The sequence below is a fragment of the Tauraco erythrolophus genome, chromosome 9, assembly GCF_009769465.1.
Source record: "Tauraco erythrolophus isolate bTauEry1 chromosome 9, bTauEry1.pri, whole genome shotgun sequence".
NCBI lineage: Eukaryota > Metazoa > Chordata > Aves > Musophagiformes > Musophagidae > Tauraco > Tauraco erythrolophus.
Genome location: NC_141473.1, coordinates 32,926,884 through 33,071,062, shown reverse-complemented (window position 1 = coordinate 33,071,062; position 144,179 = coordinate 32,926,884). Strand labels below are relative to the sequence as shown.

General features: G+C 38.2%; 1 protein-coding gene across 2 annotated transcripts; it reads left to right on the top strand.

The window, feature by feature from the left end:
* The first annotated feature begins 23,820 nt into the window (after positions 1-23,820).
* Positions 23,821-80,604, top strand: CCSER2 (coiled-coil serine rich protein 2). 2 transcript variants are annotated; one of them, XM_009978779.2, is made up of 10 exons: positions 23,821-25,255; positions 26,195-26,397; positions 46,310-46,400; positions 49,591-49,753; positions 50,380-50,575; positions 59,414-59,497; positions 61,314-61,400; positions 62,969-63,067; positions 71,178-71,262; positions 79,717-79,811. In XM_009978779.2, exons 1-10 carry the CDS (start codon positions 23,821-23,823, stop codon positions 79,809-79,811), a joined length of 2,538 nt encoding a protein of 845 aa, XP_009977081.2. The 2 variants fall into 2 exon arrangements, with proteins under 2 accessions (XP_009977081.2, XP_086472831.1); XM_086616705.1 differs by lacking the exon at positions 71,178-71,262 and having other exon boundaries at positions 79,717-80,604.
* Positions 80,605-144,179: the final 63,575 nt, after the last annotated feature.

The window sequence follows — 144,179 nt, the reverse complement described above, 5'->3', positions numbered from 1 at the left end:
TGGCATTAGCAGACATGACTTACTCTCTCTCAATATTTCCATAAGCTGATGGCCTGTAAAGCAGCTAAAAGCAATGACTGAAATGGGTCAATGATGGTGTATATTTGCCAAGGCTCTGAGTAGCCAGTGGGACTGAGTGCTTGAATGCATTCCTCTAAGAACAAGCTGGCAAGGTATATGAATAGATGTAAAAATCAAGGCAGGAGAATGAATGATAAAAATAAGCATAAAACCAAAATACGAATCTAGTTTATATTCTTAAAGTTAAATGAAAACAGGAAAGCATCAGACCTGTAATAATGGTAATTTTTTCCCCTCAGTAAGAAAAGAAACATATTGTAGACAGATCTCCAGATATTCCTTCTCATTCTTACCCCCAGTTTATTTGTAAGCTGACCAATACAGAATTTACTATGCCAATCAAAATATAACCTCCTGCTGTTGACTGCATTTTGATATGGAAATTTATTCTGACATATATACTCTTCTACAGAACTCAGCGTTGCAGAGCAAATGTAAAAGCCTCTCTCACTAATCTGTTTTTATTGTTTACTATACACATTGATGAACTTTTAGTGTTAACTTCATTCCCTCTTGGCAGTGACTGAAGACCATCTAATACAGAGCTTTAAGCATGTTATTAGCTTTTGAATGAGTAAATTTCATAAGAAATTACATGCTCTACAAAGACAGAGGTAAAGGATAATAGGATCTTTATCTCAAAGGAGTAGTAAAGGGAATACAGTGAGATTCAATTCGCAGTCACCAACTGGGTCACATCTCAGTGAAGATAATGTATTCATTATATTGAAATTACTCAGAAATTCTGACAGACAATATGGTCTGATGGCTATTAAAAGAGCAACAGGTTAAGTTTGATAGTCCTAGTCTAGTACTCAGTGGTCAAACTTCCAGCGAAAACTGGTGTTCTCAGTGATTATCAATATTTCTGTTCTGTGACTGTGCACTCTTTATTTTATAAAGTTGAATGTTGTGCTAGTAGTTTTGGCAAAAAGGCCATATAGACTAATTAGACATGGATCTTGAACTGTCTTTTCCTCTGAAGAGGATTCTTAGCTTAGAGGAGAGATATGCTGGCAGTGCAATATAGTCCTTACAACTGTTTCTAAGTCATGTATAAATATAGGATTTTGGTTTTCAGGTTTCTTAATATGGTACCTTTATCATCATAGCTTTCTAAATTTGTAAGAGGCTCAAATCATCCTCCACTGAATTATTAATCATGGAAAGATCTGAAAAGAACCATCAATACGTTTGTGCATTTTTTTTCTACCAAATTAGCTTTTATTGTTAGAGTCGATGTTTGCCATCAGCTCTGGACCCCTGTGTAAGCTGGTGCCAACACACTTTTGTGCGACAGCTTGATGAAGAAAACAGGCAGTTGACTGATTTCTATGATCTTTAACAGCAGTAAGAGATTAGATGCTTTTTTTTAAATAAAGACCTGTTAGGGCTGCAGGGAAAATTATGTCTTCCGATATGCCATTAACAAAAATCCTAATGTTTAAAATTTATTTATGGGACCACATTAACTTAAGCAACAATTCTGTTGATTCTTTGTGCTTAAGCCAAAAGCTTATGAGGATGGTAAACATTTGCATATCCCTCGTGAATCTACACAAAATAAGTGTGTAGAATGCATTCCTTGAATTTACATTTGAAATATTAGGCAAGCTGATATTGATTCTATGATATGCACCTGGAGGAGTAGGACAGAACTAGAAGTGTCACGGGACTGCAGAGGCTTGCTTAAGGTTTTTTAAAAAGCCAATAACCTTGGGTACTAATGTACTAAAAATACCAGGTAAGCATTTCTGCATTTAAAATGACAACAGACTCCCATGACTGATGAAATGGCACCAATTCATTCAGCAGCTAACAAACTGAGAGAGATTCATGTGTACCTATAAACACTGATTTAGACAACAGGTCTAAGGACGGTTATGTTTCTATCCAATACATACATTTTAATTAATTCACTGAATATGCAAACTATGTATTTAGCTAAGTACTTAAAATTTGCCTCAGGTGTAAAATTCTAGAGACGGTAATTGTGTCTCCCCAGTGATGCTCTTGCCTATCTATTTAGCTAGGGGATGCCCCTGTAGTAGCATCAGGAATTAAAAGCAGCATGAAGCGAGTGCAAAGTAGGGGCTTCCACCACTCCAGGGGGAAATGGCAGGCCTATTTTTTTTTACTTCTCTCTTCAATATTTCATGAGACCTGATCTTCTGTTACTGGCAGGGTTGTCTTCTCCTTCTGATTTTGAAAACCTTTTTCTGTCTCATATTTTATTTTTCTGTTCCCCTTTCTTTCTAATTTCTTATTCCCCTCTGTTTTTGCCCATCTTTGGACCAATCTAGGTCATAAGCATCTAGAGAAATAATGCTTAATATTCTTATCTGCAGCTGCTTCTATGCCTTCCTCAAGCAAAAGACTTTCATGACACTGGGACTATAAGAGAAGCACATCTCCAGGGAAAACTAAGGCTCATTTCTCTTAGCTAGAGTCTGCAATACTGCTCATGATTCAGATGCATCAGCAGCACATGCTACTATTTTCTTAGTATTGAAATACATCGCTTTACCACAGTATCTCTGTCAGGATGAAGGGTACAGTTATTTATCTAGGTGATTATATCTGTAAAGAATTCCATCCTAGAAAAAATTAACTTAAAAACTTTTTTCCCCATCTAATTTCTCTTTTGTGAAGCATTTTGGAATCAGTAAGAGAATTTCAGTTGCTGAACTTTCACATTAATGAGGGTTGTCATCTTTGAAGATTTTCACAGGACTAATACGGTATCTCTTTTATAATGAAAATACCTTCAAACCTCTTTTCTCTCTGGATACCACAGTGTGTATTGAACTAATTATGATTAGAAATTCTGACTCCAAAAGGAGAACTTTTTTTCCTTAAGTGCTTTCTGATGAAAAGGAAGAAAATTATATTCTATACAAAGGTGTGTAACAGTGTATGTCATTTACACAGCAGTGGAATCTGCAGTCTTAGTAGGAATTAAATACTATAAACATAGAACAATGCATGTCACTGCATGCATTGGAAAAGCCATAGTTCAGGTAGTACCATTCTCACCTTGGTAACTGATTTATTCAGAGAACATTCCCCTTTCAACAAGATTCTCCTTTACCCATAGATACCATATTTGAACCCAGCACCTGTCATTATATTACTGATAGAATTCTCTAAAATATTCATCTTCACTTTTTCTTGTGACTTAGAGAGTCATGTTGATGAGTATCACATTGTTGTTGAAAAAGGATTGCAATGGATTATAAAAATGTAGCATAAAAAAAACCCCAACAGACATCTAAAAAATGTTTACAATCAAATACACAGTTTAAAATTATATTAAAGGATGGAAGAAAGCCAGACATTCCCTAAAAGCTTATCAACCTATCTGTGCATTCTTTGTAGGTTTATAACTTTCTAAGTGCTTGTCTAATAAGGCTTTCATTATGTCCATCGTTGCAGTTTGAGGTAGTTCTGCACTTTAGCTGCACTGTCAGTAAAGAGAAAGCAGCTTGCTCATGTTGTCCTCATTTTCTGCATCTCTGAGACTCTCTGAACTTCTGTCCTGAGGACTGTTGTGGTTTAACCCAGCCGACAGCTAAACACCACCTGGCCGTTCGGTCACTCCTCCTGTGCAATGAGATGGGGGAGAGAATCAGAAAAAAGGTAAAACTTGTGAGCTGAGATAAAGCCAGTTTAATACGGCAGAAAGGAGGGAAAATAATAATAATATTAGTAATAATAATAATAATAGAATATAAAAACCAAGTGATGCACAATGCAACTGCTCACCACCTACTGACCGATGCCTAGCCCATTCCCAAACAGCGGCCCCTTGACTAACTTTCTGCCTAGTTTATATACTAAGCATGTCATCATATGGTATGGAATATCCTCTTGGCCAGTTGGTGTCAGCTGTCCTGGCTGTATCCTCTCCCAGCTTCTGTGCACCCCAGCCTCCTCACTGTCAGGGCAGTATGAGAAGCTGAAAAGTCCTTGACTTGGTGTAAGCACTGCTCCCCAACGACTAAAACATCAGTGTGTTATCAATGTTATTCTCACCCTACATCCAAAACACAGCACTATACCAGCTACTAGGCAGAAAATTAACTCTATCCCAGCCAAAACCAGGATAATGTTCTTTCTCTACACCAGTTTGGTATGGGATAAGAGTTTCATACAGTGTATTGCATAGTTCAGTCCTAAACATACTGTTTTGACAGTGAGGAACAGTGGATTTCAGCTCTGTCTCTGCCACTAGCTTGCCAGTTTGCTCCTAGAACCTTTCTGTACCTCAGTTTATTTAAAATTAATTAGAAGTAGCCTTAACTCTATCAAAAGATATTCTGAGGTTACATTTCTGTTTGCAGAGCACCAGGAGTTCCTTGATTTCAAAGAATCTAGAGCACAAAATATTTTTCGTAGCTATCTTTATAGTGAGACTGAAAGAGCAGCAGTTTTACTTATAATTTTGCATGTAATTTTTTGTCTGCCAGCATTTTCTATTCCACAATGTACATTGAAGACATATTTTTAGCCATTAAAATGCCAGTCATGTTGTTTAGAATTTGTCCTTGAGCCTTGTGACAACCATCTAAAGCATACCCATTATTATTTATTGCATGCATTTCTAAAATTCTTCAGTCTCTGTCAAACTTGCTGCTAGCTACCGTTAGTAATTATTAACTCAGAGAAAAACACCTTCAACATCTCCTGGTTTAAAAGTACAGCAGAACCTTGCTGAGTGCCTTACTAGACAGAGCAGTGACTTAATCTCTGGTGCCAGTATTTCAGGAAACTTTCAGAATCTCTTGGGGTAACACCTTCAGAAGTCCATGAATCAGAGGCAGGCACCAGCTTGTAAGAATTAGATTTCTACTTTGTCTTTGTGAGAATTCAGCTTTCTCACTTGACAGGAAAGCAAGAACTTAACACTCTTTGCAACTGAACTACGTCTGACTTTGAAAACAGTTTCCAGAAAGATTCAGTGTTGAGGACGGACCTTGGAGACAGGCTGATAGCGTGTCCTCCAGCCTATGCTGAGATAGGCTAGCCAGCCCCACTTGGAGGAGCAATCACTACTGACCTTTATATCTCCAACAGCCCAGGGTTGCTATTTAGGAATCATCCGATTATCCACTTACGTTCTCCAGATGATTCCCAATGCCTAGAACAATTTTGTTTACACACACACACACACACACACACGTATATATACACACATACACATTTATATATACACATACATGTGTATCACGGTATATGTAACAGTTATATTTTATATAAATAAATTTTTATTTATACACACATGCATATATAAGTGCTTTCCTGAGTAAATACAGCTAATAAAAAAGGAGAGAGGGAGTAAGTATAAAAGAGAAAAAAAGCCTTATAAAACATTTTCTGGGATAATATTTCATGATTTTTCCAAGCAAGTATGATTTTGAGCATGTAGTGTTACTGTCCTTGATGTTCGTGTGGAGCTCTGAAACATTCAGTTAATTATTGAGCTACTGGCTATATTGTTCACATACATAATTTTGCATAAGGTCAACTTTTTTCTGAGAGCACATGTAACTGCCATGTGCACAAAAAAGAGGAAAAGCAATTGCATCTTTTAATCTGCATCTTTGAGCTTTTTGTTTTTCATTGCCATTTAATACTGAAAATGTAATCTAATCACTGAAAAATGGAATTTCAGCTTTCATTTTTCATCTTTTGATGCTTTCACATGTTCAGACAAGAAAGATTAGGGTCAAATATATAGATTAAATAAAACTATTTTTAAAGTCCTGAAATGTATTTTGAAAATGCTGTTTACAACTGGAGCAGTCTGCTTCTATTTTTCTTTAAGTCTCTAAGTTAATTGAAACTAATTATTTGCATATAAAAAAATATATATGATTGAAGTAGTATTCATGGAAACAGTATCACTTTGAGTTAACTCCTTTCTGCAGTCTGCTTCAGCTATGAATCAAGACTCAGAAAATGTACAATTTCTCTTAAAAGGATCCTCTCTGGGATGGGATAAATGAGAACGAATTAACGTTTCATCTAAGCAATTGGGAATTATCCCCTGTGCCTGATTCCAGTAAACTGGAATCCTGCACACGGTACAGCTGCCCCATCAACTGCTCAGCCAAGGACTGTCCTGTGGTACACAGCCAGCAAGGATGAGAGATGGGCTGGGAGATGAACCAAGCTCAAGGATGTGGAATATGGTCTGCATCTGTCAAGTGAAAGTCTGAGCTGCTTCTTCACCTCTCCATGAGCGTTTGTAGCCTCACCATTTCAGGTTGCTGTGGCCAAAATCCCTGTGAAGTTCAGCCTTGGCGCAGGATCTCTTTATTTTATTTTCTGTGATCTCTATTATCTGTTTGCACTGCTAAGTAGGTAATTAAATTGATCAGAGGACATATTTGTCTCATTAATGCCTCCTTATAGTATGCCTAAGCATCTCGTTTAATACTTTCAGTTACTATATAGTTTTCCATATAATTCCCTAGCCAATAGGAATTTTCCTTAAGAAAGGAAGGTGGGACTAATCTATAATTCTGTCTGTCTTAGGTTTCTTGTATAGTCTTTCACCGTATTACGGAGTATCTGCCAATGGTAAAAACAGTATCTAGAGAAACAAAATTATCAGCTCATAAAGGTAATTTTGTACACTCCTTAAACCTTCTAAAGCAAAATAACAAGTGTTATTACAATGAAACAGATGAGGAGATAACACAGGAATTTTATTTTTAAAGAGTTTTGATAGAACATCATATAATCAAACTATCGTTACGACTGGTAAAACTATTGGCAATCCTCGCAGAGAGGATAACGCTGTTTGCCTAGACTCAAACTGGTGTGTCTCAGCTGTCTTGTCAGTTCAAGGTACAGACTCATCATGAGGGTAGAAGTGAACAACTGGCCTCTGTATATTGCGTTTACCTGTGTGCTAACAGCATGTAGAGATCTTTGGTCACCACACCATCCAGATGTCTTTCATCATTTCTAAATATTTTTTGAACAAGACTCAAAGGGATCATGTTCAGTTCTTCGCTCCCAGCTGCTGAGTGATGCTGACAGTCTTCCCTGTGGATGTTAATATGGATGCTGAACTTTGAGCAGTCAAATGAAGACAAACATATAAATGTGATGCTCGTACTGTATGTATTCTTTTCCTGTACGCTTTCTTTCCTTTCACACTTTATTTCCCAATATGTATAGCTTTATTGCTACATTATCCACTGCATTGTTTGCTGTTTATACGTAGATTATTACTGCTGCAAATCTCAGGATTTAAAACTATAAAGATATTGTAAAATGGAGGACACCAATTATTCAAACAAAAAAGGTTGCATTTCATTCCACTAACTTAATGGAAAGGTTAGGCTTTTGTATTCCTTTGGGCATTCAGCCTATGTGAATACAAATTAAGTTGCAATGAAAAATAAAGACGACACTGTATTATGAAATTATAAAAATGAACTGTATTATATACTAATTCATTTTAACAGTTAGATACTGAGAAGCACATGTTTAAAAAGAAATGAAAGTGCATCTGGATTTTAGAAATGTACAATAGGATTTTAATCACTGTCTAGCAATGCTTTTCTGTGTTTGTAGAGGTGATATGCATTGCAGGAATATGGCCATTGAAGATGTGCTGTGGCAGTATTTTATGAAGTAGCTTTAACTAGATGGCTTAAATAGTTTAACTAGTCTGTTTAAATAATTTAGACCCAAGTAGGTCTAAATTATTTAGACTAATGTAGTATTTTGAAGCATCATGCATGGTCAGCCCTTAGAAGAAAGGGCAACAGCAGCAGCAAGGTGCATATATTGCCTGAGGCAGGTTTCAATGGCAGATTTTACTGAACTGGTCCAGGCTACTTCCACCACAGCACTGCCAGAGTAAGAAAAGATAACATCAAGCACGTGATCTTCACCTGCGTGAGTTTAGCTTACATTTAGGACACTTGCCTTGAGAGAGAGGGACAGAGAGGAAATCTTTCTGCCCACTTGTTCACTGACATGAGAAATACTAAAAACAAGACAGTAGTTTAGGCCTGTGCAACTTCACTGGTGTTGACAGCATAAATAGATAGCATAATGCACACTGGGCATCTCTGAATGTCGGCAGTGCTAGCCACAGAGTAACATGGAGTTATGGAGTTTTAAAAACAGACATCCTGGACTGATATTTTGGTATTATTTAAGCAGAAGAGTTTTATTTAAACAAGACCAAAAAAAAACGTTTCTGAAAAGACAAAAGTAAGAAGGGTCAGTTCATTTGCTCACCAAAACCATGAATATAGCAACATTGCCTTTGCACATCCAAGGTACGATCTCTGAGCCAATTACCTAAATAATGAAGCAGTTGCCAACTGGTCATGAACAGTTCTTCATTTGAATAGTATCCTCTTTAAACATTACCTAAATATTGATTATTCAGAAAGTGGTAGATATCACTAATGCCTGAAAAAGATATCAAATGCTCAAGTACTTAATTTGGATTCTTTTTCAAGTAATCGAAAAAAATATTCTTATTTTATATATGTAGTTTTCTTTTAGAGGTTTTTCATAATCCAGAATAATTTTTAGATATTAAAATTATGAGCTGGAGTTAAAAAGGTGGTTATACCACCACTTCCAGGTCAGTACACATAGCTCATGTGTTGTTTGTGTTGGTTATAATTGTTCCTAGTCCTCTGAGCTAGCTGAAAAGTATGATGACAGGGAACCATGTGTTCCTTGATCTCATTCACTGTCCATTTGGGTACCTGCCTAAGCGATGGACCATGGAAGCACTACAATTGCTTTGTGAGCTGATGCTTGAAGTACTGGGGTTGAAGTAATACCTGCCAGTGCCTGCAAAGAGGCAGTGGGACATTTAAGACTCCCCCAGTGAGTCTGTATTATCGTTTCATCCTCCCAGTGAGTTTGTAATATGATTTCTTTTACTTTTGCGAAGGAAATGGAGAAGAAAGTTAGTTGGAGGAAATTTCAGTGGGAACAGCGAAGTCGTTTTGATGGACAAAGTAGGGAAAAATCAAATCTACGCTAATGCAGCTGATATTTACATTAATGCTCAGAAGCTGAGAAGGACTGTAAGAAAGGATAACTGTATGGTTAAAGCAATGACGCCTGACTCGGGAAATCTGAGTTCATTTCCTGGCTTTGCTATCTCTTCAGCTTTGCGCAAGAGATTTAATCTCTCTCTACTGCATTTTTTTTTTCTTCCTGTACCACAGGGGAGTAATTATGCTTCAGATTGTTCTAAGAATAATTGCATTAATGTGGCTGGTACATTTAAGTTCAGGCAAAAAGACATACAAAAGCTTCAGTTCTTGTTACTTATTTTTAATAAAAGGCCTTTCTGGTACCTGTAGGGCAAATGTACTGGAGTCCTTGCGCTGTGTGTCTACAAAGGTGAGGAGGCACTTGTAGTGCCTGGGCTGACATCCGTATGCAGGTCTTACACCCTGGCAGCGTGCCCAGCTTCTAGTCAAGAGGCTGCGGTAAATGATGTTTATCAGTTACAGGGTGGTTTTTTTTCCCTACATGAACCTAGCTTGAAGCTGCTGCACGGCTTTCTTCCTCAGGGAGGGCTGGTGAAGCAGGCGGGCAAAGTGTTAGAAATACTGGCAGTCAGAACTTTCGAGAAAAATGAAACTTGGAAAAATCTGAAGTTGAAGCGCAGCCATACAGATGCTGAGGTGCTAAGACAACACACACGTGAAGATCCCAAACCACGGGAGATGCAGGAACACAAGCCCCAAATAAGCGTGCAGGCAGACAGGAAAAGCATTGGGCTATAAATACTGAGTCAGCGACGTGACCCTCAACCATCTCATGCGACCACAGGCTGATAACTTCCTGCACCTTGCAGAAGCTCTGGATATTCTGCCAGTGCCTTCTGACTCCTGGCACTGGCAGAAAACACGGGGAAATTAAACTCGCAAGCCCTTTTGTGAGCGCCAGCATGGAGCAAGCCCGGTCTCCTGCGGATCTGCATCTTGCGGTTGGCTGCCTGCGTCCTTCCAGGCTTTTCCCGTAGCTGGGACATTGGAGTTCCCTCTCTGTCCAGGGCCAGGACCCTCGCAGGCCGATTTCCCTAACAACCGCATTTTCATTCCCACCTGTCCGCGGGCTCACTAATCGTTAGGACTGACTGGAGGCCTCACGGCTTTGACAGCCCGGCGTGACACAGCGACACGGCAGCCCTGCAGCCGGGCACGGGCGAGGTGCCGTGCCGGGAGCGGAGCACGGCGCCGGCCTGTGCCGTGCCGTGGGCGAGGAGCGGGCGGAGTGGGCTGCGGCGGCCGCCCCGGGCAGCGGGGCACTGCGGAGGGGGCGGAGGGGCCGAGCAGCCGCCCCGAGCTCCGCACCTAACGGGACACGGGCGGGGCGCGGCGCAGAACGGGCGCGCGCCGGCCGCGCTGACGTCACGCTGAGCCGATGGGGCGCGCAGGGGCGTGGGGAGGCGGCCGTGCGCGGCTCGTGGCGCATGCGCAGCGCGGCTTGCGCGCGCCGGCCCTCCTACCGCGGGCGGGGCGGGGCCGGGCGGGGCGCGGCGCGGCGGGCGGTACCTGAGGGCGCAGCGCGCGCGGCCCTGCGCGAGGAGGGGACGGCGCTGGCCCGCGCGCGGCCGCCCGGCGGTGAGTGCGGCGGCAGCGCGGGGCGCCGCCTTCCCCTCGCTCCCCCCCGGCCCCTCACGGCGGGCCGCGCTGCCGGGGGTCGCCGTGCCGGCGGCGAGCGGGCAGCGGCCGTTGCTCCTTCCCGGCGCCGCCGCCTTCCCGCCGGGGCTGGGGTCGCCGCCTTGGTCGGGGGACGCGGCGGCATCGCGGGCCGCGGGAGGCCGGGGAAGGGCGGTGGAGGGCCGGGCGGGCGGGGCGGGCTCCCGCGGGTCCCTGTCGGGCGCGTCCCGCGCCTTGGGGCGGCCCGGCTGTCAGCTGAGGCCCCCGCGGTGCTGAGGCTGCCGGCCGTGCCGCCGGGGCGGCCTCCCCCGGCTGGCGGGGCCGGCGGTGGCCGGGGCTGCGCTCGGCTCGCCCTCGGCTTTTGCCCAGCTGTGCTGCGCCGGGAGGGCAAAGGCGATCTGGCGGGCAGGCCGGTCGCTGTGCTCCGCCGTCCGTTCCTGCTTTTCAGGGGTTTACGCGTCCTTTAATTCTCTGTTTGCTGAGACGTTCCTGCAGGTGAACGTGGTTTAGGAAACAGCTGCTGAAGGCCGTGGTCGCAAACGTCTCTTTGTAGCTGCTAAAAGGGGAAGAAGCAAAAGCACACAGTGTGTTTTTGTTGAGAGACAGCTGTTTAAAAAATTAAAATGGTGGAATAGGTACTTTAGCTATAATCTGTTCAGATTTCACTTGTAACAAGGGAATGTTATGTATGTTGTGATGATTTTGCTTTAATGACACCAAGACTTTGCTTTCATCATCCAGAGCCTGCTGTAACATCGTGTTCTGTCAAATGTACTTTGACACACAATGAAATGTAGGCAACTTCAGCCTTTAACTTTGAGTTGGAGGGAGTCGAGCTGTTTATCTTCAGTTAAAGAAAGCAAAGCTGAATGGGAACTTTATGCTGTAGCAGAGCATTAGTGTCCAGGCCAGACAACAAATTAAGGTAAGGATTGTAGATCTGGTACTCCATCTGTTATGTCGTATAAAGATGTCTACCACTTTTCAGGGGCGTTGGTTCAAATCGTAGGGTTGATGGTTCATATTTGTAACAGGTTTGTTCCTGGTGTCTGTGGGCTTTGGGCCTTGATTTGATGTAGAATAGAATTTTTCATTACGAAGGTATTAAAAGTGAAGTGAAGTTAGATCTAAGTGATTGTTTTGTCATGTTCTTATAATTGAGAACCACTTTAAATATTCTCTGAAACTTAAAAAATTTCTCTTCTGGAGTAGTTGAACATACAAAACTCTTCATCATATTAGTGTGAGGCAGTAAATATTTACTTTTTTTTTTGGTGGTACTGAATGAAATTTGACAGATATTATAATAGTCACGTAACTCTAAATTCTGTGGGCCCGTTTTGAATTTAATACCTCTAAGCTGAAGACGTGAATGCCTAATAAGTGGAACATTAGTAATAATCAGCTACTTGAATCTTAACGAAGGATCTGCATGAATATACGACTTGCAGTAGAAGAAAATGTTTTTAAAGTTGAAGTTTGATCTTTGCTCACAGTTAGTACTTTTCATTATAGAAATCTCAATGTTTAGGCTCCAAAAACTGTTGAGTATTGTCTTCTGATTGTAAATCCATTCAAACAGTTGAAATGTTTCAGGTTTAGAATATTTCTACATTTGATATTTTTGACCACTATAACACTTTGTGGTTTTGAACTGAAGTAATAATATATATGAATATAGAAAAAATGAATAGTAATGATCTCAATTAACATAGTGATCTCATTTAATGTATTGTTATACTAATGAGTAATCCTGTTTAATGGAACTGTTCATGTAAAAAGCTTGCTGGAGTAAAACCTATTACTTTTTGTGTGATCATCCTTTAAGAGGGATTGGTTATTTGGAATAAACCAGTTACAAAAAAGTGCTGGCACTGGCTCTCTAGATAAAAAGCTATCATGCCATTAGTCTTCAGATGAACATTGCGTGCCTAAAATTGTTCGAAAATGCAGATCTCTGAAAATGAAAGAGAGAGGAAAGAAGAAAAAGTAGCCAGTTGCAGCATTGGTTGTGGTGATCCCTTTTAGCCGCTATTTGGAGGTGTAAACAGCAGCACCATCTTCTTAATTACAAGCTTTCAGACAGTTAAATTCCTTGCCAACAGGGATACTAAGAAGATCAAAATACTAATGGTGCTTTTGATAATTAGGTTTAAAATCCTGTATTGTGTTTCAATTGGAGCAATAAAAAAAGCTTATGTAAATCTCTGGATACCTGAACACATGTATGTTACAATAAAATACCAACAACACTAAAAGAATTATTCTAAAGACAAAGTTTAGCTAGTCAGTGTAGGTCTCTGCATTTCTTCGTACTTCTGGGACAATACTCTAGCTCAGTCTTAAACTTCTATCACATAGGTGCATTTTGGAAGACATTCTGAGAATATTATTTCCTCCTTAATTGAAAGTAGCTTGATTTGCAGACATCTGGACTTTGCTCACTAGCTATTCTCTATTCTAAAGGGAGGATTCAGCTGGAGCAGTTCTGCTGGTAATATCCTATAGTAAGTGAAGCGAGAAAGTCTTCTCAGGGTGGAGGGTGCTTATCCCTGGTCACATGGTGAACTGGCGTCACAAGTTCTCAGTAAAATGCCTTTTTCGGCACAGATTGTTGGGATTTTCATGAGCACTTAGCCCATGATGAGTTGAGGTAGTCTTCTCCAGAGTGCATTTTAATGGCTTTGATTGAAGCAGAAGTATGGTTAATCTTGGCAAGATTCTCACTGCAAGAAGTCTTGGCTGCTTAGCCAGAGGAAAATAGCTGATAAGGCTTTACTTTTGTGTGGCAGTTGAACAAGTTATAAATCTGGAATAACCCTTAAATTACAAGCAATTTCTGAATTTATTCCCTGAAGCAAAAGAACTCCTGTGCTTTTAGCCTAATTAGCCCAGATGGCTTATGACACACAGAGCACAAGTTAAGCAGCGCGTCATGGGAAAACCGAATATCCTGGGTTCTCTTGACTCCATAATATCATGTGTGCTTTGAGCTGAAGATTCAAGAGTCTATTCTAGATAGATACAGAGATTCTCACTGCAATATGACTTTGTGTGCTTCAACTCGTGTTCTTTTTATGAATCATATTAAGGATAGGTTTTACTTAAATGCATAAGCTACTGCTGTTAGTAGCAGGAGACTTGAGGAGCGGAATCTTTCATTCTTCGTAGCCTTGTCCATCAGTAAAGAGAGTTAAAAAATAAATAAAAAAATCCTGGTCCCTGTCTATGTAAATCTTTAAGTCGTGAAAGTTCTCTGAAATAGTAGTTTATAAAAATAACACTTTACCACGACTAAATTTGAGATCTTGATTAAACAAAACAAATTATGTACCAGCTTCCTTTAAATTCAAGTGAAATGTTAGCATAGGTGACTGTCTCTGTGTAATTCTGTAACAGATGTGGGAGAAACTGATCCTGTGGACAAACTGTCATTAGTAACTGAAGTTAAACATATCAGTTTCTTTGCAAATCCTTTTTTTTTTAGTGGCAAATGTGTGAGGATATAACAAGTATCTGTGTCTTCTACATTGTAGAAAACTGACCCTGATAGATACGTTCAGGTATAACTGTTTATGTTCATGTATCAGAAAATTGGTAAGAAAATCTAAACCACATTTTAAAATACTTAGAGAAGGCTACCAGTCTGTGATTAAAACCAGGTTGATATTTGTTATGCTGTGGCAAACTTGCAAGGTTGTTTGGTACTGGGATATTTTTAGAAAGTTTAGATGTGACACTGGGAACTGATTTATAGCCATCAAATCATAGACAAAAGCTGTGAGTGCCCAGCACTAGCGAAATGGAATTCGGTAGCAAGAAAGTGGCGCTTTGAAGATGTGGTTCAAAAATAAGCAAGTTTCAACTGAAAGCTATAATATGCTGGTATACAGCTGCAGTATTTTTGGTTTTGGGTGGATATTGAAGAGAAGTCAAACTTGATTTCAAAGAATATGAGCAATCCAATGTCTTCTTGAAAGCATGTAGATATGAAACACTGATTGAAACAACTGATATGTTTGGTAGCAAGGAGGGCAGAGATCAGTGGCCAATTTTTGCAATGTAGGGAGTTTGCAAGTAGTTTTCCTCAGGAATCTGTTCAAGGCAATGGAACAATCTTTAAAAGAGTTATTAGGAGGGCTCTGAAACTCATTGCTTCAGACAGTTGTGGATGGAAATAGCTTGAAACTCAAGAACAGATTGCACAAGATAGTGGAGGAGAGATCTGTGGGGGGTTCCTAAACAAACTACATCAAATTCAAGAAATCCTATGAATTCCAGGTAGTTGAAGGTTGAAGAAGTCACATTCTATGCTTGTCCTGTTCATCCTCTTGCTGGTGTGGTTTTTAGGGCACACACAGGAGACAATATTACTTTTCACTCATTGCCTTTAAAATAACATTGACTGCTGGAACTGTATGGCTGGAGAGTTGAATCTGGACAGTTGAATCACCATGATCCAAACCCAGAAAAATATGATGATTTATATAATATGTCAAGTTTATCTAGTGTTCACTTGCTGTCTTTCCTGAAAGAAGCTTTAGAGACTTTCTTTGTCAGTCCTTTTTCTAGTCTTTTTTTTGTTTTTTTTTTCCCCATATCCAGCAGTGGCTGACTTAACAACATAATTTATTTTTTTTTTTAAATCTGTAACAATGATTTGACATGTTCTTGTCTTAAGGTCATGATGTTCTGACAAAACCTAAATTATGCTAAAATAGCACTGGCAATATGTAGAAAAGAAATTCCCAGAACTACTTTATTTTATCTTCCTACTGCTTCATCTTGTCTAGTCTTGCTCAGTTATCACGTGAGCTTTTTCAGACTTACTGGGGATCTCAGTACCAGTGAATCTATGAATTACATGCAGTCTCCTTCAATTATCTCTGCTTGTCATTCAGCTTAACCTATAACTAGAATTCTTATTCAGGCAGCATTAGAAAGAACAGTCACGTGTGACTGGAGGAGAAAAAAATAATCTTATGTATTGGTGGTAACCACAGCCTCGTTGCAGATGTAAACTTATGAGAATTGTTAATCTTGAGATACCTACATAGATGAACTGTTTAGCGGTGGGTCACATAGGTCATGTTGTTTCTGTCATTAGTCATTATATAATCAATACAAAAATATATTGAACGTCATCTGTTTGATATATATTTTTGATGTGTTGAACCACCATAAGAGGGTTTTAGCTCAAGACATCTCCATGTTCTTATATGGAGAAAGTGCGTCAGATAAATAAACAAACTAGAGGAGTAGGATGGACAAGGTGGCAGTCTTAAAAGGGATATTTCCATTTATATCAGGTGTATTAAAAGTTTCACTTGGTTTCCAGCCTGCCTGTTCTCAGCAGCAAGAAAATCCTGTGCTGGGTAGCATGCATTACTAAAGTAGCAGAAAATGGTAGCTGGAAGCTGACTCTCTAGTTTGTTACTGAATCAATGGTGAAGTAAGTCTTTCCTAATAGTTAGAGATGTGAGTGGTGTGTTTGAATCATTTGGTGACAGTGGATAGTTCTGCGGGAAAAGGGAGGCTCCTCTATTTCAAAGTGAAATATTTGCCAGATGATAGCAGGTAGTTCCTACTTGTTTGCAGAATGACATTGCTGTTATGTCTGAACTCGGAAACAGATTAATCTGTCTTGTAAGAATAAATTCAGAAAAATTGAAATTAGTGCCGTGAAATGCTGTTGCTGAAGGAATAATACCATGGCCTGTTTCTGCTGTCAGTTGCTTTGATGCTGACATAATCAAAAACATTTTTGAAAGGAAGATTTGTGTTTGGGATTATTTAGTCAATCTTAATTACAGCATAAAACTTAATTTGCTATTATGATATCAACAGTGATGTCGGCTTTAAAACTTTTCTGAAAGGCAGCTATCTGCATCAAATTGGAAAGATCAGAGTTCTTCAAATGCATGTATACATGCACCCATACACAATTATGGATTATCTTCCAGGATAGAAGTCTTGCCAAATACAAGCAAGCGTTAAGACAACAGGAGAGAGTAACGTAGATATAGATGTGTTGTATAGTCACAGTGCTTTTGTGTGTGTTGGGGGGGGAAATAATGCTTGAGTAATAGGACAGTTTAGTTCTTTTCTTCTCTGTAGCCATATGGCTTTGTCTTTAGATTGCAGAGCATTGGATCTGTAAGGCAGGCAGATAGTTTTGTCTCTTCCTAGTTTGGTTTTCCCCTTTCTGTTTATTATCTTAGCAAATTTGGTAACAGTTTAAACTGAATAATGTCATCGAAGAGCTGAAGCAAATAAAGACTCTTTGTATCTCTTCACCAACAAAGATTGTGGGAACGGTACATCTTTTGCAGTTTAAGAGCTGTTAAACTGCCCCGCTGAAGAAGCTTGGTGTACATGACTTGCTCTCTAAGGTTGAGTCTGTTGAATTTGTTCTGTTCACAGAAGGCCGTTCCTCGTGTAACATAACAGATGAAGTAATCTGCATAATTTCATTCCTCCTAGCAGGACTGTTTCTGCATTGGAGCTAGGTATATCTGTCAGGATTATGTCAACTGTTTCTGCTTCTGATTTATTACAATGTATCCCATCTGTCTCTTGCAATGCCTTGAAAGTTGTTCTTGGGGTCAGAATGCTTAATGTAGTGTTTTTGTCAACTGCGCCTTGTGTTCTCTGGATTTCCAGTGACAGCCTTACCATGTTCTGGATCTTGTGTTTGGAAGAGTTGGTTACACAGGAAGCGCGTGGTGTTTATATCTGCAGGTACAGAGTTGACATGGCTAGTTCAAATTTAACAAGATATGGCTCTACTACTTTTGGATGAGTGAGTAGGAAAGTACACAAAAGCAAACTTAAGGAAAACTCGATGTCCACCAGTGTCTGAGTCACCTTTGGTTCTTACTAAAGACGTTTTCCAGAATTTTTACAAAGTCAGAATAGACCTGTGTTTTGTCTGCTGTGGCAAGAAGACTAGATCTTTTAAAGAAGGGAATTGAGGACTTCCTTCAAGAGCACGCATCAGATGATTGGCACCTTCGGAGAGGAGTTGTGCCTCTGCAGTGCTTTATTGCAATTGCTAGCTAATCTCTGTCCTTGAGAACAGTTAGGCTGTCAGCACTAATGCAGAAGAGTAAGTGTCATTGCATTTCATGGCTCATTTATGAACTATGATATCCTGTGTTAACATTTAAGAAGAATGTGAAAATGGGCTATTTCAAGTATGTGTCTTCCTTTTTCCACACCCTGATATTCTCTTTTATTTCAAGTAATATGTCCCTACCCACAAGTATATTCTTTCTGCTTTTCTTCTTTGTCCTGAAGCTGCTTCTTTGCTGCAGCTGACTAAGCATCTGGACCTTGACTGCCCTCTGCCTTGTTAGTCATGTAAGAATGCCAAAAATCAGGGCAAATCTTAGCCAGGGTCTTACTTTTACTTAAAATTTGCAAGACTTTTTTTTTTTTTCAATAGAATCTTAAGAGTTTTATGAAAACTCAAATCCTGTTTTGTTTCAACCTTTTGGTAAGGTTTGATGTAAAAATTTGGAGCTTAAAATGTGTAGTCTCTATTTTACTAGTATGCAAAGCGCAAGTGGGCAGACTATTACAAAGCATACATTTCTGGGCAGATAGCACTTAGCCCTTTTTTTTTTCTTCTTTGAGGTGCCTGATATTCACTGTAAATAGCATTAATGGCAGAGTGAATTTGAGTGTGTGGCCCTAAGGGATGTGAATGGAGTTTTTGTTTCTGGAAGTATTCTGGTAGCTTTCTTCTACAAAACAGAGCTGCATTTCCCTATTTCTTTTTCTCCAGTAAGTGCTTGTGTCCTCTAGCCTTGTAAAGCATTAAGAAACCATATTCTGATGAATAACAACAATGGTTTTAAAGATTGCGAGGAATGTCATAGCTTTTTGCTGTATTGACTAAAGATGCTGTTCAATGTTAGAAATAGAGAAGCCTCAATCTCTTCATGATGCGTGTCTTGTTCTCTCCTCCCTTTATCTCTATTCATTATCGTGCTCTGCTTATGTTACTTGACCTAGTGCGTCCTGACCGGCAGCGAATAAAATTCAGCACAACAGCAGCTTGGATAACTGGTTTGCTTGGTGTTTGATAGATCAAACTTTACAAGTGGATAGAACATCAGCGTACCTAAGCGTGAGGGAGGATGAGTAGAAAAGGACTTACCTCTAAGCTCTTTGAGATCTGGGAAAACAATCTCACAACTTTGAACACAGAAGAAGAAAAATATTTAAGAGAAACAGAACAATAAGTATCTTGGAATTTCTTACCATGTTTTATGACTATTATGACTTCAAATGGCAGACTGTCAAGGATGCTAGTATTAATTTCTATGCAGTTTGGACATAGGAAAGGGAGAGACACTGAAATTCATGGATACCTTCATAAAACATTGGAAACTAATTCAAGAACAGAGGTGTTTTGGAGACACTGAAGACAGGAGAAGGAAGGAAGGCTTGGAGGATTTTACCGCAGAGCTGATAAATCTTACTGGATCTTGGAGGGGAGAGAAGGTGGCTTTTTTGACAGAACTGCAGCCAGTCTGTGCAGGCTAAATAACACAATAGAATATGCGAGAGTTGTAAGTACTCAGAAGTTCAATCTTGGAGCCATCAGAATTTCTAGTTGTATTCTGATTCAATTTAATTCATACAACATGCACAATTTACTCAGAATTCATCATCTTTAATTCTTCAGGGCTTGTGCTGCTCAGAGCAGGTGTTTGCTAGCTAGATCTGCTGCCAGTTCCTTTCATTCTGTTAAGCTCCCATGGTCCTCTTAAAAATGAAAATGGACTTGCAGCCGTGCTACCCATCTTGTGGTGGTCCTAAGTGCTTGCTAAAGAAGCCTTTTGCTGCATCTGTTGCAGAGACCTCCCTGATTTTTCCTTTGTCATGCAATACCTCCCTATGCTGGTGAAAATATTTTCATGTAACTGCCCTAAAGCATTTTTTAATTACATTTTAAGAAAAATAATTCTTGTTATACTTAAGTTTCACTGTAGATTATTCAGTGATGATAAGATCTAAAAATCTTTTTTCGAATTTGGGAAGTTTGTGTCTTTTGTGTGGAGGACATCTTAGTTATCATGAAAACCAGTGGGAAATTAGGAGCAGCTGTCTTGAAGCACGTCTGTAGCACCTCGAAGAACTGGTCTTTTGTTTCAGATTTCAGCAGGGCTCTCCTGTTGGGAGTGTGGTGCAGAAAAAACGGACATAATTGTTACTGAAGGTAGTAGGCTGTGCCTGCCTGAAGCCATCCACTCGTTGCTGCCGTTTGCTCTGCAGTTCCCAAGGGTAGGCTTCACTCATTTTCTGCACTGCTAGGGCAGTAGATAACAGTTCTTTTCTCTGCCCTAATGTAATGCTGTGACAAAGTCAGCTTTTCATTAGAGGAGATCATTTAGGTTACCATAGGAGGAATGTTCTCACCTTCCTGTCCATGTTGTTTCTATACTAGAAATGTACTTTTGTTTGCTGGGGAAAGAGAACAGTGGTCCCTGGAAATTCTAGCACTGTAGAGTTGGCGAGATAAATACACATGATTATTGATAAACGGCTGTTTCATATCACCTGCTACTGAGGCAAACAAGTAGAATTAGATAGTATCTTAATTCTTAGGCCTTCTGTGGAAGGCAAATAGGAATATAAGATCTGGCGTGGCAAATGTGATTATTAAGCTTCATTGGCTTCAGTAGCATCCAGCACATGATGGCAGAAACAGGAATAACTCATTTATTCAGAGCTTCACAGCAGTTGTTCTTTCAGTCTACCCACACCAAATACCGAAAAAATTGACTGGTCAATAATTGGTGTTTGCTGATATATGGACACTGATGGACATAATATTTCTGGTAGGTAGGGAAGGTTGTGTACCCCTGTAGCTGCCAGCTTGTTACAGACCTACAGGAAAGTACCATTTTTGTTATCCAGAAGCAGCAAGGAAGTGTTAACTATCTTGGTTTTTCGAAACAATCCTATTGCACAAACTTGTATTTGTCTCTGCCTCAAGAAGAAAGTTATTCACACTGGGAAGGAAGTTGCTCTAAGAAAAGCATCTCAAGTTAGCTACTCCGTATTTCTGTTTAGGTAGTCTTAAAATTGAAGAGAAGAATGAAATATACACCAGAAGCTTTTGGCACAGCAATAGTTGTGTAGAATTGCCCTTGTCTGTCACCAGCCTGGTCAGGTGTATTTCATCTGGCAGCTGTTTATTTCACGCTGCTGTAACAATAGCAGGGGAATTTGATCCCACTTGTAGTACTCTGTTTGGAACTTGAAAATGCTGTTAACTCTCTGATGGTGTGGATCATAGGGATCACAGTATTCTAAGGTGCCCAAACCTTGAAGTGTATGAACTTTAAGCTGTCTTCTGCTGTACCAGTCATTCCATGACATGTAGGATGGAGCCTCAGATGCAAAACTAAACTTTGCTGAGAAGCTAATATGTGGGAAACTGCCTTCCTGGTGTTGAAACAGGCTGTGAATGAAGTAAAAGTGAATGTTGTGTTTGTCAGTTGAAACTGACATTGGAGTATCTTGTTGAGGTGCTAATAATCCTACACAGAAAGCAAAAGGAGAGTGAGAATGAATATCCTTTTACTTATCACCAGGATCTTGAATATCCTTGAAGGCAAGGATGTAGCAGCTTTTCAGTTAATTCAGATTATACTTCAGAGAGGGTCTGTGGGTTTTAATTCCTTTTCCCTGGATCATTATGTAAGACTGGGCTCTTTATAATTAGCTTAATTCCTGATTAGACTTGTGTGCACTAGATAATGTATTTCCCAAGGCAACGCGTGTAAGACTTGTTTGCCCAAAGTCTGTTTTAAAAAATCCATAGATTGCTGAAGTCTAAAAATACTTTGAATTTCTTTATAATACAGCAGAATATGACTTAAGTTGTATTGAACCTGAGTTTTGTGGGATGCAGAAATCATACTATAACTTACAGGTACTGTGCTCCTTGATAAGGAGGCATCATTGTTAGTGTAATTTCTAGTAGTGAATATATTCACTAGGATGAATATATTGAGGATGTTTAGGAGAACTTAATAAGAAAATTCCCCATTTTTTGGGAAAAGTGTCGTCTGCCAGTCACGATACTGTTAAGTTTTGGGGGTTTTTGATGGCACTGTATTTCAGTGAAATAAATGCAAGCTAAAATTGAAAAGGTGGCACAGTAGTTACAGTTATATAGCTAATAAAACACAGACCAGTATTGCTTGTCTTTTAATTTAATTATCTGAAGTGTCTTAAGCAATCAGTACAGTTTTCTTGAAGATACTGTTTTGTCTTTCCCTAATTAAGAATAAATGAGCAAGCACCCTTCCTAGAGAACTGAAAGGTCTTCTTTTCAAGTTTAATTTGCAGCACTTGCTGGAGGATTAAAGTAATCTAATTAAATGGCCTCGTTTAAATTTTGCAGTCACCTAAGAGATGGTAGACAGGTGTGAAAAGGGAATTATCCGTAAAGCATGGAAGTTAAATTAGTAGCTTTCTCATTTAACTTTTTTAATTTGGAAGATTTTATGAGACTTGAGCCTTTTTGTTAGAGTTAAGATACCTTTTGATGGATCTGTAGCACAATGCTTTCTGTGAATTAATTCATCATGATGTTAAAGGCTTTTTTTTTATGCGTGGAGTTATTTAAAAAAAGGTATACTTTATTGCCTTTACTGTATATATGTGACATAAAGTAAGTATCTTTGATGTTGACATTTGAAATTAAAGCATAATGATTTTTTCATTTGCAAAGTATACAGGTACACGGTAGCCAAGTTTCTTTTATTGAGTACAGACACATGAGATGTGTGCTGTGAATGCTGCTCTTGGTAGATGATGTTGCTCATGGTGTTTTTGAGATAGGTCTAACATGAGACATCTTAAATCCATGTATAAGCAAGTCTTATAGATTATTGTGTGCTTCTTTGTATGCCTAGGTGAGAGTTATGTCTCTGGTGCGCAGGAATTCATTGGGTATTTGTAAACTCTGAATTTGTGTGTTTCTAAATGGAAACGCGCTCTACCGGTTGTAGGATGTGAATTCTGATATTTTCGCTACCTTAGGAGCCCATAAAAAGCCATATCTCCGAGTATGTTTCTCTCTATATCTTTTTTATGTAGATCTACTTCCAGAAGTACAGCTCTGGGGCATCCTATTCATTTACAAAATCATAAGAGTATTTCAGTTTACATGAATTTAATGCCACTTTGATTTTATCTTAAGTGTTTCTTAGTGAGGTCTTGATGCTTGGGGAGTGACTCACTTGAAGGTAATGCTTGCTGTGGTTGCACGAGATATTTTCTGTACCTTGACAAAGTATAATGTTACTTGCTTTATTTTGATTCTCATGATGATTGCCACGGTTTAAAAATTTTTGTGGGTTTTTTCAGTCCTGCCAGCTGTGTGTAGGTCTGTGCAGAGAAACATGGATAATCGTTTAAGGAAATAACATGTAAATGGCTGAAATTCGGTGTCTTTACACCTTTGCAAGACCAGCAGGCGGAACTGATGAAAACATAAAGCCCAGGATAGCAAAAGCAAGATAGCCTTTTACAACTGTTTTGAAAAAACAAAAACCTGATCTTGCAAATATAGAATTTAACGCAAGAGTAAAACTTGTCTTAAGATGCAACATTGAAACTTGGAGACTTCTCAAGGCCTTGTTGTTTGAATTGCAAGTCTTTAATCATAGCATTTAGACAAGTTGTTCCTATTGTATAGCCAGGTAAAACAGCAGACTGTGCTGTACAAAAGCTTATTTTATAGAGTTCACAAGGAAGGAAAAAAAAGCCAATTTATATAGAGAACGAAAGTTGAGGGAGGGAGGTGTGACCTGAATAACTTGTTACTGCGGTATAACTGCTGGTGACAGATATTTCTCTGGAGTTCGTGAAATTTGTATGGGTTACTTAGTATCACCATGGTATAGCTGGGCACAGGAACATCGTAAACATGTAAATGCAAATGTATTTAAAATCGTTTCATGTGTGGTTGATTCAAGTCTAATATGTTTTTTTCTCTTCTTTTCCTTAGATTCAAGCACCCTTTAAGGACCAATGTACCCAATAGCTCATGGAAGAAAAAAATCAAATCAGGACATCTTTGGTTTCCAGGCTACCGAAATATGGAACGAAAACTTTAGGAAGTGTCTTGCAACCTGTGCCGAATGGGACGGCTGTTAGTTTAGCAGGGAATAATGGTGGCAAAAATTTTGACAAGCACAATGGCACTGTTCGCATGTCTTCCTTTTCTTTCAACTGGAAAAAATCAAATAAATATCAACTTCCTGATCAAAATGAGAGAGAGACCAACTCTAAACATAACTGTAATGAAAAATTAATTGATTCTGAGAAGTATTCTCAATCTCAAGGAGCATTGGGTGATGATGTGCTCAGGGTGGGTTTGAACAGTACTGCTTCAGTTGCATCAAAAGCAGCAAAGCAAACCAATATGTTTGTGTCTTCTACTGAGGAATTAAACCCAAAGTCTTTGCCTGGACTCTCTAGTTCAGCGAAATTCGCCAAAGGTACCCTGTCAGGAAGGACCTCGTATTCTGGACTCAATGCTTCAAAAACACATTTAAATGGATTTTATGGAAACAGGCCGGTGGTAGGTTTGCAGAGACCTAGAGCTAACTCTAGTGCCACAAGGACAAGTTCAGGAGAAAGCCTGGCACAATCTACAGACAATAACAAGGCTTTTTCCTGTGAAAAAATGGTAAGATCGCAAAGTTTTTCACATTCCATTCAGAATTCTTTCCTTCCCACTGCATCTTTAACCAGGTCACATTCCTTTAATAAAGCTGTGGATCTTACAAGGCCTTATCATAGTCAAAATCTAGCTGCCAGGACGTCTCAGAGGTCAACTTTGTTGTCAAGAAATGCACGTCAGTTGGATGTACCCAATGGAAATGAACCTATGAAGTATGGATTTACCAGGCCCTACTCTGGTATGTCAGGTCCTTGTTCAAAGAAGCCCCCACTGTCAAATGGATCTGGGTCAGCACCTTCTTTTGGATACAGATTAAGTCGGCCTTCTCTGCTGAAGCCTACCAGACAGCGATTTGCTGGAAATATCATTGTGGATGGCAGCAAAAGTACAACTCCTGACACATGCATCGTGGAGAACTCTGAAATTTCAACAAATATTAATAGCGCAAATGACAAAAACAGTATTATAGAGAGCAGTGCTCAAAGAACAGAATCTGATGGCCTACATGAAAGTATGGGAAAACATGGGTCAAAAGTCATGTGTATGAGTGATGATGGAGATGAAATATCTATATCTTCTTTGTCGTCCTCTGAAAAAAATGATTTGAGTGAAGACTTCAGCGATGATTTCATAGATATAGAAGACCCAAACAGAACTATACAAATAGTGCAAAAGGAGAGCTGCCTTCAAGAATTAGAGCACGGGAGTGTAACGTCGATCGAACCATTCACCCCTCTCAAGGAAAGTGGAGGATCTTGCTGTAATGCTGATGACTGGCTTGATATAAACGTGTCTGGTAAATACTTTGTTCTTTTTGAAATTTTAGGTGGTAAATCAAGATTCTTTAACTCTAATTAAGTTGTTCTAAATTATTAATCATTGCTTGTGAATTGTTTCAGAATGGAACTTGCCTCTATGTTGGCCCATTTATGTTTTTACAGTGCTTTTTCTGTATGATAGTTGTCTTTCCCAAGAATGACTTTAAGAGCTCTTTTCTTTGCATTAAGAATGAACGATGCCACCTTTAACCACGCTTGCAGTAAGGTTGTGAGATTCTTCGTGTCCTTGCTTTGCCACGCATTTCTCTGTACTGACCATTTTTAAAGCAAACTTATTTCCCCCTTCCACTCCCCGCCTCTGTAGGCAGAGAACAGCTGTAACCGCTTCTAAGTAGTGGGAATAATTGTAAGGTGTCTAAACCAGTTAAATTATAAATAGGAATGTCACTGTGTTTTGGGGGTTTTCGTGGGTTTTTTTTGTTTTGTTTTTGCAGAGACATGCTATAGCAATACTTTAGGAATTAGTGGAAGAGACGGATGATGCTTTTAAAAGCCATATTTTCAAGTCTCTGATGGGCTTCACATAGTACACACTTATGTTAAGAGCAGTTACAGTTAAAAGATTGCATCTAAAGGATATACTTTTGGACCCACCTTCTACTATGTTAAAAAGATAGAGAATTCTAGGAAGTAACTTTCATCATGGGTGAATTAGTGCAGTGTAAAAAGCTGGCAAAAATGTAGGTTGGTAGAATACTTAGTTGTAGCTAGCAAACCAGCTTGATTTTTATTTTTTTTCCCTCTAGGATGAGTGAACAATACTGTAGAATGCTTTGAGATATTTTTGTTACAGTACAGTTTCAGGAAAGTTAAGGCACCAATATTACACGTATCAGTTTTCATCTTTGGATCATTAGATTGTTTTTGGAATCTTGACTATTCCTGTTTTCTTTAAGCAGTGGATGACAACAGTGAAAGCACAAAGCATACTGCAGAGGATGTGATTTCTCCAGAGATGAATTACAGAGCTGGATCCTCTTTTGAGCTTTCTCCATCTGACAGCTCTGATGGCACGTATATGTGGGATGAAGAAGGGTTGGAACCTATTGGAAGTGTCCATCCATGTGGAAGTTATGAATCTTCAGAAATGAACAGCATAGTATGTATTTATATGCGTAGCTTGCATTAATTACAGTGATGGAGTTTATTACTTATTAAGTATATTTTAAAACCAGAATTAATGTATTTTATTACTTGATAACTATTTCCTCTTTCCTCTGTGGCTGATGGCTTTTTGAAACTTGTTTAGAAACTCCTGTTTCTGGACAGGTGATCTTGATTAGACAGTTTACATATATTTTTTTCCTTATTCTTGATCTAGGACAGAACAGGTCCTCCTTTATGCAGTCTCATGGTAGTGCTCACAAAGAATAAAGGAAATAAGTTTTGCAAATGATGGGTTAGATATCTCCTACCAATCTCTAAACCTAGCAATGAAAAACCAAGAAAATAGCTCTTACCCATCTGACTTCTTCCATCGCCTTGTTTCTATTCTGTATACGTACAGGACCCCTGTGAACTGAAGTTTATTTTCTCAGTTTGTTCAAGTGTAGAATCCTTAAGGTAAATACCTGACTGTAGCTCACTGTAGCAGAACTCTTTGTATGTCTCAAATGTGATACACAAGATGAACAACAACTTTTTTCTTGATCCTAAACTTATAATTGATGTGCAAGAAAAATCGTTCAGTCTGAAGAATGGTTGGAGAGTTGTTGCAGTGCTGTGACTCTGCAGCTGAGATCACGGAACCAACCTAGGGATTTTGGTGGGCTTGAGGAAAACATTGCCTGTGTGTCCTTCAGTGCTTTTCACTGTTCATATTCCTTTATCTGAATAGACTTTTGCATTAAGCAACTCAGATTTTTATTAACATGGTACTAATAATCAGAAATTCTAAGAAAATGAATTTTGTACAATCAACATGTCATACTTCATGTGTTTCAGGTGTGTTAGATACTGTGTCACCACTGCCAATTTAGTAATGTTTCGGACTTGGACAGGGGTTGCGGCACCTACTCAGACTTTCATTTGTAATTTTAGTAGGGTTGTCTGCTGTAGCCCAGGAGCAGAACAATAGAGGTGTCTCCTGAAAATTGGGCATAGCTATGTAATTGTGTGTAACTACATCCAAATTCCTGATGTATTTTCAGCTGCTTCTGGTATTGTTTGCTTTCTGTCTTAAATTATGGTGTTGGGATGTAGTGCTTAAAAGAGTTTAGAAATGGTTATTAACCTGTGTGGCAATTGTGGCCAGCTTGGCAAAGCAGTTTTCCAGTATGAGCTTTGTAGTTTTTTTTGTCACCTATAAACATCAGTGAAGTTTCATGTAGGCCACTGCACAAACGTTCTCATGCCAGGAAAAAAGGGAAGTTTTTAAGCTTTGTCTTTGAACTTTAAATACAGATATTCTTGCTACATAGTGTCATTTATCAAACAAATGAAAACTACTACTTTCCCATGCTTTTGGGCTATGTATCTAGGTTTTTGAAACGTGGCTTCCATGTATTAGTTTGTGCATATGTATGAATTGATAGTCAATGTTCTGATTGACAGAAGCTGTTTTAAGCCTTGTGCAGCAGAGGAGTATTAGAAGCTTTTGATATTTTTGTTCACTGTTTTGGTTTATTTCTTCCTTTATTGAAAGTAAATAGCTTTTAGAGAGAGCTTAAAAATGGAAGAATGAACTTAATAGGTTATGAGTAAGTGGAGAGAGGAGGAGGTTGTAAGAAAGCCTTACTGTTGAATCTAGAAAGTCAAGTGTTTTTTTTCACACGTTTTGATTTTTATCCTGTTAGTGCTGTTCCAGAATTACAGTACTTACTATACTGTGAATTTTTATCTTAAATGAGAGAAACATCAGTAATACATCTTTTATTTTTACAAAGCAGAAATATATTTTCAGTCAGCTTGTTTTTTTGAGGGGAAATTGTAGCTCAATGTTTATTGAATTGTGTTGTGGTGGTTTTTGTTTGGTGTTTGTTTTCTCCTGTGCTTGTTGTTTTGTTTGATATGTTTGATGTCTTTAGCCTAAACATTAAACACTGTTTGTTTTTAATCTGAAGATGCAGAATTTCTGATACAGTTTTTCATTATTTCTGAAGAATTATGTTCTTGGATAGGTTAATGTAAGCTTTTGTTCCATATTTTTCCTTTTCTCTGCAGACAATGGGAATAAAGATAGGTTAAAAAAAAAAGTAGAACCGAAGGTGTTGAGAATAATTGTTGTGATTAGTCAGCACATCAGGTGTTTTTGATGGCTGCAGCATATGTGATCAAATTATGTGGTTTCTATTCTCTAGTGTGATGAAGGTAAAAGCAGTTAATATCTGTGTGTAAAAAACCCATTGATAAGAGTCAGATTTAACAATTTTGAGTGCTTGAGCTAATGCCAGCCTGACTGCCCCTTGGAATTAATATTTCCAGGAAAATGTCCAGAGCAGATAGTTGGTTCTGGAGTTTCCGTGGCGTTAGGCCGGGATGCATAGAAACAATGTAGCTGAATAAAAATTCAGGTAATTAGATGGTGCGTCATGGGTAGTGTTTAGTGCAAAATTCACCCTTTTTTATTTTCATCCTGTTGTTGTATTGTTAGTCCTTTAAGTGGTATCATCCTTAGTACCAACAAATATTAAATGCTTTTCCTGAACTTTTCTATAGATGGCAGTGCAGCTCTTATTGGGTAGTCTTAGATTAGAAGTGTTTTGACTGTTTTTGAAAAGGCAACTTTTGCAGGATTTTAATTAGGCTTCTGGAATGGCAACCAGAATGGGAAGACAATGGAAGGAGCTTGCTGGCTACTTCGTCTTTTTGTTTCTTTTTTTGGGGGAGAAGAAAAATAAATATCTTTGCTACTCTCAGTAGAGCTTGGTTTTAAGGACATAGGGGGGAAAAATAAAATAAATTTGGCCTTTTTTAGGACAATCCTTTTGTTCTTCACTAACTCAGCCACCAGCTATGGAGAAAATATGCAATCCCGTGTTGGAGGTTTAAAAGTTCTACAAATCTAAATAACTTCTCAGAAGATCATGCATGGGGACTTACAACTAAGTAAGAAGAGGTTTTTTTTGAGACCTTGTCAGGAAGAAAATGTTTTTATGCTCTAATTGTGTTACAGAATGTAACTTATCTCGCTATCCCTACTTTTGTTTTACTTCCAGTTTTGAAGGCAACAAATCAATTGGTTAGCATTCTAAGAATTGAATTGCCTTCAAGTTTTTAAGCATTGGTTTCACTGATATTCTTTTTGCTCCTTTCAACAACTGGTCTTTGCTGCTGAGCATCGAATCTGCAATGCTATTTCTGCTCAAGTCTGTGAGAGAAGACTGGTGCTTAGCAGAGCGGTTGTGATGGTTCTGTAAATCAGCAACATAGATAATATTTTTCTGTATGTATTCTCACTTAATGTTTAGCCATACTGTTTGCTCATGTCCTGTGTTTCATCTGCCTACTTTAATACCCAACTGCTTTACTGTTTCATGTCAGAAAGCTGCTTAGCAGCGTGAGGTACAAATTCTGCTGTGTTTTGTGGGGTTTTTTTGATTGATTTGGGTGTTGTTTTGTTGTTTTTTTTTTTTTTTTTTTTATACAGGCTTTCATCAATTGTGTTGCTGGGTAACTTTAGATCAGGGACCAAGTTAAGGGTTACGATTAAAATGTCTCTTCATTTCACTGCCACTGAGTTAGTAGTTATAAATGAAGCTTAGATTACAATTATTTAAAAACCAAAAAGCCTTGCAAACAAAATTAAGAGTTAGATAACAAAGAAAGGAGAAAAGAATCCCCAAACCAACCCAAACAACAAACCTTAACGTGGATCTACACGCTTGCTGTGTCTCTAGGTTTGAATTGTGCTCATGATTGTAATGTAACTGTCTTCATTAAACACAGAGAATTTACGGTTTACAGAGCCAGGCTGAAACTAAGATTTTAAGAGTTCTTCGTTCCTGTAGATGCAGGAGGGAGAGACTGCATTAATATTTTGCTGATGCTTATTCAGTTTCTCAGCAGCTGAGAGGGTTAGCATTCCCTTGCTAGGAGTCTGGGAGTTACACACCTGAAGGACTGAATGTCTGATTTCTATAATGATCTTTGAAATAGCTGCTTAGGACTGAAGTAATTTCACTTCAGTGTACAGGAAACATAAATGTGTTTTTTTTTCTGATTTCTTGAAATGAGAGCTTGGACTATAGTCTAGCATATCAACCCTGCTACACTTTTGCTTCCATTAATTCTTGTCTGGAAATATTGTTCAATATATATGTAAGCATCATAGCCTAAAACATACATCTTAACTGGAGTCTTGTCACTCCTTTGCTTAACCAATAATGAATCGCTCTTTTGCTGTAGCAAGGTTGAGCTGTTTTGTTTTCTCCTATCCATTTTACTAACTAGACACATGAGAACCACGAGCTCGAATATGTTTTTTTTCAGAGTGAAGTTTTGAATGTTTTTGAGAAGTCAAAGTTCTTAATTTAAATTAAGAATAGGATAGATAACACAGTTGTTATTTTGCGTATTCTTCTGAGATATGTGCTTTTTCAAAGACATTATGATATTCTGGTGCATAATAGACTGCAAGAAGTAAAAATTTAACCTGAAAATATTGCACTAGTTTTGGCACCTTTCTTTAATACTCTCTAGACAAGAAGTTGTGGCGTATGGGTTTTTTTTTGTGGTGTTTTTTTATTTTAAAGCAATTTTGTGTAGGCAATTAGGTTTAGACAGGAAACTCTTATGAGTGTTCTCTGTATTATCAGGTCATGTCAGGACCCTATTGTACAAGAAGACAAAAGACATCAAGTCCTCTGACCCCTTTTAACTGTAGGCTCTAGGAACAACATGAATGTTTGTGCTATGTTAAGTTTTACTGAAAGAAATAAAGCCGGTATTTTGTGTATATACAGAGTGAGCATCAATGTAATTTTAAGGATATAGGATTATGGAATAATAACTGAAATCTGACTTGAAGAGACAGATGGGTTTTAGCTGCTTTGCTGAGAATTGAATTGCCCTTGAGATGAAATCTGGATCTCATTGGAATGAATCTGTTTTGTCATTTATTGATATGTGGCCAGAATTTTAGCTGGGGTGTGAAGTAGTTGTGTTTTTCTCTTCTTCATCAGTAGTTTTTGAAATGTCGTAAGATTTACTTTTTGGTTTGTTATATTTTCTTTTCCCTCTTTGATTGAAACTTGAGGAAGAGCAATTCTGAATTAGTTTTTGAGTCTGGGCAGAAAGCTTTCTGGTTTGAGACACATAGGTACTCACAGTGAAAAATGCTCTACTTAGAGAAAGAGAAAATAAGCTTGCTAAAATAGCATTGTTTAGTTCATTCACTAATGTCTTACAGTAATTTAGTTATTTATGAGTAATTTAGTGTTAGTTAATCTTTTCAATAATTCACTTCTCAAAATGAAGTAAAAATGGCTTTATAGTAAGCTTTAAACTGCCAGTTTGATTTCTCAAATAAGTAATTGATTATGTGAATTCAGACTTGGAATGTGTATATTTGTAATACATTTACTTCTGTAGAGTGAAGTGTTCTAGGTACTGTCTTCTACCCATCTTCCTTTTTTTCTCAGTTGTACATTCTCTTCAGGAAGTTAATGCTATAGCCATAGTTCTTGCTCTGTGAGAAGCTGGGCTTTTTAAATTTTGGACTGTTTTGTTACAGCTATGAAGTGCAAGTAAACTTGAGATAATTTAAAAGTATGGAATAAAATAGCTATTCAGATATATAAGGATTGTTTTAAAGTAATATTGGGTAGACTTTTATGAAGTGTGAATCTCTTAGAGGTTACCATTTGAGATTAGATCTCTCTTGCCCAGTGTGTTTTTTTGACAGAACTATGTAATACTCTGATAGAAGTGCTGAAATTCTTTTAGAAACAATACAGTGCTAAATCCAAACAGGTGAATACCGAGTCTTCATACTGTACTAGCAGCACTACGTAACAGCCATTGTAAGCATTTTCAGCACAAAATCTTTCTGAATTGAAAGCAATGTTTACAGACCTGAACATAATTTAAATAGTATGCTGAAAATGTGTTGCATTCTTATGAAGTTTTTCATGAGAAGCATTGGTTGATTTATTGAGATATTCAATACAGAGTGTTCAGGTCTCATGCTTCATTTTCATCCATTTAGCAGGGTGTAGTGAAACTAAATATGTATCTTTTCTTGGCGTAGATATTTCTTTTTTTTTGCTATAACTTTCTAAAAAGAGCAACCTTGAAATGAGCCCTTCAGGTGTAAGCTAGTTGGAAGAAGCACACATAAAAAGCAGTTTCCATGTAATGAGCTAGTTGAAATGTGATTTTTTTTCTGCTTTTATGTTGCAAGTCTTAAGATTTTAAGACACTGAAGGTAAATATAAAAGAAAAGTTAAGAAGTAACTGCTTTGGTGTGAAATCTGCATTTTCATATGAAAGAATATACATACGTATGATTTAATTATTGAAACAAAGAATCTGAAATATTTTTCTGACAGTGTACTCAGATGAACAGCGTTGACTAATTGCATTTCCTCCTTTGCTGGAATACATGTCTTTTGGCTAACAAAAGGTTAAACTAATAAAGAGAATTAATTGTATTGTGTGCTCCTATGGTGCTTCCTGAAAGTAGTTTGTGTACTTCAATTGGGCACTTCCTTAAAAAGGGTGTGAATTTGTTCTGTGTCTGAAACCAAAGGATGGTTTCATCTCACTGCCATTCTGACTTGAATTCATTATTACGTTAATAAATGCACACTCATAATTTTGTCTGTGATTAGATTTTTTTTATTTATTTCTTTGCTAGAGAATTTTGTACAGTGATGGCTAATTATATGACTAGATAAGTCACTAGTACTTAAGTGAGGGAATGAGGTTGAAAGGAAGGAAAAAGCATTATTCTTGTGGTATAAAAATATTTAATGAAGTATAATGGCTTCAGTCTTAGGGAATCTTGTCGTACCTGTACTAGAATAATTTGAATTTTGAAGTAGCTGGTCCTTTTTTGGTGCTTAAAGATGCTGCCAAAGAAGCCTGTGAGACCCCAGACATTTTAGTCTTTCATGCTGCTGCCACGTTTATCCGGCTGTTGTTGTGACATAACTGGACCACAGAGGAGGAAACTAGGCAATCTCTCCCTATAGGTATGTGATTCACTCTTAAAATTCATTAGTATGTCAGAGTAACGAGACTGTCTGTGAAAATGTAGTAGCAGTGTATGGGGAGGTAATTTTATCTACTTATTACCTAGAAAGTATTCAAACAAACCAATGATGGAAGCACTTCGGAAATCAACTGCTGTAGATGTGTAGGTCCGTATGGGCAGTAATTGAAATTCAGTGGCGTATCTCTGATCGGGTGTGGACACACTGTAGGAAACAAAAGTATCTGTGAACTTCCTGGGAAGTGACTGAGAGCAAACCCAGCAGGTGTCAGATACTTTGCAATTTGTACTGTACACCCTTCTACATTTCCCTCTGTGCCCAGCATACTGGAGACCGTTTTTATGGAGAGCTGTGTATCACGTAGCATCACTAATGTGGAACAGCAGCGTGGAGTTCTGTATTTTCTGCTTAGAGAATTTTCATTTGCTGCATTCGTCACCAAAGAAATCCTGTCCTGCAAGGCAGATTGAATAATTCATTGGTCCTTCACGCTCCTTTACCTGAAAACCTGACTTTTGCGTTTGTAGGCCAATATTTTTCTTGGCAAGAGATATCAGAGTAGTCCAGGAGGTCCTCTGAGATTTTTAGCTTTTACTGATGTGTTCTAGAAAATGGCAAACATGGTGTTTGAATTTCACTTGTGATATAAAAAGATTTCCTGGAAATACGTTATCTTGGTAAGCTGCTGTTTCTGCTTAGGATGTCTGTGTGAAAGATCTTTGTCTTACTCTGTTTTCTAAAATTTATAAAATTGTTCAAACTTCCTGCTCAGAAATATAGTGATTCTGGGATTGGAATCTGTTACAGATGTCAACCTTGAAAGGAGCTTTTCATTGGTATGGATCTGTGTGCCACTGAGTCGTGTTATAACCAGTTAAACCATGACACAGTTATCTGAGGCTGGTGTTGCTGGAAACCTCTGTTTAAACTCATAAGGTCATGTCCAAGTTCCACACTCTTTTGTCCTGACATCTTCATACTGTGTTCCGGAATCTGACAAAAATGATACTGGCTTACTTGAATTGTACTGTTCTAACTTCACAACTTTCATTAGGTTGATTTAATTGCTTTTGTTTTTCCAATATTACACATATTGAAATCCCTGGCATTTGTTTTTCATATCCCTAATTTTAAAAAAAACTTTGTTATGCCTAAAAACATAGGCATAAACATGAGACTGCTTGTTTCTCATTTCAAAGCCTCAAAAGTCAGTGTAACCTTTTTGCATTTAGTCTTCATTATGAACAGATAATATTTGTGAATGTTTTAAATTAGTGGGAGAGCATCCTTGATTAACACGTCCACAGCTAAACTTTCAGTAGAAAACTGCAACTGCTATGTAAAACTCAGTCTGTATTTTCACTTGTGTCAATACAGAACTAAGAACAAACTGGTTTCAGTGTGTTCTGTTACCAGTTCCTCAACCATTCTTTCGGCAGTTTGCTGGCAGACAGTTTTCTGCTCGTGGCAGAGAAAGGAAATGTCATGAAAGTAGAGACTGAGATTTCAGAGGTTCTGCCTTCAGAGTGAAAATAGCCACCATCTGCCCTCCCACCACTGCTCTAGTCTTCAACTTCACAGTTTAACTATTACAGCAGTGGGAGGTAGTGGGAAACTGAATTACTTAATGAGATGGCGTTTCTGTCAGTGTCTTGTGTGATGTGTGAGTCCCTGCTGTCAAATATTATTAAGAGGTTATACAACTGCATTACAGTGCACAAACCTCTTGTGATGTTGGTTTGAGAGGCCTGACATTTTGTGAGCAGGCTTTTATGGCAAATTACCTTTTTTCCTTTGGGATGGGAAAGCTTATATGCCTTTGAGAGCTGCGTGGTTCAGAACTGACACAGTAAATCTTCTCGTGCAGTTGTGGCTGGTAAAACCGAGTAAGGCAACTTCGCTTTTATTTCATAAGATTGCAAGTGGTGTCTCCTTCATGAATTGGTAACTGCGTATCCAGTGTTACATTTTAATGTGAGCTTATAGCTATTTCTTTTCAATTATTTTTTCTTTATTCTACCAAGTAGCATCACTTTTCAATAACAGAAGGACTTCAGAGTTACTCTAGTGTTCTACTTCTAACTGTATTGTTGAATTTTTAAGTCTTGCACATCGTTTTCCTTACTCCTAGGCAATCTTCAAACCACAATGAGCAGGTAAACATATGCCCAAAGAGAACACTAGTCTTAAATTTGGAATATTTTTCAAAGTTATCAATATAAACAAGAAAAGCAACTTTAAAAGATATGTAAAACAAATTGAGACATACATCTAACTCATCTAACTAGATTTCTGAACATTTTACAGATAACTTGATTAAGAACACCTAGATAGGCACACAGTTTCCTTTTACTTTTCCTTTTTACCTAAAATTGTATCCTAATAACTTATAGGAACATCGGTGTTGAATCTTTTCCAAATTGCTAAGCATCACAAATTTAGGGGAGGGGCAGTGTCTTACACATGTTGGGTCAATGGTTTTTGTAGTACACAGAGCTTTGATCCCTCTAGATGAAATATGTACATTTCAGTCTTACTGTTCCCACAGTTCTAAATATAGGATAGAATCATAGAATCATAGAATGGCATAGGCTGGAAGGGACCTTAGAGATCATCTAATCCAACCTTTCTGTCATGGGCAGGGACACCTCTCAACTAGATCAGGATGCACTTTAACTCTTTTCTTTTCAAGAAAACAACATTGCATTCAAGACATTGATACCATCTGCAATCTGGTATCACCTTATAACTCTAATTGTGATCCTCCTTGAGGCTAGGAATTGAACTAAGCACCATTTTTCCACATATGAGGTGGGTCTGAGTAAACAGCATTTCAGTGATTTTTTTTGTGTTCTTGGTTTGCACTGTTTGCAACAGTGCAAGGGAGTGACAGGGAATAGAATTACTCAAAAATAGCTAGGAGGTATTTGAGGATTGTGTTGGTTTTAATTAGGAAGAAGTATGTTAAACTGCCTGTGTAAGAATAGAGCTTGTTAATGCTGTGTAACAAGTCATGTTTAGATTACACCAGAAATATAGCTAGAGTTTAATTCAAACTTACTACACAGAGGAAACTTGATCTCCAGGTAGCAGCCTTGCCCATGGTGTTCCTCTGAATTTTGATGATATGGTTTGGTTCCTTTTTTGGTTGGGAGTTATCTGAAGCATCCCTATTTTTCTTTAAGCTGCACCTCACACTATTAATGCAAGTGTAAGTCAGTGAAGTGAGAATCATTGACAATTTTTTTGCCAGTTTAGAGTATCTGTAGCAAGTACGTACTGCTTCATAGTGTAAAATGCTCCATTATTTGTAGGCAAACTTTAAAAGTAGTGCTTAACTTCTGATACTGGTAGACTTTTCTGAAAACAGGCTGGAAGCTATGAGTAGAAGGGACTGCTTTTCCTCAGCCTCTGCTTCTTCTATGTTACTGTTTATGCTTATTGTTGATTGACTTTATATTATTGTCCTCTATAGTAAATCAGAAACTTCCTTCTTAAAAGCATCTGCCTATTAAAAAAAAAAAAAACAAACCAAACGGTAATTGAGTTTCATGGGATTTCTGCAGGAAGATGGGCAGAATGCTTCCCCCTCGTTCAGTTTCTTTTTTTGTAGGTTCATTACTGGAGGCTAGATGGCAGTCAAGGAGCGCTTTTTATGGCTGTGAGATTTAATTTGTGCTGCATGTTTACAAAGTGTGATTGCTTATGAATTGGTGAAGTCTAACAGAACAGTTAATACTTCTGTTTTTCTTCTTCCTTTCCCTTCATCATGCTATTGAATTTCAGATTTCTTACACAGAAGCATAGCTGCTTCTTGAGATACAGTGTGTACTAACTTAATCTAATAATTATTTCCTATCTACTTTCAGTAAAACTACTTAGAGCATACAATGCCTCTCTAAAAATGTTTTCAAGAATAATAAATCTTTATTTAACACTATTATAGCTGATAATTAAACATAGAATGTCTTGAATTTTCAGAACAAAGTTCTTCTTGCATGTGTTGTCACAGCAACCCTCTTTTACAAGGGCATGAACAAAATGATGAAATACTTGTTGGAATGTTGAGCTTAATTATCTTTAATGTGACTTGCAATGTACAGTGTTTAAAATAGCTCCCTTCATATCCTGCTTTTGGTATCCTGGAGAGTTCTGTCCTTTCTCTTCTCTGTGTGCTTTCTTCTGTTCTTACGACTTTTACATTGGGGTTTTTCTCTTCAGCCCTATAGTATGGTATGTGCCTTCCTGGATGCCCACTGTCTTCTCAAAGTGAAAGAAGTCTTTATCTTCTGTCTCCATTTTTCTGCTTTCACTTAAAAGTCCTGTTCAATGCATAATTAAAATTGCCTTTTTGGAGGCCTGTCTTGAATTCCTATTTATTTATCTCGTCTCTATCTGGGGTGTTGTCAAATGCTGAAAATAGCATTGAAAAAGACCCTGGAAATCTTTTATCTTTGTCATTCTTGAATCGTATTTGACTGACTTTTGTGGTTATCTTCTAGCTGCCCTCTAAATGACTCATTTACCCAGTCTGTTCAGTGTTTGTTTTTAAAAGCTTTTTCCTTTTTTTAATTCTCCAAGTACCTGAACTGATACTTTGTTAACTTCTGTATTAGCCTCAAACTCTTCACTTTGCTTGAGTTTTTGAGACAGATTCTTCCTTAGTTCTCTCTCTTTACTCATGCTTATCTTCTGCATGTTCAACTTTTTCCTGTGGTCGGTTTTCATCCTTTTTTGTTTTCCACTCAATACCTTTTTTTATGGAAATCCAAAATCTTTAGTTTTCAGTGTCTCGCCAGAAGAGATGCAGCATATGCAACTGCATAGAAAACAAGTGTGAATGTGTCTGTGGAATTTCATGCATCTAAAGCTTCTAGTTTTTCCGAGCATAAAGCACATCTAGATTTTATTTGCAGAAGAATGTTTTAAATAAGAAACAGTGCTGCTCTTAGTATAGCATAAGACTTGTAACACACTTTAACACTACAGAGATATTAATCACTTTCAGATGCAAAATATTCTTGTCATTTCTAATATTAAAGCATAGAGAATCTTGTAAACACAGTGTATTTTTGTGTTCTTCCAAAATTATGCCAATTCACAGCAATAAATCCCTGCTTTAACTCAGGTGAATGAGCTTGTGTAGACAATAAAAGGCATTCTGTTTTGAAAGTACAGCCACATGTTGATTGTAGTGTTCAAATGCATGCCAGAAGCATCCAGCTGGGAGATCTTAACAACTGCAGAGACATGACTACTAATGAGGTAGTAGTAGTAGTAGTACTTTCGTCTGGTATACTCTGATGCCCTAATGCTTTTTTTTTATATTAGCTACAGATCGTACAAAGAGAATCAATATTAGTAACGACTATAAAGGTTTAAAATGGTGTTCTTTATGTTTATGTAAGATTTCTTTGAGGGTTTTTCTGCCATACTGGCAGGATTATTGATGTGTTTTTTAAAAATAAAAATATTTTGATACACTGTTGTATGTATTGAAAATGTAATCTAAGAAAAGCTGTTGTATTATAACTAAAAGAAAAGAAGTCCAGTGTATGTTTTTATGTATGAGGAAAAGAGAACTTTTCACATTTTCCAGTGATGCTTTTTGTCAACAAGAATTCAATTTGTGGAGGAATGATTGCAAAGGCTTTTAATTCTCCTCCATTAGGTTTTTGGAATATTTGACCTTCTGATGCATCACAGCTACACCTTCCAGTTTAGACAAAACAAAAGCTTATAGGCCAGGTTCAGTTTGAGAGTACATGTTTTTTTTTGATCTTCTAAGGAAACATGCAATGTTTTTTCTTCAGAAAACTAGTTTGAAAACTGTCTGTTATTTTGGGATGTTTTTCTGTTGTCCAGAACTAGCATCTTGCGAATTAACTTGTTCAATGTTTTTGTAAAGTACATACTCTTTTTAGTACTTTTTCCTGGTAAATCCTGAAACCTAGATGTCTTGTAGCTGGCTTCCAATTCAGACCCATGTTTGCTGCTTCTTATAGCAATAGGATTTCACTATGCAGTTGAGTTGCTGAGATGTGTAACAAGGCTGTATCGTGATGTTTTTCTTAACTTCAGAAACCATAAAGTAGAAGCAGCTTTGCTTACTCTGTAATTCTTAAGTCTGTTGGACTTGAGGAAACTTTTGAGAAAAGATACAATGTCTGTTCAGCTATCTCGTCAACGTTTTTGTGAATATCATGATCACAAAAGGAGCTTTTGCTAAGTGATAAGATGGGGAAATTCTGAAAATGAGTTTGTTGCAAGATAAAATAGATCTAGTGGTATAATACACTACCATAGCTTGGTTCCAAAAGGTTCTCTTGTGCATTAGAAAGATGAGTTGGATTGGCCCTTGGTACAACAATTGTTTTGTCCTTTTGATGCTGTAAGTGTGAAGACTCCCATAGCTGGGTGAATGTACAGATTAACTGACTTGAAACTATCAAGTCCCTAGGGCCTTAACCATTGGACTAGAAATTGAGCTTTCTATCCCAGTGTCAACCCCTTCCTCCTCTGTTGTTTCAAGAGAGGAACTGACTTGGATTGCTCTTCTCCTGTGTGGCGTTGGTCAAAATCAGTATTGCTAGATTTGTAGTAATATATTCATTGCCATAGCATCAGAATTAAGTTAAACACAGTATTGTGGCTTCATTGTCGTGCTAATATAGACATCAAGCGTTTTATTTAAATAGGGTCTCCTCAGTAGTAGAAAAAGAGTGAAGGTGACATCTAACCAGGATGTTTATCTACTTTTTTTTCTTCTTGTGGAATGTCACAATGACATGTATCTCTCTAAATGATTCAGTGACTTTGACAACTGCTTTTACAAGTTTACAGAGAAGTATGATACAGAGATGCTATTTTTTCTAAGAAAGACTCAGGTATTTTTTTCGTGTAAAATTGCATTTTTAAAATTTTACTCATTGTCCTAATTATCCCAAAGACCTATAAAAGTTAAGTATTTTGGTATTTTGGAGATGCTGATAGAATTCTATTAAGAGGGCTTTTTATTTATGCATATATATTTATTTTTCTTAGGATGATTTAAATGTCAGTCTTTAAGCCACTTCTTAAATTTTTCTGATATGTTGATTAGTTTTTCAGTAGCTTCTGTTATCCATGCCCAATTTTGGCCCTAGGTGGCATATCGGTTTCAGAGAGCTGTCAGAGAAACTGAAATGTCATGCTTTCTTCTTGTATATGTTTGAGATCTTTTTAACATAAAAACTGAAGAAAAAATTTTACATGGGCAAGTGACTTTGCTTCATTTTTTCAGCAGCTTCTGAGAAACTGTTTACTCTCTTGCTGAAAACTTGAAATCAGCTTGAGGTCGACTTAGAAAAACTGAGTCTAAGATTTGGCCATAAAAACTAACAATGTTCAGAATAGGTAAAGCACCTTTAATTAATGGAAGTCAGAAAATAACCTTGGTTTCATAGTGGTCATTACTGATGCTTGCTGTAATGCGTTTTCATCAAAAGGAATACAGCATGGTACTGTAAGAATAGCCAACTACAAGTCTGAAGTCTGATTCTAACCTACTGATGATTTGTTTGTACCAAGAGGTCAAAGTATAACTAAATAAATGGCATGTGCTATAACATGCGCATGACATTTCAGGTCAACAAAGTGACTTGTAATTACTATTGTGGTGTTTAAGTAAACAACTTCAGAAAATGTATACTGGAAATAGCCTAGCATGTGTACTTTTCATAATACCCAGCCAGATTTAACAGTCAAGTTTTTACTAAATTAGATTACTTTAATGTCAGGTAAATCTGCTGTAGGTGTGTTGTCAGTAACCTGGGAAAGTATTATTTGACTACTAACACCAAAACTAGGCATGCTGGAAAGGTGTTTATACACTGATGCTGTAGATGACACATGATCCTTTGCTGCCAAATTTTAAGCTTGTAGATGTGCTTTCTATAGTTTAATAGCTCTGGTAGTTAGAGCTCAGGCTCTTTAAAGTTCTGTGAACACTCTCCAAAATGATTTGTTTGAGGGTTGCTTCTCTGGAATTGCTTTGTATTTCTGTACTAATCCCAATGCCTGACTACTTCTTTTTTTTCTTCTTTTTAATTCAAATGTAATATACATTGTGTTATAATCTTTCACTCGTCCACATCTTTTGCATTTAATAGGGAGGAAATGTAGACATGTATACTTCTAATTTGGGCACACTTTAACTTATTTTGATTTGCATTATATACTTACTTCAAGAAATAGGAAAGCTGAGAATCAGGCCTCTTGCCTAGGTCTAACTGTTGAGCTGAATTGAACTTAAGTTGGTGAACTGAAAAATGCTGCTTTTCAGTGGAAGAGAGAGCTTATGATGATAGTATGATGATACCATGAGGAATTTTGAGACGGATCTTTTTTAAAAATAATATTTTACAACTCCAGTTCGTTATGATGGACATAAATTTGTATTGAACTTTAAACTTGTTCAGCTTCAGCAAAAGTAGCTGCTCTACAGTACCTCAATCTTCAAAGCATTGGTCTTAAGTACTTAATATTTTTATGCGTCCTGAGAAAGATTCTGAACTCTATACATCCAACAAATGAGGCAAAAAACCCAAGCTGTTGTACGTGAACTGTTGGTGTGTGCTTGATTAACATTTGATAAGACATAACACCTGAGTGCAATCACTGCAGAAAGAATTTGCAGGACATGGAAGTGAACTTACCAAATGCAGCGCAGTCATTTGCCAGCCTTACCCTTGCCTCTCTATTTAGTCTTTTCCCATCTCTTATGCAATATGAGTGTTTCCTGTTGTTGGAGTTCTCACCTTTCTCAGTTCTTATACAAGTAGTCATAGATCATCGGTTTCTTACCTAATGCTTTTCCTGTTCTATTGCAGTAAGACAACAAAGCACTACTGCCTGTGTTCAATTGAAAACGTTTCTGGAGGAAGAGCTTGGGGACAGCATTGTTAGTTTGACTTGGGATTTCACAGTCCTAAACTTAATCTCTCTCTAGGTTCATGGAATCATAGAATGGTTTGGGTTGGTGGGAAACTTAAAGATCACCTACTTCCAACTCTGCTGCCATGGGCAGGGACACCTTCCACTAGATCAGGTTGCCCAAAGCCTCATCTAACCTGGCATTCAACACGTCCAGGGATGGGGCAAACACAGCTTGTCTGGGCAACCTGTTCCAGTGCCTCTCTGCTCTCACAGTGGAGAATTTCTTCCTCGTCTCTAATCTAAATCTCCCCTCTTTCAGTTTAAAGCCGTTGCCCCTTGTCCTATCACTACACGCCCTTGTAAAAAGTCCCTCTCCAGCTTTCCTGTAGGCCCCCTTTAGGTACTAGAAGGCTGCTCTAAGGTCTCCCCGGAGCCTTCTCTTCTCCAGGCTGAAAAAAAACAACTCTCTCAGCCTGTCTTTGTAGGAGAGGTCTTCCAGCCCTCTGACCATCTTGAAAATCTAGTGGTAAATCAGCCTTGTGAAGTTACCTGTCTGTTTTAATATGCATTATTCTTTTCAACTATACAAATAAAATAGGATTCTTCTCTTACTGTATCTTATAGTAAATGCTGAAACATAATATTCTGTAGGGTTGTAGTTGATGCACTTTTGAAGAATTTTTGTTTCCTGTTCTTGATTCATTGCTCAGCATCACTTAATGATGATAATTGCTGTTAAGCACATGTTATTAGCAATGTTAATGCCATGTAGTGAGAATAAGGATGGAGGTCTGTAAATACAGGTTCTATAAGCACTAGTGTGTTGGTGAAACCGTCCTGGTTAATCCCAGCTGGCAACTAAACACCACCCAGCCACTCAGTCACACTCCCTTACCCCCAGGAGATGGGGAAGAGAATTAAAGGGGAACAGGGAAGGAGACGTGTGGGTTGAGATAAGAATAATTTATTAATAATAAATGAATATATATGTGTGTGTTTAATAAGAATATATACAAACAAGTGATGCACAGAGTAATTGCTCACCACCAATGCCTCTCCTGTCCTGTCCCAGCTAACAATCCTGAAAACAGATAAGTCCCGACATTGCGTTCCTGGATGAGCAAGAGACTCAAAAAGAGTGAGAAAGCGAGCCCCTGGAAGAGCAAAAGCTCTTCTTTCCAGTCAACCCTCATGTATATACTGGGCATGACGTTGCATGATATGGGATGCTGCCTTGACCAATTCAGCCCTCAATCCTAAATTTGAATCGTAAAAGGAGTTGTGGACCCTCTTTGTCCTGACCATGCTCCCTCCCAGCCCGTTGTGTTCCAGCACACTGGCATAGACAAAGGAAGCTGCATAGTGAATCCCAGACTAAAACCAGAACACAGAGCTTTTCTAATTTCTAACTGCTAAAAAGGACAAACCTTCACTTTATCTTACAGCTATTTCAAGGTGACGTTGCTGACATCTGCTTTTGTATTATGCTTCCCAAGCAGATAGCATTGGGAAGTACTCAAAGTGAATTCCCATGTAGCCCAGCTATTGCAAGGACTTCATGTCACAGTTGTGTTTGCCAGCATGGAGTTGCCTCAGTGTGGTGCAGGAGTGTATAATTAGGGAAACATGATGAAATGTGCTGTTGACAGAAAAATATGTTTGGCATCTCAAATGCTGACCTTCTCTGACATCATTAGACTTCTGAAGTTCTAACACAAAGATAGCAAACAAGCAAAGTGGCTTATCTAGGTTTATTAGTTAAGTCTGACATACTGTATTTTTATGTTGTGCTTTTTTAAATGATTTTGCCCAGTGGTGACAAATGTTTTCAACTTTCTTACGTGTTTGTGGCTGCCATTTGTAGTTTATTTGTCATGCTCATTAAGGTTCCCTCAGTAGAAGAAGAAAATGCTTGTTCATATTATTTTGGAAGATCAAAGCATGGTATAGAAACAATTTATCAACTGACAAACCAAAGCTGCCTCTCAAACACACCTACATTTTGCAGAATTATTTAAAAAATACATTAGTTAAAAATCTTCTAGTTCCTGGAAAAATGTAAATTAATGGAAACAAAAAGTAGTAAATATATGCAGGCAGTTTGTTCTCCCAACTGTTAAATCCATATTTCCTTTAAATGACGTCCATTTCTCTGGAAGTTTTTTTCCCCATAGTTTTTATTAGTATTCACAATTATTCTAATAGATAGGTTTTTCTATTTCTTTCTGTAGATACTTCGAATATTATATGTAAACAAAATTATTCAGGTAGGACTTTGAAATATAACAAAAACAGGTAGTTCTGTCTCAAGTATTCCATCTTTTCTTTATATTACTTATGTTTTACAAAGTGCCTGTTACCTATTTTCATTTTATACCCTCCCTCCTAAGTCAATAAATAACAACTTCTGCAGAAATGTAGAATGTATAATGTTCTGTGTCACGGGGGAAAACAAAAAAATCTTAAAATATATTTAGTTCTTTCCGCCATTTGTAATCAAATACAATAGTCCTTTGTGAACACTATTGGAAGACTGCTGAGGAACAGTTGGAGGAATGGTTTAGGTAGATGCCTATTAATTTTCTTCCTTTTCACCTATACATCTTTGACAAAGTTAATCTTACAAATGGTAGCCAGCAAAAGGATAACTTCCAAGTGAACGTTGTTTTGCAGTATATTGATAGTCTGTATGCAAGTATTCTCTTAAGTATTTAGTGATCACTTTATTATCCAGTGAGAAAATTAGTAAAGAACTTATTTTACTTAATACTTGGTAAATTTTTTAATATTGGTCCCATGAATCATCTTTAGGTATAGCTGTTAAACCTAAGAAAAATCTGCATTTCTGCTCTTAAAAAAGAGGCAGATGTGAAGCGCCTGAGTCTGATCTTGGGCCTTAAAGCTATGGCTTTTATTTGTGGTATATGGGAAAATATAGCTCAAGAGTTAGAGCTATATAACTGTTAACAGTTTCCTTAGACCTACTTTGTGTTACAATCATTTGATATTAATAAGTTTTGGGTTTTTTTGGATAATGAAGTAAGACAGAGTGTGGGTTTTCTGAGTACTGCACTATTGCCTGATGTGGCTTTCCAGTAGCATGGGGCTTGCAGCATCTGACTGCTCAATAAGCTGAATATTCTGCAGCCTTGACCTTTTAAACTTTCCCTACTGTTGGTATTCTTAAATAAAGAGGGGGTAGTTTCTGTGTTTTTAACTCTGACTTGACTTCCCCAGACCATAGTTGTGTGAGGTTTTTTTTTAAATATACCTGACTGACTATATGTAATATTTATAACTCCATTGAAGACTAACACTTTATTTCAATTGTACTGTTAGCATACCCATGCAATGTGACAGTTTATTAGTTGCTTTAGAAACAGTTTTACGTGAACCATGATCTTAAAGACAAAAGGCATCAGAGCTTGGTGCTGATAATAGTGCGTTTTAAGTTTTGTTGGCCCAAAAAGTTAAGATAACATAGATTTCCCCCTCTTCCTTTCAAGGATGTTAGGAACTTTTGATCCGTTTGATATGAGAGCTAGAATAAGGTCGTTTAACATTTTCATGAAGTTGTTTTTGAATTCTAAGTGAGGAAAATAATTTTGTTTTAAAATGTTTCTAGTTGAGGAGCAGGCAGAATGTTAATGAATAGAAAAATCTTTGGACTGTTCCATAGGCATCAGGCAGAAAAATGTTTTACTCTGTTTTTGTTTCATCTAGCACTGTTATTGTATCGTATTAGTAGAGATGTGATGATTACTGTTTGTGTAGATGATTGTGACTAAGGCTGATCTTGACCTCTAAAGAGAGGAGACTGCTGACAACATTGGGTATGTATACAATACAAATGGAGCAAAGCTTTGAAATAAAGTTACGGTGGCAGTAGGGTAAATGAGGTACCACAAAAGCAGCTGTCTCACGTTTTCTTTCTTGCAGGATATCTTGAATAATCTTGATTCGTGTGATCTGGAAGATGATGATCTCATGCTTGACGTGGACCTACCTGAGGACCCACCTCATGACAAAGGTTAGTAAATTAGCCAAGCAATCTTGTTGTGAAACTGCATTATGGGCTTAAGAGGTTTTTGAGTTGCATTATTCTGGCTTCTGCTTTAATAAGCTGATGCACTCTTCAAATTATTTTTTCTTTAAATAACAACTTTTTATTTTCTGAAACATAGGAAACGTGATATTTTTATTCCCCCAAATACAACTCTTGCATTTGAAGAATTCTAAAGTTAGACATTTACTGCCTTTTACAAAAAAGCAACCTTGTTGCACACTGTTTCTTTGAATTATTTTCGTAGAATAAATTTCAAACTTAAGTTAGTCCTTCCGTCTTATGCTTCAGCTATATCAGCTTTGGTGAATGACAATATAATTCTTTTTGATGTAATTATTTACTTTCTTCTACAAAACGACAGTATCTCCTGGGTGCGTTTTATGCAATTCAGGTTACAAAAGCATTAAGATTTAAGATGTACTTTTTCAAGAAGTCTTTTATGCGCTCTTGTCAGTGAGAATTCTGGCAAGCATTTCACAGGGAGGTTAGTGGTACCTAAATGCCACTAAAATAATACAAATCTAGGCTAGATTTAACCAGGTAAGGCAAATTATTGTTGCGCTTTCTCAAATCCTAGCCTGGAAAAGTTTGAGGCATTTACTTTTGGTCATTCTTTACTCACTCATAAGAATTGTCACTGTCATGTGAATACGGGTATTAGCTTTACCTCTGAGTTGAATGGAGGCTAAAATGTCTTCAGATGAACAGAAGCATTGGATGTGAAGCACTGTAGTGCCCTGCCCTGTGCCAACAGGCATTGAAACAAGAAAAAGACTTTGGTGTACTGTTTAGCTGCCTACTGAATATTGGGGAAATTCAGTTTCTTTGAGAGTTCCTTTGAGTTCTTTGAGTGAAGACTCCTGCATGTATGTTAAATACAAAGCCAAATTAACAGTAAATAAGTACATAGTCTTCCACCTACCGCAATAGTGGCACATTGTGTTTTAACAGTGTGCACATATGAAGTCCAGTAGTTAATCTTTTAAATCTAAGAAAAAGTTTTACAAAGTACTTGTGTGAAAGGTGCTTGTTAACAATAGTGCTACTATTCAACTTGTCAGCCTTGATAGGTGTACAACTATTTTTTTTTTAATGCTCCAGAATGGATAACGATCCAAGCATAGGTGGTTTCTGACAGTACTAGTGGTTATGCGCCTAAATATTATTTCAATAATAGTAATTCTAATCCTATTGGGGAAAATTAAGACATGTTTTTAAAGTGTAGATCAATTTCTAAGTTTCCTTGTTTCTAAAACATACACTGCGTTTGCATCAGTAATTGTTTCAAATTATTAATTTAAAAACTTTAAAAAATACATGCATTTTAAAGGTGAATGCTTGCCATTTAATCTAGACGTAAACAAAATATGATTTTTACTTCACTGCTTTCTTAACTGCATTAATACAATAAACTTGAATCTACTCACACTTCTGTAGCTGAGGATCAGAATTGTTTGTGTAGCTGGAATATGTTTTGTGACTGTGACAATCTGCTGTGCGAGCTGCTGGTTCAGGAGGAGAGACTTGCTGTTTGAGATCAATCTTACCTAATAATTACTGTTGTTTTTTTTTTTTAAGTTGGATTCCAAATAAAATTAATGTGACATAAACTAGGTATCTCTGCTATAATCACTTTTTATATTGAAATCACTGAATTTTTAGAAGAGGACCTGAAAAGAAGAATTCAAGTCACCTCTAGGCTTTCCCTTAAGTAAACATGACCACCTGAAAAAATGAAATTCGTTCTTTGTTAATATCCATGTGTCTTTATTCAGTGTCTCAATTTTGTTTTCCAAAGCTGAAAATCATAATAATAAAACTATGTATAAACTTATTGAGGGCTTATTTTGAATAGACCCACTTGAATTTCATGTGTTGAGCTGTAGAAGGATGCTTCTAAAGGAAAATAAATCTGTTACTTTAGGTGAACAAGTTTATTTTCTTACCTAATCTTTTGGTTATTGAACTAGATGATAAAAACTGAGTTGTAGATCTGAGTATTTGTTATAATAATATTTAACACCACTTTTTGCCAGTGCTTTTTTCATAATTATTTGTGACTTCACTGATGTGAACCTCTTAAGACTTTCCAGGTCTACAGAAACTCTCCTTGTTTTCGTTCTGGAGCCTGGGATGCCGCTTGGACGCTATTTATAGAAACAGTTCTAGCTCAACAAGTATGCAGTGAGTGAGGATGGCAGTTTTAAATCACAGGGTAGAACTGGGCTCCCTTCCCAACAACACGCAGGCTGGGAACTAAGCAGGAAGGAAGGCCTGTTTATGAGCGTCTTACGCGCAACTGTGTCTGAGTAGGCAGCCGAATAAAACAATGTTCTCTTGTGTAGAGTTATTCTCCTAGCAAAGAACTGACAATGTGAGGAAAACTCGCTGGGTAAGTGAAGGAGGAAATGCGATGGCAGAATAGCAGTTTATGACTTTTTTTTTTTTGCTGTATCCGACTGCACGGATAGCAGTTGTTTTGGCTTTGTTTCTAGTGGTTTACAAGCTGTTGCCAAATGTAGCTTTTGTTCCCTTAAGAAGTTTGTGGAATCTGCTTTGCTCTGCAGGAGTTAGTGTTTTAAAGAGCTGATTATTTTTGCTTGTTTTAAATCATGCCTGTTGTCCAGGTAAATAAAGATTAAACATCTCAAGTTGAGAAACAAACAAGATGAATAGGAAGAGAAAGATATGTATTTTAAGTAACGAAACTGTTCCCTTTTGGAATGAAGTACTGACCCTTTTCTGAAATGTTGTCTTTTTGTGTTTGTGTGTTTGAAGTTTTTAAAGGCCTGAAGATCCTGTCAGACAGATAGGGAAATGTTACTTCTGGATTTTTTTTTTCTTACCTATAGCCTTAACTCCTCCAAATGATTTTCTGCTTAAAGCTGATATACTGTTAAGACTAAATTCTGTAGTTTCTGCTACAGGTTACTCTTATTCTTGTAATGATTTTTAAATGCTAGTAAAAATGTGACTTCATTACAGAAGTCTGCTTGACAGTCCTAAAATCCATACTTTTTTTGATCAGTTTAAAAAAAAAAAGCACCACAGATTTTACACTGCATTTATTATCAGCACATAGTAAATATTTTATTTACAAGGTCTTAGGAACAAATTTTAAATTTTTTTTTTTTTTGCTTTATGCTCTCTGTAGAGGAATGTGAAAATATGAGCCGTTATGATAGACAAGACAGAAACGCTAGGCAACATCAGGAAGGATTCTGGAAAAGAGCACCACAACAGCGATGGAACACACAGGATCACTATCATCTTGGCCATACTGATCACTATATCCATGGTAAAAATGATTTGAACAGGTAAAGGACTTGTTTCTTTTTTCCCAAACAATTAAAATACTGTGGTGAGAAATCCTTTTTGGTACTAAAGAGTCTCAAGTGATACTGAGTACAAGGCATTTTCAGAATAGTTGTATGTCTATAAATAGCATGTCTAAGTGGGAGCTTCACTGAGATTTATAACGATTTCTTTTCAAAACTTTTGTTTCTGTCACGGCTGGTAATCCAAAAATTTGCTACTTGTGTTTATGTGATGGTATAAATGCTTGATTAAATTACCCTGGAAGAACATTACATTGTCTTATTACCTGCATTTTGTAAGCTTGGACAGCTTTTTACTTTTTTTTTTTTTTTTTTAAATTAAATGTAATCCTGTAGTAATATAGGCTAGCTTGAATGACAGAGTTTATAGAAGTCCTGATGAGCAAACTGGTTTTAGGGTACTGTAGTTAGTATGCGAAAGATTTGTGCAAGTGGGAAGGAAAACTGAGCATTGAAGTGAAATGGGATTGACCTTTTCTGATTTATTTTCTGCTTTGTGCCACAGTTGGTGAATATAGCCCATGTTACATAACACTTTCTTTTTTACTAAATGCTCTCTAGCTCTAGTTTATCATCACTGTGGGTTTTTAATTTTTTTTTTATAGGGGATCAAACTATCTAGAATCTCCTATTGGTCACTTTGAAACCTATGGAGCACCAAATTTTTACCAGGCTCCTAGACAGCTGGTGGGCTTACCGGAGAATACTGTGATGCTTGATGAAATGACGCTTCGGCACATGGTCCAAGACTGCACAGCTGTAAAAACTCAGTTATTGAAACTGAAGAGATTACTGCACCAGGTGAGCTGTTTAAATGGAATGAAGGCAGTAAAGTATATTGGAGAGTGAGCCTAGATGGACTAATGTTCTTTTTGGCCTTATTAGGCTACTGTCATTTCGTTTATACATTGAATTACAGTGTTCAAGAAACTGCACTTTTTATTGCTATTTAAAATAGTGCTTTTTCTGCTTTTTTCTGCACTGTACGGACTGAAAAAAATACTAAATATTGTTATTCTGCTTCTCTGAGGAAATAATGCTAAATTAAAAAAAAAAAAATCAGTGGATATGAAGACAAACTTTTATTTAATAAGATCCTAAAAAGCTGGGTGTTTAACAAAAAAAAAAGAAAATCGATCCCATTGATCAAACTTGCGTTCAGCAAGCCAATGCTAATAGCTTTTCCTTAAGGCTTTGTTTTCCTCATTCTTTTCAACTTTTCTGTGTTTTTTGACAAGAAGCTTAGCAAATCCTACTGGGTCATCTCTATTGTAAGTGCTCAAATTTAACCTTTTCAGTGTATGAAATCACTGAATTGTCATAAGCTTTTAAAGAGCTTTTTAATTTCACCTCAAAACTTGGTGAACTGTGACAATTAGGAAAATGCTTAAGTATGGCATTTCAGCTACAAAACTTCCTTTGCTACCTTAATAAAAGAGAAAAAATCCATGAGGCTTCCTTTGGAGACACAAGCGGATTAGCATTGAAAAGTATCTATATGATGTTCTCTTTAATACTAGATTTACTGCTGTTTTTTCTGATGGGATAATGTAATGAAAAGAAGTTTGTGTCCTAAAAACAAAACACAGCAAAAAAAAAAAAAAGCAAATCAACCTTAAGGCTAATTCAAGGGTATGACTATGCCTTTTAGAAATGTGAGCATTTGCTTCCCGTGGTGACTGAGAATACTGGAGATGTTTTTCCACTGACAAAATCAGAAATATAATTGTAACAATAATATAGTACCAGAGAGGGCAAGTGTCTTCTTAGAATCTGATGTCTGAGTAGTGGACTGCATAAACTGTGCCTCCCAGCAGCCTCAAGCGTGCAATTAGTGTGTGAGATAGCAGGGAACTTTTTATCCAGAGCTTTTAATGCCTTTAACACAAGGACAATTAAAAAACTAGATATATGATCTGTGTATGTGTAGTTCATTGTGTAAAGGCGTGCATGTTATAGCCAAATAGTGTGTGGCCCTGCAGAAGGTTGTATTTTAAATCTTGATCTAGTTTATAGTAACTAGACTTTCTAAAAGATTACTAAACACAAACCTTGCCTCAACTTAAACTCACAGAAGAAACAGTTACTCCTAATATGTACGTTCTTCAAAATTTGCTTCTTCTCTTGCCAAAAAATTGATCTTCTTCCTCTCCCTCCCTATAATAGCAAGTATTATTCTTCTCTTCAAACTTTGTCAAGCATACTTCTCTATATTTTCCTGACCTAACCGCCCCGTTTTGACTTGCTGCTTCCAAAACTCATTACCGGACTTCTGAATGCTTATTCTACTCTCCTGTGTATTACCCAGCCTTTTAATCAAGAAACATGAATAGTAGTGTAAAAGTAAATTAACCTGCTGCAGAGGGATAAACTTTAGACCTTAACTGCCTTTATTTACCAAACAATTAGAGTAAAACTTGTATGAAATATTGCTTCATTATTTTTAACTGTTAAATCTTTCCTGAAAATACTGAGCTTTATACTAACAGAAGTGAGTAAAAATATTGCAATTTTTTTTTTCTTATTGTAAGCAACAGAAATATAATTTTCGAAACATTTACATGAACTGCAGCAATCTGAACACTGAACTGGGACTGGATCTCAGTCTGGGCCATGTGACAGGCTTCTTTCAAAGTGTTAAAAAGCAGGATACAAAGTCAGCTCCTTTCAAACAGTAGCTTTAGTAAAGGAAGCAGAAGTTCTTGTATTTGCTTCACCTTCGTTATATGTTTAAATATATAAGTGTTAGCTTTTACCAGTTATGACTTTTAGCAATATTATTTAATTGGGATAGGTAGAAACAGAGCTGTAGTCAGGTCTTAGGCATGAGGTCGCCCAGGAACAGTTATAGTAAGACAGTAAGATAAAGTAATTAAATTCCATTTTATACAATTATCTAATCAACTGTAGTGTGACTTACTGTAGAGCATGGCATGTAATGAATATATACCTAGCAGATTGCTAGGGACACTTAATGTGCCATACTGGATTCATCGCTGTGACTGTAGCCCATATAACTATATAAATTACCTTGAATATTACTAGCAACATAGCTGTAACAGCATGGGTTTGGTGTTGTGTTCTGAGTTCTGCTTGGAGAAATGAGTATTTATTTTAACAGACTAGCCTTTTCTGAACGCTGCGTGACCAGGATAACAATGCCAGCAGTACACCTGCTGTCTCTTTACTCCTCACATACTGCTGTCTTTCTGTATTTTCCAACAGTGAGACCAGGAATAGGAGTGTCTCATGCAGTTTTCTTAAAGTTTTCACTGTAATAAACATAACCTTCTCTGATTTTGCAATACTATTGTACTAGCTTGTATGAAGTTAAAAATGTATGATGTTCTTGCACTAAATGCAGTTGTAATTATTTACAGGGAGATGTTGAACTACTAGTGAATGTTCTCACTTACTGGTTAACTGGCACACTAACGTTGTATCTGAGAAGAAAATGCTTTGGAAGTCTAACTCTAGTGATAATTGACATCTAAATGTTAATGCCTCTTAAACATTGACTAAGGTACTTTTGCGTGTTTAGTAGTGAATAAATTTTCTTCAGATCTTAAAAATTTCTTTCTTGCTCCTCGTCCTCCTCGGTTTCTTAAACTTACTGCTCTAGGTTGAGGCTACATAGCTAATGTGTTAGAACATCCTTATTTAAATAAGAATTGTACTATTTCAGATGCCCCGGAGCCTTTGATCTAGGCAAGGATTGACCATCCTCTGTCTTAACTTCCTCTCAAGACTGGCAGCAATGATTCACAACCACCCTGTCTTATCTCAGATAATAAGTTTCTGATGTTTTAAGGTGGATTGAAACATGAAGTGGTTCACAGAACTGTGAGATCTGTGAAACCCTTTTTTCTGAGGGAGGCAAGTCTAATAGAAAAATGTTTATTTTCAACTTAACTTTCATGAATGGAAAAGAAGTTCTATTTTTCAAGCACAAATCTTCATTTTAACTTACCAGATATGACTAACCCATTTGTATGAAAAGGTGTGAATGAAAAATTAAGTCTGCAGTGCAGAATTTTAAATGCGCTGATATGTTTTTTCTGAGACTTCAGATTAATAAGTCACTCATATATCTTTGAAGTACATATTCGTTGTGTTCTTTTCTTTTTGCATCTGTTGATCTGTCAGAGAAATTTCTTTGTTACAAGAAGCCTGAAGACAAGGAAGAAAAAGATTTAATTAAATGAAATATTAAAGTTTCTTTGTGGCATGTATTAAATTGTATGGATTTCAGATACAATTGTCACTTTCTTAGCTACAAAATAGTTTCTCAGTGGCTTAACTGTGCTTGAAAGAAACAGAACCAAAGGAATCAACAAATAATAGCAAATAAAATTGGCAAATCTGAAGTTTAAACAGTTGGTTATCTGTTGGACTATCATTGATGGTGGGCAATGGAAACTGTATGACACTCGTTCGTAGCAATATTGGAATGAAACTATACTCAAAGTGCCAGGTAGTCAGAAGGTGAATAGCACTTGCTTTAATAAACCTTGATAAACTTTAGAAACATTTTGTTTTTTTAGCATTTTTCAACTTCTTCATGAACTGTAGATGCTGGAATGTTGAAAGAATTCTCAAGATGAAATTGTTGGTGTACTATTAGTAGTATATTCTTTTAAAATCCTGCATGTTAAAAGGCACTTAGGCTGTTAGAGAACCACAAGATAATTGCTGAAAATGCATTTGCTTCTAATGGGTTGCTTTTTTTAGTAGAAGAATTTCAAATATGTTAGTATTGTCTTTAAGCTTTGACCTTTTAATCTTTCTCTGAGGCAATATGGGAGATGTCTTCTGAGACAATACCCTTTATCATATCTCTTGTATTCTACCAGAAGTTCTACAATTTTTATTTTACATGTACTTTTAACTAAAGCCTGCAAGTAATATCACCCAAAGAAAGCAAGGGGAAAAGGGAAGATGGAAAGGATGGGCAGTGAGAACAGCTGTGCTGTCTGTATGCTGTATAGAAGACGTGTGTTTATAATGTTGAAATATGTTCCACAGACTATTATGATGTATTTAGTCACAGAGCTTGACTTTTCTTTTGATTGTATTTTTTTGTTTTTAAAATAGAGACACATAAAATGAGAGCATGTAATTGCTGAGAGGATAGAATCATAGAATTATTTGAATTGGAAGAGACCTTAAAGATCATCAGGTTCCAGCCTCCCTGCCACAGGCAGGGATAGGAGCAAATAGAAGCAAATGTGGCATTTTTGATCTGTTGAACTGTTTATCAGCAGAAGTACTGCAGTGTTCAAAGCGTAACAATCTATAGTAGGTAAACTGCTGTTGTGTATAGTCAGCACAGTAGATTAGAAAGGTAGTGAGGTGTTTTTATTAGGCTGTTCTTGACTAAATACTTGGATTTGATGTGGATTATTATTTATGAAGAAGTGTCACTAAATAAAAATTCATGTTTAGTATTCTGTTTACCAAAAGCAGTAAGTCATTTTTTTGGGAATTGGTAAGATGTAGCAAGCATAGGGATTTGTGTGTCATTCATACTAAAGATTTCACACTTGTAAAATATTAGCATAAGGAGCGTATTAAGTACAACCACTCAAAAATACAGGTTTCAATTTGTTGCTGTTAGTATTTGGATGAATTGTGGTGTACCTGTGACAGCCATGGTGAAAGGTTATTCCCATAAACTTTTAGCTCATGTTCTTGAGATAGATGAAAAATGACAAGATGCAGACTTGAGAAAATAATAAAGTGTTTCAGTTTAGACTGTAACATTTAGAAGTGGGTATGTAAAAATGTTTGACATGTAGAAGATTAATTGTCCAGAGAAATAAGATGCATGACAGTGTTAACGCTCGGGGAGGAAAGGATTGTTACATATTTTGCCTACGTATATACTTGAAAATTTTATCTGTAACTCTCACTGAGTTTATCCTGAAACAATAAAATCAACTGGTTTGTAGAAAATGATTTAATGATATTAATTTTCTCAGCAAATACCATTTGAAATGGAATATGAAGCTGAAATAATATTCAGCATGAAATCATACTACTTTGATGACAGTCATGCTTGTAAAGCTTTAGAAATTCCTCTGGGTTTGGTGTATAGGCACTATGCTGATAAATACTAAAATACTGTTAGAGAGCCGGTGAATTATATCTCTTCACACTTGTTTTCAAAAAACTAACTTAGTTTCTTTTCAGAGCAACTTTTTAGTCTTTGAGTGTTCTAAAAGTGTTTGAAGGGAATTTGTGTGTGGATTTTTTTTTTTTTCACTACAAGTTCCTGTTCCCTTTATGTAGCTATTAGTAAATTTAGGATGATTTTCTGAGACTTGCTGGAGTATTTTATAACTGTTTGACTCCACGTTTGCTGTATTTTATAAGCCACTTCAAAACATACCTTGAGGCATGTAATTATCTTAGTTTATTGCATAGGGGCCACCCAAAACTGGCTAAAAGATGAAGTGTGTGCTGTTGACTTAAGTCCAGCAAAAACTTTCTGGTAAATGTGGTTGAGTTGAAAATCACTGTAGATTCACATGGGTTCATGATACTCGTAGTAACAAGAAAAGGACTGTGAAATGATTGGTTGCTCCCATGTGACTTGACTGTTTCTTAAATGAGCATATTCTTGATTAAACATTACATACAAATATACATATATGAAATTATATCTCATTAAAATAATCAATCTATAATTAATTAATTAATCTGAAGACTATCCCTACGTAACTAATTAAATGTGAATGTCTGCAACATTAGTCCTCTGTCAGTTTACATACTGAAAGGTACTTTCGTGCCGAAACGGCCAGTAATGTTTAAAAATAACAAATAACTCAAGTCTTATATTTTCTGGCAATCCTGGTTATTTTAAAATATTTTCAGTTATTTGTTGCAATGTTCTAAATTTAGGAAATACTTACAAATATTAAGAATTATTTTTCCTTCTAATGCTGCTGCTCTTCGAAAGCAATCTTATGCTAAGGAAATGAAAATGTTTTGTTCCTGCTTACGCTTATAAGTATCACTTTTCAATGCATTTGATAAGCGTTTGGTTTTGATATGGCTAACAAACTTATCCTGAGTTCTCTTTTCACAAGCATCTTTTACATTTGGCACAAATGGGGCTAGTGCAACTGCTCTGAAGACATGTTTATCGTATAATAAATGTATTCTACCATTGTAAAAATGTTAGTCAGGTAAAAACCGAGAGGTAATAGCTTTTTATATTGCCTAATGCAGCATGGTGATACCTTTATAAAGGTTATTGTTGTTTTACCTAAGAGTTAAAAGTATGTTATCTACAAGTTTCCGAGATCTGATGATACCTTAGCATATAATTTCTAGGGTACCAAAAATAGCATGTGAATATAACCAGTTGCGTTTGTTTCGCTAATTCTTTTGGCTTTTTCCTAATTCTGATCTCCTCTTTTTTTTTTGTGTACATGAATAGCCTTACTCTGCTGATTTCCCCTTCCCCAATTTCATTTTACCATGAGCACGAAAGAAAAAGCACAACAAGCGAAGTTTCATAGAAATTTTCTTTTCATGGTTAAACTAATTAATCCTAGCATACATTCACAGTGGGATGCTTAAGTTCCTACTGGTAGTGTTAGAACTGAGTTTTTGTCAGTTGCCCTGTGTTCATGATGTGTATTAAGATAATTAAGACTGTGGTAAGGGAATTGATGCAAATGAACTTAGTTCTTCCTTTGCCAGTGAATATTAGTAAGGTATGGCATAAGTCTGGAGTACTTGATTTAAATCACCAGAGAATGTGACATACTAACTTACTTTGCAATTAGGTCTTAATCTGCTGTTGTAGAATGTTTTATTGCTCCACTTACATGCATTTTAATGGGAATAGAAGGTATACCAGAGGTATCAGTGATAGAGCTTTTAAAAGCCATGCAAGATACTTTTGCTTGAAATAGTTTTTCTGTGCTTTTTCCATTCCTCTGATTATTCCTTCACAATTATAACTGTGACTGTCCGATGTACCTTTTCTTCTGAGTGCATGTATTTGTTTGAATAGTTGTTTAAAATAACAGATGTTGATGGAATCTGTTAATTGTAGAAGATAAATATAAAATATAATATAAAATTTAATCTGTTAATCTGTAAATGATTCTATTATTCTAATCACCGCTCACTTCCTCTAGCATTTTAGAAATGTTTTGGATAAAATAATGTGTTTCTTTATGATATTTTTCTGTAAATTATTTCAAAACACTGTTAGAACTTGTTCATAATATAGACTGTAAACTGGTGCTTCGTTAGCCTATCACGTGCTGGGAATCTGACCAGAAGGGACAAGCAACTACTTGTTAATTGAGTAAAACTGTGTTGAATTGTGTAAGCTGAAATACTTGCTATGTTAAGGAGTCAGAAGCCTTGAAATTTGACTGCCCTCACAATTAATAGTTTTTTTAAAAAAAAGCCAAGAACTTTTTTGAAGAAAAAACACCCAGCAACAAAACTACACTGAAAACCTGCAAGATATAAAATTGCATCTAAGAGATGGAAGTGAAATTTAACTGTCCATAGTATGGTAAAAGCAATTTGGAATTGTGTATGATAGTTGATAGTATTTTTGTCTTAAGTCTAGTAATGGTTGTGCATATTTTGGCTGCAAGTAACTGGTGATTATAGGCAGAAGTAAAAATTTGATTGTTTAAAGTTCATAAATTTTATTTTTTTACCCTTTTGCATCTGGACAGTCTTCTTGATGTTTCTCTACAGTTTTAGTTAAAAATTTATCTTTTTACACCAAGGAAATAGGGGTTGTGATGTTCCACGACCATGAAATAACTGTGCTGTAATTGTACTGTAGTTTTGTGTCACACTAAGAGTGAACACAATGTCACGGAACAAACCTGAGAACATATCACAAGAATACATCATCAGTTTTTCAGTCTGTGACTTGACTGTTACCTAACTGAACCTTTTCAGGGTTGAGCCACACAGATTTGGAGTACTGCACACAATGACTGCCTGTGGTTTTTGTCATTAGACATATCCAGGCAATGATCTTTTGGCATCTTTGGTTATTTCTGTTTCTACTTACTGTGCTTAATTTCAGAATTGAAGACTTTCGTGGCGGGGCAAAGAATACTTTTGTGTGGTTCCAGTTTTTGTAATTGATACTTCAGATGGCTGTGAATTAATTTTTTATTAGTCTACCCAATAGCAAATGTTTGTTTTTTAGTTAAGAACTCCTAGCTGAAACACTTCGGCTGTATATTTCGATATTGCTCAGACATTATTTGAATGGATACTGAATGAAATGAAGCTTTTAAAATCGCATAACATCACCATTCCTTCCTAATACAACACATTTGAACACAATGGCCAGTTTTTACCAGATTTTAGTGCAAAATCAACACATTTTACCATAACTGCAGCCATTCCGTTCAGCTTTGTGAGGAGAGGGAGGCTGTTCATGGCCCTGATTTGGGCACTATACACATACTGCAGCAAGGGAGGCTTTCCTATCAGGGAAAAAAGGAAAATTCACAGTGAGAAAGGTCAGACATTGTAACAGGTTCCACAGAGAGGTTGTGTGTCTCCATCCTTGAAAGCAAGTTTGCAAGGGAGCTGTTTCAGTAAGTAATTTGAGCTTTTGTTCTTGTTTTTGTTCTCTGATAGAATGATGAAAATGTGTCAGTCCAGGACATCTCACTCTCAGTTCCATCAAGTCCAGAACCACAAGAACCTGAGTCAACTTTTAAGGTAAATGACAATGATTTGCTCTATGAAATAAGAGATACAAGCCTGTTTGTGTCAAAAAACCACAAAGACTTTGGTGCCACTGTGAAATAGTGCTTCTGGCTTCTTTTGTCTATTTAAATGCAAACCTAGCAAATGTTTATATACTGCATCTTTTCAGTTTTGTTAAAATGGATGGTTTTATTTGACCTTTTAAAATACACGCTTACAAATGCTAGCCCAGTTTAAATAATAAAAATAACTTTACCTTTTGGTATTTGTAGCAGTCTTGTGGGAATTAACTTGTAGAGTAGCTTCTTTCAAAAATTTGCTACCAGCTTGATAAGCAGTAGAATTTGAAAAGACAATTCTTGCATGGACTTATAGTCATACCATGCTTATTCAATTATGTGCTCTTTCATTACATTTATTGTTGACTTCATTTTAAAATTCTGTCATCTAAAGTAAGTTTTCCCTGAGATAATGCAAGTATTGCAGACATAACTTAAAACCAGTATGAACCTGACAAAATCGAAGATGTGTGTATTGTTATAGAATGGGTATTAAAGAAGAAGCAATCACAAAGGGTATTCCAAGAAGGATCATCTTTTATGGTCACAGACTTGTAATGTGCTTTCTAGAGTGCTAAGGTTTTATAGCATTGCTTGAGGGCTCTTACTGTAAAATCAATACAGAAAGATCACTAATCCTGCACGTACAGTAGGGGAACAATACTTGCAGAAGATCTAATGAGATTAGAAATACTTCTTGAAAAGGAAGAACACTTACAGACTTCTTCCTGTTTGAAGATCATCAGTCCAAATCCTGGTTTCAGGGTTTAAGACATTTGCCAAAGCCGTAGATCCACATGCATCAGTCTTTAGCAGCCCTGGTTTCTACAGTGTTAAAATTCAGGCTTTCTTTTTTCTTTAATTGCTGTCTGATCTATTTGTTGTGCTTATCCTTCTATGATTACTTCCCTCAAAATTTTAGTCTTAATTCCTAGAGGCAAAAGTGTTTCTCTTTAACTTCATAACAAAAAAAATGCTGGGTTTAACTGATATTTTGAATTGTCACTTCTTTATCCAGTACTGTCACATGGTTTGAAAAATTGCACGACAAATCAGTCTGGGTGTTGTTCTAAAGCAGTAACTAGTAACATCTTCAGTCAAACTGAAATAGTAGATGTATGCTGCTAAATCGAAGTAGGCCCCTTAATTTGGAACCTCACTATGACACAGTAACAAAATACATTAAAATTACCTTATGATGAAAAATTATTTTTAAAAAATGATCCTTGCATATTTACCAATTTTTTTAGTCTCTGAACTTTGCGATATTAAGTCTTCAGTTTTTAGTAGGATGTATTCCAATCAGTTGTGCTGTTTGCATTCAGTAAACGTCCTTATGTTTCTAAACGATTTTTTTTTCTCTAATTTCTATCACTTTATATTCATGATAAGCTCACTTACCCTTTATGCTTCAGTATTTTTTGTTGTTTAAAGAGGAGTATAGGTAGTGGTTGATGGCTCGGGATATTCATCTCCATGATGCTAGTTACTTGTATAACAGATGAAGTACTGCATCAAAAATGCAGCCGATTTACTTACGTAGCCTGAGAATTTAGTGAGTGGGCTCAACAAGGTCTTTTAAAGAGACTTCTAGTCAAGTTTCTTTGCTCTTTACGTTGTATGCCTACAGCCCATCTCACCATGCCAATAAGAGGAGGAAAGCATGTGCTAATGTTACTGCCAGTCCTCCATAAACATCCTGTAGAGTTATTGATCCAGATCGTGTAGCCCTTACAGAAAACCTCGTATTGCCCACTCTTCTGTTGCAGATGGACGACCTGCTGAATGAGATCCGGCAACTTAAAGATGAACTGAAGAAGAAGGATGAAACAATCAACCAATTAGAGCATCAACTTGTAAGTATAACGCTAAATGTTTAACAACATTACAAGTACGTGCTGCAAAGTGTAACATCAAGAGGTAATTCTTACGAAGGCTTTAAGAGAGGGCTAGACATCTAATTTTTTTCCTATACTTTCGTTACCACAAAGGTAAATTTGAATTCTCTTTAGACCCACCTGACTCACAGGTCTGTAGCATTTCAGTTAGCGAATGGATTCTACATGTTCTAGTGTGTTTGCAGCTGCACAACTGGCATCTTTAATTCTGTAGGCGAATCATGATTTGTTTGCGTGACACTAAGCAAGGATGTTTATATGATTGTTAAATATATTTCCTTTCCAAAATAAACACTTTGAATAGCTTCTAGAGTTTTAGGTTCAATGACAATGTGCAAAGATAAGGCACTTGATGCTTGAAGCATTTTAGAATCTAACAAGTATCGGGCCTATCATTCTACTTGTATTTTTTTTTCTCCCTCCTCTTTTCTCTACTGTCCATTAGTTTAATAAAGAATTCCATTATAGAATTTGAAGCTGAGCAAGGTAGTATTCAAAGTTGATTCTTTTTTAAAATAAAACAAAAAATCATATTGAATGGTAATTTTAAATTGGCCAAGTAAACAGAAGTCGTGGGGGCGCTTTTTTCATAAATCCAGCTCAGACAGACATGCAAGTCCTCAGGCAAAAGTAACATATACCTTTTTGCTTCTTGCTCTTGTTCTAAGTTAGCTTTGCATTTGCTGTGTGTGTCTGCATCTGGTTCTGGTAAACTCACCTGCTGTGGCAGTTCTTGTAAAATAGCCTTGTGTTTTCAAGCCATTTCAAGCCACAGTAAGATCTTAAATGTAGGGTAGATGAGATGCCAAGAGTTGCACACCATATTTGTTTATCATGGCTGGTGACAGTCTTGTGTGACTATAATCTCTCATGAAATGTTTAGCATGTGCTTTTATACATATGTGCACTGAAACTGACCTGTGATCTTCATCCTCTCCCTGTCTAGCATGTGTTCATTCCCTGTAAAAGCAAAATGAAATGTTTGGCTTTTCACTCTGCTTAAACAACAGAATTCCAAATCATAGGATACCAAAACAGTTTGTTTTGTCTATAAGTTTATTACATTAAGTGTTGATTTTTTTCAGTATGCTTAGTCTCACTCTTACCATCAGCCTCCAGAGATTTCCTCATGGAAATCTCTCCTTCCTGGTAGGCCATATACCTCATTACTGTAGCAACTGAAAATTTTGTTGCAGCTAAGGAACTCTGCTGTAAAGATGGGTAAAACTTATATTTATAATTATTGAAAAGTGACTTAAATAATGTGGTGCTTCAGAAATTTAAGTAAATCAAAAACCCTTTCCAAAAGTCAATTTTTATTCTAAATTATTTCTAAATATACTTTGGGAAAAGGAGCAGTTGTGCAGCACTGTAAATACTAGTTTCTACAATTTAATTATATTGTGCTATCCTGCCAGGTAAGGAATGATGTTTCAACACAGGGCTTTGACTGTGCTTTTCAAGCATCTTAGTTATTTTCTAACAAATTCTCTTTTTTTTTTCCTCTCTTTTTGGGGATGATTAAGGCCACTAGATGTAACTGCCAGAAAGACAGTCAGAAACCTACAGGGGCAACGTGCGCATATGCTGATAAATTTACGCAAACCTCCTGGAGGAGGAGTTCTGTGAGTAAAACCTGCTGTTCCTTCTCAAGTGTGACTTTCTGCATTTCATTCCCCAATTCTGTGATGTTTACTGCCGTGCAAGCTGGCATTGTTTAAGAGATTCTGTGCTGTATGTGGGAGTGGTGTCCTTCCTGCTATGCATTCCTTGCATTCTTTTGCAACCCTTTTATTTAAACACTTACTATAAACATTTCTTTTAAAATAAGTAATTAAACTTTAGAAGTCTCTTCTTAAGATAATCGCTTTCTTCTCTATTTAAGTTACAGTCAGCCCAAGCTGTATATCTAGTCATACATAAGATAGTTTGCTATATCCTGACTTAGTCATAGGTATCTGTATTTGGGGTTTTTTTCCTGGTTAAAGTTTCATGGTTGCTGTGCTCATGTTTGAGGGAGAGCAACAGTGTATTCTAAGTTTCAGTCCATAAGAGTAAAGACAAAAGTTAATATTTTTTTATTAATCATTTGTTTGAAGAATTTGACTCATTCAAAAAAAATCATTAGGTGAAAATCACTTTGACAAAGGACATCTTCATTCCCATGTGTTGTTGCATGGATCACATTTGCTTCCATTATATGAAACTTACATTCTTCATTGAACACTAATAGAATGCTGAAGATGAAGGAGGGACAACGTTTGATATTATGGAATAATAAGGAATTACTAATGATGATCAAGGCTTTTGTCAGTCCAGAGAAAATAGTCTTTGGATCTTCAAGCTACTGCTCTAGGTAGAGAATCCTGAGAGATTTCTTTAAAAGATTAAAAATGAATTACATTTTTTTTTTTGTTTCTTTGGTTTTAACCCTCCCTTGGATTACTTGATGTAAGACTGTGGCAAAAATAAATCAGCCCCGCTATCTTTCTAAAATTACTCTTCAAATATACAGTGCTATCATAGAAATACTACCATGCTGTATGTTTATAAGGTGCTAGCAAACAGCTTTATCCTGTTTTTTGAGACCGTGCTTTCCAATGGTCTTCGGTCTGGTAGGAACCCAATGTAAAGAGGTCCTAAGGGTAAGTAGGTTTTAGTTTGCTCTGACACCTCTGTTCCAAAAAGTATGTGTAACATCTTTGATGTTTATCCCATTTGTTTCTCTTTTTGTATTGCTTTGTAGCTTTTGACCTCTTATATTGTTTCTGTTTCCCAAGGTTTAATTTCCTGTCTCTGATGTTCATTTGATGTTTTCCTGTGTTGATACTATTAATGGGTTAGCAACTGCTGTTCTTTCTATATTCTTTTTTTTCCTATCATTTTCCACATAAATTCAGAAACAGATTAGTAACTATTGAGAGTTAGTTGCTAACTACAGAAGCTTTAGTTTGAGCAACCTGTGCTGTTAATTGATAAGACAAAGGTATTGGAGAAGTGGGGGAATGTGAGTTGATATCTCAGGTCAAAGTAGTCATTTAACTCAATTGTCTGTTTTGGTCAGATTGACGTATATTTCTTCAAGTTATTCAGTAGTTTTGCTCAAAAAGACACTTTTTTTTTTTTGTCATGAGGAAATACAAGTTAAGGGAGAATATAATTTAAAAAACCAAACCAAAACAAACAAAAAAACTACACAAAAAAAGCAACCCACAAACCAAACCTCTCTGTATTTATGGCTGGGGTGTGGATATATGGATACATATACATATGTATTTGATACACATACCTTTGTGTGTACACCTATGCTCATTATGCACATTATAAACATCTCAGTATTTTTATCTTTACATGTAAAGTTTCAGATGGATAAAAGAATTGGGAAAATTCATGAAGTATTGACAAATTTTGAAAATACACTTCTTTTCAGGAACTTTTATTTGTAAATGATAGCTGAAATGTTTTGTGCAGAAAGGTTTTTTTTAAATGTCTTCACCTTTGTGTATTCAAGTTATATGGAGGCTTTCTGTAAGCAAAAAGAAATTAATGAGAGCTCTTTAATGTGGGATTTTTTAAAGAGGGATGATAGTCTTGCTGTTTTAGCTGAGTTCCAGTTCTAATGATCAGATCTCAACTTTCTAGTTTAATAGTTCCTCTGCCAACATGTATTTGTATGCTTCCTTGCATGGCTTAATAGAAGTATAGATGTAGAAAAAGCCTTGGCAAGAAATCATCGTTGATCTCAAACCCAATGACACAAACTGTCACTTACATTAGAAAGGGGAGACAATTGGCTCTATTTTCTTGAGGCAGGAGTATAATAAATGGAAATAGCAGGAGACACCCGAGTAAGCTATATTTTCACTAAAAAAACAAAAGCCTTAAAGAAAATAGTTGTTTTGCTTTATTGACATTCTTGTTCAGTTTAATATAATGGTCTTGAACTGGGAGCATGGGCTGGAAGAAATCAGATTTATTGATACTAAATGTGTTATGATTCATGAAATGTAGTTAATGTTTATGAAATGAAGTTTTTGTATAGACTACATGTTTTTAAAAGCCAAATTATAATTGAAATCTTGGCAATGAGAGTACAACTTCTTTGAGGCATATAAGTTTTTTGCTTCTTAATAGTTATAAAAGTTGATGAATATTTAACATGAACTTTTTCCTGGAAGTGTTGACCTGATCATCTCTTTAAATGATTATGAATATCAGGAAGTTACTTTAGTGAGATTGTCATAACTTTCAAGATTATTCTGACAATTTACAAATTCTAGCGGAACTCATACTTACGTGTTGATTCCTGAAGCATAAATAAAAATCTAGGAACACACTTAGAATAATTTACTGTTTAAAGAAATACTTTAAATGCTTCCAGAAACATGCTTAACAAACATTGTTAATGTAGTGTTTCGTAAACAACAGAGGCTAGAAGAAAGTAGGAAACTAGGAAATAGTGAGTGGAATTTGGCTACTAAAAGACTTCAGTTAGGAATTCAAGACCATACCCATTGCAGTAATTTATTGCAGTTCTACTGTCCGTTTGAAATAGCTAGTATTTCTGATGACTTCATGGTATTCCCAGTAAATAGGCAAGTGAATATCATTAAACATATTCTTTTTCGAAAGTCATGTTCTTACCTGTTCTTCCTTTATTACCAGCTATTTCTAGAAAATGGCCCATCTGATATGATTATAAACTTGTCTGGTGTTATCCTCTTTAGGGACCACATAGGTTTTGAAAGTACTTTTAGAGTTTTTTTCCCTATTTAAGTGTAAATATGTACATAAATGGAAAGTATGTAACTGTAGGTTAATCCTTGGAACTTAGTATTCCATGTAATAAAACCTAGTGGCTGAATATAAATGTTTTGAAAATATCATATGTAATTACCTGAAGAAATTAATGTTGATGTGCATAGCTTACAAATAAGAAAAATGGAATCATCCATTGCCACGATTGTCTCGCAGGCTTTGCAGCATTGTTTCTGTGATGCTGATATTTGAGGGTAAAGGGGTTCGATGTCAAGTTTATGTTGACATTATTTGGTTTCTTAAACTGGAAAGGTTGTTTGCAGGTGCCGAGAAGTAAAAGACAAAGTAAGCAAACTACAAAGCCTGGATAGGGATGAAGATGTCCGTAAAGGATCTGGCCCCTGAGGTCCGGTTCCTTAGCATAACACAGCTCCTCCTAGTTCATGGGTGCTCTTCTATGCCCTGCAAGAGTAAATGGTGTACAGTAAAATCTAGTTTTTCTCCTTCGTCTCGGAATAGTACACAGTGATGACATTAAGTTTTGCTTCTTAAATGTGTGTACAGATTCATTCTTATCTCTGGTAAAATAACAAGCAGAAACTCCTTTTGCCTGGGAGCATGCCTATTCTTGTTCTTTGCTACATCTCTTCTCTACTTCTGCACTGAGATATATTCCTTGCCTTCCATTTGAGTATTGTTCAAGTTTGTCATTCCAAAGCCTTTCACGTCGATTGTTTTGATGAACCTTCATAATGCTTCAGCTGTATTTGTGTGCTGTTGTCTTTGAGTATCTCCTTCCACCTGAGCCTTAAATTTCTATATGCTTTAAGTCTGCAATTACGGATTTAAACTTCTAGGTTTTGAAGCCTAGTTGCTGTCTTAGTGTTATTCTTCCCGTCCAGCTCAGGTTTCTCTTTTTGTCCAGTACTCTGCTGTTCACTTGCTGATCTGTTATAATGTACGTTCTTGGTGAGAAGGAACCATAGTTGGACTATATAGTTGTTGTGCATGTTTCTTGCTCTGTTACTGGAAGCGCAAAACATGTAGGCACGCGCACAGAGCAGAGGTCCTTTAAACCTTTCACAGGCAATTCTTGTTGGTTTAGTGTAGACCAGCACATAAGACTGGTTTGTCTTTTTGACCTGAATACTTTCAAAAAGACTACTGTGTGTCAGAACTGCTTGTTCATAATCTCCTTTTGGGTGCTAGGCTAGCAAGAGGAGACTGCTGCAAAAACGTTTTCTTTGCATTGATACTTGAAGTATGTCATTCTAGATTTGCTTATGATGTGGAGCTCTGAGTTCATATGAGATGACTGGCAATGCTAGATGAGATGCAGCAAAAATCGTCTCTTCTTGGAAGTGCTCAATAGCACCAGCTATATGGATGAAACTGGTTCTTTCCTGTATTTCTATTTCTGCAATAGAAAAGACTTCTTAAAGCAGCAGCAGTTTGGGATATTGGTGTAGCCTTGGGAGAAGAGACAGAATATTTGCCCGTTGGCCTAAAATTACTATGCAGCAATAGCTTTGAAATATTTCTCTTGTCCTTTTCTGGCAGAAGTAATTGCTTTTGTTCATGTGATTGATTATTCTAAGGTTGAGGTTTCTTCATAGTAATGGAAAACTCGGGCCTTAATATCTTCATAGTAGCCTTTTTTTAAAAAAAAAAAAAAAAAAACATGAAAAAAAAAAACCCACCCAGGTTTTTCAGTACAGTTAGGGTCAGAACTCCATAAAGCGTTTTAGCAGCAATTGTACAATTTGTTAGGATCTCTGATGAACATTCATCATTTGGTTCTGATGGTAGGCTGCTTTATTTCAGCTCCTCTTTTTTTTTTTTTTTCCCCACTCATGGGGCTCCTGTTTTGCCTGGTGTTTAAAAGTCTGAATCACTTATCTTTTAGGATGCTTTTGCTATTTTATTATTCTGGTATCTGGGATTTAAGTGTAGTGGCTAGATGCACATAACAGCTGGGGCAAGGAACTGTTCTGACTATTGACTTAACATTAAAGTGCAAGTGGAAAGACTTGCATCAGATAAGGCTTCAGAATCCACGAGAAGCCCATCAAATGTTTTGGTTGTTTTGTTTAATAGAAGCTGAGGTAAGTCATGTTCTCATATTTCAGTACTAGCATTGCTTGCTTATGAGTTTTATAGAACATTTTTTTTAGTAATCAAACATAAAATAAATTGTGGTTCAGGTTTTTCTTCCCTATATTTAGTGGGAAACTGCAGCATTTTCTGTGTATTTTGAATAGGTACCATTGCCTGAGGAGATATGCTTATTCATGTGTGTTTCTTTTTTCCTGTTCTTTGGATTTCTTGAGAACCTGAGCACGCATTTTACTAATAGAAAGGGATGGATGTGAGTTGTTTAAAGGAGAAAGCTTTTTCAATTTTCTCAAACTTTATTAAATACTACTAAAAGAAAACTCATCTTTTCATAAGCCAGGCTTATTTGCCGGTATTTATTTCTTAATGTGCTATATCTACAGGATCTATACAACCTGTATCATTTGTAAAATCAATGTAATTCGTAATGGCCATCTTAATAAATTCCCAATGCTGAATTTCCTAGTAATAATAATTACTGTATTTGATGTACAATTAAACAATGTTTGTTATGATTTTTTTTTAATAAATAAGAAATCTGACATTTGTTAAATATTTACTTGTGTGGAGCAATGTGAACTCTCAAGACTACTGCCAGAAGAAGGGCTAGTTTTTCTGCTTCTCAGATGATAGAATGTTCTCCAGCATTTGGGAGAAGGAGGTCGAACCATGCCTGGAGAGCAGTTCAGTTTATGCAAAACACTGAAGGAAGTTACTTCCATTTTCCTCATCGTTATTTATATTTCAGTCAGAGTAATGGTTAAATGCCGTGAAGAATTATTGAGAAGACTGTACTTGGTGCTGTGCTTTGAAGAGCTAATATGGGTGCCTAAAAATTACTGGAATGTATCAAGACATCTAAATAGTTCTTTGATTTTTCTAATGGTGTCATAACTGTTATGTAGCTCAACTAGCTTGTACTTGTCTTAATCTCTCTTTTTAGAAAGAGGAGGGGAGAGGATATAAAATTTTCACCTCCCTTCTTACTTTAATGTGTTAAAAATTTCGAGAAGTCTAGAAAAAGCCCATTGCTAACTAAACAAGTCTCTACAAATGAGACCTATGCCTGATAATACTGTGCTTTGTTACTGTTTGGACCTTCAGTTACATTTAGAGAGTGGAAAGAATTTGTTGTTCTACCATCCTGACACGATTTAGGATGAAGTGTGAGCAAGCCTGAAAAATTAAGTGTTGTTTTGTACAGCGCTGTGACAATCCATAGCTTTTATTAACGTCTCATCAATCATTGATTAATTTTGTTCCCAGGAATATTTCTGTATTTAGTACTTACTCAGCTGACGCAAAATATTATTTGGTTGTATTGCTTGACTGAAGCTAGTAATGTTGTGCTTTCATGCAGTAATCTAAATTGTGTTGATGTTAGTGGCTACTGATGGAAGAATGTAAGAACATGTTAGGTAATCAATACCTCCATCCAGAGATAACCAGATTAAAGAACTACTTTCATTTTTTTGCTTGGATTTTGCTCCAATAATTGTTTTATCTCAGCTTTTGAAGAAGAATAAAGAAGTCTTGTCAGATCTCTTTATTTTCTGTTCTAGTTCTGACTAGCAAATTGTAAGACTTGACTAAATGTATGTGTTAAGTTACACTTCAGCAGTACTGAAAGTTGGAATAGTGGTGGATAAAATCTAGCTAATTAGGGTAACTGGAGGGTCAGGGAAGTGTTCAAACTTCTGCTAGGATAAATAAAAGCAGAATATTTCTTTATAGAAATAATGTGATTCTTAAAATTCTTTTAAAAGAAGCATTGAAATAAAATACTACTTTATTCTTTTTCCAGCCCTGGCAGTATGATCTGCAGCAGATATGCCGGTAGAGAAACTAGAGAGGAGGGGCAAACTGTGCTCCTGTTTTCTTTGGTATTGATGTTCATTCAGATATATCATGCCTGCTGTCTGAAAGAGCAAGTACAACTGGTTGCTGTTGATATCTGCTAGTTACTGGTAGCCAGGAGGCAATGGCAGTCGTTACTGTTAGCATCAATATTCCAGGGCTCATAAAAGCAGAAGTCTTCAGCTGCTAAATGCTGAAAGGGTTGTTAAGACTTAAACCTGTCTTGCAGAAAAAGAAATCAAGATTATGTGATTTAAGAGGGCAGTTCCAGCTTGGATAGATTTCTTTTAAAGGTAAGGGTATGGAAAAAATGATAGACTGCATAGAATTACTTTCTTGTTTTGAGAATGCAGCAACCACAATGTCGTTTCTGTGGTGATCTGAAACATCTGGCAAGCAAACTGTACATGGCATTGATATGCACAGCTCTCTGATCCTACAATGGAACGCTCAAGCTCCAAGAGCGAAGTGCAAGGAAAACAGTTATGTCACCTCACCTCTTTAATAATACCACCAAAATATGAGTTAAGTGGACTCTGAAGCACCAGGTTTTACTAGAAAATCTGTTTCCATGCATTAGAAATTTTTTGTTGTAAACTAAAGCTGATTGGTTTTCCAGATTAGTTTTAAACAACTTACTGCTTGGTGAGGCATTTTTAAAGCATTTTTGAAAGCTGTAAAACTAAAATTTTTAGCATTTACCTTTAACCATGAAAAGCTCAGCTCCTATACTTGTCCCTTAAAAACATCTTTGACAGAAATGTGTGCATAGATACTGAATAAAAATAGAAATATATTGTAAGATTTCTGACTAGTTTAGGGCATGATAATGTCATTTTTTTTCTCTGGGATTTAGTAACATGTAGCATTTGATTTTACAAAATAGAACTACTGGGAAATATAACGATATCCATCTGGGGAAAAAGAATGGTGTGGCTTTTTGGTGTCTTGTTTTTCCCTGTTCTCTTTTTTATTATACTTCTCCCCCTCTCTCTTTCTGCACAGGGTGGGTATTCTGCTCCCTCCTTCTCTCCCTGGCAGGGCTCATTCCAGGGCATCCCTCGGACTGTTCCACCGCACCGCAGACAGAGTGAGTCTGTACCTCTCACTCATCTCCCTCACCGTGTTCCAGTAGAAGCTTCCCCTTTGCACGCACTGTTCATCTCGTAGTATCCTCCTTTTTCAGGCAGATTTACAGGCATACACAATAGTCTGTGGCTAACCAAAATGCTTCCTTCAGCCAGCGTACAAGCATCGTATAAGCTTATAGCTTTATAACAGTTATTAAATGCTGATTTACTTCAGCAGTCCTTCAGGCAAACCTGAGTAGGCCCTTGTTTCCAGTCTTGTCTTAACATAAATCTTGCTTGCTGCATTTTCCCTTTCTTTTTCATGGCTGTAATATACTGTTCTGTTTATGTACGTGTTCTGTTTGCTCATAAGTCTGCACGCGTGCATATGTGGATGTATTTACATAAATACGTTGTGGATGTACGAACAAGTGTTGGTGAGAAAGTGTTGTTTTCATTGCCTCTCACGAGAAGTTTTCGTAACTTTTCAGAATGGCTTCCCTGAAAGTAATTTTATTTTTCCCCCCTCTTAGTGTTTGTTGTAAAAAGGCTTCTAATACATTCAAGTGGCTGTTGCAAAACTTGCATGATTTATTAACATTCTTTGTGCTAGCTACAATGTGGGTTGATATAAGATGCATTTGTTCTCTTGGCTTGGATCTGCAAAACAAAAGACAATTGCTGATTTTAAAACTATGTGCTTACGTAGACATAGAGAAATGGTAAGTCTTATTTTGTGCTTTGGTATTGCATTATAAACAGATGATTGTTCAAAGAAATATAACTAGTTCATAAAGCTTAAAGTTATATTTTTTAACTGTACTGTAATTTGAGAATTACAGTGTGTTTGACTGCCTAGCAAAGCCCAAGAGAGTATTTGGACAAGAAATAAAAGAAAGAGTAAAATTATGGAAACAAAGGAAGATTTCCAGGGTCAATGGAGATCTGAAGAGTATGCCGCACCTTGGAAAACTAAGCTTATGTATATTTCAGATTGCAATAATCCTAATTTATTTCAATTACAAGAAAATAAAATCTCCAAGTATTTTGTAAATTGTTTCAAATACTCTCTTGACATTTCTGTGACAATGTTCCTGTAAACAACTCATCAAGAATGCATAGCCTGTTTCATAGGCTTTTCTCTATGCAATGGAGGGATGTGCTTCATTTGCCTGTGGTGTTTGATGTGGGACCCTGTGTGTAATAAACGTAGAACACCTAAAGCTGATGATCATGCCTTCTGTTTCTGGGCAGAGGGCCAGCAGTAGCACAACCTGTCTATTTTACTGTCCTGTCAGTGGAGAGTCTGAGTTTGAAAAGATCAGCTTTAGACCTGAGGAGCATTTAAATGTCATGTTTTTGGGGCTTACTGATTGGAGAGTCAGAATGGGAGGATGGCATCTGAGCTGCCAGATGTGTGCCTCTGGTGCCTCATCATTCACATAGACTGCTTACCAAAGAAGAAAACTTTGCTAATCTCTTACCAGTTCTTTGAGCCCCCACCTTGTTTCTCTACTAACTAATGGCAGCAGCTTCTTATTCAGAGATTCCACAGTGAACTTCCATTACTGGAGCAGGTTGGATTTTTTTAGTATACATCTTATACAATTAATTCTGTGAATTACTAGTAAAGGAAATAAAGTAGATGAAACCTGGCTCTTGACTAACTAACCTGAACTATAATTAACCTATTAGGAATATAAATGTTTCCTATAACTGGCTGTTCCTAGCATTTTTCTTGTATCTTAAGTTTGATCAAAAGATGAACACTGAGAACAAAAAACTGTATAAATTAGGAGGTTTCTTGGACGTTTTTACTTGACACTCTTGCAAAATAAAGGATTTATCACTGTGTGAAGAGTCCTGTAAAGTAGAACATTACTGGAATTATCACTAGCATCCTTCTTTCCCCATATTACCTCTTCCTGTGGTTCAGTGATTTTAGACCTGCTGATTTTTGAGCTAGTACAGAATGCCAAATGTGAGATTTTGAGGCAAGTGGTGAGTTTTGGTATCACCACAGAGAATAGGAAAACAGCCTTAAAGTCAGTTAGTGGTTGGTTTTTTTTTTTTGCAATAACATAGAGAAGGTGATTGGAACATGAAGTAGTCTGGTTTTGTTTGGCTGTGTTTTCTGTCTGGAGATCTTGGTATTCAAGCATATCTCTAACTTCTGGATACTGAACCTGACATAGTATCTACACTTGTGAATACTGCAGGTTTCTTCTCTATATTGGTGATAGCTGCTGGATACATAGATCACTGTAGATTGAGGGCATACATCTGTAAACTGTTCATTTATATTCATTTAAAATTATATATACTGTAATATAATTTTACTGGTGCTGTGCAGGACAGGTAATATATCCCTGCTATGTAATATTACAATACTATCATAAGCTTACAGATTTTTCTCTGTTAGCACCAGTGGCAAGGTTAGCATGCCTACTGCTTAACTTGCCCTAACAACTGACCATAACACTGCACTTTAACACACTTTAGAACTGGAGGTATGTTTCGCACTTCTAATGGGAATTAATTTTCAATACTTTGACTTTTATTAACTTTGTGTTGTTTCAACAGCCTTGGAAACAATTCAGCATTTCATATTTCATAAACGCTTTCCCAGTAGTAGATTGATTTTTGTCCTTTTATAAACAAAATTGTGTGGTTTTTATTCCTGCAACTCATATGTGTCTTGAACTCGATTCTTATGTAATATCCTCTATTTTTCTCTTGGTAATAGGATGTCATTTGATGACATATCAAACTTTATTCAATACAATTTAAAACTTTTGCATTTGTATTCTGGAGCTTTAATGACGCAGCTCTAGAAACACTGCATTTAGAATACACAAGGCACATTGTCAATGAACCAGTTTTGAACTTTTGTTCTAATACAAGAATATTGCACCACTTTCTCTAGGTCCCTAGCTCCAAGTGCTTCTCCACACAGAAATACTGATGAAAACTGTTTTGTTACTCAAGCATTGCAGTTGTTCACATCTTCGCTTACTGTGCACTTCATGAAAAATCTATTTAGACTTTTTGTATGTAAGCATTACAAATAAAGGTAATGCAAGCAATTCTAGCAGGTGACACATAGCTTTTTATCACCAGCAGGAAAGCTGCTGTATACACATTGACTATAAACCAGGTCTAGGCTTTGCTTTTGTGCATTTTTTTTTTTTAAACAAAGAGATGTTTTTTTAACACTATGAAATATTTCCAAACCTTTATTGACTGACTCAGGTTCTCTGTAGGATATGAAAAGTATTGGTGTTGGCAGAACAAAGTTGCTTCAGAATATTATCTTGGAAGTTCTATGACTCATGTTAAGAGAGTGACAAATTATTAAGAATATCCTGGAATTATTACATTATTGTCCTTTATATGTATTTAATCTTTGCTCTGAGAAATATCTTCTAAGAAAAACTCCCTTCTCCCTGATTGAGTGGTTGCAGATTGGACTACAAGAGAAATGTCCCTTGTACTTAACTAAGTATATATTTGCAAACAAAACTTAATTTTACATGTGGTCATATTTGTCTGTTTGCACATATATCTGTATTTATGGATGAAATGCCTGCCTTGATGTAGTTATATATTACTTTCAGTAGTTTTTCTTTGAGGAAGACAGTATTTTTCTTTAAGTTGGGGTTTCTATACAGACTATGCAGAAAAAAATAGCGTTAACCTATATTACCAGTTATTTCACTACCCTCTTGCTGTGGTGAATGGTGACTATTTTTTTTTTTTTTTAAAAGGGGGGTTTGTGTCATTATTTGAAGTTGTACTAGATACTGTGGAATCCTATTTTGCAATGTTGAAATATGGGTATAATACAGCTAGCTAAAAGAGAGATGTGGGGGGGTGTGGAATCCCAAATGAAGGTGTTGGCAATTGCCACAGATTTAAGGTGTGACATCTTGATGTTTTCCAGAGGTAGAAAATGAGAGCTTTCCAGTGTAACCTTTCAGCAAGGCTGTGCCTTCAAATTAAGGCCTGTGAAAGGACAGCTTATTTTTTGCCAAGGCACTGGAATAAGGGATGTCAGAACTGATCAGAAAATGAAAATCTTATGTAGCAGGGTTTGTGTCCCATCCTCTCTGTGAAACCCTGGTAGTTTGGATTGTCTTCAAGATTGAGAGATGGGTTATTAAATGATATGGGCAACATGGTCAAAATACATAATGCAGTGTATCTTATGACATTGTTGTTCATTGTTAGGTATCTAACATATCTAATATGTCCATGGATGTGAATATTTTTTATGTATTCAGTTATAATAACACAAATTATAGTTACAGCTCTAAACAGTATTTGAAGTGTAAGAGATTAACTGTTTTAAAAGACTACTTCAAGCTGTAAAAGCAAAGGTATTCTGTGCAGGTCTTGCTATAAATATTATTTGTACTGCATTACTGAAACACTGTTGCTGCCTTTGTGTCTGGAAGGTGAATTAAAAATGAATGGGGAACATGGTATTGCAATTTAAATGGTGAAAAGTTTCAGTTCTGTCATGGCAATTGCTCATTGTTTTGTCTTGGTCCTCTGACATCATTGTCCTTGTCTTTTTCTTGTCTCTGCTTTCCCATTATGCTATTGGCAAGGAGTTGAGAAGTTAGTCCATTACTTCTGTGATAAAGCGTGGTACAGTACAACTTCAGATTTCTTTCCATCTCCTCCTCATGCATTTTCACTATTTTTTTTTTTTGCCCTGTGCATGATGCATGTCTGTTGGAGATGTGCATGCAGTTCTCAGACTTCATTGCTTCACTTCCCTCGTTCCTCAAAATACTGCAGGAAGAAAATGTCTTTATTTTGTTCTACAAAGATATTACATAGGGGATTGAGGTTAGAGATACAGAATAACCAAAGCAAAACTGAAGGGAATTTTAAAGTAGTGATACTGCAATGACTATTAGTGTCATGACCACATTGATTTCACTTCTTTATCAATATAACATACTTGTCTCAGTTTTCCAGCACAAAGCTAATGCAATCTCAGTGGTTCAATAACTGTGTAATGGTAATCCTTTTCATGGATATGTTGTCATTTTTCTCTGGATGATATAACAGCCAGATTTACTTGAAAGAAACAAGAGAAAATCTCTTAAGCTAATGTGATAGGGACTGTAATTTAGTAATTTTGGTTGGTGCACCAATACATGGCAAGTCTTTGAAGCTCTCACCAGTACAGAAAAGTCTCTGTTTCTTTGTTGTGCAAAAAGGAGTGTGTGCACATAACATTTTCTAATGTACTTTCATTCTGGGGAGGACTTATTCTCTACAGTTACTTTGTACTACAGATGTTTTAGGGTCCAACTTCACATTTTAGGAGCATCCCAAAGGAATGCAGCTGTTTGTCCATCTGAATGTTTTCTTCATGGGACAGAGATAGAAGTCTGGTTAGCATGAAAAGTCATGGTCTGTCCCACTCTGAAATACTATCAAAAGTGCACTCAAAGCAATGCAGATGACAAACTTTTTTAAAGACTTCCGTGAAGAAAAAATACTGTGCCTAGAAGGTGGAATGCTTCTTTCTTTTTCTATTCTTCCTCCTTCTTGTGGTGGAATTCACCCAGTACTAGTCCTTCTGCTGGCTGATTTTTTTTGACTAATAACATGGTCATAATTTATTAAGACTTCCCTAGTGAAAGGAAAACTTGTGTATCAGGCAAAGATGTAAGTGTGGATAAAGATAATGCAGTTTTCAGCGTTAGATACCTTGTGAACTGTTACTTGAGTATTTTTGAAGTGTTTTTCTGCTTTCAGTGTCATCTTGAATGTTAATGCCCGTAGCAATCTGAAGAGATTAAAATCTGTAATCATGGTAATTGGGCAAACTTTGACTAAGTAGAAATACAAAATTAGAAAACAGTATAGTATTTGAAGTAACTTAACAAAGATCGTGCTGTAGCTTTAGTGTCCTCATAATTGTGAGCATTTAGCTGTATTCTATCTTTGGATTGCTAATTTTCTGGATATTGAGCTGCTCAGAACTTTTAATGTTGCAAAGGATAACAAGGAAAATATGTCTTTGGCTATTTTTTTATATGTAAAAATGCAAAATCGTCCAGAGGGAAAACCTCAAATAATACCTAGTTTTTGTCAAAAGAACTCAAAATAGCATTATCGAAAGCTTACTGCATTGCTGTATTTCAGATGGTTTTATGTTTACATCAACTTTCGATACAAATTTAGTTTCTTCTGTAACTGACAAATTTTCCATTTTGCCTATTAGTATAACTAGGATTGTTTTATATAAAATTGGGATTTGTAATGTTCAGATTAGATATTTATTTTTATTTTTGAAGACTGTTATTTAGAAACCCTTTCTAAGTGAGGGGAAAAAGTTTTGTGATAATTATTTTTACCTATTAGAATTTGACATAATACCGCTTCCTAGAAACGTAATAATTTTTGACTTCAAGTAGGATTAGAAGATTTGAATTATTTATTGAAGTATTTGTATGGGAATCAGACATATATTGCTTTGGTTTCTGCACTCATTTTTGGCAGGCGTTTGTTGTGTTGTTTTGTTTGGTTTGCTTTTTTTCAGATGAGGTCTCAAAACAATAAATCATTTTGGCTAACTTCTCTCTGTCAGCTCCTAAGCTGGAAGGATAATGACTTCTATAGCCCATTACATAAACACTGAAAAATGACAAAGATATCTGGAGGATTCTTTCTTTTTTTTTTTAAGCTGTAACTCTCTCAATATATTGAATTATTAATTGTGTTTAGTACTTTCTTCCTGTGGGATTGCTTGGTTAAGAAGGATTCAGAAACTTAAGCTAGTTTTGGTCTTGTAAGGAAAAATGTTTAGATGCTCATTTGACACCATTTTGAAGGCTTTTTCTGATTTTGTTTTTCCCTCTCCTCTTCCTCCCCCTTTCCAAAACAATTGTATTCAGACTGCTCAACGTATTTGCACTTACCTGTCTATCACTTGCTGATGTGACTGGTCCAGCTTAGATGTTACCTTTGCTTACAAGTAGAACTGGTATATTCTAAAGGGGAAAAACTGCTAGTAAATCAAAATTAGATTGAGTAACCTTGATATTTTTCTCATTACCATTTTTTTTCTTGATGAGGAATTTTGAGGATTTCAGTAGTAATACTGAAATATAATAAAAGTCTTAAAGAATCCCAAGACATGCTATTGTCCTAGAAATGTAACAGGACTTTGACATGCAGAGTTGTCGTCAACATTCTTCTTGCTGATTGTAAGAAGAGCTGAAAAGACCAGACAAATAATGGGCTTTTTCGTTTAGCAGTTGTGAATAATTTGAGTGACTGAAATGATGGTTTTAGTCAAATGCCTTAAAAACACACATTGCTTCTTTTTTACTGACTATATTTCACTAGTAAACAAATTATAAGCCTGCTTAGTATGTACATGAAATCTATCAATTGTTAAGAATGCAACTAGTTTAGGGATAAGACTAGCTTGTAGTAGTTCAGTTCCCCTCCTTTATAAAGGAAATGAGAAAATCATCCAAACCTGAAACTTGCCAATATCATAGTTTATTTGAATAGGTTTGGGATTTTGCCATGAATTACAGGATTTCTAGAAATTCTTCCAAGGTCTGTATACAAGTTGCAGGTCTAGGATGTGTTTATGAAGCTAGCGCGCATACGTTAAAGTCGTTTTACGTGGAAGAGCAGAGAGAAAATAGAAATGACCCAGAAGAGGTACTGGCAATTCTCTTGTCCAGTAAGTGTCTGATTGGATTATATCTTCTGGTAAAATGTAAAATCTTCATTAAGTTATCTTTTTCTTGGTTATCAGTGTAGTAGTATATGATATCTAGCTTCATGTGTACTCTGTTGTACTGCATTGTTGAAGATGTTTTCTTTATCAGCCCATTTGAATTCCATTAAAAATGAAACAGTCACCTAAGTCCGGTCACTACCCTAATTACGACATAACCTGTATCAAATTCTCTGACTTCAGTAAGGCAAGGAAAACGTGCTCTAAATTCATGTGGTCCATTAAACTCCTCTCCTGCCTGTACAATATATGACATTGATAAAAGGTTTGGGATAGCTGACTTGAGTATGCAGTGAATAGAAATTAAAAGATGGGTACAGTCTGATAGCTGTTGCATTTGTTTATTAAGCACTTCAATCAGAACTGATCAGCACTCGTGTGCCATTCTTGTGCTGCCCTGCAGATTTAGGTGAAACCATCAACTATGCGTTTTTCATGTTTCTTTAAGCTAATCAGTTTCTTTTTTGTCTTTATGTTGTTGTGTATTTCAGTGCTGGTATAATTTTTTCCACTTGAGTTACAAATGACATTTGTACATGTCCCATGAACCATCCTGTTTTGCCAAAGTCAAAGTTTTGATTTTTAAAAACCAGATATACAGCCCTTATCAAGCATCCAGTCAGCGCACGTTGGATTCAGAATGTTACCTGGTGTTTTCTTTGCCTAATATATTGTATTATTTTCTTTTCAACAGCCTCAAGTACTACAGCCTTCCAGCAGCCTTCCCAGTTCCACAGACCTCGCCCAGGGAAAACTAATAAAAATGCCACATATCGAGGCCCGCAGTGAATATCCTAAACATGGTCCGCATGAAAATAGCAATCATCAGAATCAAAATGCTGCAAATGTGTCCCTCATAAATAGCCTGAATGACATAAACTCTTTAATGAGCATACAGTTAAGCATAAAAGATGAGAATGCATCATATTTGGAAAAATTGAAAAATAAAAATACTGAAGACCTTGGAGAGATGACTAGTAATAAAGAAGGTACATTACCATCTCGCTCCTGTATTCAGACCTCTACTCGAGCTGATGCTAGAGAAGTGCAGACTGAGTTAGCTGTGAAAGGTCAACCCTCATTCACAAACCAGGCTTCTCGGCCAAAGACTTTAAGAATCGCAAAGCCCCCAAATGCTTTAGTGCCTCCTACGATGGCCGTTCTCACACGATCTGCAAATCATTCCACTGCTTCCAAGGAAGGCGAGCTTCTACCATCAAGTAGTTCGACTCAGCTACAGCCACCACCTGGTCAGGATAACCTAAAGGGTAAACAGAGTCAGAAAGTGTCTAAACTTCGCCCGCCAACTATGTCCTTTGTTAAATCTAAGCAAATGAGCAGTCAGAAATCCACACCAGTATCTGCAGAGCCTCAAAACACCTATTTGAAGACTAACATCCCAAAGCTACCGGTACAGAGAAAAGAAAACGTGCAGACTCAGAATGCTGGTTTGCATTCTGGGGATAGTTTGCCCTCTAATCGGCATTCCCGCCTCCCTAAACCAAAGACACATTGAGAACGTACCTACATCTCATGGATGATGCCATACATTAAGCTACTTCGTATGTGTTGACTGCCGTTGAGGCTACTTTATCTACAGCCTGCAAATCCTGAATGAATATTAAAAATAGCATCTTTCTTTAGTGTTTGCATACTCCATCCTGTTATGTTCTGAGACTCATGTAATCAGCAGTGCAGCTTCTTGAGAGAGTTTTATATCGTAGGTCTGTATTAAAGATTGTACTGCCCAGTGTTCTTAGTAATTAAGCAGAAGCCTGTGCTGACCACGAATACCAGAATGCTGCACTATGTGTTTCAGGATGGCAGAAATCATTTCTTACCTCTGTTTATCTGAGTTATTAGACAATGAAATTACTATTCAGTTAAACTTCTTGGTTCTGAGTACTCGTTAGGTTAGAGTGGTGGAAAATTAGATTTAATAGCAGATGTTTTATTGGCCATAATTCTGACTCTGTATTCCAGAGGCCTATGCAAAAATCCTTGTATTTATCATTCTCTCAAAACTGACATATTTAATGTTATTTAATCTGATGGGTTGGGTGGGTTGTGTTGTTTTGTTTTGCTGTAATCTGAAGTTTCCCTGTTCTTTATTTATCCCATTTTCACTGTTCACGGACAATAAGCAGATTTCACAGGGTGAAACGAATCTTCTCTCTTAAATGTCATCATTTGTTAAAAGATTGTGGTATGTTTTTATTGTGTTGAATAGACACGTTACCGGGTAGATTCTTGAAAAGCAGTGCTAAGGATACTTGTGCAAACCTTCCAGTACAGGCTCTTAGGAATTGGTAAGTAGGGAGCCTCTGGGAATAAGGGGTCCATAACACCTATGTCGACATTGCACAACATACATTTTAATTAATAGTTTTTAACTTTTATTGTACTACTTGTATTTATTGATTTCTCTTTAATATTGAAAGACTCTGAAGTACCTGACTTGAAATTTTGCACAAACTTTGCCATATGTGTAAGGTTTTGAAACTATTTTACAGAATAAAACTTGTATTAAAAAGCAACTATTTAAAAAAAAATTTAATAACCCCACTTAACTTACTTTAAGCAATCCTAATATGTCCTAATCCAGAGCTGGTACTCTTATGAGTTTTTCAGAGATGTGTGTATTGGTTTTGGGATTTTTGTAAATTTTTTTTGGATGTAATTTCTAAAAAAGTGCATGATAACTGGGAAGGAGCTTTTTGGGGAAATAAAGCAAAGACAAAAGCATTTTTCTGCTCTCTAGGAGAAGTATTTTTTTTCTGAAAGTGGTCTGGAAATATATGCCCATCATGGTGCAACTATGGGACCATGACACATGTGTTGTGAGTTAAACATATGCATATCCAGTGAAACTTTCCAGAAACGTTATGTTATGTCCCATCTCCGATTCTTCCTTTCTTTCCCATCGCTGTCTCTTGGATGTTACTATTTGGGATTTTTTTCTGTTCTTGAATTGGTTTTAAAATGATCAGCAGAAGGCTGTTGCAATTACTTCGCTCAAAATTTCCTGAACAGCATACAAAGTCAGTAAAATGAAACATAGTAATAGTTTGTTCTAGGCTGTGGCCATAGGACATTGACATACTACAGTATTTTCTTTGAGAGAATTAAAGTGAATAATAGGTATAGATATTTCATAAATAATCAACTTGAGTAATAGAAGCCCTTTAACTAAGGGTGTCCTGATGGATACCTTGGTTGGATGGGAGAGGGGAAAAAAATATCATCATATCACCTCAACTTCTCAGTACATAATTGATGTCCAAGAAAGTTTTTGGATTTGTCACACTGTAAATTCTTTTAACTGACAATGAAGTGGAAAAATGAAAAGCTTGGGGGGAAAATGGGTAGGGAGGAGGTTCTATTTCAGAACCGTTTATTTCAATCTGAAATGAGAGCTGTGAGACTTCCTGTTAACTGGGGTGACACTGACAGTGCAAGCAAGAAGTAACAAGGGTAATATTAATTGTTACAGTTGATATAGGATCAAAATAACTGCAATTCAAGATCGCTGTAACAATTATTCTCCAGTAAAAAGTCTTCTTTCCTTGAAAAGCATTGAATTAGATGGCCTTCAGTGTAAGCATTTACTTTTGATAAGAAAATAAACCTGACATTTTATATTCCCCAAAACTAGCTCCTGGCAGCTAACTGTGTTTCTCAGGAGTTTAAAAACTGCTGAGGGAATGGTCAGATTCCTAGTTTGTTTTCTGGTCCATATAGATTTCTATGGAAGGGATTTTTTAAGTTTACTTTCCTTGAACAGAAGCTGATTTTATTTTTAGTTGTATATGATTTTGTGTAAAAAGACGATTTTCATTTAATGCTATTGACAGATATTTCACCATGCGTTCTTTTGCTTCTTCTTCTGGAGGTATCACCAGCCTGATCTGTGATGTCAAAATTATGTTTACATTTAAAAGTATAGATATCTATCTACCTGCACCTTTACTGAAAATTAAGGAACGAAGCAAAGAGATCATCAGGGTTTTCATAAAAAAGAAAATAGTTCTTTTTTTTTTCCAGAAGAACAAAAATATATTTATTCTGTGGGTTTTTCTGTGTTAAAGGAGCATAAGTAGATTATATTCTTTGTTATAGCATTTCCCCATCTTGTTCTGACAGATTAGTGAGACATTGAGCTGGAGAGAGCAGGATTTGATCATGGATGAGACATCCTAGCCTGAATTGTATTTGTATTCAGCTGCTAACCTTGCATCCCTCTAAAGGCAACTGCATCTTTTTGCTCTTCAGACTTTACCAGGGAAGGCTCTGTTGCACGTATAGTAAGTCCAGAGTATGAGCAAAGCCTGTCAGTAGATGGGCAGCTGGGTGAGAAGTAGTGAGGTGAAGTTAGAAGCTTCACTTCAGTGAAGGACAGAGGTTGGGGGGAGACAGATAAGAGGGCACTGTGTAGAGCATGTCAAATGGGATAAAGTAGGTATTTTCAGGTAACGTATCTACCCTATGAAAGGTGCAGATATATCATCAGTACTGGTGCAGATTATCCTAAACGCGCAAATTAAAGGATTTTATATCTTCAGGGTTTTTTTGGTTTCTAAAACTGGTTTATTGCTGGTTTTTTTTGGTTTTGATTTCTCATTCTTTTGTGCAATATTCACAAAAGTATTAGAACTACTGTTCAGTATGTGTGTACAGAGGCAATTATGCGTTTTAACAAGTGAATAAACACAAAAGAAAAAAAAAGAATTGCACTTTAAATGAGCTTTATTGCTTGGAGTTGTGCCTAAAATAATCTAGATGCCTCCTGCTGTGTGGCTTTTATTTGAAACTAATTTCCCTGCTAGTGTTGCTGTTTCCAAGGTATCTTCACATCACTTTCACAGAATCGATATGCACTCTAGCATGTTTAAAAATATTCATATAGTGTACTGAGTCTTTGTTGTGCAATGACTTTAATTTAACTGTGGAATTTTAACACTGATGATGCAGCCAGATTATTTCCTTCCCCTTCCCTGAAGTTTGTTCTTCCTACTGCCAATCAAGGCCAATGACAAAACTTCCCTAGGACTAGCATAGCCCTTAAAGAATAATGTTCCCAGCATATGTTTTTGTTTGAGAAAAGAAGTGCAATATTATCTCTTAGACTTTCTGGAAATAATCACAAAGGCCCTTAAAATCCAAAACGGCCCTGAATTTTTTCATATAGTTCCAAAAAATGTGAGTTCCTCAACTTTACATCTCATAGCAGTGAGACTAGGTGTCGCAACTAGACTGCATCATAGGTCAGTAAAATTCATTTCATTCTTGATCCGAATGCTGATTTGTTGTAACGATGCTAGAAAACTGAATGCCATTTGCGTGATTTACTTTGTTTGCATGTCACAACCATATGCACATTCTAAAGTGTCATGCTCGGGTAGGTTGCATGTTAGGGGGGAAGTATTTCTCTTTTTGCACAGCACATAATCCTCTTAATACAGACATTTCTCACCATACAAATGGAAATCTGTTCTGGTATTGGGATTGTGTAGCTATTCCTTATCTCATCATAGTGACTTTTCCTGAGCGGGGCGGATTTAATACATGATCCTGGTGGTAGGTCTCAGTATAGTAATCTTACAACTATGCTATCAAGGAAATTCAGTCACGGTTGTGGTGAAGCTGCTCACTGCCTACTTAATTGTAAAAGCACCACAATAAAAATAATATAATCTCAGTGTCAGTGAAATCTTAAATTCAATACTAGCTAAAACAAGAGGTACCCTTACTATCTGCTTTGTTGTTTTTGGTTTTTAACCCAGGCCAGAGTAAATACTGTATATTGGAATTTGCTTGTAAAGTTGATTTAAAAACCTGTATGTAAAAATTCTTTCCTCAATGTTGCTCTAGTGAATAAAAATAAAAGTCATAATTCTAATAAGTATCTCTTTCTCCTGACTGTTCACTTCATGTATGTTTTTTTAAGTCATTGACTGTACAGAATTATAGGACTATAGACAGGAAATTTTGGGGGAGATTATGCTTATAGTGTTTTCTCATGGGATTGTCTTTCTCTAACAGACTTACAGGCTTGTAGCATGAGACTTTTTATTAAGGAAAAAAAGAAAAAGAAAAAAAAAGACCCATAGAAAAGCTAAACACTTTGATGTATTGTTTCCAGATGAACAAGGATTGATGTGGCTAGCTTTTAAAGGTATGTTATTTCACCTCTAATGCACAGTTGGAGAAGAGTATTTCATAGAGTTTTCTTATGTAATTAACTGAAATTTTTATCATAAGAGATTACTTTGATAAAGTTATTCCCCCACAGGAGTCCAAATCAATACAATGTGTGCATACATTTAAATATTCATAAAAAACTCCTGATTGTATATCAATATGTATGTATATATGATTTGAATGGTTTATTATTCCTGAGAAAAAAGGAAATCTGTTCCAATAATGTCATCTGACTTGTTTCAGTAGATGTAAGTTCAAGTTTGAAATTTCAATCAAAATTTGGCATTAGTAAAGGCAGAATCCTGTGATTTGAAGTTTAGAGCATTTTAAAAATGCTGCAGACAGATACTTGTTATCCTTAACCTAAGGTTTTATTTGGTGCTTCAGGATGATCTTTGAAGACTCTCACAGGTTTTGGGGGTGGGGGTGGACCTCCTGCATAGGGTTTCCAAATGCAAACACAGAATTTTAGGTATGTGCCTCAACTAAGGCCCAAAAAGGTAGTTACATACTGTGGATCCTCCTGCCTTGTAGTTCTGCTGGATAACCGTGCTCTTTGATGGACAAGACTACATTGCAGTGATGTCTGATGATCACACAGATGGCATTAGATGTTAAACAGCTGATGCAATGTTGCTAAAAGCTGTAATTCACAGCTTCCCTGTCTTCTCTGCCCTCTCCCATCCAGAGGCAAAGGCCTTGTGGCAGTGATGAGCAATGTTCTGCTGACTGGACTGAGAGTGATGTTCTCCTGACACTGGAAATGATCTGCTTTGCTGTCATTGGGCAGAACGTTACATGTGAGAAGTGTTAGATGATGAGAAATTTCTGACATTTCCCTTCTTTTGCAACCCAAAATTGACATCCTTGGCACCTTTACTTGTGCAGGAATGGTTTATTTTTGTGAGCACAGCTGAATGCAGCTGAACTAGGCTGGTTTTGATACTGGTGCACGCGTAGCATCAACCAGATCCGTGCAGTTGCTGCTTTCGCTAGATTGTGAACGTTAGCTGCTCTTCCAAATGAGAATTGGCTTTTAGCAGAGGACATTGAACACAAATGCCACAGCTCTAAAAATGACTTATTCAAGTATTTAATGCTGATCAGTCAGTCGGGAAGGTAAGAGGGAGATTTTCTGTTTGGAGTTCCAGTTTTCTGTGAAGCCACAGGCAGTAAGAGTCCTCAAATCTAGAATAAAACATGGGAGTGTCCCTCTGTGTGCTTGCTCGAACTCCTCACTGAATATAGTGGGAGTTCTTCATGTGAAGCTAAAGGCAGAAGTAATTGCCTTACATAACAGATCAGAAACTCTGTTATAAGAATGATTTTGAATTTGCTTATTCCAAAGCAGAAGAAAATCTGAGAACTTCAGAGTTGTTTGAGTGATAAAATGCTTCCATCCTTCACAGCCTCTGAAAATCACTTCAGTTGTTGAAAGCGTTTCCTGACAGAGTTTGGTTTTTAAAGCCTATTACAGTGCAAGCCTCTGAAATGGCTCAAGCTGGCAGGTGTTTAAAAACAGTGGTGGAGATGGGATACTCCAAAAGTTAGTTTACTTTTTTTCAGAAAATTCCGTAGAAATTCAGCAATTTCAGAGAAACAAATTTCAATGGAGCTTCACCTTCTGATAGAAAGTGGTTCTCTTAATAATTCTCCAATCAAAACAAGTGTTTAGATTTTATTCTGAAGAGACCTGATGTATCGTTATCTTGGGTGCTGCAGTTAGCAAGAAAGGCACCCTTGAAAATCAGCCTGTGTAAGTTTTCCTAATTTCCTTATCATCATCAGTACAGAATAGCTTTTGTGTACACACAGTGGTAAACCTAGGGATTGTAAATCCCCCTAATTTAGCTATATCAGAAGTGTATCCACATAAAACCTACGAGCCTTTAAAGACTTGGGTCACGTAGTCTGGTAGATTCCAGTGCATAGTAATACAGAATTCCAGTGATTGCTACAATTATAGAATCATAGAATGGTTAGTGTTGGAAGGGACCTCAAAGATAATCTAGTTCCAACCCCCCTGCCATGGGCAGGGAAACCCTCCACTACACCAGGTTGCCCAAAGCCTCATCCAACTTGGCCTTCAGCACTTCCAGGGATGGGGCACCTACAACTTCTCTGGACAACCTGTTCCTGTGCCTCACCACCCTCAGAGTGAAAAACTTCTTCCTTATATCTAATCTAAATTTACCCTCTTTCAGTTTAAAGCCATTGCCCCTTGTCCTGTCACTACACACCCTTGTAAAAAGTCCCTCTCCAGCTTTCCTGTAGGCTCCCTTCAAGTACTGGAAGGCTGTGATAAGATCACCCAGGAGCCTTTTCTTCTCCAGGCTGAACAGCCCCAACTCTCTCAACCTGTCTTCATAGGAGAGGTGTTCCAGCCCTTGGATCATCTTCGTGGCCCTCCTCTGGACCTGCTCCAGCAGCTCCATGGTCCTTCTTGTGTTGAGGATTCCAGAGCTGAATGCAGTATTTCAGGTGGGGTCTCATGAGAGCAGAGTAGAGGGGCAGAATCACTTCCCTCGACCTGCTGGCCATGCTTTTTGGATGCAGCCCAGGATACGGTTGGCTTTCTGGGCTGCCAGGGCACATTGCCAGCTCATGTTGAGCTTCTCATCCACCAGCACTCCCAAGTCCTTTTCCTCAGGGCTGCTCTCAATCCATTCTCTGCCCAGCCTGTACTTGTGCTTGGGGTTGCCCTGACCCATGTGCAGGACCTTGCACTTGGCCTTGTCGAATTCTTTACTCCATTTTAATTGCTACTCAGTTTGACTAACTGTACTAATTATCCCATGCTACCTGTAATCTCTATGCCTTAGTTTCCTCCTGTATGAAATGAGAATAATACCAGTGTTAGCAAAGCCAAGACTTGTGAGATTCCATGCTGACAGCATGATAAAAATTTGCTGAGGAAACATTTTCCCTTATTTTCTTGAACATTATATTAATCTCCTTGCATTTGCCTGCTTATGAGTCTTCAAAAGCCTGAGCTGTATACAAAGCTGTTTTAAAATAATTCAAGTAAGATTTTTAAAAGCTCTTAAAGTAAGTCCTTGCAAGGCAAATTTTGTGGACCTTATTGGATCTATTTTATTACTACCAGATCCAGTGAATTTCCATCTTATTAGGGTTCCACACCAGTTATTTGCAGGAATTCATAAAGTGTGAATGAGAAGGAACGGTTGTAATAACTGCATACAGCACAGGGGACAAGTTCTCTCAAGCCCTGTAAGGAAGTTCTCATGGCAATAGGTATCTCCAACAGTACACTGGCAGTATCATGGCATAGTAGGAACCTCTGTCCCCATCTTCCTGGAGGATCCCAGAAGTGTACGTTATGCTTACACAAAAAGTTGTGAGTTTGTGGGATGCTTTTTGGTTTTTAATTCCACTCACCTTTGGCAAAGTGATTTGAACAACCAACTTCTGTGTCATTCAAGCAACTCTGAGTTCAGTCCAGGTTTATAAACTCTCTCAAGTTCTGCTCTGTAATTTCTGTAGGTTGTTGCTGTGCTATTTTTTTGCACTACGGTAGCAACCTTGAATCTCCCAGTCACGGGAGTGAGCCATTTCTGTGAGATGTTGTATCAAACAGTAGTAGCGAAGCAGTTACTGCTGCAAGATACACAGCAGAAGGTTGTCAAGCTGAGTTGATCCTGGCAGGATCTGAACTTGTGTTTCTAGAAAGTCTATGATGTTCAAACCATATGCTTCTAAGCTGTTGCAGATTCGGTATTACCATGCAGGGAAGCTTAATGATACACAAGCTCCCTGCTAATAATACTCCTGTGTGCTTTGTGCTGGCGTGCAGTTTCTTACTTCAAAAGAGTTAGTTAAGGCCTGTGTGTGTGCATTATATTAGTGGCTGTTGAAAGCTCTGTGTGTGGCATTTCTGGGACAGGCTGGGTACTGAAAAAATACTGTCTATTTGTATTTTGTATTTATATATGCAAAAAACGTATTTCCTTTAAAATAGGCCTTTAATGGCGCTTATTTTTGAGCTGCTTTGACGGTGTTAATTTTCTCAAGGGATTATCTTTGACGGTTGTTATTCTGTTACGTAATATTGTCTGATTTCATACAATCGTGTTTCTTTGAAAGGAGGAAAAGGGTCACGGAGGTTATTTTTACACTGCAATATTACATCCCTTATGCCGCTGACACAGGACCCTGCATCACCTGTGTGTGCGCGTTTTCTAGAGTCTTATCCCGGCATGTGACTAGTGTAGGTACAAACTAAGAAATCCGAGGAGGAGGGTTAGAGCTCTGAGAGCTCTGCTGACGGAAAAGGACAAGAGTTAAGTGTTATTATTCTAATTGTAAATGCACGGAAGGCAGGTAGGTAAAAGCAAGCAGGATGACATGCTTCGTCTGGGAAAAATCCCATGGAAAAAAATACTTCTATCTATCTACCCCCTTTCCCTCTTCAGATCGGCTTAAAAAATAACATTTTCGTGTGTTTCGAGAGCAGAACTCGTGTTGCGGGCGGCCGCGCTTGTGCTGCCGTCACCAGCAGAGGGCAGCGCAGCGCAACGCAAGGAGCCGCGGAGCCGCGCGCTCGTAACACGTCATCGCCGCGGGCCCGATCCCCGCGTGTGTCACAGCACGCTCCGAGGCGTAGGGGGCGCTGTGCCCCTGCGCCGGGCACGCGGGGCGCCGGGCGCCGCCTCCGCCCGGCTTGGCCGGCGCGACCGTCTGTTGTTTCCAGAGGGCGGGAGCGGCGCGGGGCGGTTGGCAGAAGCGAACGTCTGTGCGGGGGTGGAGGAAGCGGAACGGGCACCGGTAACCTCAGCTGAAGCACCTGTGCAACTCCAGCTAGAATAATGCCGTTGTTTGCCCCGCTCGCTCTGTGTGCCAGGCTTGGCTTGTTTCAGCCGGCCGTGTTTGTCGTTCCGCTCACTGGCTGCTCGGGTTGGAAATCCACAAGGGATGTAGGAGGTAAAGACTAAACGTGCAGATGCGTTTGCGACTCCAAGCCCCTGTAGAAATCTTTATTTAACTGCTCTTTCAGGGCACGAACGTTCCCTGCAGGGAGAATCCTGCCTGCCTGGGCAGAGGTGTTCCCTGCACTGTACGGCCATGACTTGCTGTGCTGGTGGTCGCTTTTGGAAAGTCACTCGGGCGGAACGTGTGTGTGTTTTCCTTCCTGCCTAATTGTGCATAAACTTTACAGTTTATAGCATAGATGAAATAATCAGAAATCACTATTTCTATTGGGTTCTCAGTTTTCAGTGTGCTTTAAACGAGCCTGATTTCTTGAGCATACTTTTGTTACGTATTTAAAAAAAAAAAATAATTAATCCCTCCTAAGATTCCTTGAATTTAGTATCCAGTAGGTAACGCTTCCTCCTCAGACCTTCAATGGAAGCTGTCACTTGTGTTGCATGCTTATACTGCCATATTTCATTTCCCAGCGGTCTTGGTTGTCTGTTGTTTTGTTGGGATCTGTACTTCGCTATGCGGAGGCTATAGCAGCGAGCAGCCCCCCTGCAGCAAGCCTTCCAGTCTGCAGAGGAGGAGGTTTTCAACACAGGAGCATGTTTCAGAACTTGGTTTAATTTGCTTACCACTGAGAGTGCTTACCATGAGAACACTGGAAGAATGTTTAACGTGAACAAACTCTGGGACAAAACTTAATTATTTGGATTTCATTTTTATGGAACATGAGGCCTGTTGTAATTGTATTAATTTAAAGATAACATTTATACAAGTAGACTGAGTATGAATTAAGGTTAGAAGAATTCATTAATTACATGTCACTGCCCTGAATTAGGATAAATACAAGCAACCAATTTTTCAGGGAATTAAATTAGTGATGTATTAGACCTGGGGCTTTACATTGTGTCTCGCTTGTTTGTTTGATTTGCAACTCGGGGAAACCTTGGACTCAATCGTTTTTTCTAGCAGTTCTGTTACAGTACACTAGGAAAAGATTCTTAATGACCCATAAAATGGAACTGTTTGAAAATTTCCCTTTGAACCTTGAAGTAAATTGAGTCTGTGTTAGCCTGTCACCATATTCTCATACAACTTTTGCTTTTTAGTGCTTATTTAGAAATTTTTTCCTGCCTCTCTTCTCTGAAAAACTGTTATTATTTTGACCAATAGCAAACAAATCACTCTTAAATGACAATTTACATTAATTTTAACAGTAAGCCATCAGGCTTTGTATCTTGGGTGTACGCTCTGCAGAAGTACAACATGGTACTCAGCAAACATGGTTTCTCTTGCTGGATCTGTGTGATCTCAGGATAGTAGTGCTTTGCAACATTACTGAAAAATAATTCATTTTTTCAGACCAAATGCAACAGAGGGAGTTTTTTTGTCTTTTTAAAAAAAGTTATGGTGTATTTTTCTGTGTTCCATGGATGCTATAAAATGAGTTATTGTTGGTATGTACCACCTAAGCATGAAGAACAGGAAGGTAGTGCTGACTTGTGCCGTTATAAAAGGTTTGCCAGTAGCTGTTGTGGGCTGGAAGGAAGCTGCATTATTGAAGCTGTATGAGAAAGCTGTAACATCAAATCTTGTAACATCTCTTGGAGAAAGGACTGGCCATGTCATCCGCGTGTTTACCGTGCAGCAGAATACAGGGCAGACTTGACCAGAAACAGAACTACTGTGTGTATAATTATGCCTGTCTCATCTAAATGACAACGCATGGTAGCTGAAAAAATAAGTCGGCTCTGGTTGGTGCTAGTTTAGACACCTGTTAACCACATCATGTTCCTGCAAAGGCAATTCTTTTTGAACTTATAAAGGAAGCATGTGGATGCAGAATGTACCTAGACAAGCTGGAACATCCCTGTATGTATGTGTATGTATTTTCTAACAAAAAAGAAAATGGGGCAGTGGAAGATTCATTTTAATATTTTCTGTCCTGCCAGCTATATCCTACTCAAAGTGATACTGGTCCAGGGTCTGGAAGAAGATTCAATTCTATGTACTGAAGTATTTTGACTGCATTTCTAGAAGGTTGTTGCTTCTCCTTTGACTGTCTCCAGTTCCACGATGGACCTGATCTGCGCTGCTCAATTTGGGAGAAGAGAGGAATGAAACAGCTGGGATTCTGCAGACATGACCATTCCAGTTTTATAGTTTGTCTTTTTTTTTTCCCCTAGGATGTTTTCATACATGTACACAGACTCTCACCTGCCCTGAATCTCCGTGTTCCCTCTAGCCGTTTACATATGTGGATTCCTTTTATTTGTAATTATATACAATTGTATCAGCCCAGTAACTTAAAGCATTCCGAATCTTTTCTTTTTCTCTCCTTTTTTAAAGCTATCTGCAGACAATTTACTTAGCCCAACTTTTGGTCTCCACATCATTTTACCTACTTCTTCTGTCAAGTTCTAGATTACATTTGGTCTTGACGTTTATTTATTTGATTATTGTCAACTACTTCCTTGCTCCTCTCTTCCTTAGTGACCCATGAGCATTACAGAGTGTCTTTTCATCACATAACTACAGAGGACACAAGTCTTTCAACAGCAGAGTGCAGACTGACAATGAATTAACCTCTTACTAGTGGAACCAAGGAAATCACTTTTCAACCCTGAGTCTGCTCCTCAGTGACGTTTCCTTGCTGTCTAAAGTGATACTGTCAGCCTCTGTGCTATCAAAGGTATGGGAATAATTAATCCTCCGCAGTTTTGGGGTTTGGGTTGTTTTGTGGAGAAATGAAACACTATGAATTCATTTTAAGTCAGCTATTTATGAGTCCCTTTAAAGCTGCAGCTTTGGTAAGGATTCTACCTCTGTTTTCCTCCTTTAATTTGCTCTGTTAAAACATGCATGATCTCTTGTCACACCTTTGGCATGTGCCTGCGTTCTAACTAGCTGCAGCTGAGCCTGCTGCCGTGGCGGGGAGCCTGAGTGAGCTCTGCTGGAGGCACACGCCTGAAAGCAATAGCAGCTGGCCCAGCTGCCCGTAGCTATATGCTTGTGGTGGCTTTTTTTTCTTTTCTTGTTTTTTCTTTTTGAAAGGTAAGGGCCATGGGTTTGTTGGGTTCCTTGGGTTATTTGTTGTTTTGGGTGTGGTTTTCTGCACATTTTGAAGTTCATTCTCTGTATCTCAAAGCTAAGGTGCCTTCCTACTGTAGTGAAAGGGGTACATGAAAATCTCTGTCTATTTATCCAGGTGGTGTCTTGTGGACTTTCCTATTTGTCTGTTCAGCAATTGTTAAGTTCAGGTTGGAGGCATGCTAGTGCTTTGGTTCTCTGTTGGTTCCAAGGACCACCTGTCACGATTCACCTGACAAGTTTCATGATGCTGAGTCTGAGGAGCAGTACCAGTGCTGGGGATTACAGGAAGCTTCCTCCCACATTCTAAGGATCTCTTAGTTTTACACCTCTGTGATGTTTTTTTGTGGTCTGTGGGCTGATGCTTTGCAGATGCTGTGGCTTTGCCTAAGGCAATCTTGAGACTTTCTTGATCTATAGGAGCATGTCAGGCCCTTTAGACCAGGAGGGAACTGCATGTCAGAGTGAGGTCAAGGCAGCACCATTCTGCAAATTTCCACATCTCTGGAGTTTTCTGGAAGGGGAATTGTCATTGGTAAGCATTACGCTGGTGGGTGATGGGACCCAACCACCTCCACCTTGGTGCGGAGGGAGCTGTGCTCCAGCCGGGGGATTTATCTTCAGGGCTGCCTGTTGGGGAGGGGGGCTGGTGGGATGTCCACTTGCTGATAAGCCGTGAGAAAAAAACTTACCTGCACTGTGGAAAGGGCTGTAAATAAAGGGTTGCAGTGCTTTGTGCAGAGGTTTTTAAGCTAAAACATGCAGCTGGAGCACTTGGTATTGAACCAGGCTTAGACAACCAGATTCTTGGAAAGCATTAGCAGTGTATGTTACTGTATGTGGGTGTGATTCCTGTGGGGTTTGGAAGGTTTCTTGGTACTTTTAAATGGCCTTTACTTTCCCCCTATGAATAACAGGAATAGAAAAAAAAAGTTTCTCAGTTCTGAAAAAGAAAATAATTTAATTTTCTTGTCCTCGTGCTTCAGATGCTCCATGGAAGCCAATTCAGTTTCCTTTTACTCTTAAAAGCATTGATCATTCAGAAGACATGTGTATTTATTTCACCACCAGCTAAACAGGACCTTATGGACTCTTCAAGAGCTTACCAACATGAGTGCCCTGATCAAATGATGCTGCTTTTCCCTGTTTGGGCACCAGCACTTTGTTTGAGCCAAGCAGACTGCTGACTGTCAGACTCCATGGCAGACTTGGAGTTTTTGCTGGTGTATCTCTGGGGATGGAGCTGGAAACAAAATTCTGACCTGGCATCAGCCACTTGGGCTTTAGTGGATTTAATTCTGCAAACAAGTGATCTGGTGTATGCAATACAGCTCATGTTGTATGTCCTAAACCAGAAGGCAGAATGATTCCTGCTTAATGTGAGCATTCAATGGACTTTCACTCTGTATTTTTTGGTTTTGTGTCATTTTACTTGCTCATGCAATGGTCTCATTTTTTTCCTCCTTTCCATAAGATTCTGCCACAGGAAGACAAACGCATTTTATTTCTTAGCTACGGTAAACTTCCTTACTAGTGTCTGATAGCTCATTACTAAGTTGTAGCTGTTAAACTTATGGGTGCAATCACTTTCAGATAGTTTTATGGGCTGTGGTGCGAAATGCATTGTTATCACCCAAAAAGGTGTTATTTTTGATAGTGCTGCTGATAACATGGATGAACATCAAAGATGATTAATGCATCTTCTGTAAACACTGTCTTGCTAATCTCTGTGCTTCTGCTTCTGGCTGAATAAAAGTTGCCCACTGTGATTCCTGCTTCAGGTGGTGCTCCTTTGGGGTCTGATAAGTGTGAGCCTTCTGAGCTAGTGCTCATTATTATTAATTAAGGAGCAGCTCTGTTCTTGGCAACCTGAGGCACAGCTTCATGAATCAAATGCTAACTGTGCGGAGATGATCAATGCGGAAGGGAGTATGTTACTTTGTAAACCCATAACCAATGGTTTATAGTGATTTTGGGGTTATTTTATTTGTAAATTAATCGCTGTATGATCAGCCATAGAGGTGATCCAGGAAGATCTGCTTCTCCTGATGACTTTTGCCCTGTGATTGTCCTTCACTTCCGATTTGAATGATTGGGAGACAGGTGCATCGTTTTTAATTGGTTTTTAATTCTGCTCAGCTCTGGGAGGTGGTGACTGAACACATCTCCAGTTTATTTATTGATCTCGGTTCACAGCTCCAAATTATCCTTTTAGCAGCCTTTATTGCTGATTCTTCTCTCTTATGCAGGAGGCTAACTTTTTTTTTTTTTTTTTTTTTTAAGAATTAATACAAAACAGTAAGTAAAACAACAGAGAGTTTTGATCTGGTGCTCAGCTGAGTTCCCTTCTGTCTTTTCCAAAAGCCGTGCTCAGGAATATGCACAGCTTGTGTGAAGAAGCCAAGGGCTAGACCCTTCTGGAACAGGGAACTTGAAGGATCAGATCATAAATTCAGGCCGACTAGGCGTTTGCTGTAGTTCCTGTACCAGGAGGTTTTAATACTCTTCCTGATAGACTGTAGTGGCTTCTGCACATGCTGTTTATTGTGTTGCAATTTGAGACCCATAAAGCTGCTACCTGAAGCTCATTTTGAACATTTGCAGAGCAGTATTTTCTCAACAGAACTGCAGTTGGACTGGATGCACTATTCGGAGGGGCTGAGCAGTGTTGGCTTGCTCTTTCAATCCATATTACTGCCTGCCTTTTGTTTATTGCTGGCTGGTCTTGCAGAGTACAGGGTATGCAAGAGCATACTGTAAAGATGAAATTGCAATTATTTGCATTGTTTCTGGTTTCCAGATGCATTACTGTGCTTGATGTGGGCTGAGTTGGTCCCCCTTTACCACTATTCAGCAGTTTTATAGACAGTGTGTTGAATCAAACAGGACAGCTGGACCCACCAGGGCTACCAATTCTACCTCAGGGTTCTGGGCCTGATCGCCTATAGCAATATAGCTGCTGGCCTGGAGATGATGGTATGGGTTCCTGTGTGCCACTCTCCAAAGCGTAACCAATTTCAGGGTGCTGAGCCATCATCAGCCTCTCTGCTCTTGCCCAAGTCCCCTTCAGACACCAGCCATGGGTGTATTTCAGGAGAGAAAATACGTGTTGTTGGAAGTCAGGCTTGCACGCGAGTCATTCAAGAGTCTTTTGAACATTGTACCCCACCTTTTGCAGAAGTTATGAGGAGAAAATCTGAGAAGTGGGGGGGAGAGAATCAATATGGACATTGCCCATCCAGAAGGCTGCAAAGATTTTCCTTGCCATCAGCAAAGCTCTAGTTGTGTGGGTGACCAGCTGTGCCTACCGCTTGCTTGAATGGGAAGAGGAAAAGGCAGATGGCTTTTCCTCTTTTCCTTTCGCTTTCACCAATTGTTTTCCTGGGTTGAGCGCAGCGGGAAGATGCTGCTGTGTGGGAGCCCGGTGGTGTTAGTAACAGAATTTTGTGAGAGCAAGCAGCTCCTGCTGCACCAGGCCAAGCTGGGTCACTGTCGGTGTGCGCTTGGTAATTAAATCTTCGAGGACCAGCTAAGTTGTTTCCACCCCTTGTGTGCATGTAGTAATTAAAAGACCTTGTAATTAATGGAGACTGGGGAGGGAAATCAACTGGAACCTGTCAATTTGAGCTCTGTTTTGATAGTGAAGATTTACACAGTGAAACAGCTAGTTTCCTTTTACGGCTTCCGAAGGTCAGAGCTTTACATGACCCTGTGAATAGCCCGTGAAGCTTTGCAGCTGTGTTAGACACAGTGTCCCTTTCTAATCAGAGGGGAAAAAAAAACCCTGAACTCATTAAGTATGTTGAAAGATCCTAGATCCTTCATTTTCTATGTAAGTATCTGAGATTGCCACTGTGGTGATGTAAGAACCAATGTGTTTGTGGAGAGAAGGGAGTCCTTGATTTAAATACATGTATATATTGCCTTGGAAATGAGAAAACCTGCTAAAATAAAACCCAAAATAAACCCAGTGACTTCCTCCCCTCATTGTTAAGATGGCAATGCAGAGTTAGGAAACTGCTGCAGTTGGTTGCCTGTGTAGTCTGTTAAATGATCTCACACATTTCTTTTTTCTCTGGTGTGGAGATGCTGCAAGACTAGTCTCATGGAATAAAATTCAGTACTTCTTTAATAATGAGAGTTCAGGTCTCGCTTACCTCGTACTTTTCAACCTCTGTGCAGAATACAAAGTTACTGGCTGCTTCTTGGGCTTTATGTGGAGCTTGTTGCCAGGGTCTCACCTTGGAACATATTTGGGGAGCTTCAGAATCAAGTATAAGGATGGTTGCAGAATTAGTGCTACAGGAATTTTTCCGTACAGTCTGGCCAATGCCAATAGCTGTATTATGTTATCCTTCCTCTTCTACCAATGGTGTTGTGTACCTGCTTTGAGAGCAGAGCCAAAATCCCTTTTTTCACTGTTAGATTTTAGTGAGTAAATTGGAAGGAGATCAGAGAATGGAAATAGAGTCAAGCAGTCCTTGAAGGACAGAGCCATAGCAGAGACTTGGGGGGCAGGATCCTGCAAGCACTTCTACTACAGAAACTACTGTATACCTGTGGAGAATATACAGGTTAAATAGATGTAAGGAGATGGGATTCTGAAGAGTGTGCAAGTGTATGCACATACGCATTCTCAAAGGGGTGTATATATATATATGCGACACTGACAGGAGTCAAGGGTAAGCTCGTACAAATATGTGGCAGGTGTTATCATCCAAAGAGAAAAAGTTTTTTTGAAGTGATGTAAGGATGTTGAAATTAAGAAAAACTAGCAGGAACATCGAGCAAGATATTGATTTGACTGTGAATTGGAATTATATATGAAGTTAAATTCTCTCCGAAATACCAGTTTCTACTCATATCTTTAGCAACAACTTAGCGGCCAGGTGACCAGGTAGTTTTGGTTGACCTCTGCTACTTGTCATTAGAAGTTTTATGCTGAAAACTGATAATATGCTAACAAGCACATACACCTACTGTCTTTTAATCCCCTGGCCAAGTCCCCTGGTCAGCCCTGGTGTGTGTGTGCATTGGGCAAAACGCAAAGATTGTGCTGAACGTTGTGTTGTCCTTTGTCTTGCAATATCTGCAGGAGCTATGAACTGAGAGGAGCAGTTACTATGGTTAGTCGTCTCTCGGGATGGAAATTCCAGTTCCTTCTCCTTGCTGATTTTTGCAGAAAAGGCTGTGCAATAGTAAGTTTGGAGAGAGATCAAATGTAGCTCACAAATACCCTACACCTTCCATTCCTTTGTGAGGAGCTCGCTGCACTGAGAAGATAAATTACTGTCAGTGTGATACCTGGGGAAGTGGTGGGGGGAATCATCCCTTTCCTACAGCCCGTCAGCCCGACCCGAGCCACGCTCACTAAATGAGATACACCAGCAAATCCTTAGACTGCCTCATAAACTGCCGTGGTCTAGACACTGTGTGTTTTGTGCTGGCTGGTAATTGTGTGGGAGCAGGATGTGATTTCTGTTTATTATTGTTCAAACTGGGTTTCTTTTTGATGCACAGTTTGTGTTTAACAAAAACATGTATAAATTGGTTCTGGTCAGTGACATCTGCACCAGCAGTGTTAGGGCAAATTGAGTGCTTTGTATGTTTATTGAGGCAATGCTGCTTAGGTCTTAGATCTAATTCTCCCCTTTTTGACTGGATTTCTTTTATCTGTACTCTAAGAAAAACTCTACGACTGTACTTGCTTTGGCTTGCACAGCCGTTGCATTAACGGGTGTGAATTTGTTTGCTGTACTTCAGCTAAATCTGCTCTTTTGCAGTGACAGTAATTGCATTAACCAGAGATCCTCCCTGTTTTTATAAAGCACACAAATGTTTTCTTTTTGTGATAAAAGCATTGAAGTGAAAATGCTTTATGAGGTTGCTAAACATGATCTATGTATGTCTTTTACAGACATGTGTTCTCTGTTGCTTGGCTGGGAGAGTGTATTCCATCAGACCTCTTTCTGTTTGTGATTTGGATAGTCTCTTTCTGTCTAGTCCTCTTCAACTGAAGTGGAGTAGTTGAACCAGTTTTTCAGAGGAGGCCAGACTTGTCACCATTAGCAGTTTGTGTTGATTACTGTCCCATTGACCTTCATTTAGACAGAAACCTCACCATTTGATTCAGAAATGAAGATGTATTTTAAACTGTTGCTGCCCTGATTAAATTGCCTCTACAGATCTATAGTGCCTGACATACCTCAGAGTGATGGTTTGCTTTCAAACACCTGTTACAATCCTGCTGACAAGGTTGGCAGAAAAACTGTGTGGAGTCTTTATCCCAGAACTTCTTTTTCATTACAGAGATGTCTGTCTCCTTCCACACATGGTTGAACTAGACTTTAGAAATCACTGCAAAAAACCTAAGATTTTTTTTTTTTTTTTTGCTATAAAATGACCGTGAAACTTGAGTCTCATATTGCATATTTTGGTGTTTTTCTTCTCTTCTTGCAACAGAGGCAAACAAATTCCCCACGTCTGTAGGACCTGTAGCTTACTGGTTCAAATTACTGCTGCGTTGTTGGGGATCGTTACGGGGCCTCTCAGTAGGTCCTTGAACAACTGAGATAATAGCTGACCACCTTTGCAGGAGGTGGCATGGTAAGATCTCTGTTGAGATCTTTCCGGGAACCTGCTTCTGTAACAATGAACCTGAATCCATCCTTCAATGCAAATTTTTAAAGTTTATTCTTAGCATCCAGAAGTCTGTATCAATCAGGAGAGTTACTCTACAAATAGATTAAGAAAATAATTGAGCTGTACTGGCCAGAGACAAATGAGGCTCCAAGGCAGTGAAAGGAAGAGTGTAGGCATTGCCCAGGAGTGTACAGACACATCTGTGTCCAAGGTAACAACCTCGTTAAAATGGCATGTCACTTTTCTGGGATTTAAGAAGTGCACTCTTGGAAGACATTCCTCCCTGCTCTTAACTGGCCCTATGAAGCAAGAACCCAGAAGGGTCTTAGCCAAGACATGCGTTGCAGGACTTCCAGCTGCTGATTTGCTGCCAGAGATCTTTGGAGGATACACCCTGCTTTGGCAGCTGCTCAGGCAGCCAAACACGGCCAAGTGTAAAAATGCATGATGCAGTGGGCAAAAAGCTGGCAAGAAGCCCAAATCAATGTGTCTTTGAAGAACAGAATGAACTGCAGCTTTGGAAGTTTCAATACCTTTTCCCACATCTGGGAAGCTGAGCAGAAGAATAGGGCCCTGTGTAATGAAGCATGAAGGGGAGCTGCCAGACTCTTCCTCAAGGGCAGTTTTGAGCTGCTGGTTTTGTAACAGCCAAATGCTGCTCTTGTATTCCTCCTGTCTTCCTTCCTCCTCTATCTGCTGCCCTGTTCCTCAGCCTCCTCTCCCTCCCTCCAGTTGCTGAATTGCAGAGTCAGTGGAACATTTAGCAAGTAGCTTTCAAAGCCCTTTTAGGGATTTTAACTGCACACTTCCTACTGTTCCTAATGGACCCAAGCAGCTAAATCTTGAACTTGAAAACCTGGAAAGGTCAAGGAAAGTTAAACTCCAGGTATGTGGTGTTCCAGGATTGTCCCTGTGCACAGTTGGAGTAACTGTGACAGTGTGCTTAGTACACAAACTGCTTGACTACTGAGCCCTTCCTTAAGTGCCTCTGTGGTGCTAATATATTAGCAAGATCATCATTCATGGTGCTACTGAAACTAGCAAGTTTTCAGGGCCAGCATTGGTGCGATCGCTGTGGGAAGAGATAGTATGACACAAGTTTATCCAGGTAGATGTAGTCCTAGCAGCTACTTGTTGGGCAATCTTTGATCTCTACTTTTGAAAACAACTGAATATAGATTTGCTTTCAGCTTGATTTTCTAACTGAAAAGTGTCTTAGCCAAATACAAAGTGAACTGGAGAGATCTCAGCTACTGGATGAACGGCAGAAAGACTGTTTCTTGCCATAAACTGGAAGAAAAGTTTTCTAGGGGAAGAATGTTTGCAAGCTAAATCCATACCTCGTTACAATGGAGTAACCTTATGGCAGTAGTACTTGAGTAGATCCACTAGGATTTTATGTGAAAGGGTCAAGTAAGACAGATGACTTCACTGAAGAATTTGTATGTCTAAATATTTTAATTTGCTAAGTGTGGGTTTCTTTTTTAGCTGACTGAGACATGTTACATTGTGATGTATACCTTGTTTTGCAATCTTAATTAGACTATTGAAAGAGTTAACAGATGTCCATTTCAGAGACTGCTTTCAACATCTTAATTGCAATAGAACTAATTTAAACCTGTATGAGGTGTACTTATCAACATCAGGTAATCAAAGCAGTCCGCAAAGTGCTAGTGAATGTTTATAGGATTCTCCCTGTGCTTGATATTATGAATCTTTTCATGTTTGTGTGTGATTCATCAGTGGTCAGTTCCGTTTTGACATTTCAAATCTTGTGATTGATACTGTGTAACCTTTTCATCTCCAAATGCTGCTCACTGATTTCCTTCTGGATTTTGAATACTTGGGTATTTCCAGTGGTGTCTGTGTTTGATTTCATTATTGTTCTCAGTCCTGGCATGAAAACAAGTGGTAGAAGCTTATTCCATCTTACTTGATGGTATATTTTTGTGTATACAGTTCGTTCTGTTCATGGATTTCATGGAACTTAATGAAAGTGAGCTGCTCTATCCTTTCAAAGATGGAGAAGGATACTGAAGCACTTTAGCTGCAACCAGATATAAAGCTAAAAGTGTTTCTGGACCACAACTTAGACCTTTTCAGATATATTGTCAGTGACATATGTTGTATATTTGTTGCCATCCTGAAATCGTGAGGTAGACTTTTATAAATAATGACAAGATAGGAGATAGTAGCCTTTTTCAGTCTATCAATCATACACATTTCTTCAAAGAAAAAAAATGTGTTGTTGCTGTTCTTAGGTTTCACATAGTTTGGTTGCGGCTACAAGCAAGACAGAGGTCTAATAGTGTGTCAAAGTAATATGCCTGAACGAGGTTAACATGTCAAAACAGGAAATGTTCATTTTTAATATTCAACTAATCACCCTTTAACAGCAAGCTATTGATGATATGCTTTCCCATTCACAAGAAGAAGCTGTTATTCAGCTGAAGCATTTAGAGGCGAGCATCCAACCAAACAGGAGGGCTGGGCTTTACAGCTCGGCCGTTATCACTGCCTCACCCTGTGGAACAACGAGGTTTAACTTACCTTCTGTGAGAGCTGCATACATATGCTTTTCAACTGCCTCTGCTATGTAGTCCTGGATGTGGTGCAAGATACCGATTATGGCATAAATTGGCTGTTCTCCAGTCCAGCAAGTACCTGTTCCCATGTTTTTTGCTGCTGCCACTATTGTCATGGCTGAACCATGTGTCAGGGCTGACAGCACAAACGGGCATTGTCAGACACACCTCTGAAATGACTTCAGATGCAGGGGTCTGTTTTCCTTTTTCCAGAGGTTATTTTACTAGTCCTCAACCAGTGCTCTCTGTTTTCACTGAGTTTGTTTCTGTAAACTAAACAGACCAAATTATGCTCAGGGATCCAGGCTTGCTGATTAGTTTTGGATTGTGAAAAGCTGCCAACTGCATAAAAGCCTTAACAACATTTTGGACCATTCCCTTGAATTTAAATCTTAACTGTGGAGTGGCTGCCTTAGAGGATTAGAACTGTGATACCCCAAACTTACCACATTTAGATTACTGTCTTAAGTGATTGAGAGCTGAGCCTGGGTCGGTAATGAATCTGTTTTGCTGCATGAGACCTGGGTCCATCTGCTGCTTTGACCTGTGACCTGTGCCAATCCTTTCACAGACAGTTTGCAGCTTAAACCTGCCTTTCTGATCACTGCAAACGCTGCCAAATGCACAATTTCTCTCACTCTTCAGCATTTACACTGCTGCGATAAACAGTGGTCTTAATTCCAACTTAGTGAATTGGTGTTAATGAGTACTCGTTGTCCACAGATGCCCACAGTCCTATGGCAGGTCGAGAGAACAGTCACTTAACATCCCAGTGGCCACAGGAGCCATGAGGGAGTTTTGCTTTTCTACAGCTTTTTATTGGAAGCTTCCCAAAATATTCTTTCTCCTTGCCTTGAGCTGGCTCTTCAGCAATTCTTTATTGTGTCTTTCTTGAAACGCGTTTCAGCTCCCGTGCTGTTAAAGCACATAGGTAGCTAACACGCATTCATCAGTGGCCCCTGTTTGCTTTGTGAGGTTTTTTTGGCTGTGAAGCTGCTCTGTGCCTGAGGTTAGCTTTCTGTCTTTTACTGTAATCTGATGATCATGGTGGGGAATTGCTGCAAGGGAGTTCTGGGTTTGCTGGAGTGTGCCTGAGAGCTTAATGCTATGTTCATAGCTTTGGAAATGGGACTGTGTGGTGGGTTCTGCCAAGAAAGATGAGAAATCTGCACCTAGAGCTAGTCTAAAGGCTTGGAGGGAGTGTCCCGGCAAGACATGGGCCTGTGGGACTGAAGATTTAGGTGCAATATGAGACAGGGTGGCAGGAAGAGATCCTTAGTGTGCTTGAAACAACCATTTACAGCCTAGTAGGTTATATAGGAAAGCACTTTGGAGAAGGTAAAAGTACAGTATAAAAAAATGGAGAGCACTCTATTTTTGGGTAGTATGAAAGATCATTCACAATCCTTATCTCATACTTTACACAAAGGTTTAGTACATGTATGTCTTAGTCCATGGTGCTAGGACTAGTAGTGCTAATAGTGTTTTAAACATTTGTCTCTCCTTGTGTTAGCAGTGACCACTTCTTGGAGTAAGGGGCCATTTCCCTCTACAGAAACAACACTTTTTCCAACAACATTAAACAATACTTTAGAGTTCTGGATGGCTGTTTAGAAAACATAAATCTCTCTGGGTTTTAACTTAAGTTTGTGTCCTTTTCTGTCCTGGTATCTTCGACAGTCTTAGAGAATGAATGTCCAAGATCCAGCCCCACTGACTTGCGAAGAATGAACTCTTCCCTGGCCTGATTTACCAGGTTTTAAAAAAATAGAGCTGTGAAGCTTTTGTTCTCCTTACTGAGCTGTATTAACGATTATCCAAGTAATTCTGCAGTTTTTGCCTCATCTTCTGTGTCCCCAGATCTTCGCAAATCAGCTTAGAGGAGGCTTCAGAGAGGCAGTGTTAAGAACTGCCTTGTAAGTGAAAGTGTGTAGCCAAAGGCTGACACAGTCTGTTCATTCTTCCTTCCCTTTTGGGGAAAGATAATGGAGCTGAGCAGCAGCAGTGATGGAAGCAAACACTTCTAAATGAAGAGCAGTTATGAAGATCAGTGTTTAAAGGAAGATGGACAGTGCGAGTTGACTGACTACCTCTTACATACCACAATTTTGTAGGTCATTCAGAATGTATTGATTGCCAAGAAGCAGTCTGAGCTGAGTGGATTTTTTTTTTCCTTTCTCATTTTCAGGTTTGCATTTATTATTGCAGTAGCAAAGATTGTGAGAACAGCTTATACACGTCACTCCATCGGAGTGAAGCCAGAAGGGGTCTCCATTACTCTGTTCTTCTGTGTGTTGATGTGGCAGGCAGACTGTTTCAAGCATGGTGTATCCATGTCTCTGTCTTTTCTCACTTAGGGTCTAGTGCAGTTATTAATTGTTAAGTCGTAGTGATTTTCCAGTGTAAGGTAGAGAATGTATTATTGTAGCTCTTTAGCTAGTGGTTAGGGCTGAGGTGGTTTGTCCAAGGGCTTGCCTATGGAAAAGAGACACATTAGAGGCAAGACCGTGGTGGAATGGCAGTTACACCCTAGAGATGGGACTGGCAGTGTGGGTTGTTTCACTTACGGTTTGTCTTGCTATGAACTCAACCCAGAAACACAATGTTTTTCCATATGAAACTAAGGCTCTGTTATCTGAAAGCTGGAGAGTCTTAGGGAAAGTTTTCAGATGAAAAGTTTGAGATATACTCAGCAAAGAGTGAGCAAAGCCTCACATAGATCCTGCTTTCTTCATGGATTCAGTATTCCTCAGAGGTAAATTGTAGCATCTGCTCACAGTTTCCATCAAGCTGGTTGGTGCCTGGAGCAGGAGAGGCTGAGAGCTGGGTTTTTCCAGCCTGGAGAAGAGGCGGCTGTGAGAAGATTGTATTGCAATCTAATGGCAGGGAGAGTGTACAAAGGACAGAGTCAATGTCTTCCTGGGGGCGTTAAATGACAGGATGAGAGGCATCAGAGACAAATTGCAACAAGAGAAATTCTCATTAGATATTAGGAAAGAAAAATTGATCACAAGGATGGTGAAATATCGGACGGAATAGGTTATCCTGAGAGCAAACTCAGCTAACTAACCTGACCTTAAAGGACCTTGCATTGAGTGGGAGATTGCACTAGAGGAGCTCTAGATTCCTCAGGAAATAACTTTTTCTATATTTCTTTCCTTTTAGGTTTCCCATAATTGTGCTGTACAACTTAACCACACTTGATTCCTGTGCCTTTTTGAGAACCAGTATGAAAAAAACAATTGATGAAAAATACTGATATCTTTAATGAAACTTGCTTATGCCTTCTGAGGAAACAGCTATTGCAGAGAGGGAGGCATGCAGCTGTCTAATGTGAGCACGCTCCAACTGTCCATTGTGTTAGTATTTTAATGGTGGTGCAAATTTTGCTGGTATAAATCAAAGTAGTCCTTGAAATTTAGCAAATAACAAGTCCCACTGTACTTTTAGTCCTTAGCAGCAAGTGGCAACCACCTCCAATAGTGAAACACATCCCTGTGCAGCCCCCACAGCATTAAACACAACCCTGTGCTGCCTGTGCCTCAATCTCATTTCACGCTGTAAGTCCAGGAGGGTGGTTTTTCTGACATTTGCAGATATGCTGTAAAGTATCAGGACCATCATGGAAACTATGCAAAAAAGAAACGGTGGTGTGGAAACCATCTCTCTCACATCCTTTCTTGATGTGCTGAAACAAACTTTGTGTGAGTTGGACTGGGTATGACGAGCAATGCAGAATGTTGTGAGGTTTTCCACAGCACTGCATTGAGGCAGAGCAGAGGTGTGCTGTCTTTGGGTTTCTATTTGTGAGTTAGTTTCATATGACTATTTCCTTTGCTCCTCTACATAAGGTAACGTGGAAGCTGTCCATCTGAACAAAGTTCCTCAGCAGCAGATGATAGTTACGCTTGTGAGGCTGGAAGGAGCTGTGCTGGATGCGTGTCAGATTTGGTAATATTACCTTAACTCTTTCTGCTGCTTTCTAACAGAAAAACGTGGAAGAACAAGCAGAAGAGAAAAAAAAACAAAAAAAAAAAAAAAAGAGAGAAAACCAGTAATTCCAAACCAGAGCCTTAAATAATGGAAAACAAAGATGGTATTAGTTGTGGGCAAGTTCTAGTCTGCTGAGATTTTTTGGGGAGGGACATGCTGGTACGGGTGGGGTAAGGGGTCATAAGCCAGCAACCACAATTTTAACACCATTTCTGTATTGCTTATTCTGAATTTAAATCACACAGCACTTAACTAGTGTCAGCTATAGAGGACTATTGACTTCCATTCCATTAACAAAATGATACAATGTCTCAGACCAGAAATAAAATATCCTTTGGAACTTCTCAGGTTGGGTTCAACTGCTGAGGCTGAAGGCTCTCTGCAGTTGGGCAGCAGCTGGGACTGGACCCAGTGCCCTCAGCTTCTAAATCGGCTGTGAGCAGGGGAGCCGGAGGAATGGCCCTGCCAGCAGTGCGCCTGGCAGGGGCTGCAGGGCATGCCTACCTCTCATGGCACAGAGGACTGACAGCAGGGTCACAGCAGCCAAAAGAGCTGTCATTCTTGTTTGCAAGCAAGCACAGATCAGCCATAACAGTCTTTTCCTAAATACTGCCCCTCCAATATGTTTTAGGATGTTTATTTACTTATTTTGGTCTACGGTGCATAAGAAACAATGTTGTCTTCCAGAGAGAAATGCATCACAGAAGGCTCTATTGGTTGGTAGGTCAGAAACCTTTCTCTATCAGTTGCTTTAAATTTGTGACTCTTTTTTTTTTTTTTTTTTACTAGCAGTGTTAGCAAGTGTTATTAGGAAATAATTTGGTGCTTTGAAAGTGGGCTAAGTCCTGTGTGGTTAGGAGGTGTTTTAAAGACTTTCTGTGCTCTGCTGCTCCAATGTAACTTTCCTTGTTTAGTAGTGCTCTTTTTCCACGTGATGTATCTTTGAAACACGTATGCAATGCTAGCAGTATTGTGTATAGGTGTTCTGTTGGGATGTTGCAAACAGACTCTGACTGTTAGATATCCTGAAAGTACTCTTACTTGTGATTTGAAGTAAAGTTGATACTAAGAGGAACAGATGAAAATCATTCACTTTTGCATATTCGCTTAGATTTTCATGGTGGGAGAACACTGTAATAGTATGTTTCATGTTTTCCCTGAGCTTTTCTTGTCCAAATATGTGGATGACAATTTGTATTTTAGATTTTATCAAACTATCATTTTTTTTATTTACTGTGGGAGATGGAATGAGAACCAAACATAATTTTAAACTATACTTCATCCATTTAAACCACGTTCATGGTTCATAATCAGGCATCAGGAAATAAATAAAAAGTTATCTTTGTATGGGCAGCAAAGGTGGGTGTGTAACACAGTATTTTTTTCATCTGTTTTCTGGGCTTCTCAGCACTCAGTCACACTCAGTGTTTTGGAATGCTGCTCAGTACTGGTTGTTGTTTTTTTCCCTCCTCTATTGTTTTCATAATGACACCTAACATTGTTTGATAACTGCATTTATCTTCAAGCATCTTGCTTTTGTCTCGTCATTGTGCCCATAGGTTCAACCCATGTTTAAGTCTCTTCTGCTAATATTAATAACAGGTTTCAGTTCTGTGGAACTGCTCTGGATACTGGAAGAAATGAGGATGAAAAATGGCAAAATTGATGTTCCCATCTACGTTTTGCTGAGATGTGCTCAAATTGTTTCTGTAACACTCAATAGAAGAGAAAAAAGAATAGAGAAAAATAAAAACGTGTGCACACATGTAGATATGAGGGTGGGCCAGAATCTGAGGACACCTGGAGTTAACAAACATTATATTTGCAGAGTAAGCGTGGTCAGGCTTTACTTCTACGTGTACCTATTTTGGTACCTTTTTTTGACCTTTGCCTCAGGGAGTGATGGAAGAGAGAATTCTTGTTACTTGAGAGGATTTTTTTTTTTGTCTTAGTTGTATCACTTAACATAAGAATAACATACAGCTAGAGATAGTATAAGCGATACAGCCTGTCTGTGAATGAATAATTAGCAGAAGTATGTGGGCTGTGGCCTTATAAAGCTCATTTGAGTTTAAGACCAGGGTAGGAGCAAGTTGACAATTGTTCTTGCACCATAGCTGCCTGTCTGCCTCTCAACAAAAATGTCTGTGCCTTATTTTGGCCCTTCCTCTGCTGGGAAAAAGAAAAACCTTAGACTCTTTTTTTACATTAAAGTTTTTGGCTTCCATTTCCAATGGCCTTTCTTTATGGAATTCTTCACTCCCTCTGCTCTAAAATGCCAGCGTTTTCTTTTCCTGGAAATTGTCTCTTCTGAAGAGCGTTTTGCAATGTTATGTAGAAGAATGCAAGACACAATTAAATGGTATTGTATTGTGTCAGTCTATTGTTTGTCTTTAGCTCAGGCCATATTATCTTCTGAGTAGGAATAAGGCAATTACATGAGAATCTAGTGCTGACTGTTCAGTGTTATTTTTTGTTATAGGCAGAATAATAGCTTCAACCTTATGCCAAATGCCCTTTCTTTACCCCACCCTTCTTACCTTCTTCTGTTTGTATAAGATTAGTGAAGTATAGAGAATGTTTAATTAAGTTTAATTGCATGACAGCTTAAAAGTGGGAAGGTAATTACTCATTTAATTATTGTGCTGCTTCGTGCTTAAAGTGTGTGTATAATTGCTCTTTTTATAAGGACACTCAACTTTGCAAGCTTGCATGAAATTATAACAGCCTTATACCTTTTGCTTCTTTTTAAAGTGAAACTAAGCAAGTAACATCTGTAAAACAAGAGAAGCGCGTTCTGTTACCCCAGGCATTCCTCTTTCTCAGTTCAGTTTTGGTAGTGTCATCCTCCTATGACGTTTCTGTACTGGGAAGGACTTTAACATCAATCATATTTAAACATACAACCCATTGTTTTTTGCTTGTTTTTCATTAATAGTTGTAGAACACATTGAGAACTTGGGTTTGCAGATATGCAAGTGTAAATTATTATTATTTCCGACACTGTCTTCATCAATTATTTCTACAGTGGCAACCCAATAAATCAGGGAATGTGATTCCTTGAAACAGTCAAAGGTTAAGTGACTCCTAGTTACGAGTGCTGATGAGAGACTTTTCCAGTGTGCATCAGAGCTCTCAAAGGTATCTAAACAAGCGCTGTCCTTTGCAACAGTCCATTTCTCTTTTCACCTTACTAGCACTAGCAGCAAGGCAGAGATACTCACTTTCTGACAATCCAATAACTCCTGGAGCAGTTAACCGTGATGTCCAAAAGATTATTTTCCTGTAGAAGTCACCAGAGTGGAGAGAAGCAGAGCAGTGAAGGAGAAAGCCAGCCGTTCAAACACAATCACTGTTGTAATTGCAAGGGGACTCAAAGCCTGAGGTAGCTGCAGGCTCTATAAGAGTATTTTTTGTTTAAATAGCAAACAGCTACGGTACGTTGAAATCCCAGTGCAAAAAGTCCCACTGTAGTCATTAGGCAAGAAAAAGTATTTCCCCAACTCTCTCAAGGTTACTGTCAAATTAATTTCTGTATTGATGAGTTCTCTTACCTTTCCCAAGTGAGAGGGAACAGCGGTGTGTGTGGCAAGGGGTCATTATCCCAAGTTAGTGCTTTTCTTTGGCAACCCTGATGTGGCACGTCTGAGTTAAGCCAATGCCAGTACTCTGTGTGATACCTCCTTGTTGGAGAGCTACAGAGTTGCATGGACCAGGAGGAGACTGCCTGTGTCTGCATTTGGGCCCCTCTCCAGTCTGCAGCTATCCTGGTTACTGCCTGTACTCCAGACACTGTTCCTCCTTTCGTGGGTAAGGAGAACTGGAGTAATCCAGGCCTGTCTTCTTGGAGTAGCCCAGAGCCCCTGTGGGATCTCTCTCCTAGTACATTCCTTGTCACTGGGAGAGACTTTGAGCCTTCCCTTCCTCTCGCTGCATCTGTATCTTTGTAACCTGTCCACATGTCCTCCTAGCCTTGGATGCTTCCAGAGCTTCTCCACGTTTCCAGCATTCCTTCTGTGGTTCAGGCTTTTATTTCAAAGTTTCTTCTTGAAGGACATGATCTGGCCTTTCCTTTAGGAACTGCTGCCATTCAGAGCATTGACTTCCCGTTGTGCATCCTATGGCTGTTACGGAAACTTCTGTCAGCAAGATAAGGTTTAGCGATAAGACAGTAAGCACATTTGTTGCCAGAGCACTGGAGTAAGAAATTTTAGTTAAAATATATGACAATCTATCTTGCCTAGTCTTTTTACTACTGTCAGAGGGGAAATATACGTGCTGTTTCCACATAGGAAAGCAAAAGAGCACTAGACTTCATAGTTGGATGTTTCAGCTTTTGTTAGATACTTGAAAGACCTGTGGTTACACACTGCCCAATGATAAGTGATTCTTACCGGTAGGTCTGCCAGGGAGGGTGAAGAGGTCGGATTTGGAGGGTGATGACCTGAGAAAACAAGTTTCTTTGCATGGTCTGGAAAAGACAGTGGGAAGTTCCTGTTAAAATGAGAATGGAGGTAGAGGAGTATTCCAAACTCAGCAGGACTTGGTGTGTTGTCCTGCAGATGACAAAACTGCTGCTTTGCACAGGGCCATGCCAGGCTCTGATGACCTCCAGAGCTCATGGGAGAAGCATCCCTGGAAAGGGTGCTCCATTTAAGCACCGACTTTCTGGCACCACATGATATAGCCAGTACTCTGCTCCCTGCAAGCCAGCACCTCCCAGCTCATGGTGGGGCTGGAGAGAGCTGCTTTGTGCTATGAAGCAAGTACCCCATCTTCTGTAAGGCAGTCAAGCTTCTGAGCCAGCAGAGCCTGAGCATACAGGTAGGGCCTGGCAGAGATAATCTTTACAGCCTGGTACTGCTGTTTAATCGTGTTATGCTTTTACTAAGAGAAACTGCGAGGAGGAATAGACTGGACCAGGACAGAGAGACTCAGCTGTGGCAAAATGAATTTTTTACTTTATTTTTAATCCCCTGGAAAAAAAGCATAGCCACAGGGTACGCAGATGTGTGGGAGCAAGAGAAGTTGTGGTTAACTGATGTTCAGATAATGATATACATCAGGCAGAATTGACCAAAGTGAATGAAATATGAATGTGTTGACATTAATGCTGAATTAACCTTATATAAAGACTGTTTTGGCAATAACAGAGTCTTCATTTGACGAGTGCCAGATGAGCTTGACTTTCTTCTACTAGCTGCCACCTGAACTTCCTTTGCTGATTTGCTTGTTGATTTGGAAAAGCAGATAATGAAGTGCTGATTTCATTAGCTGTGTGACCTGGGGATTCATAGTCTCTGGAAAGTTCGGTTGACCATTCAGAGACTATAATTCTTCAAACTTGGATGTTTTATTGGTACTTAAGCTCTCTGCTGTATTCAAAAGGAGCTTCTCTCTCAGGGTACAGCAATTTATCAAAAAAGTAGCTACGAGAAGTAGACACTGCTTGATATGGGCTGATACAGCATTACTGCAAAAACAATTATAGGTAAAGAGCAGTAGCTGGAAATGTGCTTGAATGCTTCGCTAAATAAAGACCTGAATCTTCAATTCGACTTGTTTGAACAAGTGGATTTTATTTTTTTTGACAGAGGAAAAATAATTAAAATCTTTCTTAATTGGTGTTTTGCAGATAATAATAATGTCACAGTGTCAATAAAGCTAATAAGGGTGTTATACTCCTGAGGCTTTTTGATCAAAAGTCCTGTCAGCAATTGTGGTTTTTGATAAAATGCGCTAATCTTATGGGCTTTTTCTCCTCATTCAGGTGGGTTTTTTTTGTGTTTAGCGCAAAGAACAAATGCTCACCTCAGTCTAAGTAGCAACAGGGCAACAATGATTTTTATTTATTTTTTCTCAGGAAATTAAAATCTTCTGTTGTACTTTACGTTGAAAGTACAGAAAGAAGTTGATAAATCCAATGCCAGTGATTTTTCTTCCTTGGAAATGTCACCCAGCCTTACTAAAAATCTCAAGTTGAAATACCTATAGAAATAGGTATTAATAGATGTTTTTATCATGATTATACATGGTTGCTTCAAAAAATGTAGAAATAACATGTTGGAAAAGGAGAGGTCAAGGGAAAATGGTTCCGTATGATTTTGGTCTTTGTTGTGGTTTAACCTGGCAGGCAGCTAAACACCACCCAGCCATTCGCTTGCTCTCGCTTTGCAGTGGGATGGGGGAGAGAAGCAGAAAAAAGAAGTAAAATCCGTGGGTTGAGATAAAGACAGAAAAGGAAGGGAAAAAATAATAGTTGTAATAATAATGATAAAAGAATATATAAAACAATTTATGCACAACGTAATTTCTCACCACCCACTTACTGATGCCCAGCCCATTCCTGAGCAGCAGACCTCCAGCTAACTTCCCCCTAGTTTATGTACTGAGCTTGATGTCACATGGTATGGAATATTCCTTTGGCCAGTTGGTGTCAGCTGTCCTGGCTGTATGCTCTCCCAGCTTCTTTGCACCCCAGCCTCCTCTCTGGCAGGGCAGTATGAGACGCTGAAAAGTCCTTGACTTGGTGTAAGCACTGCTCCCCAACGACTAAAACATCAGTGTGTTATCAATGGTATTCTCACCCTACATCCAAAACACAGCACTATACCAGATACTAGGAGGAAAATTTAACTCTATCCCAGCTGAAACTAGGACAGCCTTGGAAAGCATCAAGCATATCTGAAACTTCTAGTACTCTTCTGGAGGCAGGTCCAGTGACATAAGAGAGAGGATGTATGTGATGGCTTACTTTCCTTGAGAAAAGGGATTAGTCTTGCGCAATTAACACAGACTATTATTTGAGTAGTGAATTAGCTTTATTATTTCTGTTCTTATTTTACTTCTCATTCTGAAATATTTCAGGGAACCTGATGCTCAGAAATTTTCTGTTGAACAACTCTTTTACATTTGTGTGGTTCTCTCATACGTAAGAAGCTGAAAACAAATCAATTTATCCTAAAATTTATTGGATATAGTAGCTTGGCAAAATTGAATATGAGGGGATATTAGCCTTCTCAGATGTTGCTAGCCTAAAGGATAAACAGTGTTCTTGTGCAGCCACTGGTGCTTGCCATCTGATCGAGTGTAGGTTTGTTAGTGGGATGATGCTGAGTTTGCCTTTATCTAGGAACAAAGTAGCTCTGTCTCTCCTCAAGTGGCTTGTGTGCTTCTAGGCTGCTCCACGTGTTGTTTTGATCTCAACAGCTCTTTGGGCACTTTACTTTAACGGCAGTTATACAGTTCTGCTGGGCAAATGCTTGTTGTTTTTCCAGGTACAGTGCCTGCCGTTAGGAGTGTGTCCATGACTGCCCTGGCCCCCCCCGGATTCCTGCTTGTCAGGGTGACATGGATATTGCCGACACTGGTGTGGGACCCCAGGATGGAAAAACTGCAAAGGAGGGAGCTGGGTTAGGTGGGAGGGCTGCCCGGCTCTCTCTGGGGGGGCTAGTCAGGCAGAAACTGCTATGCAGTGTGAGCAGAGGAGATGTGTTGAGAGAAAGATGAGGGGCTCACAGGCCTGTGGGGAGGAAAGTAATTTGGTTTTGTTTCTCATTATCCTGCTCTGATTTGATTAGTAACAAATTAAACCGATTTTTTTTCCCAAGTCAAGTCTGTTTTGCCTGTGAACATAACTGGTGAGCAATCCCTCCCTGTCCTTGCCTTAACCCAAGGGCCTTTTGTTATGTTTTCTCCTCCTCATCCCACGGTGGAGGGGAGGAATGACAGAGCGGCTGTGTGGTGCTCAGCTGCCTGATGAGCCTAAACCACTGACCAGCTAAACAGAAAACACCAGGGTGGTATGTCACATGTGAATGTCTCTGCAGATTAACAGTAATTAAAGCTGGTCTTCGTCTGTTTGGGGCTTTCTTTTCCCTCAGTGTCCACATACTTACCCGTTACTGTTAAGAATTGAATATATTAATAACTTTTTAAAATGTCTTTTTTTTCATATAAAAGCTCTAGTAGATTATGGACAAAGTCTGTACTGTGTAGTCTCAATTGCTCAAGTGCACCTCTGTGTGTTATGGTACTTTTTTTTAACTGCAGCTCTCATTTATAATCATATATACTTGTGATATATTGTGTTTAAATTTCCCCACACAAACCACTCCAAAGTCACTAAGATCAGTTAGAGTGGTAAGATGAGTTGCAGGTTGGGTAGCTGTTGGCAAAATTCTCTTTTGCGGCAGACTCACTTTGAAGCAAATTTTTTCCTGTTTTGTTTTGTTATTTGTTTGGGTTTCTGCTTCCTCTTTTTTTCTTTTTCATTCTTCCAAGAACATTTGCATTGAGGAAGAACACAGCGGTCTCTGGAAGATGCTCTTTTTGTGCAGGATGGCTGGCACTTGGGAATATAGAATTCATAGAGTTGCATGCTTGCTTTATGTGTGTGTAGAATTGTGACCTGTAAGCTCTCACTAAGTAGCATGTGGGTCCTGGGCCCTGATGCGATTACAGCTGAGTCTTTGTGTGCACGTTCCTGTTCCAACCCCCCTCCCTCTGCCCCTGAGAATATGAGGAAATAAGACTCTGATAGCCTGTACACAGCTTTCTGTCTTGTAGACAACAAGCAATAACAAGTCTTCTTGCATCAGAAGACTAAATCTAGGGCAAGGATTGTAGCCTGAACCACATTAATAGCATAGCATTGCATATGTATATATTCTAGCACCATCTAGCAGTTTTCCAAGGTAAGGTCTAAAATAATAAAACATAAAATGTGATTTTCATATAACAAGAGGTAAAGCAATGAATGAGAACGAAGAAGAGGAGAAAAGAGAAATACAGAAGGAAGAAAATTGTCCTGGTAGCCTGGCTTTACTTGGAAGAGTAAACTATTTTGGAATGGTTTCCTGAAGTGGCAGCCATTCAGTGATTCATGAGAGCAGAGAGAAAACTGAACTCTATAAAACAGTGTCTAGTGCTTTCATTGTGCAAATAGCTTTAAGAAATGTTTTATGATGACACCCTCAGTCACTGGTGCTTTGCCTACTAATGCGTTAGCAACAGTGACTATTGGTGGCTCCTTGTGTCAACCATTTCCCAGTTTGCTCTTAGAGAATCTTAGATTTATGATTTTCATTTGCTTAATCAAAGTTCATATGTAATTTAGAAAGAAAACTCCATTGAGTTATCTCTCATGCCAAGCCTTATGTGCAAATGTAATCTTAAGAGACTGTTAGATCCCATTTATCTCCCATCCCTGCTAGTACAAGTGGCATTTTGAATGAGGCAGTTACATACTGATAAGCAAGGTCACACCACCAAAGTATTCATACTTTTGAGAGCAGCTCTTTGGCCATTTTGCTGTCTTCCATGTGATGACTGTGACACATTAAACAGAAAGGTGGTGCTCTGAGCCACAACAGTGCAAAACTAAAATTTCAGTGACCAGGTCCCTTCAGATGATGTAGTGGCATCTTTCTGAAACCTTGTGTTTCTAGTAAAGCTGTTGAGAGATGCAGATTGATGACATGCCTGGTCTAATGAACAGCTACCTACTTCTTCCCCCAGGTGATATCTTGCCCTACATCTGTAGTGGTGCTCAGTTCCAAGAGCTAAACTGGTGAAAAACTAACCTCATAGAAATCATTTTTCTCTGTGAAGAACATCAATGTGCTCAGTAGATGTGTTCTGTGTATCGGACCCATTAGACTATAATTATCTAGTGGTGAGAAGGAACATCAGAGTATTGACTTGGCAGTTTTGAATAAAAAAAAAAATAAAAAGGCTATGATTTTAATTTTTTTTACTGAGCATGTAATACTTCTGGAATCCACCCAGTTCTCACTGCCTGTAACACAGTCAAAGGTAGAGACATAGCTCAACAGTTGCTGGTACAAAAGGTTAGGATATAAATGCTATAAATACTAGGTTGCAAGACAAGACTTTGTAAAGTATAAGGTATGGCTGTTGTTGTTTTGGAGGCAAGAGATAAACACAATCAAAGAAATCAAAAAAACAAAAAAGTCACTTAGTATTGGATTCAAAAAAGAAAGTCCAAAACATTCATTTATTGTAACTAGTAAATTCCTACTAGCTTTTAAAAAAAAACAAACAACCAAACACCAAAAACCAAACCCCCAAAATCCCAACAACACCCCCCCTCCCCCGCAAAAAAAAAAATCACCCTCAAAAGAACAAACCACCAAGCCAAAAAACCTAAACCCAAACAGGCAAGTTTTGTGATCTCAGTAAATCACAGCTTCCTCTACTTGTTTCTAAACAAGCAATTCAAGACCGCAGCGGTTGTTCTTCTGATGAGCGTTTAAATCACTAAGCCCTTATCAGCGCGGAGAAGAATAACTTTTCCTTCAGCAGATTTATCCTGACATTTCGTTTGAATTCAGCAAAACCCATTAGCACAGTGTCACTTTCCCCAGAGTTAGCGTGGCCATTGTATATTCTCTGTCTCTCTTCTCCAAGTGGGAAAGGCTTTGCTCCGGGGCAGTCCTCCATAAAACTTCACCTAATTGTTTCGCAGTAGACTGTAGCCTGTCGTTTAGTTGCGCTGCTGGCCAGGGGCCTCTGTAAGCGCCCAGCACTCTGCTTTTCATGATCTTGTCTGTATGTAATGACCCCTCGTTCTTACGGGCTTGTCCAAGAAAGCACATCATAAAGCTGCTGTGCTCTGATTTTGTTTGTCTGTTGGCCATTTTATATGAGTGTTAATAGAATTTCTGGTTTTGAAGAAAACTATTCGTTCCGGTGTTTTTCTGTATCCTCCCAGTCAGTGTCCTGGATGAGGCTGCAAACTCAGAAAAAAAATATGTCAGTGTGTGTTCTGACAAATGGTGGGCACTAGGGAGCAGACATTGGGTTTTACTTGTCTATGTGCCTGTGTTCCTTGGTAGTTTGGGGCGTCTTGCTTTTGTCGTCTGTGGTGATTTCTGTTGTTTCTGTAAGTGAACACAGATGAGGTGTGATGTTTCCTTGTGAAGTGCTAGAAACGATAGAAGCAGACGAAGGAACTGCATTGGTTTGCGTTGTCTTTTAGGCCAGGGTATGGGCACCTGAGTGATGTCTCAACTTTTTTTGAGGCTGAATTGTGGTAACTTTTGTGACATGGACTTCAGAAGCTTGAGCCTATCCCAAAACAAGGGCTACGATCCTATTCATCGCTCCAGAAAGGAAGAGAACTTCTCACACGACCTTCTTATGCTATTCTCTGTGTCCCTGTAGTCCCTACAGGTATCTAAGAGTTGCCTTTCTAACACATTGTCTGTCATAAAGCAGTATCTTACCAACAGTGGGGAATTAAAGTCAAAACCTTCAGCTTCAAAACATGATCATTGCTTATGCTTCCAGACTGTCATGTCTGACCAAAGTCTAAAGATCTCCTGACCTACTGCATCTTCTAAAATTGTTCAAACATGCTAGATGTTATCTTGCTGTTACTTCTCTCAGTACAAATGGAAATTTGGCAATCTGCCCATTTCTAAATTCAAATAGGATGTGAGAGCACCTTTTTTTTTTATCCTGTGGTGTCTTACTCCACATGGGCAAATGAAAAATGTGTGTGTTAAATCTGAACAGGAACTGGAAACAGATTGTCATCTTAACATGTTCTTGCCTTTGAGACTACCTGGTTTTGTCACACCTGTGATTAAATTCTGACAACAGGTATAATTGGTTGTTCGGGCTTTACAAGACTACAAGAGGAGGAAAATACATTTCTTTCCATGACTTGTGAAATGATATCCTGATATCTTTCTAGATATTCTTGACTGGAAAGGGAGTGGACTCGAAGGTCTTCTGGTATTCAGGAGAACCAAAGTGGCTTAGCTGGTAAACCTGCACACAGGCATCAGTTTAACTCAGGGTCTACAATCAACTCTAAATATTCGTCTGTTATCATAGTCTGAGGAAAACAAATGCAATTTACTTGGCAAATTCTGATTCACTGTACACATTTGTGTTCTCTCTTGTGGAAAAGATTTATTGGGTTAAGGAAATTATCTGAGTCTGCATTGTTTAAATGATCTCATGTTCTGTTCCCAGTGACTTCTAAAAGCCTAATGACTCTTCTCGCTACATCAGTTATGCATACTCTGCCCCTTGTCTGGAATTGCAGTGACTTGCTGTAGTTCATAGGCCAAAGCTTGTTGTGAGGGAGAAGGGGTCCTGTGCTGTGGGCCACTCGATTAGGGCCCCCAGAAATCTGGAATTATTTTCCACATCTCTGGCGAACTCTGATGTGATGGTGATGTGTTACATCACTTTGTCTGACCCTCATTGCAGTAGAGAGGATAACTTTTTTTTTGAACTTGACTACATAATTTATCAAAAAGTTTGGAGCATGAAAGAAGCATTGGAGTAAGTTGCCTCAATATTAAGCAATTTCATGCCTGTGAATCGCTACTAGTTACATGGCCTGAGCAGTTAAAGATGACCAGATATGAATGACAACCACTTTGCTCCCTTGCGTACCACCTGGCTTGAGTAGCTGGCATACTTTAACCTCTCTGATCAAGTGAAACATTTCTGCTGAGGGGTATCATGCTTGACTGGCACATTTTTCTAGGTATTTTCCCATTATTGAGCACAAATAGGCTCTGCTTTTAGCTCAGGCCTTTAGATCTGATAAGAAGCAAACTCTGAGTATTAATTAAACAGGTCATCTGAATAGAAGGTGAGGATCAGTGGAGCATACTGTAAGTTCCAGTGCTCCTTTTGCAACTTGGTGATGTGGTTACCAGAAATGGAGCCATGAAGGATTTTTAGCCTTTCACTGTTACAGGTTATTACTCTCTAGATGGAAAAGTGGATAGTGAGGGTCTGGGAAAGTGTTTGGAACTGCCTTGCTGAGGAAAAATTCTATTTATTTCTCCTCATGCTGTGACTTCTTGTATCTGCAGGAGCAGAGAGGTTTAAGACTCTGTTTGGAGAATTTAATTACAAATTTGTTTTTGTAATGCTGTTGTATTTTACCTCCTGTCCTCTTTGTTGAGCTTTTGAGTGAAGGATAGTACTGTGTCTATCTTCAGTGTAAGTCAAGGAATTATTTGATTTTTGTCAGAAAGCACTGGGTTTCATGTACAGAGGGAATTCCGTGGAATCCTTTGAAAGAAAGACTCCTGAGATGGTCAAGAGCGGGGGGAAAAAAAGTCAAAACAGCCAAGCTCTAATAGTCTGCCTCAGCTCTCTTCATCCTCCACTGGCAGGGGAGTGCACAAAGGCCTGTCTTAAGAAGTTGGTTGCAAAAAGAGATGATTCTTCAGGTAGCTGGATGGGCTGTTCATATCTGGAACAGGTAGTTGCTGTTAAGCTATTGACAGATGAGTACTAGGCTGTAGTTGGAATTCTCCATGGCTGCCAGTGCTCTATCTGAGCTCTTACCTTATGTATCCACCTTTCCATCTGTGCACTGGCATATAGTTGTTCCTCTCCGCACTGAAAATTACCTCTGTTGTTGGAGCCATGACACTGGCTGTTTCTAAGCTCCATGAAGTGTTGGTAAATGTCACGTGAATGAGGTAAATAGTCCCTGGAGATTTTTTACATGCCACTGAACTCTACAAACCTGCTATTCCTTCTGCCCATGTAGCCCAATTTTTTTTTATTTTACTGCCCAGCTCCTTCAAAGCACTCCTCTGGAGGCTTTACTGCTTTTCTAGATAAAGGAAGTCTGAAGCTAGACATAATGTCCTTTTGTTGGTGCTCAAAACTGCAATTTCTAGTGTTCAGGTAGATAAGCCAGTTATCTCTAGTTGCAAAAACAATGCGCTGCTTTCTCACCTTCTACTCCACCATTAAAAGGAAAACCAAGGAAGCAAACTCTGAGGTTTAGACTAGGTAGGAACAGTAAGTGGAGTGAAAATGAATTAATAAAATATTTCATAAAATGCAGTCTCACTATGCAACCAGTCACCTGTTGTGACGACGTGAACTGCTTTGCCAACCTTCCCAGTTCTTTTTGTTCTCCATAGTTTCTGGTTTAGTTGCTACCTGGTTTACCTTTCCTGTCCTCCAGCTCAACAGTCTCCAGGGTGAGTTTAAAACAATCAGCTCGGTGAAGAGGAGGAATAGGAGAGCCACTGACCTATATCACTGGAATAACATTGACAGACTGGAAATTGTCATCATTACACTTGCATTAACTGCTCAGACACACGATTACATGCAATGGGAGGATAAGTATGTACATGAGAAGAAAATTGTTCAGACAATATCAGGAGACAACAGAGATGCCAGTTAGTGAAAGAGTGACTTCCTGTGAAAGCTTTCTTTTTTCCAAATAGCACATTAACAAGGTCAGCTTTGGAACCTGGAAGTGACAGAGAGAGAGAAGAGGAGGTGGCAAGGAAAAGTACAGGCATTTTCCAATGCAGACAGAAAATTCACTTTTAAAATAAGCAAAGTGACTTGTGGTCTGGAGATTCCTTGGAGGTTTAAGAATGACCTCCAAGCTTAATGTCAGGGAGTGACTAGAAGGACCCACACAGTAAATGCCATGGCAGCTAACAGATGATTGAGCTGATCCATTGTAAAGGGTAGTTTTTATTAATTCTCACTCTAAAATGAAATTTTAAAAAAAAATGCATTTAGTGTCCAATACATCTGGGCCACAGCTTGGGGTAAAATGTTCTCTTATCACCTACCGAGCAGAAGTGAAAAGACTCATCACTGTTGCATTTTGGAGACATTTAGATGAACAGTTGCTGTGAGACTGCACAGATGGTTTCACAGTATACTAGTGTTACAGCTGCAACTTCAGCCTGTGCCTTCAAACACTCAGGCTCCAGGGGAGTATGAGGGCTGTCAGTGCAGGATAAGCACCAATTCAGTCTGAGGGACTGATGATTAAAAGTTGAGAAGTCGAGCTGATCAGACACATGGGCAACTAGAAGATCCATTACGGTACTACCATGTGCCCCAGGACTGGTAAAAACAGTGTCTTCCAGTAGGGTTTGAATGGACTGATTTATGTTTCGTTAAAAAATTGATCGTCTGGCATTTACAATTTTTTGTGGGTTCATGCTCCTCGTTGAGGGGATACATTTTAAAGGTATGAATGTTTGACAAACTTTACTCTCCAGCTTTGCAAAAGCAAAATCAAAAGGAGCTGAAGACATTTTGGTACTAATTAATGTTGCATAAAGTGCACATGCTTGCTTCCTCTGGTTTCTAAGAGATTTTATTAATGGAAGAGTTTAAGGAAGGCTATATCCTTCCTGGACACCAGCTGCTGTAAGTTTGATTGGTTATTTAAATTGAAATCTGTGATTAAAACAATAACTGATTTTCAGTAATTCTCTGGAGATTTGAGGCTGGAAGAGAAGGCTGCAAGGATCTGACCAGACTGCCTCACAACATGGACCAAAAGGTACCTCTTAGTAAACCCTGAGTGAAACCATAACTTCCATTTTAACTAGAGTATTTCACTTAAGGACAAGGTTTGAGTATGCTGGGAATAATACAAGATGTGAATAGTATTCCCTAGAATGGAACACTTAAATGCACAGTGCCATTACCTTACTCTAATATCTTTAAATACTAATGGAGAAGGTCCTGTATCCCAGGGGAGGAGAAAGGTATGCAAAATAAGCATAAGGCCTAATTTAGTTCATTTGGAGGTGAACGTATTTAAGCACATAAGTAGGATTACTGGAATCTATGAAATTATTTGCGTTTCTCAACCATGTATTCTTAAAAGTTCAGCTGAGCAAAAATTGGGTGGGTGATTTATAAACAGCTTCTTCACGTGGGGAGGAGACAAGCAAAAGGGAATAATCTGAATTTTCTTCGAGTGGAATAGTTACTTCACATTAATCCTTTTGTGGAGGCTCTCACACATAATTAACTGAACTTTAATTCCGTTTGTCTCAATTCACTTCTAAAGCCAGTTAAACTAAGCTAGAGACATACTTTTATTAATGACTGTAGCTCAGACATATTTTTGTTTAGCAAATGCCTGTGTTGTGCTGTTGCCAAAGGCTGCCGTTCCTATCCCAGTACAGAGAAGATAAATACCCTGCAGCTGTATCAGTCCAGCAGCCAGAACTGTAAGATGGAATGATTTGACTAACCTGGTAAAGTATGCTGAAACTTCAGCCTAAACTCCAAGCCATTGAGATAAGACCATTATCAGTGACTCACTTGCTCTCCAGCATCTATTTTGCAAATACTTTTCTGCAACAGTTTATATGATTCTTTCAGTTAGTGCTATTAAAAATATGAGTGATACATTTTAAACATTGAGGGAATTTTTCAGAAGTGGGGAAAAAAAGTGAGAGACAACATTTAAATGAAATTAGAAAACTTTACTGGGACTTGAGATGTTCTATCTGGAATTTGGGGGAAAGAACAATACATATTTCAGAGTTCCTTATCTGGTTGCTATTGTACTCCAGAAAACAAAACAAAACAAAAAACCCAAAACAAAACCCATATATCTTGAGTATCAAATTCTCTGAGTTTTGATATGCAGGCATGAATATTTTGAGTTGTGTATTGAGTTAAAAATCTAAGCAGTAATTAAATAGAGGCACAAACAATCTGTTCTGTGCATTCTCTATTGCACCTTGAAGTAGATATTTCCCCTTTTATGTAGTCTTTAACTGGAGTTATATTGCTTGGGGGAGATAATAAGGTGCATTTTCCCTAGCTAGTTAAATAAAACTAATGGCAAAATAAATAAAATTAACTACTTCCGAAGTTTCACTTCCATGCCACTAAAATAGTTAAGAGAAGAATAACCTCTCTAAACATTGTTTGAACAGCTGTTCATCAAAGGCATGAGCAAGTACTACCAAGCTGAGGCTACTTAATCATGTCATAAAAATATAGAGATAATTTCTGGATGTGTTTGAGAAAAATACATTTGCAGTTAAATAGGTAAATTTGACTGTGCTCATTAAAATATCAGTCTTGGAGGAGTACATTTCTCCAGCCTCTTGTTCCTGTGAAATTATCCAGCATGATGGTCATTGTCAGATATTTTACAAATATTGACTGTTGATAGCATACAATGTATTTGGGTAAGATATTGTTTGCAAATGCTATTATTGTTGACTCATTTTCTATAGTAATAGAGGAACAAATGTCATCGCTACTACTACGGGAAACCAACTGGATCCTTTAAATACTCTGCTATTGTATGCCTTTGTCTATTAGTTAAGATCAAAGACTTGTTGTGACTAATGAATGAGTAGAACACAAACGTGGAGCTGGGTTTAAACTGTAGTAGAAGCAGAAAACATTATTGATTTACCTCCCCTGCCCCCCTTCCTTGTATCACATTGGGAAGACTCTGTAATTGCTGTTTGTTTTTTTCCCTTTAAGTGCTTGCAGTGTTTTCTTTTTCCTAGTTTTGTGACTCTTTATTTGAGGTCTCATGAGCAAACTGAACCTGTATCAGTGCACATCAACCATTGACCCTGTGACTGGGAGAAGCATTGACAAAGCTCTAAAGGAGTTCCCTCTGCAGAAATGGGTTGAAAATGAGGAAGAATTAGCATAATTTTTGTGAAGCAAAGTTATGCCTCACAAATTTGTCAATTTTTTTTAATGCCTCACAGATTTGTTGAATTTTTCTTGAGTAGCCAAAAAGCAAGTGGCTAAGGGCAATCCTAATGATGCAGATTAATATTGAAAAGGTACTTGACAGTTACCCTCACCAAAGAGGCTTCAAGGAATGAAGATGCTCACTGAGTTGCCATAAATTGCAAATCTTTGTCCTTGCATGAATAAATAGTTGGTTAAGAAGTGGAAAGAACATAAAAGTAGATGATCACTTTTCAAAGTGTGAAGTGTCGGTGTTGTTAGAGAGAAGTTTGTATTTGAGTCAGTGCTGATGAACATAGAATCTTGAAAATGATCGTGGTCAAAATAATTTTGAAAACAGAATGAATAGACAGGTGACAGTTTATTGACAGTCCTAAGAATGTAAAGATATTAATGACAAAGGCCAGCTACAAAGAGTTGCAGAGAAATCTTATGAACTGAAGTCATTCAGTGAAAGAGATGGCAGATTAGACTATGTAGACAAATGTAAAGTGATATATGTAAAAGGAAAAAATAATCCTATCTGTGCATAAAAAATGATGGCTTCTGAGCTGTCTGTTTCCAATTAGGAATCAGATTTTAGCATCCTGATGGATGGTGTGGTGAAAATACTAGCTTGATTCTCAGTACTATCCTAAAAAGCAAATAACATGCTAGGTATTTTATGCAAGAAATAGAACAAATCAAAACCATCTGGAATATTGTGCCTATTCCTAGTTCTCTCTCCTCAACATTGATATAGGCTTCTGGGTATAACTGGAAAAGATGCATAGGAAGGTGTTAAGGAGGTCTTGAAACTTTTGTGCACAATCAATGATAAAGATTTTTCAGTTTAGAAAAGAGGTGGCTGAGACAGGATATAATAGAGAGGCAGAAACAGAGAACAGTTTGTTTGCTTTTTTCCTCCTCCAATACAAGAATTAAGGGATATCAAATGAAATCAGCAGGTGGTTGGTTCAGCACTGATAAAAAGCAGAAGTCGAATATACAACATGCAGAATGTTCTGAATGCTGAAAGTTTACATGAGTTCAGAAAAGCAATGGGACAAATCCACTGAGGACTTGTAAATATCAAGACAATGTTTCTGGCTCCAGAAATCTCTGAACTGCAATTTGCTGGAGACTGGAAGGGTGTTTGGGGGAAATAACACTACATTTGACCTGCCCATGTAGTTGTTTTTCTCTGATGTACTCCATGATCAGACAGGCTGGGTTGGGCTAATGGACATGGTAGGTCTTTAATCTGGTCTATGGTTATATCTGGATGTATATTTAAAAAAAAAAAAGTAAAAGAAGAAAAATGCTCTGAGATCTACTTTGTCCCTTCCACTTGCAAAAAATCCCTCTATACCAAAGAATAAGAAAAAAGCAAAATCTCTGGCTGATTTAAGGAGAACAGATTGTACAGCTTCATATGCCTGTTCCTTTTTGGAATGTTGCCAAATGGAGAACTATGTGAACAATGGAAAAAGCTGACTCCAGTGATTTTTCTCTTTTAAAAAATACACTTCTGAAAGTTCATAAGCATTCCTGCTTTGCTGGCGATACTGACAAATGCTATCTTTAATGGAGCATGGATTAGTGTTTCATAAATTTAAGTTTAAAATTAAAACCTGAAAAGGTAATTTCTCCTGTCTAACCCACAAGGGAATGGTGTTTTGTTCAGCATGCTGGAGCAGTCTTTTTGTGAAAGCATAGCTAATCTGAAATACAATAAACTGTATTATTTCCCATTCCCTCTGCTGACCATTTTGTTAGGTTGTCCATCCTTTTCCATTAGCATGCTAAGAAAAATAAAAGCTTTAATTGTTCAAGGGAGATCATTTACACACAATTGCTTCCCCCAAGAAAATAAATTATTTCTGTTCTTACTGATGTTACTGATGTTCACTTCTTCAAGCCTGTTTCTCCTTCATATGAAAAGCCTTGTATATGTGTTGAATTTGAACTTGGTAGTGACTTCAGAGGTATCAGTCTGCTTCACCACTGACCTTGTACATGAGCAAAGTGTATTTGACCCTCTCTGCCATCTGATCCTGTTGGGAACAAGGAGCAGTTTCTTATTGCGTATCACCGTTATTAAGAAGAGCTCTTTTTGCTAACATGGCAGCATGTCAAGTGCTCTGTCCTGTTGGCATTTCTGTGGGACACAACTATGTGCTCTGTCTATCTCCTCAGTTTATATTCTGTGATTTGGCTGGAGGAAGCACCTTAAATGAAGGAATGAAGAGCTAAACATTTGTTTTCTCCAGTGTTTTTAAGTTTGCAGAGCAAGAGAATAAAACCAAGAAAACCTGGGAATGATTATTATTACTGCCATCATTACCATTGCTTTTGACTCTGCAAACATTTGTCCTACCACAGGGACAGCCTGTCCCTGTCGTCTTCTGTACTACTCAGCAGGATTTTTGAATTTCCTTAGAATTAATTTCTTATTAAAGGGGGGGGGAGGGAGAGGGGCTTGTTTCTGTAAACAAGCAGGAATGCTTTCCAAGTTACCTAGTAATGAACAGTTTCATAGAAAGTGCTGTGGAGAGGTTTATTTCAGAAGATTTCACTCTTTTTTTCTCTATTTTTTTCTGTTTTTCTAGCTTCTTTCTGTGTGTTTCTTTACCTGTCTGACTTATAGAATATACAGAGAGGTAGCTTTTAAAATGCCTGTATGTACCTACAAGGCCTTTCTTTTTTTCTTTTTTCACAGAAATTTTAGCTATATTTTACCAAAGAATAAATAAAATGAAAGAAAGAGTGGGAGAGAGAGAAAGTACTGTCAAGTTTTGTGACTAAACTTGTCTATAACTTAAGTTTGAGGAATTTTTTGTAGTTTAAGTAGGCTGAAATGGATACTTATCTTTCTAGTTGTTTTTTATATCGTGTGCACATGGTTGATTCCAATGACTGCCAGGGTAATTATTTCTTTGTTTGCCAGGAACATTAAAATTGCTATGGTTTCTAAAGAAAATGTGCTCAGACTTCTTGAAAGTAAGTACACAATAGGCTATTACAGCTTCCTTTTCTACTGGAATTATTTTAAGTAATAGTGGTACACAATAATTAACCCTTTGTGCTTGAGGATGCACATCATAGTCTCAATCAATGGACTCTTAAAGAATAAAGGGGCAGAGGATGAGTAGTTTCAAGATTCATTTCTGAAAAGTGTCTAGTTGAACTGCTGGGATCTTCAATAATAGTCATCTTTCAATACTGTATTGGATTTCTCAGACTGTTATCTCATGTATTACATCAATAGAATACTTGGGTTTGCTCACTTTGAAAAATGTGTGGGTGAAGTGGTATCTCACTTTTCCAAGTTTTAACATCTGCTGCTGGAAACAACTCTGTTAAAAGGGACAGGTGCTGTGTAGACTTTCCTTACTTAAAGCCTTGCCTGAAACCTGACCAAATCACAGGCCTCCGTGTAACTGTGCTAACATCTCCTCCCCTTAATTTGATGCACAGATAATTTCCCATTTCTGTTCCCTTGAGCAAAGGTAACTATTCGTGCAAATACCTTTCAATTATTATTTTGTAGCTGAAAAAAGTGAGACCAAGGTATTTCAACCTGAAGCTGAAAATGGTTTTGAAACTTTCCAAGTGAGTGTGTTATTTTTCTTCAGCAGTCCTGAATTGGAAAACATGCAAAACTGATGCAGAAATGCTCATCTTTAGGGCTTCAAGACAGGCAGAGAATCCTGTGCTCTATGCAGAAATGCATCTAACATTGCTTAAGTGTTAAGGCCATGTTAGCTGAAGTCAATGGAGAGACTTCAGTGACTGGTTTCATGGAGATGTATGCAACTGGTACTGGTAAATAAGCAATTACCTGAAAGGCAGCACAGACTTTTGCACTAAAGATGGGTGAATTTTCCAGAAGTAGGGGATCCTATTTTAAAAATAAAAAAGTATTTTAAAAGATGATTTCCATTACATTTTAATCAAACTCCCAAACCCAAGCACTTTTCTGTGTTTTTTTTAATCATTTTATCATGCAAGAACCTGTAAACAGACCTTCCTGTGATTGCACCTGATCTGTTAAGAGCACGATTACTTCGTATGTGGTTAATTCTGCTGGATGCAAATGTGGATAGAACCTCTCATTTTTGCTATTTATTGTAAATCACTATGGGTGTTGGTAGTTGCACGTCCTTATTTACACTTCAATTTTCTAGAACACATTTGTTACAGAGAAAGAATGAGTGAAAAAATATAAAGGCTGGTGGCTTGGCTGAAGTTTTGTAATGCATTGTGTACATGTGTTTAATATATTGACAAGACACATTTTCAAGTCTGGCAACTGTATATTTTATGTTTGCAGTGATAGAATTCCTATTTTGATAAAATGAGATAAATAAGCTTAAAAAATAGGAGGAAACAAGGGACAGGAAATGCAGTTGCTTTTGACAAGTATTTACCATTTTAAGCTGAGTATGTTTTCCTCTGTGCATCTTAGTGCTTCATGAAGCTCTCCAATGAAATCTGTCACGGTTTTGAATGGCAAAGAAGAGAGTGGGAACTGTATATTCTTGAGGATTACATTTATGAGGCCTGTCAAAATTAAGCTATTAAATTATTTGATTGAATTTTGTGCAATGAAAAAACTTTTTGAAAAGTCTTCAGTGCTGTTAAGAGACAGAGAAATGGTTAGATTTCTAGGCATTCAGTATTCCTGCTTCTTCAAATTTAACTAATTGTTCACAAAATGTTTACTTGGGATCTGAGATTCTTCTGCATTGGGACTTCAATTGTGATACCCATCCTGCTGATGCTGTTTTCTTAAAGACTTGAAATTCTGCTGGATAAACAATTCCTTTTACAGATCAGATCCATCTTGCAATTGACTGCATTGATGGTTCAGATAATGACTTTGATAGGAGATTTTATTGTGTTTTAATGTAATTTGCAATTGGAGATTCTTTTCCCTTCATTGGGTCATTTATACTGTGTAGTTATGGTAAATCATAAAATGTGGATTAGCTATCAAACAGGTTCTTAGGTGAATGCTGATTAGAATGGGTTAGGAGAGCTTCCATCAGAATATGTTGGATTTTAGGGACCTTTGAGTCGTTTTTTTTGTTTGGTGTAGTTTGTGAGAAAGTTTATGCTTGTGTCAGGGGAAAAAGATAAGGCAGAACTATCAGGACTCCTGTGGTCAGAGCTTTCACCTGGACAGTAAGAAATCCAAAAGGTCAAAATTCTGTGGTAAAGACTGGAGAGACCTGAACCTGGATCCTAAATAATAGTGCCTATTCTGATTAACTCTTCTAGAGTGCATATGTTTCTCTGATTACGAAGCTCTACAAAAGGTCTTGGTTTTACATGGAAAATTCAGTTTGCACAAAAAAGCTTTGAAAATATTAAGGCTTTCGGGTCAGATCTAAGCACTCTGAAAATTGGCTTGAATTTTAAACAGCAATAATAACCTCCAGGCAAATCCTGGGAAGTGTTACTTTCAGTTTCAGTTTGTGCTGGGGGCTGAGAAGCTGGAAAAGCAGCTTGGCACAGAAGGCCCTGGAGGTCCTGGTGAAGCATGTTGAACATCAGCCAGGAGCGTGCCCTCATGGCAAAGGTGGCTAAAGGTATCCTGGGCTGCATTAGGAGGAGTGTCATCAGCAGGTGGAGGGAGGTGATCCTTCCCCTCTGCACAGCACTGGTGACAACACATCTGGAGTACTGTGCCTAGTGCTGGGCTCCCCAGTGCAAGAGAGACATGGAGCTACTGGAAGGAGTGCCAGCAAAGGGCGACAAAAATAGTGAGGGGACTGGAGCACCTCTCCTGTAAGGAAAGGCTGAGAGCTGGGACTGTTTATCCTGGAGAAGAAAAGACTCGGGGATCTCATAAATGTGTGCAAATACCTGAAGACAGGTAGTAAAGAAGATGGAGCCAGCTGTTTGTGCCTGGAAAGACGAAGACCACAGCAATGTAAAAAAGAAAAGAGCTCAAGAAGCTCCCAGTCCTGCTTATCACTGTAATTGTTCCTGCTCTGGAGATCAGCTGTTGGCAGCCACTGTGGGGACCCTCAGTGTCTTCAGCAGTGGAGGCACATGCATCATGGAGACAGAAAGAGAGCAGGCAAATGCTGAAGTGTATATGCAGGTCCTGTAGCTCTGTACCACATATTTCCCTGCAAAGAAAAAAAAAAAACCTCAAGATCTCACTGAGATAATTTATTACTGTAAGAATTTTGAGAAAGGGGATCAGAGGAAATGTTCCTGATAAAGCAGGCCTTATAATGCTCTCCCTCACCCTTTTTCACTTGCATATAAAGAAGAAAGCAGGAGAGAAGGTTGTGGGGAGGTTTATTACATTAAATAAATACTCTTCCCCCTCAGAGATTTTGATAGGCGGAAGCCTTGTTGTTGCTAATGTGTGATAGTTTTGCAAGTGCTCTGGCATTGCACTTGAATGAAAGCCAGAATAAATTTGAAATTAAGATTTGAATGTGAATGTTGTGGAAAGCCCCCCAAAGGGTCATATTTCATTGATAAAATATTCAAACAGGATCATTTCTTTGTTTGTAGCAGGTTTCTACCTAGGGTGCTGCAGGTTAAAATATAACGTGTTAGTGTAACACAAAGGAAGTAACAGTCAGTACTTTGAATATGTGTTAACTTGATTTTTAAAATTTTGACTTATTTGCGTTTTCTCATAATTTGCTTATGATAAAAATGAACCCTTTCTGAACGTTTTACTAAACTTAAATTGCCCATCTCTTTGCCTACTTTCCTTTGCTATACTTCTCTCTTCCTTCCTCTTTAGCTAGTTTTCTAGCTTAGCTATTAGATTTCTAATTTATCTTCTAATTTCTATTTCTCCTATTAGATTCTCTCTAGTTTTCTCTGTTATGACTTTTCCTCTTATGTAACCTTTTCACTTTAGACCCCTTCCTTTCTTTTGAAAGCAGCCTTGAAACCAATTCTATGTAATAGAAAGCATCTCAAAATACGGCACTATTCACTCAATGCTCTCAAAGGTGTGGTTGCTCTTCTCAAAGGCAAAAGGCTACTCTAAGCAGCACTTGTCAGTGTTGGTGGGCAATTCCACTATCTGACTCTTTTTGGGGTTGTTTTTGGTTTGTTTTTTTTCTCTCCTCACAACTCTTATCAAAGGTTTGGATCTTACTGGCTATCAATGTTAGTTGGTAGAAAGACAACTATAGCAGTGCAGCTGAAGGTTCTAATTTCCAGAAAAGTTAATATCCTGAGAATTACTGTCATACACCAGTAATGTAGCAACTAAAACAAGCTCATGAGACCTGAATATTCTGACACAGCTCTGCAAACACTATGTGGTCGGTCATACATGTTGTAAAGCCCTAGGACAAGGTAAAGGATTAACATACCGATTCATTCTGTCTGGGACTGACACTTGCTAGTGTGAGAATCTGACTAATCTCTGTCATTAGGCTTTGCTGATGGTTGTTGTAGCCTTGATAATCTAAAGATATAAAGGAGAAGTGACACAGACTGTCCTTTATTAACCAAATTGACAGAGTGGTAGTGGTTGTGTGAGCTGTGTCTAAGGCTGTTGTTTGGTTATTTCAGTAGGAGTTTAGAATTTGTTGCATAGTGCTTGGACATGGTTTTGGGGCTTGTGACTGTATTTTACATGAGTTCTGTGAGTACATTAAGGGCAGGGTTTCTCAGCTTTTCTGAAATTCTCCTACAACACTGCATAGGGTCCTTGAAGTTTAGTGAGACAGTCAATGAGTTGGAGACACTAAGTATGCTGGGGACTGTGGTGTTTCATGCATACAGAGTAGATGTTGCTCTTCAGTTTGGTCTTTATTTCTTATTTTTACATTATGCGATCTCTAAAGAAAAAATTTAGATGATATTTTCTGTAAAAGTAGCTATGGTGGGCAAAGGATAAAACTATGGCAAATTTGTAGTGAAAGTTATGTGTACATATGTCTACATATGCGTGTATACATGTATATATTTTAAGGCTTCCTGGCAATGGGTTTATAATTGTTTCAAGGAACATCTTCTGATACTTGGAAAAATTAGGTGACTTACAGAAATGTTGAAAAAGTAGTTATCTCCGTGATTGCTTTTCGAGACTGTATGCCACTGGCATGTTTTTGTCTCTCCTTCTTATTTATCATCTTTGCATTTGTCAGCGAAGTCCATTGTTCATTGCACTGTAGAGACGAGGGAGGTAGAGTGAGTCTTCTTTCACCCCCTGCAAGGCATTTGGGTATATGAAACCCATCTATCCAGATAGCCTGACAAGTACAGTTTGTTTCCACAGTACGAAGAGAGATGCTAGGACTTGCTGTTATGGAGTGATGGTGGATACTGATGATACAGAGCTTTTATGCAAGTGAAGTTATTTTGAGATGCTTGTAGGAGGGCCAGAGAGTCCTTTGATGGCTACAAAAATAAAGCGTTTGAAACTACCTGTGTTTGAGTTTTGATGGTAGCAAACTAGTGCAGAATTCAGAAGAAACAATGACTTTCAGGGCCTTCTGGTTATAACAGAAATACAGTTGCTTTTTCTTAGTGGCATTGTGGCCATGGAGTAGTACTTCTAATATTCGCTGACTCTGTGATTTAAAGTGAAGTAAATGAGGGCTGAGAATACTCTCTCTCTGCACTGTTCAGAACCATTGACAACATGCTATTTGTCCATGCTCAAAAGCATAACCATGGAGGAACTCCCCTCCACCTCCCTAAAAAGATAGTGGTTAGCTTTCAATAGTTTTTCTTGCCGGTTTGAAAGAGAGAAAAATCAGAACACTATATAGAAAGCGATGATAAAAGACATGAAGCCAAGTCACAGTCTCTGTAGCTGACAGCAGCACTCTTTTAAGGAGCTACCTCAAATACATATCCCTGCGGTGGACGCAAGTCTTCTGGATCATGATTTTTTCCTTGTATCTGGTTTTCACAGCTTTGTAGTAGTTTATCCTTATTATGCTATAATTTTGCCCTCTTTCCTTCTATAAGCTTCGATACAGCATGAAGCATTTTGTTTTAATTGCTTCTGCTGTGCTCGTCTCCTTGTACTAATTACTCTCTCCCCATTTTTGCTAGTTAATGAAGAAAAGGCACCAAACTTCAGTCCAATGAATTTGGTTGTACAAGGACAATCATATACATCTCTGCGGACATTTCTACTATTTGTGTCTCTGTCTTGCAAAGATATATCACAGGATAAAAAGCTGTATAGAGCAATAGCACTAGACGAGCTTTGAATTAAAAAAAAAAGATGCAGTGCTTTGATCCCCTGAATTAGCACTATAATGCAAGAGCAGCCTTGCAGACAATGAACAGTGAACGAGCATAACCAGCAAAACCAGACAAGCCTCTAATGGTTGCATTTCATCTTTCATTCTGCAAATATGACTCCAGTTAATGTCAATGGAAACTGTTTATATATGTAAAAATCAGACTGCATGCTTAATTAGAGACTGAAGGCTGCAGTAAGTTACCAAAGAAAGTGAGAACATGCATTAGAAGACACTTGGAAAAGACAGACTAAACTCTGTGATTTGTTTAGGGCTGGATAAACCAACTTTAAAGATGATTTTAAAACAAACAAACCAACAACCGCTCAAACAAAACAACAAAAAAACTCAAAAGGCGAACAACAAACATCACACAAAAACCCCCACCAAAACAAGGAAACAAACAAACACCCCTATGCCAAAAATGGATAGAAGTTGACATTGAATTACTTCTGAACTTCACAAAAGTTCAGTTTCTCCTCCATCATGTGTTTAGCTGTCTGCCCAGAATGGAATGGAATGGAAGTGATGAAACAGGCTAACTCACTTGAGAGAAGGAAATAGTTGTACTTGTGTCTGAAAGCTAGAAAGTAAAGGGCTTTTCTGACAAATGAAATTCAATAAAGTATCTTAAGGTATTGAAAGACCAGATAGATGCCCCAATATTGTCAACTTAATGCTGCTGCTCATCAGACACCTCTTTTGTTACTGCGATAGACGTCTTTTGCTGGGAGAGTCATTGTGTTTAGAGACCTTTCTTTCTATGGCTTTTTACTCCACGAAGCAACCATGGAACTGTCTTAGGGAGAAAGGATAGGTAGCTAGACATAAGTCTCTCTAAGTGAACTGCTCTGTTCCCAAGGTATGCAAGTAACTCTCAGCGTAGTACAAGCAGATGCATTCATTTCGTAGATAGTATGACACTACTTGCAGACTGGCAGGAAGGCTGACTTTCATTTCGCTTCTCTATGAACTAATGTCTGTGTGAAGATTCGCCAGCTTATAACTTTTTGGGGATATGGAACTTCCTATGCAAAGTGCTCCAATTGTATTTTATTAAATTATGAGTTATCACCTTGAAATCAAGAAATGCAGCCCAAATTTATGTTTTGAGTTGACAAGGGAGCTGATTGTTTCATCTCCCAAAAGTCTGTATGCTATAACAGAACTTGTGTTTTGCTGTTCTTTCAATTACAAAAATAATTCTCCCTTTCAGGAAGAGTTTGAATCCTTTCCAAAGATTTTAAATGACCTTTGAACACTCTGACAGAAATTATTGAGCATTTTAAAGACTCCTTCCAAAGCTAAGTGGATCTTTTAGGACTCTGTGATAATTTTTATGGTCATGCTATATTGTGTCTTAATTGAAAAAGACTCTGGAAAAGGAAGATGTAGGTAGCGAAGGAGACATAATTTGTCCTATTTCCCTTGATTCTAAGAGGGTTTTTATACTTTGGTACTTGGCTTCTGGTACTTGGCTAATTGAAGACTGTGGAACTGTGGGGAAGAGGAAAATCAGGACAAAACCTACTACAGCAGCCTGAACGTCAGTGAATATAATACTATTCTTTCCTTGCTAGATGTTCTTGCTTTCTGTGTTCATGCTGATGTGTAAGCTGGAACTTTGTGCTTCCAAATGGATTTTGATAAATGGAGCTTCCTATTCTTTTTGCAGGGACCTGGGGGCTTTTTTGGTACCATCTCTATGCAGAGGTTTTAAAACAAGAAAGAGTTCATACATTTAAGTCCCGATCATTATGAAACACCAGGAAAATATGACATAAAGTACTAATGTAAGGTGGAGTCTCTGTCCTGTTCCAGAAGAAGTCAGGATTGTATCAAGTGAAGTAGGCCTTTTCTTTTGAGATTTAATGGCATGTGCTTTCTTTGCTATCTCGAACTAATGGGCTTGTTGGCACTCAGCCTCAATCTTAACTAGGTTGATCTGTCTTTATGTTACCAAACAGTGAGGGCTTCAAATGTCACCACACTCTTGTGACTTTACCACTGTCTTTCCTCCAGAGGTCCCAGTTCCTATAGCCAGGTTGACTGGGATACGACTTCCACTTGTGCCTTCTCGGATCCACTTGGCAGTCTGAGCATTGAATGGCAAACTGCCCTTCTTGGTGATTTCAAGTAACAGTTCAGATTTCAAGTGGAGCAGCCAGGGCTGGTGCCGATGTTTCCCACACAGGAGCACCTCTGAGGTGATGCTACAATCCTAGCACAGGGTGTGAGGACAACTACAGTTAGCAATAAGAAGGACTGGCTTAAGCTGCTGCAGCAACATTCACCAGAGCTCATCTTCCAGAGAATTTAACACAGTAGATGAGCAATTACTGGAAAAAGTTTCTTCTAAGCAATGGAGAAATTTAACCCTTTCTAAGAGAGTGGTGCTACAGAGAAGCTTTTGATCTCTCTGTGGCTACAAGCCTTTCAGCTTGATGGGACCGGTGTTTAAAAAGTGTCATCACTGCTAGCCTAGGTGGCATTATTTTACCTCCAGAACAATCTGCAGAAGGGGATGGGATTTTTTTGTGTGTGTCTTGAACATTTCTGTGCCTTGTAAAATTTTACAATCTCATTGAAATGTGGTGAGAAATAACTTTGGGTGGTAATGTCTGCTGAATGATATTTAAATACATAGATACTTTATTGATATGGAAATTTATTCCATAAAACTTTTTTCTGTGTGGATTTTTTGCTGATTATATGAGTGACAGGATACTGTGTGCTTGACTTGCTTTTGTTACTAGAATTTAAGTTTTATTTTGAGATACCAAGGATTTTTTCCTATAAAGTGTAAAATTCTGGATATAGTGTTTGCAATACAGAGATATTTTTCATGACTGATTCTTTATGTGCTCAGGAAAATGCTGGAAACAAAAAATCTTGCTGAGAGACAAAGCTATCAGTGGCTGTTTGTATGCTTAAAAAGATACCTGTTTTTCTGTTTGTTTTGCCTACTTAACTTTAAGGGATGTAGTATTTTTTTTCAGTTTTTATATTGGGGAATTATACCAACCCTTCAGATAGCTACACAAAGTTGGGGGGGGAGGTGGAAAGTATGAGCCATAACAGTTAAAAAGTGTTGCCAGATCTATGGCTTTATTCTGTCACCTCAGTGAATATCATAGTGTTTTGCTTTGCCTTCAACATCTCTGTGATGCTCAGAATAATAAATAATAATGATACTTTGCTCTTACATGATACTTTTGTCCATAGATCTCAGAGTTATAAGAAAGAGGTCAGTATTATTGCTCCGTTTCAAGATGGAGAAACAAGGAGGTGAACTGAGTTGCTGAAGGTTATCCAATGTGAGAGCTGGCAGAGAAATTTCTGTCAGTGTCATTTTTTCGTTAGAAAAAGCTAACTCACTTAAACTGAAACCTTTCATGGAAATTCATTAGTGTCCAGGAAATTATGCAAATCTAGAAGGAAATGAAAATGACAGACACTGTAGCAAAAAAGTAGCTACAAGCCTGGTGGCAAGGGTACCTGGTGTGGACAGGGAAGACATAAGTTTCACTCTTAGAGCTGAAGTGAAAAGGAATTTGAAGCTGTGTCTCTCAAGGGAATATCGCTGTCCCAGATATAGTATGTTGCTAGACATAGCCACCTGTCAGACATAGTATGGCCTTTCTCAGACAGATAGCTCAGTGAACAGGAGGTCTAGTGAAGTGGTTTGGTCTTCTAAAATTGAGTCCCATGGTCAATCTTTGGTGTGGATTGGATTTTCTGTGTATTAAGGAGTGGGAGAATATTATAGCTTGCATATATTTAGTGTGTAGGGAAGGAAAAAAGTCATTGGGTGTAAGGCTTTACAGCTAAGAAGACTGCCTTTTTCAAAAAAAACCTGCTTGAAACTGCTTATATTTCAAACTTGCTAACAGATTAAAAATAATATTTAAAAAAGGAAGGAACTAGAGCAGAATTATAGATGGACACAAACATACTATAAGGGTCATGTATGATATATTTCCTCAAGAAACCCAGAGTCATCGGAGGGTTTTGGTTTTACAATGACCCGTATAGGAAACTTTGGAAACAACAACAATCAAATGTTCCACTTTTCAGTTCAGCCTCTCCAGTTGAGAATTTTGGGCAAGGGGTCATGTTTACATGGAGAGAGGGTGATGGCTTTTCACCAAAGAAAAGCTGAAAATAAAAAATCAGACCCAACCCGTTTGAGTATTTCCTACGGCAAATTAATTCAAACTTGAAAATAGAAAGTGCGGAATACCTGTGAACTTTTTGTTACATTTCATGTATATAAGCATGAAGACAAGAAAATCTGTTTTGCTCAACGGAGGCTGGAGCATACGTTGAGCTTTGGGATAGACAGCTGAAGGCAGCTTGACTCAGCAGAGAACAAGAAGATAAATAAAAAATAGCAACTTATTTTCAATAATTCAGATTGAAAGTTTGAAGAAGGGCTTTATTTTTGTGCAAGTCCTTTGAAGAAGTGTTGGCAGTCTCACATGAGAGAGAGCTGGAAGATTGTTCAAGGGATCAGTCAAGGAGGCAGCCTTTGTACACCTTTTTATGCTGAGCCCAAGTCAGACAGGCCAAAGAAAAAGAAAGAAAAGAACTTCAGCAGGGAGGGAAAGGAGCCAGAATCCTGATCATGTTGTGAGTTGTAGCTTGACTGCAGTGGGTAGAGCAGTTGTTTTCCTCCCACTTTGCCATTGGAAAGGCCAGCAGTAGGACAAAACAGGATGTGAATATATGGCTCAAAGTCGTGGTTTGTATGGCAGTGTCCTAAGGGTTGATGTGAAGGTTTTTTTGAGTGACCTGTGGTTATTTTTGAAGATCTGTTTTAACTATCAGAAACAGAGTGACCTGTGATCTTGTAGGACCCTAGCATTTAGTAGGTATTGTATTTGGACCCTAGCATTTGGTAGAGATGGGACAGAAAATAATGGGAGAAAAGAAACAGGGCAGTAGACAGGAAGGGAGAGGAGATAAGGATGTATTAGGTAAATATTTGGTTGTAAGTGATGCATTCTGTGACCTTGCAGCACTGCCTGCTGCCTTCTGACTTTCTTAGTTCCCACAAGGGATCTTCCATACCAGTTACCATTTTCTCATAGTCCATTTGATAAGAAGAATTGTTGCATGTGCTCTACTGCAAGTGAAATGCTTCTCCTGTCCTCTAAGCATTTTTAACAAAAGGCCCCCATCACAGGAAAGTGCTGCTGACCCCTCTCTGCCTTTTAAGAGATACTTGCTATTAGCTTAGTCAGTAATAAACTGTCCAAGATTCACAGCCAGCATATAGCAACCTCCCTGACTGTGACTGTGAACCTCATTATACCTTTTCCCCTGTTCTGAAAGTCCACCTCTTCTTAATCTTTGTCTTATATTTATAAATCAGTTCCTGTCGTGGGAGAGTATTATACAAATTTTGAAAAAAAAATTGTGCAGCTGCATTAATCAAAGGAATACTGTGCTGAAGGAAATGTCAGGCCTAATAGCTTGTCAGTGATCAGTGTCAGAAAAGCTGCTTTCAGCTAGTTTGCATGGTTTCTTCAACACTAATTAACAGACTCAGTACCTTTTAAAATATGATAAAAGGGGGAGGAGGGCAAAGCCCCGAGAGGTTTGTTGCTGTAGCAGGAGTGGAACAACAGGTCTGGTGCATGTGGGGAGCTTTAACTCTAAGCAGCCCTGTCTTTTGATTGGTTGCCGTGTGTCTTTTTTGTTAGAAGTATGTGTGATTTCTAGTAGCTCAAAATCCCAGGCTAGTTATCAGACACTTGACACTTTTCTTTCAAAGAGGAGTTTTCAGATGCTTGGATAGATAGGGAAGGCAGCATGAGCTGCTATGCCCACCTGCAAAACCAAGCCACCACAGTAGCATCTTACTATGACACTCTGGGCCTGATTTATGACTCATCAGAATCTACACAAGTCTCATTCTCAGTTTGCTATTATAAATATAACTCCTGAATAATGACAAAGTTGTCCTTTGTTTCAGACTGCTGGTGGTGCTGACCCTGTTCACTACTGTCACTGGGTCACAGACAGCAATGCTGGCTGCTCAGATGCACCAGGGAGGAGTCTTGTGATGCAGAATAGAAGGTATGTGTTTTGCAAGGACATAAATGTTGTTACTATACTGTCAAAGTGGATGTCATGCTATAGGCCTGACCTCAGCTGTGTCCAAGCAGCAGCCAAAAGAATGATCTTTGATTTTCTGTTTTCACCAAACCTTAGTGCCTGGTAGATGATCTTTCAATGCATAAAAAGTGGTGACTGTAATTATCTCACATAACTCAGACTAGAAACCTTTCTCTAATCCTGGTTATTCTCTACACTTGCCACTATCAGAAAACTCCTATGAGAGAAACATCAACCTACCACCCTCCTTCAGCTCCCCAGGATTTCATTCCTCAAAGCAACTGAAAGACAGAATTACACATGGTTTTCTGAGCTCTGGGAGGAAAAAAAATCATGCGCTGTTTGGGTTTAGTGAGTTATTAGGGAAGCTAGTCTGCAGAGCACCTCATCCATCATGAGGATCTTTCCTCATCCATTATTTAAATAAGATGTCCACACACTGTGTCCCCAGTTCTTCATCCAGTAATTCGATCACAGAAAATCCAGAGAGATGCTTGGTGGTTATCTTGGCTGCACTATGAGAAAAGGCAGTGGTTGTACAAAACCACAGCTGAACAGCATAATGTGCAACAAACCAACGGTTTCTCAAAAGATTTGATATATGAGGAGAAGCCAAGGGTGTCAGTGGGTGGACTTTAGGATGACCTAGAATCAGAATTAGTAATGTACCTGAGAGAGAATTCCAAAATACTTTTCTTACCCCTAATTTTGTTGTCATTCAAAGGTCTCTTGTAATCCATGCTTCTCTTTCCAGAAACTTTGCAGTTTTCAACATGTAAGTAAATGGATTCCAGGATGAAAGCAAGGTGGTTTTCTTCCTCTTTCACATAGATACACACACGGACTTCACTTAAACTAATAGTTCAAAGATTAGGCAAATAATTTCAACAGTGAGAAATTCATAATGAAATTCTTCCTTTGCCTCATTTAGGATATTCAGTTATAAAAATATTCTTTCAGAATGAGGAGTAACATTTTGTTTCATGATTGCTACTTACTTTTTAGATGTAGTGGATTCCAGTGGGATTAAAGTTACGCATGTATTTAATTGCTTTTGCCTGATGAGGATATTCTCAAGTCTGAAACTGCACATGAGCTATTGTTAAGTACATAGTGGCTGTTATATTTTCCCATTAAGTAATTGCATTTATTCTTCACTCCGACAATTGAAAAACCAACCATGAGTTACAAAAAGTTTCTACCGTAAGTTCCCCGTTTTTCTGATGTGTTTCAGCAAGGTAGTAGTCAGAAGTTACATTATATACTTTGTGGTCCCTGTGAAGCTAATTGCCAGTTAAAATTCTATCAGAAATTAATCTTTTTTTTTTTCCTAGTTCCTAATAAAGGACCGTCCATGCTGATACATATTTACATCTATTTTACCACTTTTAGCAGAGATAGTACATTTTTGAAAAGTATTGAAATTAATCCTTCCCTCCCATCACTTTAGGTGGTCTTTACATGCCAGGCATGTATGTGTACTGAAACTGTGACTATGCTGACGTTTTTCCATTGCCTCTGCTCATGAGAACTCCATGCTGCTCATAAAAAAATGCTTCACCTCCAGGACTGACAATTTGGCATTTTTAGCTAGTTATTTTCAAACGGGATTTTTATGCAAATAGATAGGTTTCGATTGAATTCAAGGATTAAAAAAAAAAAAAAATCAGGAAAAGCTTCAAAACCTAAAATGTTCTATCTTAGCCATAAGAAGATACTGAAACTGCCTAATTTAAGGGACATAATTTAAGTTAGCCTTTCTACTTTCCCCGATTATTTGGCAGGGGGGGGAAGAGCTTTATCAGTTACAGATCCTACTCTGGAACTTCCAGGAGAATTTTTTTCTTTCCTTCATCTGCATGGAAATTAGTCTCTTCTTAGAGGCTACCTTTTGGTGTTCTAAAACTGAGGCAGCAGGAATACCTCTCAAGGATGGTGAATAAAGTTACAGATAGGTCTACTTGCCTGAAAATAGAGAAAACAAATGTCCAGGTCTGCTTCTGACTTGCACCTGGGCTTAAGAGGATAACATGTGAAAGCAATCAGTGGTGTTACAGCTAGTTTATTTTGGTAGCCTTCTCTAAAATTGAGCAGATTGTTAGTTACATTAAAAACAAAATAAAACCCAAACAAAACAAAAAAACACCCCCCCCAAAAAAAAACCCCACAACCCAAAAAAACCTAACTACTAGGGGAGAGGACTGTGTGTGTGAATTTTGTTCTAGTTACCAAAAAGAATAATATAAATATAAATATTAGTGTAAATATAAGTGTAAATATAAGTATAAATATATAAAGCTGACATACCTTATTTTGCTCCACATGGTGCATTCCATGTGACCTTTCATTTCGGACATTGGCAACAAAAGCAAAGGAATGAATCTCTGTTATTGGAAATGCTTTTTTTCACCAATACAGCACATGGAAATGTAAAATGTATTCCCTCTCAAGCAGGCTGGGTTAAAGAAGATCAGTCTCAAAATACATCACAGCCTGCTGATGCAAGCACCAGTTTGGATTCAGGCTGGGAGTGTGTTTAAATGTGGAAGAGTATGTGTGTGAGCAAGAAACATGCATCTTGTTTGGAGTACATAAATGAGTGTGGTGTAGAAAAAGGTGGAATAAGCATTGTCATATTCATATCTTAAAATTAATGTATTTTCCCCAGCTTAATGGCTACCGTTGTTTTAACTGCCACTCAGCAGCACACTTTTCCAATGGCTCTCTCAGCTGTGAAGTGAAGGAGCAGCATGAGACAAAGGTACATAAGTGATGTCATGGAAAAGATACTCCTGTGACATTTGATGTGTAGATAGAAAATGGCTGTAATTTAGAGATGTTTTATTCTGGACAATGGCAGCTACCATTGTCCAGTGAGTGCCGAGTCCCCTGGGATTGCTATCAGCATTTGGGAGTGCAATCCAATCAATGCTGCACTTTCAACTTTGCAGTTTCACTCAAGTTCTCTTAGGGCCAGTTTTGTGATGGCCAAAGTGTTGAGCCTTAATGGTGGAAAAGTGGGTTTGGCTACTACTACTTCTGCTCCTGTCTTAGTAGGAGATTAACTAGTGACTCAGTGCTGTGTTTCTCTAGCTCTGTTTTCTCAGGTGGAATAATACTGATTGTTGGTAAACTTTCATGAGCCTGCCAGGAGCTCTGGAGGGGAATTTAAGATCTTCCCAAGTGTAGGGAGCCAATTGCATTGGTCGTGACTGAAGCCAACCGTTGGACATCATGCTGAACTTCATTAAAATAAAACCAATATTGGCCTCACTTTCTAGGAAGGATTTCTTGAGTTGCTGCCATGCTAACATATATCTCCTATAATGGGTGCCATTTCAGGAGAAAGGCAGAGAAAACCTTTGGTTTATTGCTATATGAAATTAAGCTGCAGATAAGTCACTTTCTTGCAGAGCGACTCTGAAGTATCTATGTGTTGTGAATTATGCCTGATCGTTTTGGTGACAAAAATAAACTTTTACTGCTTTTTATTTGTCAGCCTTGCCGATTCAGCACAGCTGTAGATGAGTGAGCTGCAGTCTATTCTGCTTGCAGGTAGCTCGCAGAATCATTAACTATTTGCTGTCTTCATTGAGAATCATTAACTATTTCCCAATCTTTTTTGTTGTTGCTGATGCACAAGCTTGAAAGACTCAGTTGGAGTCTCAGAAAGCTGTTTAAGTTTTCAGGGCTGGCAATTAGAAAAACCATCTTTTTACTTCTGAATTGAGCAAGCCTGATTTGGAAGGCAGAGAAAGTAAACATGTTACTGCTATTTCACAAGGTCACCTTAGAGAGTCTAATCATCTTTTAATTTGGAGCAGTGCCTTTGGATGGTGGCAGGCAGCACTTTGTAGTACAATGAGGGGTGATACCCTTTCATCAGTGGTTTTGACTTTAAAAATTCAATTAATTAATTCTTTTGTGAAGTCAAGAAATGAAATAAAAGTAAGTAGTAAAAATTCTCCATACCAATAATGTGTTCCTCTTCCTTTCATGGTAAGGAAGAATGCCTGTAAAAGTAACATTTATTCTCACTCACAGGCATTGTGTTGTTGAACGGAATGATAGCAGCCTTTTGAAAGTCCGTGTTTTGTTGCAGAGGGCTTAACTGGCTGGCAAAGGATAAATCAATGACAAGAAGTTCTCATATGCAACTTGCATAAATGTATCCAGCACTTAAGCAGTGTATCTGCAATTCTAATGGGTTGCATTACTGATGAGTTACTCCACCTTAAAGCTTGGCCTCTGCCAAGATTTCAGATATGGTTTTGACTGTCTGAGCACCAAGGAGACCCGTGGAAGTAAGAAGTAAAATTCAGATATAGTCTGTTATTGAAAACACTGCAAAGCAGAAGAGGAGCAAGGAACAGATGCACACTAGCATTCCCGGCTGCTAGAAGTAGTATTTTCTAGAGATCTCCTATGAGTTAAAAACATACAGAAATATGCATACATCTCATGAAATGACATGTCTCCTTCAGATAAAGCATGGGATAAGCAGTTAATTTTTAAAATCTTAAAATGCTGAAGAGTTAAGAGTTGTAAAGAAGTTAAGAGATTTGCTGATACACTTCAACTTTGTCATGCCGACTGTGTGGTACCTTAATTTTTTTAGGCTAAAGCATATCAGTTTTATTCTTCAGAGCAGACTAATGATTTGCATTTTCTTTAGCTCAGAGTGCCAATTCTGAGTGCTCTCATGGAGCCTGTGCTCAAGGCATTCTAAACATCATTCCCTTTTAAGGCATGTGTCCTTTCCAACTTGCCTTATTTCCCATTTCTGCTAATAAGTAAAATAAACTCTTTGCTAATCAGTCCTCATCCCTAAGTTGTCAGTAGAT

Excerpts from the sequence above, each read along its gene's own strand:
- CCSER2 (XM_086616705.1), top strand. The coding sequence starts at position 23,821 with ATGGAAGAAAAAAATCAAATCAGGACATCTTTGGTTTCCAGGCTACCG. Across the intron at positions 25,256-26,194 it reads GCTTGATATAAACGTGTCTG|CAGTGGATGACAACAGTGAA; the intron begins GTAAATACTTTG and ends GTTTTCTTTAAG. Across the intron at positions 50,576-59,413 it reads TGAAGAGATTACTGCACCAG|AATGATGAAAATGTGTCAGT; the intron begins GTGAGCTGTTTA and ends GTTCTCTGATAG.